The 144,179-nt window shown below is 44.2% G+C and overlaps 1 protein-coding gene across 2 annotated transcripts; it reads right to left on the bottom strand.

The window, feature by feature from the left end:
- Positions 1–5,082: 5,082 nt before the first annotated feature.
- On the bottom strand, positions 5,083–91,138 carry PTGFRN (prostaglandin F2 receptor inhibitor). Of its 2 annotated transcripts, XR_009538815.1 has the most exons (10): positions 90,805–91,138; positions 60,592–60,960; positions 57,559–57,972; positions 52,461–52,841; positions 41,917–42,342; positions 38,565–38,984; positions 14,968–15,075; positions 10,105–10,410; positions 5,346–8,562; positions 5,083–5,252 (listed from the first exon to the last, which is right to left on the bottom strand). XR_009538815.1 is itself a non-coding variant. In XM_060139243.1 (9 exons), exons 1-9 carry the CDS (start codon positions 90,851–90,853, stop codon positions 8,396–8,398), a joined length of 2,640 nt encoding a protein of 879 aa, XP_059995226.1. In that variant the 5' UTR covers positions 90,854–91,138; the 3' UTR covers positions 5,083–8,395. The 2 variants fall into 2 exon arrangements, 1 of the variants encoding a protein (XP_059995226.1); XM_060139243.1 differs by having other exon boundaries at positions 5,083–8,562.
- Between the last annotated feature and the right edge of the window lie 53,041 nt (positions 91,139–144,179).

The following is a 144,179-nucleotide window of genomic DNA, read 5'->3' on the forward strand; positions in this document are numbered from 1 at the left end:
CTGCTTCTGCCTCTCATGCCCCACCTGTATAAGGACAATCACCAATCTGTCTCCACCCGCAACTTCTCCCTTAAGCTCCAGGCCAATTATCTAGCTGTGTCGAACGTTCCCACTTGAAGGTCCTGCAGAAAACTTAAATTGCGTCCAAAGCTGAGATCACTGTTTCCTTCTTCACTGGTATTTTCCACCGTGGTGACTGCACCAGCATCCACCCAGACCCACGGCTGGCCTCCACACTCCATATCTAGTTATAAAGTCCTACCAGTTTTTCCTAAAATCCTTAATGAATGCATTCTACCTGCTGCTGTCGCAATTGAGAGCTGCGATTTTTCACCTGGATTAATGCAGTTCAGTTCATCTTCCAACCTTGTCTGCACCCCGGCCCCTTCCACCAGAGTAATCTAAAGTGCAAACAGAGCCATGCACTGTCCCGATTAAAGGTTTTCAATGGCTCCCCCAAACTTCTAGACGATCAAGTCCAAACTCCTTGACTTGACCTGTACGAGCTGACCCTTGAGAACTCTCTCCTACCACCTCACCCTTCAGACACAGAACCTCTGTATTTCTCTGAGCGTATCTTACCATCCTCTCTCTTTAACTTTGTATATGCTATCCCCTCTGCTTAGAGCCCGCTCTACCTGGTATATGCCTATTCATTAAAAAAGTTTTAAATCTAGGTTTGCACCTCCTATGCGAAACCTTTCTTGACACCTTAGAAAGTTCACCATTCCCTCTTCTATCTCTGTCAGTGAACTCCTATAATTTTACTTACTATATGTAATAAAGTGATTTACATGTCTCCCTCTCCTGCAAGACCATGAATTTCCTAAGGGCAGGGGCCAGTTCTTACTCATCTTTCTATCTCTTCAAAAAATACTGAATGGCTCAAATAGTCAGGCACTGTAGCTGGTATAGTGATTTAGAACACGTACAGACTTTGGAGTCAGAAAGACCTGCATTCAAATCTCGAGCAAATTAGTTTCTTTAAGTCTCAATTTCCTCATCTATAAGAATAGGGACAATAACAGTAGAAACTCATAATTAGAGCTGTTAGTTGATCAATTAACAGAAAAGTCAGGTGAAGACAGGAATCATAAAAAGACACTTAAATTTCTTAACAGTTTTATTTTCACCTCAATCATATACATATATATTTGTTCACCGATCTCTTAACACAGGCCCAGGTCTTTCCTTTGAGTATAGGTCTGTTGTCTGGAGTCGCCTCACTTTTTTGCATAAAGCAAACCTATGTCTTTTGCTACAACTTTCAGGTTTGTTTTATTTTTATTTATTTATTTATTTTGCGGTACGCGGGCCTCTCACTGTTGTGGCCTCTCCCGTCGCGGAGCACAGGCTCCGGACACGCAGGCTCAGCGGCCACGGCTCACGGGCCCAGCCGCTCCGCGGCATATGGGATCTTCCCGGACCGGGGCACACACCCGTGTCCCCTGCATCGGCAGGCAGACTCTCAACCACTGCGCCACCAGGGAAGCCCTGGTTTATTTTTTATTTTATTTTTTAAAGTCTTTATTGAATTTGTTACAATTTTGCTTCTGTTTACGTGTATTTATATTTGCTGAATGAAAACTGTAGTGTGTGCTTCGGTGAATGGAATTTCAGGCTCTCCCTGTGCACAGCCAGTGGGCGAAGGTCACCTTAAATGACTCTTTCTTCCCATTTGTCTGTTGATCCCCAAACCAGTTGCTTTTTTCCAGTTGCTTCCCGGGTGCCTGTACATAGTTTTTCTTTTTATCAGAGCACTCTCCTGTGTTCTGCTTTAACAGACAACGGCTGTATGAGGAAGACAGTATAAACGGAATACAAATTAAACTGGATTTCTATGGCCTAGGTTTTGTACATACAGAAACTGCATGGTATTTAAATTATTGTTCGTCTCCAATGATGTATGCAGTTTCTTTAAAAACAAACCCAAAAAATGTCTTAAAAAAAAAACATTGCTTCTGTTTTATGTTTTGGTTTTTCTGTCATGAGGTATGTGGGATCTTAGCTCCCCGACCAGGGACTGGAGCCACACCCCCTGCACTGGAAGGTAAAGTCTTAACTACTGGACCGCCAGGGAAGTCCCCCAACTTTCAGGTCTGATTTCCTTAAAATGGAGTAAGAATTTTAAAAACACTTGTGAAGCCAATGGAGTACAGATGCGCCCATGTTTTTATGATTTGTCTCCCCTCAATCTTTTATAGTTGTTTTGCCTGGACCTAAACTGATAGCATTTTTTAAAAAAAAAAGCGATTTGCCTTTATCTAGTCCAGAGAATTCATCTTATTGTATCAACACCTCTTTCTTTGGCACTCATATTTCATTGGTTTACATATTATTCAATGAAATGATGTAATCATAGTAACCAGTACTGGTGGTACAAATAGGCTGGAGAATAAACAGAACAAAGAGGACCCAGATGAGCATCACCCCGCCGCCCCCCAACCCCAGTGGAGCTGAGACACCCAGGTGTATGAGCCCCTAAGCAGTGAGTATATTAATCATGTCATTTTGTTTCTGGTTTTTGATGTTTTGACACCTAGGATCTTGCTGATCCTGGAGAGACTGCCCCTCCCAAGGCTGGCCAGTTCCTAGAGAAAGGAAATCATTCCGAGTTGTCTGTAAGCACGCCTTCCATGTGCAAACCAACCAATCTGGAGTCCACACCCCCTCCACCCCCTCCATCAGGCTCTCATGCTCAGGACCACTGTTCCCTGCTCTGATCACCCCAAGGCCAGGAACCAGATGTGTTGGCGGGGTGGGGGAGGGGGGAATAGCTGGTGTATTAAGAATATGCGGATTATGACCTGCTGAACGAGGAGGCACCAGCCACCCACATGGGGTCAGCAAGTAGCTCCCTCAGCATCTGAACTCCCACCCGGAGGAAGTGAAACCCCCGGGTCATTTTGATTGAAGTTGCAATTTCAATAAACTTACACAAAGTCACAAGATTTGTTACTTACAGATCCCAGAAACCAGGGTCGGGGTTGCCACTGAGCAGGGGGAAGGGCAGTGCTCCGACGTCCCAGGTGTCCAGCAAGCAGGAGATAAAGAGCAGGGTAACAAGCACCTATTACATATAACATGGTTGGGGCAGAGGCTGCAGGCTCAACTCAAAATGGTTATTTTAAAAGGTGCCCCAGGAAAAGCAAAGTGGGAACTTGGGGTGGGAATCCTAAGCTCAGGTCCTCATCTAAATGTCCAGGCTCTGGCTGTGAGCAGGGCTATTATACTGTAAAATCCTAGGCAGCAACTCAAAATAGCTGTTTTCTCATCACACCAGATAACTAGGGATACTCCCTATGCCCCAGAACCTGCTGAAATCATCCAAACTAGTCAATCCTAAGCCTGCTTACCCTAAGTTGCCCATTCCTTCCTGTGAAAACCCCAACAAAGACCATTGCCCATGCTTCACCCTTGCTCCCTCTGCTGCCTGAGGGACCCTGGTGCTTTCCCGTGTGGCCCCCTTTTGTGTGGCATGACCTTCCCTCTTGGGATCTGTGAGTGTAACAAACTGTCTTTTCAATGGCAGTCATCTCCCGATCTGCTGGCCCTGCCTCACCTAAATAATAATAAAACCTGTATTTTTTTTTTTTTTTTTTTTTGCGGTACGCGGGCCTCTGTTGTGGTCTCTCCGGCTGCGGAGCACAGGCTCCGGACACGCAGGCTCAGCGGTCATGGCTCACGGGCCCAGCCGCTCCACGGCATGTGGGATCTTCCCGGACCGGGGCACGAACCCGCATCCCCTGCAACGGCAGGCGGACTCTCAACCACCGCGCCACCAGGGAAGCCCTAAAACCTGTATTTTAAAGCAGTGTGCTACACACACTGGTCTGTGGGTAAGAGGACATGGAGTGGCTGTTACTTGGAAGATCTAGTTACATGAAGAGCAGGTAAGAAGTCTTCTGCTGTAGTCACCTCAGGGTGATCTGAGGCACTTGCCCAGGTGTATGGCACATCTAAGCATCTTAGTGTTAGTTAGCTATTATCACAGTGGTGAGGGGTCCCTGCCCTCGGGGCACTTTCAGACAACCAGAGCATCTGTCAGGGGTTCCTCTCCTAGCCTAGAGGGGCAGAAAAGGCTCCCTGGGACCTGAAGGAGAAGTAGGAGTTGGAACAGGTGGAAAGAGGTTTCTAGAACGAGCAAACAGCAGGTGCGAAGGCCTCTAGGAAAGGACATAAGTGGCAGGTTTTCTGTGCTTAGCACAATGCCTAGGCCACAGGAGGTGTGCAAGCAAATTTCTGTTTTACTTTTAATATAAACCGAGGCAGGAACAGGCTCAGCAATAGGTATGGGACTGCTAAAGACCAGCTCTGACTGTGTCAGCATTTTGATGTGAACAGAGTCCTCCATCTTCATGGAGAAGTGTGTAGTGTCGGGCCATTCTCCCGGTAGAACGTTAATTGTGCATTTATACACCGCCAGTCGCTTCTATCATGCCTGGATCAGGGCCAAGGTTAGTAACCGGGACACAGACCCAGCCCCTGAAGACCTCGCGAGTGAGGTGGTCCCTGCCTGGGACACACATGGGGAAGCCCAGCCGAGGTGGAGCGGCTGCTCCAGGGGCCAGCAGGGAGGTGGGGGTCCCAGCACTTCCTCCTGTGCAAGTCCCTGAAGCCAGCGGCCTGGGGAAAAAGCACTGTTTTTATATAATACGGGGACTAGCACCTTCTGGCCTAGTTTGGCTGCAGACCGGGTCACGAGTCAGAAAAGCCGTTCTGTCCCAGGCACGATATGGTCACAGAACTTGGGTGCGTTTCCTCATCTGCAGAGAGGAACAACCTCTAACTTCTCTCTTTCCTGACAGGAGTCCTATAAGGTCATGGGAATTCACAGAAAGACCAAGAGACCATCCATCAGCGACAGGATCCTAGCCCTCACCTTTCCACTTGGTGGGAATCTCAATACTGATCCTGTTAAATCCATTTCTTCTTTTCTCTTTGGAATATCTACAATGCTTTCATAGGATTCCAAGAGATCAGAAGGTGCCCGAGTTGCAACGGGAGTTCAGTCACAGTCCTTCATGCGGAGGAGATAAAAGGGTAACAGAGGAGGAGATCAAGTGCCTCACACAACTTCAATTTAAATTAAACTTCGTTTAATGAAATAAAAAACAAATGGTGCATTGCATAATATTTTGTGGTCACAGTATAAAACAATACAATTAGTTCATATAACATTGGATATGGACAAAAATACACAGGACCCTTTCTTTGTCTACGTAAAATTCAGCAGATCCGTATGTGCCACACTAAAAAAGAAAGAAAGTCAACTTTTTTCTCCTAGTTATCTGCACACAATATTTATCACTGAGAATTTGGTCAAACAGCGGAGGAGAACTTACCCAAATCCTATAGTTCCCTTCTTCCTCTGTTGTCATCGGTGAAGCTAAAAAAAGTTTCTGAAAGTAGCAAGTTGTGTAGTATTGCTTATTTTTCCTGCTAGAGAGGCTCAGTCTTTGGCTCACAGATGTCAGTGACAAAATCATGGCTGCAGGCAGTCTGCAAAGCAAGAAGCAAGAGCCACCAGGGAAAACAGACAAGGGTCTGGGCAGGAGGGGCCACCTTAACGAGGATCTTAGGGAAAGCCACGTGGATAGGAGGGGAGAAAACACACACATAAATAAACTTCTAAATTAAGATTTAAATCCAGTTGGTGAGTCAGAGTTCCACCGTCCCATGAAAAACCTGAAACGTTGTTAAAAAGTCAGAGCTTGGATTTTCTTTTTTTTAAAAAAGTGAAAAGTGTATGTAAACATTATAAAGTGAACAACTGAAAGTAATTTTGAGGCTTCTATCGGAACATAGCTTAGGCTCCTTCTGGGGATATGTTTATGATTAGAAAATTAAAAAAAGCCAAACTTTCTATCGTTTGTGTTAAGCGGTGCAATTTCATCTGTGTGAATCGTGGCTGCGTCCTTCCATTCATACCAGTGCTTCTGGCAGGAACCTTTTCCAGAAGAGCACTTAGTGGGGGCCCTATTTGGTACAACAACCGAGTACGTCTCGCACTTTGAACGGGACACACATTCCAGCCAAGTTTATGCCCCTGGAAGGAAGGAGGCCCTTGGTACAATGCCCTGGGATTTCTCCCCACTTTGTACCAGCCCAGTGGACAGAGCGTGGGGCTAGGGAGGCGGTCAATGCCTTAACAACCCCAGCCTTGAACTGCAACAGCAGTCTGAAAGGAAAAGGTACAGCGTAAGAGCACGTGTCACCTTTCCTGCCAATAAGTGTCAGTTGTGGCTCATCCGTGGTTTTACGTACACCTGGGGCCACCTGGTCACGTCCAAAGCCAAGTACCCTTTCCTCCTACCAAGGGCCTGTACTACAACAATCCTGAATCTTCTTTTGGGAAGCATGATAACTGCAAGGGCTCAAAGGGCACTGGCTGTTCCTAACACAGCACCTGTTTCTATTTCCTGTTTGCACAATCACCTGTGACCCACCTCCTCTGGAGTGGCCCAGTTAGGAAATGACATGCAGGAAACACCCAAATCTAGTGCTATCAAGGCCTCCTTCCCTTCCTCTAGTCATCCGTCCTCTGGTGGGGCGGACCTGCTGCCCGTGTTCCCGCCACAGATGCTAGGCCTGGAATTCACTTGTGCTGCTACCATTAGTGCAAAATCTAGTTTCTATCACGTGAGTGGTCCCCTCTGTGGGCAAAACCAAAAGGAAAAAATTCGGTGGAAACTGGCCTCCTGGGGGTGACTTGATGATAAGTGCAGAACGAATCGTGGGTGACAGAGGGAGGGAAGTGGAGGGGAAGATGGTGAGCCCGAGGAGTTGGCTGTCTGGCCCATTGTGACAAAGAGCTGCACATGAATGGCCATCATTTTGTATTACTTTATTGCTCAAAACAAATGGATCTTTTTCCCCTTTGGAAGACAGAGCAGTATTAGATCCTTCAGAGCCAGGATAAAAGCACAGAGGATTGCAATGTGGGGCGTGAGTCACCAGTGAGCCTCAGGAAACCGCACTGAGATGCTTCCGAAAAGCCAGCGCTGTGCAGGGGCAGACACTTCGGGGGGGGGCGGAAGATCTCTTTGGGTCCGTTGTCCTTCTGGTATGAGTGATCAGGCGAAACGGACTGTTCTCAGATCTACTTTGTAGGCTGTTCACATGGCAATATAAATTGCTGGGTTTCCTTTGTGTTCCTAATAGGAAAGCAAACATACCACAAAGTACACCCTTTCTCACTAACCCCCTGCAGGGGATTTTAAAAAGACATGAAGGACTGAAAAGGTCATAGAAAATGCACGGTTCTTCCAGGTAATTTCTGATTCCGTGAAGTCAGTCTTGCAAGCAGCAATTCACCTCCACATTAAGGAGCCCACTCAGCCCACAAAGGATGTGGGGTGTCCGTGGTTCCCCCTGCAGACGCATAAGGCCTTTGCCTCTCACAAAGGGCGGGACAGAGAATAGAGGTGGCTTCTTCCGCCTGACACACCCCTGGCACCACTGACTCTCCGGGCACGAGCTCCAGACATCTAACTCCCAGGATCCCCCTTCTGCAATCCCCAGGGCCCCCTGAGGCATGGTGGCCTCCGAACCACGGAAGTGACTGTCTGTTCCTTTCCTTGTCCCCAACCTCCTCTTCCTTGCAGGCCTTCTTACTGCCCTGGACAGAGGTGGCTGTGCATTTTTCTTCATATGCATTCTTAAGGCTAAGGTGGCAAGATAAGGTGCTTGGTGGAGAGCCAAATTCTCAATTCCAGGGCCATTTCAGCACTCGCACATAAAGCAGATACAAAAGAAATGGAAAGGGGGCAGAGAAGCAAAAAACCCAACCAGAACAAAATGCATCTGGGCTCGATAGGAAGTTACGGACTGCAGGTTTAGATTTCAAATGTGGTCTAAACCCCCTGAAAATAGGGGGTGGGGGAGGGTAGTAAAAGCCACACATTAGCCTTCGGCACTGGTCTGTGTTGTCCCTCGGCAGGGGTGGAGGGTCGCCTTTAGCAGCTCTCTCAGCACGTGCCTCCGACTCAGAAGCCGGCCCTTCCGTTCTCACCCGAGACAAAGAACTCTGAACGCCTTCACCCCTTCCTCACCACAACCCCTCGAAACAAAAGGTAGAAACACACACAAGCCAGAGATCTATAAACCAGTAGGAGAAAAAAATTAGACAGAGGTTAACCATTAAAAAGCCGCCGTCGGGAAAACACACACTCGATTGTTCTATCAGAAAGTGCTGTGGGAAGAAGAGCCGTGTGCTGGTAAACATGTCCGCGCTCAGAACTTGACATGCAGAAAAGAGAGAGCGCCGAGTCCCACCTGAGATTAGAGAGGACTGGTTTTTAGTGTAACACACATCACGTTAAAAGATCACTGTCCTCTTCTCGCCCAAACTGCTCCTCGAACGTCCCTGCATCCCGGCCTTTCCCGGCACCGGCTAGTCCATCTCCATGGACATGAGCCGGCGGCGCTCCCGCCTGGTCTCCTGGACCTCCTTCTTACAGCACCAGTGCGAGCTGCAGTACCCGATGAGGCAGGACAGGAGCCCGATGACCGTGGACAGGCCGACGCCGATCAGCAGCGGGTACTTGAACGCGTTCAACACTGGGAGGGAAAGACCAGAGGGAGCGGGTCAGTGATGCGAGGCGGGCCTCGGAGAAGACCGCCGCCTCCCCTCTCCATCGCCGCGGCGTCTCCACCGGGGATCTGACCTCGTGCATCCTGTACCCGGCACCTGGCATGGTGCTTGAGACAAGAGCAGTTCGGCCATACGTGTCCAAAAAATGAGCAAAAGTCTCCCCACCCAGTTCTGTGCGGGAAGGCAGCAGAAAGACAGAAAAAAAAAAAAAAAGATTCTCCTTCAATGTCTTTGAATGTCAACTTGCTTTTTAGGGTTTTGGCAGGAGATTGATTTTTAAAAGTCAGTATAAGGGCACCACACATTCGGTAGCAGATGCATCCTTAAAAAAACCATACATAAATCAATTCTATGCGTCAGATAACTGAAGTGTACTAGGGGAGCTATTTTAAGTAACACTATAGTAAATTATCTAGCAAAGTGAATAATCACTCCCTACTTGTTTAGTAAATCTGGGTTTTCATATGGAGTGACTGCAAGCAAGACATTTCTAAGAGGCAAATATGGTATAAATGACTCAGTTGCGGGAATGTACAAACACTGTTTAGATCCCACACCCTCAAATCCCACGTCCCCGTCCCCCAAAGTACCAGCACGCCTTGGGTGGAGGCTGGCACTGTGGTTGTTTGCCTGACATTTAATACAACAGCCCCAGGAGAGATTATTATCCCATTTAACAAGAGAGGAAACGAAGGATTAGAAAGGCTAAGTCACCTGTGGAAGAGCTGGGGTTCCAATTCCAGTCTCCGCCAAACTGACACAGCATCAGGGGAACACACTCAAAGGCTCCTACTTAATCCTTGGTGGTACCTGGACTTGAATTCTCTCCATGAGTGTTTTCAGTTAACGTTTACTCTGACACTTTTTGCAGAGAAGACATGTTTCTCATTAACCAAGGAACAGCTGCCCACACTCTGAGAGGCCAGGGAGCAGAGGCGTGGGAAGGGGGCCCGCTGACCATGGCGCTTTAGGCTGACTGTGGTGGTCGGTGTAGGCCAAGGCTGGGAGCTCCCCCTCCCATCCAGGAGGAACCCCTTTACCAAGAAGCAGAACCAGCAGGAGGACAAGAGGGGCAGGAACCCACTTGCAGCCCCTTTACCAAGAAGCAGAACCAGTAGGAGGACAAGAGGGGCAGGAACCCACTTGCAGCCCCTCCTAGAGACCTGGACCCACTCTCCTGATCTGGTCTCTGCCCCTGCCTGGTGGTATCCGTGCCAACCCGAGGACACAGCAAAGTGGGTGTGTACAGAATTTAGAGAAAGCATCGAAAATCTTTCCAGTAAGTCTTAAAAATCATTTCCCAGTGGTAGCTCCAGCACACACGATACCAAAGCTGGGAAAACAGCAAGGGCTGTGTGTGCTCTTTCTGGGTACAGGCCCGGGCCAGGCTAGAGAGAAAGCAGGCACATTCCTCAAAGGGTGGGAACCTGGATCCCGTCAGCGGCAGCAGAGCGTGGAGAGAAGACATTCCCCAAACACCAAGAGGGTTACTTGCGTGTCATTCTTACCATCCATCTTCACAGTTATAAAGATGGGCTTGGACTGGATCTCTGCCTCTTTCTGCCAGGAACCGGTGGGTGACTTCACCCACGGAGTCACGGAACAGTAGTAGTTGCCAAAGTCCTGGTCCTCGGAGCCATGCACTTGCAGCAAGAACTCTAGCACGCTCACGCGCTCCAGGCTGAGGTCGCTCTTCCAGTCCCTCTGGGCCGTGTTCACGATCCCCTTCCGATCCAGGGACGACAGGAGGACGGGAGCCTTGTCCAGGCCGAAGGAGTGCACCGCAAACCAGGTCACGTCAAAGGCCATGTCGTCTATGGATGACCAAGCCAAAACACTGGGGTCAGGGCCACAGGCACAAGTACCAAGTACGGCTAACATGCCTGTAACCTGACTGTGGGCCAGCACGGCCCTACGTGCCTTGGGTCTCCCCAGATCCTCTCAACACCACCCCATGATGAAGGTGCTGTCACACTTCCCGCTCTGTGGCGGGACCAAATAACTGAGGTCACACAGCAAGGAAGTCACAGAGCACATGGCTTAAGCCAAGAGTCTAGCTCTGGAATGCACCCTCTTCACCACGCCACTGCCACTACCCAGCTGAAGGAGCACAGCCTCAAACTGTCTCCTCCAGAGAACACGGGATGAAAGGCTTGTGGTGTGTGGTGACATCGAACGCTCTGTCTCCCAAAGAAAGCAGGGTCCTTTGGCATTTTAGGCAGAAGAACCCACGACAGGAAGGACACGAAAGCCATAAGGAATGACCTGGACATAAAGTGAATCGTACAAAATGGAGAGTTGTAAACAGTTTAGATTTTATTGTTCACTGTGATTTTTTTTTTCCCCCTGAAGTGCTTAAGTTCAAAACAAGAGGAAAAAAATGTCAAGCTGAGAAAATTGAACACAGTTTAACAGTCCCAGAGAGTAATGCTGCGGAATCGTAAAGTACTCTGCAAAATTAAGGTTCTAACAGCCTCACATAAATTAATATGGGCATAAGAGAAAGACGGCTTTGGCACAAGTGGTAGTTCTCATAGAACGTGGAAATAGAGTGCACATCCTAAACCTCTGACCTCTTCTTTTGACTGCTACCAAGTGATACCAGCTGTGTCAGGTCTGAGAGTCACCCAGCAAGCAAGAAAGGACTGGGAGGCCACAAACACTGCTTTATCTTAAAATCGCTTGACGGGGCTTTCTGTACACATGTTAAATAACATAATTTTTGTTAAACAAAAAGTAACATCCGGGCTTCCCTGGTGGCGCAGTGGTTGAGAGTCCGCCTGCCGATGCAGGGGACACGGGTTCGTGCCCCGGTCCGGGAGGGTCCTGCATGCCGTGGAGCGGCTGGGCCCGTGAGCCATGGCCGCTGAGCCTGTGCGTCCGGAGCCTGTGCTCCGCAACGGAAGAGGCCGCGACAGTGCAAGGCCCGCATACCGCAAAAAAAAAAAAAAAGTAACATCCATTTAGTAAAAATACACTAATAACCTCAAAAAGCATATTATAAGGCAAATAAATTACATTCAGATTCTTACATATTAAAAAAGGAATATAAGCAAAACTAGAAGCAGGAATTTTTTTGGGGGGCCACATCACATGGCTTGCGGGATCTTAGTTCCCCAAACCAGGGATCGAACCCTGCAGTGGAAACGTGGAGTCCTAACCACTGGACAGCCAGGGAATTCCCCAAAAGCAAGAATTTCTAAAAAATTATTCAAATGGTAATTCCTTTTCAACTCAGTCTAAAAATGTTAAGGGCCACAGGCAAATCTCAACTCTACATGTGATGTCAGCCCTCTACTCTGAGGCACCAAAATATCATTTTTTCCTCCCCATCGACCCGCCGTGGCCCTTGACACAACATTTGATTGTTCCGAGGGTGAGGGTCATCTCTTGCAAGAAGACCAACACCCTGGGGGCAGAGGGAGTGAGGTCAACGTCCTCACACCCTCACAGTGCCCAGGCAGAGTGGGCCCCCAGATCACTCCCAGGTCCTCAGTGAAAACTAGCTCAGTGTCGCTGTCACCTGCAGGCGCCGGGTGGTTACTGAAGGCAAAGAGTCACAGCTGTGTCCCCATTACTTGTGTCCGGACTCTAACCCCAGTCCCGCTGTGCCGTACAGTGCGGTGGCCAGGCTGCAGGGTCAGGCTACCCGGGCTAGAATCCCAGCACTGGCTCTTGTTAGCCTAGTGACCTGGGTGAGTCACTTAAGTTCCCTGTGACTTAGTTTCCTTATCTGGAAAAGGAAATTACAATAGCACCCATAGTTAGTTAGCTTTATAAAATGCTTAGAACGGCACCTGGAATATAGGAAGCACTCAGTAATAGTTGGCCGCCATGAACATCCTTACCGCCACAGTTCAACATACACGGTCTGTACTAAGAGATGCTGTAACAGGAAGGGTACTGCCGCCTGCAGCAGATGCTCGTGGTGCTCTGCCCCAAACAGCTGGATCGCTGGGCCCCCAGATGCTGCAGGTGCCGGCTGCTAAGCTCTCACACCGGTACCCTTCTCCAGAGGACTGGCCTTAGCTGACAGAAGCCACCTCCTGGAGAGCCACCCCTGGAGGTGAAGAAACACTACCCCGCCCCAGCCATTCACTGTGGATAATGACTGACAAATTGGGGTGGCGGGGATATAAAAGCCCAGTCCCCTAGCTCAAGGAGATCACACTCTGTGGTGCAACCCATGTTCTGGAGCTCCCCACAGGGAGTTAGACTTGTTTTGAAGATCTTTGCCTGGCTTCCTTCCCTGCTCTATCCTGACTCCCTCACTCCCTCATTGTTTCCTCCTGAGGGCACATCTTCAATTAATCACTCGCACGCCTGTCTCAGGCTTTGCTTCTAGGGAACCTGACCTAAGACACCACCTCTAAAGGGCCGTGGTCTCCGCCTGCCCCTCCCCCTGCCTTGGCACTCGGCCCACTTGGGCCACATGTCCTTTCCGGAAGAGAATTCCTTCACAGCCCACAGGATGCGAGAGGAAAAACGAAATTACGACCTGTGCTTAATTATTCAGAATCTTCCACCCATGCAGTCTAAGAGTGAAAAGTTCTGGAAAATTGTGATCTGCAAGATAACAGCTACCTATAGCTTCTGCAATTACGCTGGAGGAAAAGACTTATATTAAGGGCACAGTTGGTGACCCATCAATTTCCTGAGAAAGAGCATTTAAATGATTTATTTTTGTATATCTCTATAAATGAGCTTTTAAAAATTTTTAAAAAATTTTATAAATGAGCTTTAAGGGTAAAAATGGTATTACATTATTGCAACTTTTGAAAAGGATCTCCCCGCCCACCGCCCCCTCCCGGCAGTCTCCACAGATGTGGTGGCTCAAACAAGACCTAGAGGCTCCTCCTTCCTAAGCCCCAGGACAGAGCTGACCCCTCTGTTGTTTTGGATGCGTGTTTTTCTTTGCCTTTCCTTACATCTTCCACAAACTCTTCTCCTTTTTCCTACCTCTAAAGCTCAACCACGTTCAAGTCCCCTATGAGAGTCAATTTCGGTATCAATCAACTCGTCCAGGGGTCAGTAAACTACAGCCTGCAGGTCCAATCCAGCCTACCGCCTGTTTTTGTAAATAAAGTTTCCCTGGAACACAGCCAGGCCCATCTGTTTACATTGCTCTCTTCAGCTGCTCTCTCTCTACAACAGCAGAGTACAGTAGCTGCTGTAGAGATCATCTGGCCCACAGCGCCAAAAATACTTTCTACCTGGGCCCTTTACAGAAAAGGTTTGCTGACCCTGGACTAGCCGCACCTGAACCTTCAACTGGAGTCCCTGCAGTAGCCAGACCTCAGGGGGTGGCGGCCCGAGCCCCTCTGCTGTTGGTCACACCAGATCCAATACAGCCCACCCTCACTTTGCTGACAGCCTGCCCTTAACACAGAATGTAGACCTGCTTCCAGTTTCCACCCCAGGGCCACACATCCCGTGGTCTCTGCACAGAACTTAGTGAAACCTGCACAATTTGGCCTTTTTGAGGCACAGATCTGTGTGAGGCCACGGCTCTGCTTATGATGGGGTGGGCAGTACAAAGACACCCAAGGTCAGAGCACGGGCATCCCCCAGGCGGTGAGTCAGGGTATCCACGGGTGCTTTAGGAGAAGGCAGAGGTGGCTACAGTCCTGCTCAGCAACAGAGACACACCTACATGCATTTAATGTTCTTTCAAACCCTGAGGGTCTACGAGTGAGAAGAACAGCACCGGGTACTAAGGGGGCCAAGGAGAAAAAGTGTAAGGCTGCTGGCCCACAACTGTTAGGTATCCTGTTGGCAGTACTAGTATTCTCTGCAAAGAAAAGATTTACAAAGATTTCCTAAGAATTTAAACTACAATAGCTCCCCGTGGTTACTGGCTACTCATTTCCTCTGCTCTGTATTTCTTCAGAGTGTTAATCGCTATCTGATATTATATCATATGGTGATTTCTTTCTTGTTTGTCTCCTTAACTAGGCTGCAAGCTCTATGAGGGCAGACATGGTGCATTTTGATCACTCCTCTATTTCCGGCAACTAGAACAGCACCTGTTTATAGGAGTTCACTAAATAGCTGAATGAATGGATGAATGAATGAAAGACAAAAAGCGAGGGAGCCAGACTCTGCCAGTGGGCTGCAAACGAGATTGAATCAGCCCCCGAAGTGGCCACTAGATCACCCTGAGAACACATTCAAATGTCTGGTTGTGTTTCCAAATCGTCAAACAGATAGTTGCATCCATTAAACACCTACTGAATACTGCCGAGCTAGGCAGTTTGGGAATAAACAGCCAATCCAATCCCTGACCTCCACATCTGTGTAACATAGTGGTGATGATATGAGAAACACTTACAAAAAGAAATACGGGGAAGGGGAAGGATAGAGAAAAGTACCTGGATCCAGGGCTGCTCCTTCAACAGTGATGATACAAAACAATTTGATGAGATCTCCCCGGATGACTGATGGCGCGTCCGAGTGCACAGAGGCATTAAATATAGGACCTGGAAGAAAGCAATGCCACTTCGTGATCCTCTTTCACACTTCTGTTTAAATCCTGTTCTTGGTGTGCAAATGGGCATCTAAATGTGGGATCCCCTTCCTTGGAACTGAGCTAGAAATTCACAAAATAGGTGTCCTAAGATTGCTTTCCTTCTATTCAGAGAGACATGTGCATTAAGTATATGAGCTTCATCTTAAGATTACAACCATGGTCTCATTTGAAGGCCACCCACCTCCCATCCTGGTACAGCCTGGGCTGTTTCTAGCTGCACATGGTTCACTTCCAGGCCAGAGTGGCTCAGATGCCAGAGGGTTCAGGACTAAATCAGGGATGCTTTTGGTCCCGAAAGAGTGAGCAGCCTCATTGTGCTGGATGCTGGCGACGGGCCCTGCTATTAAGAGGCTGAAATCCAGTAATGCCAACAATGACGACATTTCTATAAAGCATGGTGGGAGCACTGAAGGCGATTCATTCCAATCTGCTGTGAGAAACTGAGGAAACGTGGAAACTCCTTTTAAAAACTACCCAGGGACTTCCCTGGTGGCGCAGTGGTTAAGAATCCACCTGCCAATGCAGGGAACACGGGTTCAAGCCCTGGCCTGGGAAGATCCCGCATGCTGCGGAGCAACTAAGCCCATGCCACAACTAATGAGCCTGCGCTCTAGAGCCTGCGAGCCACCACTACTGAGCCCGTGTGCCACAACTACTGAAGCCCGCGAGCCTAGAGCCTGTGCTCCGCAACAAGAGAAGCCACTGCAATGAGAAGCCCGTGCATCGCAACGAAGAGTAGCCCCCACTCGCCGCACCCAGAGAAAGCCCGGGCACAGCAACAAAGACCCAACGCAGCCAAAAATAAAAATAAAAAATAAATAAGTTTACAAAAATAAATAAATAAACATAAAAACTACTCAGATAGGATCTGTCTTGCATACCTTTCTGAAACTCTCCCTTGATACCCAGTTTACTTTTATAAAAGACCCCTTTCCTTCTTCCAAAGGCCAGAGGATGTTTCTACACAAACCATGCTGACTCCTCATTGTATCATTGACTCACAGCAAGGCAGAGTTGTTCCAAGTTTCTAAGTTGTAAGGCAATGAGCCTATGCATGAGCAAGAAAATGTGAAGAATTAAGTCAAAAGAATTTAGGGCTAGAAGTTAATAATATTTCCCATAGAGTCAGTTGGATGCATTTGAATGTAGGCATAATTATTATTGTGCTATTTCATAACTAGGCACAAATAAATGACTTAATAAATTAAAAAAAAATAGGTATGCCTTGTATGCAAGAAATCTGCAGCTCCGATCCCCTCCTTAGGCAGAGAGAAGGGCTAGGTACTGCATTCTGTTTTTAACCCCTTTACAGCTCACTTTTAGGTGACAGTATTACATAGCTTTAGGCCAATCTGATCCTAAGAGCTTAATATTTATCATATGCCAATTCCTAATGTCTAGGAATAGGCAAACCTGAAGAAGATTCCAGAACACCAATGCTAGGGGATTTCCCTTGGGTTTTCTGGAAAGCAAAGATAGATGGCCCTGGACAATGATTCTGAAACTCACTAGAAGCTAAGAATACAGGTGTAACTACCTTTAAAATCAGATTACCAGAAAGGAAAAGGTACGTTTTGTTTTAACATCCAAAAGAAATGACTGTGAGAAAGAGAGTAAAAGGTCATATGAACCAATGAGGCAAAAAATTGAAAAGACTATACTTTCATTTCAACATGAGTAGTAAGATGAATTCATCAGATGGCTTTCTTAACACCGAGTCCATGAGTAATCCGTGTTTTGCTGGGAGCAGGGTGAAGGTCGGTTGTAGAACATGGAAACCTTAAGGCATTAGGCAGCCCTGGGCAGGTTCTGCTGAGTACTCAGATTCAGTCTAGGGCATGGAGAACGTAACAGAATGGCAGTCCCAGGACATGGGGAAAGGGATGAAAGCAAAAAGGACAAGGAAACTTTACCTACTTCTAGACATCACATCCTTCAATTAACTCGGCTCAGCCATGGTTCCCTCAGGTCCTTACCACCCTGGATTTGCTCTGTTTATAGCAGTGAGGTGGGAAAGGATTAAGCCAGTTGCTCTGAGTTGGCTCAGTGGTAATGACTGGGGGGACTTCATGCCATATATGGTCATCCATGAGGACAGGTTAGTAGCGACCATGGTGAGCAATGGGGACTGAATTTTTTTTCTCTGACTAGAAATTTCATGGTTATAAATAGAACTATACTATGGGGCTTTCTTAAAGTATCCAGACCCCTTCTAAGAGAACACAAGATAATAAAACACAAGGAGATCCTCATAATGGATTTAGGTTCTTATTTACTTAATTTGAAACAGCAGAGAAATTTGGACATATTTCCTTCACCTTATTTGGACAAATTTCCTTACCTAATTTGGACAAATTTCACTTTCTTTATATTTCCAAAAAAAATCCAAAATGCCTTCTAGGTCACAAGTTACTGTTCTCATTTCCCCTCATGGCCGTGGGAACAACAGAGCATTTGTGCCACGCTCACCATGCAGACAAGGACCAGGGAAAAAGCCTGCATTGTGAACTATTCACAGCAGTGGATTTCCTTCGAACGAAATGAACAACTCACTGTTAATGTGGGTCATTATCCCAGGCTTAGAAATATTTTTATTATGGTCAATTTCTGTGGTAATGCTGTTTTCTTGAGGGGATGTGTCTGGTTAACTTCACAGATGACAAACTACAGCACAGATAATTTAAGTGAACAACCAGAGTCACTACATGTCCCTGGATTCCTAGTCTGCAGAGTACATGGACCACTTAGCATTTAAACACAAACATTGACACAAACCATGCTCCAACTCTCACCCCTAAAAAAAGGTTGTAAATGACAGTATTTTTGTGAAAGCCAAAACTACACACTGTCGGCATGTCCATCAATAGGATGATGGTTAACCAAATTCTAGCAAGTGTAGTCATTAAAGTTGGTATTTATCTAGAATTTTTTATAACACGGAAAATGCTTATCTTATAATGGTGGGGGAGGGCAGAAAGCAGGTCATAAAATTGCATATACAGCCTGATTTCAAAGTTATGAAGAAAACATGCAAGGGAAAAATTCTAGGAAGACGAATACCACCAATTAACAGTCTCTGGTAAGATTATGGGTGATCCTTCCTTGTATTTTACTGTATTTTCAAACTTCTCTGTTAAGGAGAAAAACTTTATTATTATTCTTTTAAAAGGCCAAAGTCCTTCACATCATCACATTTAAACCATATTATTCCTCCTCATACTTTGAATCAGTAGAAGTTACAACTCAGTAAGACCCCTTGGGGAACACAGTCTGCGTACCAAGAGGCAAGTGTCCTGAAAGCAGAGGACAGAAAGGTGGAAACCAGGAAGGATCTCTTTGTTACATGCGTTTTACCGTGTGCTGCTAATTTTTCGGAAGTAAAGGCTCTCAGTATCAAGCCAATGTTTCCTTGGAGCTATTCGGGGCTACGGCATTGTGCTGGGTGCTGGATTTGATGGCAGCTCCTCTTAATTAAACTGTGAACTGGCCATGACAACTCCGTGGATTAAACAAAGCAAAAACCTGAGGCAGTCTATTTAACCTGTAAGCTACAGTGATTTCATCTGTTATGTGGAGATTTAAAGAACTGAGAAATAGATTCAATTCCCATTCCTCACCTAGAAATACATACGAAAGATTTTATGTCTCCCCTCTTTCTAAACACAGTTTTAAAGAAACATTAAATAACAAATGTAAAACAAACTGGAATAAAATCCTATAGGCAATAAAACAGATACACAGATAAAGGGCAAAAACCACACATAATCATCTGAATCTCAATAGTCACAGAAAAAGCGTTTGACAACACCCAACACTTCATCGTGATAAAAACACTCAACAGATTAGGAATGAAAGAAAACTTCCTCAACTCAATATTTGGTGTCTATGAAAAACCCACAGTGACCATGATACTTAAGGGTAAAAGATACTTCATGGGGAAAGTTCCCCCTAAGATCAGGAACAAGAAAAGGATGTCCACTTGTGTCACTACTATTCACCACTGTACTAGATTCTAGCCAGGGCAATTAGGCAAGAAAAATAATTAGAAGGCATTTAGTAAAACTGAATAGAAGAAATAAAACCATCTCTATTTGTATCAATAGATCACATGATCCTATATTTAAAAAGCCTAAGTAGGCCGGGGGGAAGATGGCGGAAGAGTAAGACGCGGAGATCACCTTCCTCCCCACAGATACATCAGAAATACATCTACACGTGGAACAACTCCTACAGAACACCCACTGAACGCCGGCAGAAGACCTCAGACCCCCCAAAAGGCAAGAAACCCCCCACGTACCTGGGTAGGGCAAAAGAAAAAAGAATAAACAGAGACAAAAGGATAGGGACGGGACCTGCACCAGTGGGAGGGAGCTGTGAAGGAGGAAAGGTTTCCACACATTAGAAGCCCCTTTGTGGGCGGAGACTGTGGGTGGCGGAGGTGGGGGAGCTTCGGGGCAGCGGAGGAGAGCGCAGCAACAGGGGTGCGGAGGGCAAAGCGGAGAGATTCCAGCACAGAGGATTGGTGCCGACCAGCACTAACCAGCCCGAGAGGCTTGTCTGCTCACCCGTCGGGGCGGGCGGGGCTGGGAGTTGAGGCTCAGGCTTCGGTCGGAGCGCCGGGAGAGGACTGGGGTTGGCGGCGTGAACACAGCCTGCAGGGGGTTAGTGCACCACGGCTAGCTGGGAGGGAGCCCGGGGAAAAGTCTGGACCTGCCGAAGAGGCAAGAGACTTTTTCTTCCCTCTTTGTTTCCTGGTGTGCGAGGAGAGGGGATTAAGAGCACCGCTTAAAGGAGCTCCAGAGACGGGCGTGAGCCGCGGCTAACAGCGCGGACCCCAGAGACGGGCATGAGACGCTAAGGTTGAACTGCCGCCACCAAGAAGCCTGTGTGCGAGCACAGGTCACCATCCACACCTTCCCTCCCGGGAGTCTGTGCAGCCCGCCACTGCCAGGGTCCCGTGATCCAGGGACAACTTCCCCGGGAGAACAAACGGTGCACCTCAGGCTGGCGCAACGTCACGCTGGCCTCTGCCACCGCAGGCTCGTCCCACATCGTGCCCCTCCCTCCCCCCCGGCCTGAGTGAGCCAGAGCCCTCGAATCAGCGGCTCCTTTAACCCCGTCCTGTCTGAGCGAACAACAGACGCCCTCCGGTGACCTACACGCAGAGGCGGGGCCAAATCCAAAGCTGAGCCGCGGGAGCTGTAAGAACAAAGAAGAGAAAGGGAAATCTCTCCCAGCAGCCTCAGGAGCAGCGGATTAAAGCTCCACAATCAACTTGATGTACCCTGCATCTGTGGAATACATGAATAGACAACGAATCATCCCAAATTGAGGAGGTGGACTTTGAGAGCAAGATTTATGATTTTTTCCCCTTTTCCTCTTTTTGTGAGTGTGTATATGTATGCTTCTGTGTGAGATTTTGTCTGTATAGCTTTGCTTTCACCATTTGTCCTAGGGGTCTATCTGTCCGATTTATTGTTGTTTTTTTTTTTTTACTATTTAAAAAATTTTTTCTTAATAATTATTTTTTATTTTCTTTTATCTTACTTTCTTTTATTTTCTTTTATCCTCTTTCTTTCTTTCTTTCTACTTTTTCTCCCTTTTATTCTGAGCCGTGTGGATGAAAGGCTCTTGGTGCTGCAGCCAGGAGTCAGTGCTGTCTGTGCCTCTGAGGTGGGAGAGCGAACTTCAGGACACTGGTCCACAAGAGACCTCCCAGCTCCACGTAATATCAAAGGGTGAAAATCTCCCAGAGACCTCCATCTCAACACCAGCACCCAGCTTCACTCAATGATCAGCAAGCTACAGTGCTGGACACCCTATGCCAAACAACGAGCAAGACAGGAATACAACCCCACCAATTAGCAGAGAGGCTGCCTAAAATCATAATAAGTCTACAGACACCCCAAAACACACCACCAGACGTGGACCTGCCCACCAGAAAGACAAGATCCAGCCTCATCCACCAGAACACAGGCACTAGTCCCCTCCACCAGGAAGCCTACACAACCCACTGAACCAACTTTAGCCACTGGGGACAGACACCAAAAACAACGGGAACTACGAACCTGCAGCCTGCAAAAAGGAGACCCCAAACACAGTAAGATAAGCAAAATGAGAAGACAGAGAAACACACAGCAGATGAAGGAGCAAGATAAAAACCCACCAGACCTAACTAATGAATAGGAAGTAGGCAGGCTACCTGAAAAAGAATTCAGAATAATGATAGTAAAGATGATCCAAAATCTTGGAAATAGAATAGAGAAAATGCAAGAAACATTTAACAAGGACCTAGAAGAACTAAAGAGGAAACAAGCAACGATGAACAACACAATAAATGAAATTTAAAATACTCTGGAAGGGATCAATAGCAGAATAAATGAGGCAGAAGAACGGATAAGTGACCTGGAAGATAAAATACTGGAAATAACTACTGCAGAGCAGAATAAAGAAAAAAGAATGAAGAGAACCGAGGACAGTCTCAGAGACCTCTGGGACAACATTAAACGCACCAACATTCGAATTATAGGGGTTCCAGAAGAAGAAGAGAAAAAGAAAGAGACTGAGAAAATATTTGAAGAGATTATAGTTGAAAACTTCCCTAATATGGGAAAGGAAATAGTTAATCAAGTCCAGGAAGCACAGAGAGTCCCATACAGGATAAATCCAAGGAGAAACACGCCAAGACCCATATTAATCAACATGTCAAAAATTAAATACAAAGAAAACATATTAAAAGCAGCAAGGGAAAAACAACAAATAACACACAAGGCAATCCCCATAAAGTTAACAGCTGATCTTTCAGCAGAAACTCTGCAAGCCAGAAGGGACTGGCAGAACATATTTAAAGTGATGAAGGAGAAAAACCTACAACCAAGATTACTCTACCCAGCAAGGATCTCATTCAGATTTGATAGAGAAATCAAAAGCTTTACAGACAAACAAAAGCTGAGAGAGTTCAGCACCACCAAACCAGCTTTACAACAAATACTCAAGGATCTTCTCTAGGCAAGAAACACAAGAGAAGGAAAAGACCTACAATAACAAACCCAAAACAATTAAGGAAATGGTCATAGGAACATACATATTGATAATTACCTTAAATGTAAATGGAATAAATGCTCCCACCAAAAGACACAGATAGGCTGAATGGATATAAAAACAAGACACATATATATGCTGTCTACAAGAGACCGACTTCAGACCTAGAGACACATACAAACTGAAAGTGAGGGGATGGAAAAAGATATTCCATGCAAATGGAAACCAAAAGAAAGCTGGAGTAGCAATTCTCATATCAGACAAAATAGACTTTAAAATGAAGAATATTAGAAGAGACAAAGAAGGACACTACATAATGATCAAGGGACTGATCCAAGAAGAAGATATAACAATTGTAAATATTTATGCACCCAACATAGGAGCACCTCAATACATAAGGCAAATACTAACAGCCATAAAAGGGGAAATCGACAGTAACACAATCATAGAAGGGACTTTACCACCCCACTTTCACCAACGGACAGATCATCCAAAATGAAAATAAATAACGAAACACAAGCTTTAAATGATACATTAAACAAGATGGACTTAGTTGATATTTATAGGCCATTCCATCCAAAAACAACAGAATACACATTTTTTTCAAGTGCTCATGGAACATTCTCCAGGAGAGATCATATCTCAGGTCACAAATCAAGCCTTGGTAAATTTAAGAAAATTGATATTGTATCAAGTATCTTTTCCAACCACAATGCTATGAGACTAGATATCAATTACAGGAAAAGATCTGTAAAAAATACAAACACATGGAGGCTAAACAATACACTACTTAATAACGAAGTGATCACTGAAGAAATCAAAGAGGAAATAAAAAAATACCTAGAAACAAATGACAATGGAGACACGACAACCCAAAACCTATGGGATGCAGCAAAAGCAGTTCTAAGAGGGAAGTTTATAGCAATACAATCCTACCTTAAGAAACAGGAAACATCTCGAATAAACAACCTAAACTTGTACCTAAAGCAATGAGAGAAAGAAGAACAAAAAAACCCCCAAAGTTAGCAGAAGGAAAGAAATCATAAAGATCAGATCAGAAATAAGTGAAAAAGAAATGAAGGAAATGAAAGCAAAGATCAATAAAACCATAAGCTGGTTCTTTGAGAAGATAAACAAAATTGATAAACCATTAGCCAGACTCATCAAGAAAAAAAGGGAGAAGACTCAAATCAATAGAATTAGAAATGAAAAAGGAGAAGTAACAACTGACACTGCAGAAATACAAAAGATCATGAGAGATTACTACAAGCAACTCTATGCCAATACAATGGACAACCTGGAAGAAAGGGAGAAATTCTTAGAAAAACACAACCTTCCGAGACTGAACCAGGAAGAAATAGAAAATATGAACAGACCAATCACAAGCACTGAAATTGAAACTGTGATTAAAAATCTTCCAACAAACAAATGCCCAGGGCCAGATGGCTTCACAGGCGAATTCTATCAAACATTTAGAGAAGAGCTAACACCTATCCTTCTCAAATTCTTCCAAAATATAGCAGAAGGAGGAACACTCCCAAACTCATTCTACGAGGCCACCATCACCCTGATACCAAAACCAGACAAGGATGTCACAAAGAAAGAAAACTACAGGCCAATATCACTGATGAACATAGATGCAAAACTCAACAAAATACTAGCAAACAGAATCCAACAGCACATGAAGAGGATCATACATCATGATCAAGTGGGGTTTATTCCAGGAATGCAAGGATTCTTCAATATACGCAAATCAATCAATGTGATACACCATATTAACAAATTGAAGGAGAAAAACCATACGGTCATCTCAACAGATGCAGAGAAAGCTTGACAGAATTCAACACCCATTTATGATAAAAACCCTCCAGAAAGTAGGCATAGAGGGAACTTTCCTCAACATAATAAAGGGCATATATGACAAACCCACAGCCAACATCGTCCTCAATGGTGAAAAACTGAAAGCATTTCCACTAAGATCAGGAACAAGACAAGGTTGCCCACTCTCACCACTCTTATTCAACATAGTTTTGGAAGTTTTAGCCACAGCAATCAGAGAAGAAAATGAAATAAAAGGAATCCAAACTGGAAAAGAAGTAAAGCTGTCACTGTTTGCAGATGACATGGTACTATACAGAGAGAATCCTAAAGATGCTACCAGACAACTACTAGAGCTAATCAATGAATTTGGTAAAGTAGCAGGATACAAATTTAATGCACAGAAATCTCTGGCATTCCTATACACTAATGATGAAAAATCTGAAAGTGAAATCAAGAAAACACTCCCATTTACCATTGCAACAAAAAGAATAAACTATCTAGGAATAAACCTACCTAAGGAGACAAAAGACCTGTATGCAGAAAATTATAAGACACTGATGAAAGAAATTAAAGATGATACAAATAGATGGAGAGATATACCATGTTCTTGGATTGGAAGAATCAATATTGTGAAAATGACTCTACTACCCAAAGCAATCTACAGATTCAATGCAATCCCTATCAAACTACCACTAGCATTTTTCACAGAACTAGAACAAAAAATTTCACAATTTGTATGGAAACACAAAAGACCCCGAATAGCCAAAGCAATCTTGAGAACAAAAAACAGAGCTGGAGGAATCAGGCTCCCTGACTTCAGACTATACTACAAAGCTACAGTAATCAAGACAATACGGTACTGGCACAAAACCAGAAACATAGATCAATGGAACAGGATAGAAAGCCCAGAGATAAACCCACGCACATGTGGCCACCTTATCTTTGATAAAGGAGGCAGGAATGTACAGTGGAGAAAGGACAGCCTCTTCAATAAGTGGTGTTGGGAAAACTGGACAGGTACATGTAAAAGTATAAGATTAGAACACTCCGTAACACCATATACAAAAATAATCTCAAAATGGATTAAAGACCTAAATGTAAGGCCAGGAACTATCAAACTCTTAGAGGAAAACATAGGCAGAACCCTCTTTGACATAAATCACAGCAAGATCCTTTTTGACCCACCTCCTAGAGAAATGGAAATAAAAACAAAAATAAACAAATGGGACCTAATGAAACTTCAAAGCTTTTGCACAGCAAAGGAAACCATAAACAAGACCAAAAGACAACCCTCAGAATGGGAGAAAATATTTGCAAATGAAGCAACTGACAAAGGATTAATCTCTAAAATTTACAAGCAGCTCATGCAGCTCAATAACAAAAAAACAAACAACCCAATCCAAAAATGGGCAGAAGACCTAAATAGACATTTCTCCAAAGAAGATATACAGACTGGCAACAAACACATGAAAGAATGCTCAACATCATTAATCATTAGAGAAATGCAAATCAAAACTACAATGAGATATCATCTCACACCGGTCAGAATGGCCATCATCAAAAAAATCTAGAAACAGGGGCTTCCCTGGTGGCGTAGTGGTTGAGAATCGGCCTGCCAATGCAGGGGACACGGGTTCAAGCCCTCGTCTGGGAAGATCCCACATGCCACAGAGCAACTAGGCCCGTGAGCCACAATTACTGAGCCTGCGCGTCTGGAGCCTGTGCTCTGCAACAAGAGAGGCCGTGATAGAGACAGGCCTGCGCACCGCCATGAAGAGTGGCCCCCACTTGCCGCAACTAGAGAAAGCCCTCGCACAGAAATGAAGACCCAACACAGCCATAAATAAATAAATAAATAAATAAATAAATAATTAAAAAATATCTAGAAGCAATAAATGCTGGAGAGGGTGTGGAGAAAAGGGAACACTCTTGCACTGCTGGTGGGAATATGAATTGGTACAGCCACTATGGAGAACAGTAGGGAGGTTCCTTAAAAAACTACAAATAGAACTACCATATGACCCAGCAATCCCACTACTGGGCATATACCCTGAGAAAACCATAATTCAAAAAGAGTCATGTACCAAAATGTTCACTGCAGCTCTATTTACAATAGCCAGGAGATGGAAACAACCTAAGTGTCCATCATCAGATGAATGGATAAAGAAGATGTGGCACATATATGCAATGGAATAGTACTCAGCCATACAAAGAAATGAAATTGAGTTATTTGTAGTGAGGTGGATGGACCTAGAGTCTGTCATACAGAGTGAAGTAAGTCAGAAAGACAAATACTGTATGCAAACACATATATATGGAATCTAAGAAAAAAAGAAAATGTCATGAAGAACCTAGGGGTAAGACAGGAATAAAGACACAGACCTACTAGAGAATGGACTTGAGGATATGGGGAGGGGGAAGGGTAAGGTGTGACAAAGTGAGAGAGTGGCATGGACATTATACACTACCAAATGTAAAATAGATAGCTAGTGGGAAGCAGCCGCATAGCACAGGGAGATCAACTCGGTGCTTTGTGACCACCTAGAGGGGTGGGATAGGGAGGGTGCGAGGGAGGGAGATGCAAGAGGGAAGAGATATGGGAACATAGTATATGTATAACTGATTCACTTTGTTATAAAGCAGAAACTAACACACCATTGTAAAAAAAGAAAAAAGAATACAATTACTTTTAATTAAAAAAAAAATGACCACACAAACAGTGTCCTCTGGGCTGATGGGACTCGCTATGTTTAAAAACACTGATTAGGGGACTTCCCTGGTGGCACAGTGGTTAAGAAACCGCCTGCCAATGCAGGGCACACGGGTTTGAGCCCTGGTCCGGAAGATCCCATATGCCACGGAGCAACTATGCCCGTGCACCACAACTACTGAGCCTGCGGTGTAGAGCCCACGAGCCACAACTACTGAAGCCCACGAGCCTAGAGCCTGTGCTCTGCAACAAGGGAAGCCACCACAATGAGAAACCTTCACACCGCAACAAAGAGTAGCCCCTGCTCGCCGCAACTAGCGAAAGCCTGTGTGCAGAAACGAAGACCCAATGCAGCCAAAAATAAATAAATAAATTTATATTAAAAAACCCCACAAGTACTAGTACTTCTAAAGAAATGTTTCAACTCCACTATAGGAGGAAGACTCCATCTAAATCTGGAGCAGACACGTGATGACTTGAGAATTTCTGAAACACCTGTCTACCTTTGAAAGAAGCACAAAATTTTAAAGTCTCAAGATTGGAAAGAATGTAATGGTCAAATACTGTGACCAATCAGCTTGTGTTTTAAGTCCTTCTCTCTATATTCGCCAAATGTCACCACCAGCCTATGAATCACGCCTCTGATGATAAGAAACTTGCTTCTTCCTCAAGCTCTAAGTGCTACACAGTCATTCCTTATAAAGACCAACTTGAATCCAAGACCTTTTCTGTATTACAAGTGTTGTATTCATATTTGTATTCTTAGGACCTAGTAAAACATAGGAACACAAGTGCTCAGTGAAGTTGGTTTTATCAAATTGAAAAAATTTCCTTAGGTCATATATTACATTGCAGTCTAGTTAATTGTGCACAAATTTTATTTTCCCAACTGGATTGTAAACTCTGTGAGGAATGACATCTTGTTTTATACATCTTTGTATCCTCCGCATCCCCTAGTATGGTATTACGCACATAGAATGTCCCAAATAACTATTTGTTGAATTTAAAATGTGAATGAATGAATGAATAACTGAATGAATAAATCTTATTACTAAGCCATTTTCAGGGACATAGTTTTATACTGCTCTTCAAAGATAAGGACAAACACTTATATTCCATTTCTAAGACTTAAAAGAATGACTTCAGTTACAATTTTCTTATACCTAGAAGTTTCTACACAAAGCAGCCTATTAGATTATGGAAGAAGACTGGTACTTACTCCTTGTTAATTTTTTTTTTTTTGCATTTTTTAAAATTGAAGTATAGTTGATTCACAATATTGTGAGTTTCAGGTGTACAACAAAGTGATTCAGTTATATATGTTTTCTTCAGATTATTTTCCATTATAGGTTATTACAAAATATTGAATATAGTTCCCTATGCTATAAAATAAATCATTGTTGCTTATCTATTTTATGTATAGTATCAATAGTTTGTATCTATTAATTGTATACTCCTAATTTATCCCTCCCCCTCTCCCTTTCCTCTTTGGTAAACATAAGTTTGTTTTCTATGTCTGTGAGTCTGTTTCTGTTTTATATATAGATTCATTTGTATTATTTTTTAGATTCCACATATAAATGATATCATAAAAAAAAAGCCTAAGTAGTCAACGACAACAAAAAACTATTAGAACTAATAAACAAGTGCAGCAAGGTTGGAGGATACAAGACCAATTTATAAAAGTCGATTGTGTTTCTATACACTTGCAATGAACAAATTGAAAAGGAAATTAGGAAAGCAATTAATTTATGATAGCATCAAAAAGAATAAAATACCTAGGATAAATTTAATGTAAGAAGTTCAACATCTGTACATTGAAAACTACAAACACCACTGACAGCAATTTTAAAAGATCCAAATAAATGGAAAGATATCTCATGCTCATGGATTAGAAAACAATATTGTTAAATAGTAATACTCTCCAAACTGATCTACAGATTCAACACAATCCCTATCAAGGTCCCAGCTGTCTTTTCTGCAGAAATTAATGAACTGATCCTAAAATTCATCTGGAAATGCAAGGGACCCAGAATAGCCAAAACAATTTTGAAAAAGAACAAAGCTGGAAGGCTCACACTGATTTCAAAACTTGCTAGAAAGCTATAGCAATTTAACAATGTGGTTCTGGTATAGGAAAAGACGTAAGGATCAACAGAATAGAACTGAGAGTCCAGAAATAAACCCTTATATTCATGGTTAAATGATTTTTGACAAGTGTACCAAGACAAGTCAATGGGGGAAAGAACAGACTTTTCAACAAATGGTGCCAGGACAACTAGGTATTCCCGTGCAAAAGAATAAAGCTGAATCCTTTCTTCATACCACACACAAAAATTAGCTCAAAATGGATCATAGCCCTAAATGTAAGAGCTAAAACTGTAAAACTCTTAAAGGAAACCATAGGTGTAAATCTTCACGACCTTGGGTTAGGCAATGTTTTCTTAGATATGACACCAAAAACACAAGCAACAAAAAGAAAAAAATAGATAAATTGGACTTCATCAAAATTAAAAACTTGGGTGCTTCAAAGGACACAATTAAGAAAGTGAAAAGACTACAGAGTAGGAGAAGATATTTTCAAATCACATATGTTGTTAAGGGACTTTTGTATTCAAACTATGAAAAGCTCTACTAGCCAACAATAAAAAGACAAATCAATTTAAAAATGGGCGAATGGTTTGAATAGACATTTCTCCAGAGAGGATACACATATGACCAATAACTATATGAAAAGCTGCTAATCATCAACAGTCATTAAGGAAACGCAAATTAAAACCACAATGAAATACTACTTCACATCCACTAGGTTGGCTATAATAAAAATGATGGAAAATAATAACTAGTGAGAATGTGGAGAAATTGGAACCCTTACACACTGCTGGTGGGAATGTAAAATGGTGCAGCTGGTTTGGAAAACAATTTGGCAGTTCCTCAAAGAATTAAAGAGAGTTACCATATGATCCAGCATCACTCCTAGGTGAGAAATGAAAACTTATGTCCACACAAAAACTTGTACGCTAATGTTTATGTCAGCATATTATTATTCATAATCGCCAAAAGGTGGAAACAATCTAAAGATCTATCAACTGATGAACAGCTAAACAAAGTGTGGTATATCCTCACACTGGAATATTATTCAGCCATAAAAGGGAATGAAGGATTGATACATGATATAATGTGATGGACCTTGAAAAGATTTTGCTAAGCAAAAAAGCCAGTCACAAAAGCCCACGTATATGCTTCAAATCATATGAAATGCCCAAAAAGGCAAATCTATAAAGATACAAAGGAGATTAGTGGTTGCCAGGGGCTAGGAATAGAGAGTAGAGGGAGTGACTACTAACAGGTACAGAATTTGCTCTCTGGAGTGATTAAAAAGTTCTAGAATTAGATACTACTGATGGTTGTACAATATATATCTGTGAATATACTAAAAACCACTGAATTGACCCTTTAAATGGGTGAAATTTATGGTATGTTAACCATATCTCAATAAAGCTATTATTAGAAAACAAACAAGCAGATAGATACACAACAAAAGAAGCGTGTTTCCTCTGCTCTTTCCAAATCTAAGGGTTTAAATCAATATTTACTCTTAATTAATCTACACATTTAGAGATTATTAGATGCCAGAAGATTATTTCATTATACACTATGAAAACTTATAATAATACAAAATATTAATAGAAAACAAACTTTACTAAGGTATAGTTTACCTTTAATATAAACGGTAATAATTAAATTCAACAAATAACTTGCATTCATTGTATTGATCAGTTAATACCTGAATCTTTACAGGTGAGTATGAATTTACATATTCAGAAACTTCTAACTGGAACCCAAGGCACATTTAGTGAAAACATTCAGTATTAAACTCAAAAGTGATGATCCTTCACTTTGATATTCTAAATAAGATTGGGAATCAAAAACTTTTAAATCTCTACCTGCTGAAACACAGATACACACACAGATTTGCCAAAGGAGCTTAATGAATTTCACAGATAAACATTTCCATTTCAGAATATGTATGTATGCTATTAAAAAAAGTGGAACTTTCCACCTTATAGCATAAAAACATTTTACTTACCAAAGATAAAATCATTCAGAATGGACACCAAAATGCTCATTTTAATTAACCCTCCCATAGGTGAACACCACTAATAGTTATTCTTAAAAAAACAGGTTGACAGATATACTCACCCATACCACCACAGCTCTGGAGACTGGACTAATTGGAAATATTTTTCTAGTCCAAAAGCAAGGTAAAGCATAGCCCAAAAGGTTGGGATACTCATCCCCTATATGGAAATACTGCTCTGATAAGTTGGGCCAAGAACAGTACCCATCACCTTCAGTCCTAGGGACCTCAAAGAGTGAAAGCCACAGGCTGGATAAGACTTGGGTCTTAGCTTTGAATCTTCCACTCTTGGCAAGTCATTTAACTCCTCTGGAGGCTCAATTCCTTCTTATCTTTATACTCCATCCACCATGTTCCTTGAAGGATTTGATATAGGTGTGTGTCAGCTGATCTATTTTAAAAAATGAGGGTAGTATGTTCACACAAAAACTTGTACACAAATGTTCACAGCAGCAGTATTCATAATAGTCAAGAATTGGAAACACTCAAATGCCCATTAGCTGATGAATGGATAAATAAAATGTGGTATATCCACACAATAGAATATTATTCAGTCATAAAAATGATGTGCTAATGAGAATTTATTTTGTGTTAAATGCTACAGTACAAAAAGAAGGGGATATGTGGTTTTTTGGTGTTTGATTTTCTTAAAAAACAGTAAGTAGTATTTGTAGTTGTGAGTTACATAGGTTTATGTGGAGAGAGCACAGTTTGCTATAGCCACCAAAAAAAAAAAAAATTGTCTTGCCAACACGTCCCAAGCACTTTGGGATTCCTAAACTTATTTTCTGATATAGAAAATATGATATTTACTGGCATTTTTTTGCACTTCTCAAGACAAAAATGGCATTAAGTAAAAGTTACATGTAAATTTGATTCACAGGTACTTAAAAACTTAAAAGCTGCAACTGAAAGAAAAGGTCCCCAATATTCAAATAATTATATTTTCTTTTTCTGACTACATTATGGAGTTTATACCTCATTTATTTCATATATGTTTTCTTTAAAGCACTGTTCCTTTTGACATTGAAGTTTTCATTGTACTACATTTTTCATGTAACACAAAATCCAGGACTGCATTTTACAGTGCTTTTTCCCTCACACTGCTGCTTAAAAAAACAGCTAGCACTGTGAATTTATAACATGTCAAAGATGACACAGAAAACTACATTTATTTTTGTTCTTTTTAAAACGCTGTGAGCAACATTTATCAAGATATTGTGTTAAAGTACTGGCATTCTCTAGGTACTAAATAAAAGGCTGCAACTCTCTAACATTAAAGTATATATATGTATACATATGCATATATATATAGCAAAAAAAATTAAAAATAAATTTAAAAAAAGAATGAAGTACTGATACATGTTGCAACATGGATAACTCTTGAAAACATCATGCTAAAGTGAAAAACGAGGGGATGCAGCAAAAGCAGTTCTAAGAGGGAAGCTTACAGCAATACAATCCTACCTCAAGAAACAAGAAACATCTCAAATAAACAATCTAACCTTACACCTGAAGCAATTAGAGAAAGAAGAACAAAAAAACCCTGGGCTTCCCTGGTGGCGCAGTGGTTGAGAGTCCGCCTGCTGATGCAGGGGACACGGGTTCGTGCCCCGGTCCGGGAAGATCCCACATACCGCAGAGCGGCTGGGCCCATGAGCCATGGCTGCTGAGCCTGCGCGTCCGGAGCCTGTGCTCCGCAACGGGAGAGGCCACAACAGTGAGAGACCCGCGTACCGCAAAAAAAATAAATAAATAAAACCCAAAGTTAGCAGAAGGAAAGAAATCATAAAGATCAGATCAGAAATAAATGAAAAAGAAATGAAGGAAACAATAGCAAAGATCAATAAAACTAAAAGCTGGTTCTTTGAGAAGATAAACAAAATTGATAAACCATTAGTCAGACTTATCAAGAAAAAAAGGGAGAAAACTCAAATCAATAGAATTAGAAATGAAAAAGGAGAACAACTGACACTGCAGAAATACAAAGGATCATGAGAGACTACTACAAACAACTATATGCCAAAAAAATGGACAACCTGGAAGAAAGGGAGAAATTCTTAGAAAAACACAACCTTCCGAGACTGAACCAGGAAGAAATAGAAAATATAAACAGACAAATCACAAGCACTGAAGTTGAAACTGTGATTAAAAATCTTCCAACAAGGGCTTCCCTGGTGGCACAGTGGTTGAGAGTCCGCCTGCCGGTGCAGGGGACATGGGTTCGTGCCCTGGTCCAGGAAGATCCCACATGCTGCGGAGTGGCTGGGCCGGTGAGCCATGGCCACTGAGCCTGCGCGTCTGGAGCCTGTACTCCGCAACGGGAGAGGCCCGTGTACCACAAAAAAAAAAAAAAAAAAACTTCCAAAAAACAAAAGCCCAGGACCAGATGGCTTCACAGGTGAATTCTATCAAACATTCAGAGAAGAGCTAACATCTATCCTTCTCAAACTCTTCCAAAACATAGCAGAGGGAGGAACACTCCCAAACTCATTCTATGAGACTACCATCACCCTGATACCAAAACCAGACAAAGACATCACAAAGAAAGAAAACTACAGGCCAATATCACTGATGAACATAGATGCAAAAATCCTCAACAAAATACTAGCAAACAGAATCCAACAGCACATTAAAAGGATCATACACCATGATCAAGTGAGGTTTATCCCAGGAATGCAAGGATTCTTCAATATACGCAAATCAATCAATGTGATAAACCATAGTAACAAATTGAAGGAGAAAAACCATATGATCATCTCAATAGATGCAGAAAAAGCTTTTGACAAAATTGAACACCCATTTATGATAAAAAACCCTCCATTAAGTTGGCACAGAGGGAACTTACCTCAACATAATAAGGGCCATATATGAGAAACCCACTCTCAATGGTGAAAAACTGAAACCATTTCCTCTAAGATCAGGAAGACAAGGTTGTCCGGTCTCACCACTATTTGAAATTTTTCTTGTTTCTTGATGTAGGCTTGTATTGTTATAAACTTCTCTCTTAGAACCGCTTTTGCTGCATCCCATAGGTTTTGGATCGTTGTGTTTTCATTGTCATTTGTCTCTAGGTATTTTTTGATTTCCTCTTTGATTTCGTCAGTGATCTCTTGCTTATTTAGTAATGTACTGTTTAGCTTCCATGTGTTTGTATTTTTACGTTTTTTTCCCTGTAACTGATTTCTCATCTCATAGCGTTGTGGTCTGAAAAGATGCTTGATATGATTTCAATTTTCTTAAATTTACTGAGGCTTGATTTGTGACCTAAGATGTGATCTATCCTGGAGAATGTTCCATGTGCACTTGAGAACAAAATGTAATCTGCTGTTTTTGGATGGAATGTCCTATAAATATCAATTAAATCTATCTGGTCTATTGTGTCATTTAAAGCTTCTGTTTCCTTATTTATTTTCATTTTGGATGATCTGTCCATTGGTGTAAGTGAGGTATTAAAGTCCCCCACTATTATTGTGTTACTGTCGATTTCCTCTTTTATAGCTGCTAGCAGTTGCCTTGCGTATTGAGATACTCCTATGTTCGGAGCGTATATATTTATGATGTTATATCTTCTTCTTGGATTGATCCCTTGATCATTATGTAGTATCCTTCCTTATCTCTTGTAACATTCTTTATTTTAAAGTCTATTTTATCTGATATGAGTATTGCTACTCCAGCTTTCTTTTGATTTACATTTGCATGAAATATCTTTTTCCATCTCCTCATTTTCAGCCTGAATGTGTACCTAGGTCTGAAGTGGGTCTCTTGTAGACAGCATATATATGGGTCTTGTTTCTGTATCCATTCAGTGAGCCTCTGGCTTTTGGTTGGAGCATTTAACCGTTCATATTTAAGGTAATTATTGATATGTATGTTCCTATTACCATTTTCTTAATTGTTATGGGTTTGTTTTTGTAGGTCTTTTTCTTCTCTTGTGTTTCCCACTTAGAGAAGCTCCTTTAGCATTTGTTGTACAGCTGGTTTGGTGGTGCTGAATTCTCTTAGCTTTTGCTTGTCTGTAAAGCTTTTGATTTCTCCATCGAATCTGAATGAGATCCTTGCCGCCTAGAGTAACCTTGGTTGTAGGTTCTTGCCTTTCATCACTTTAAATATATCATGCCACTCCCTTATGGCTTGTAGAGTTTCTGCTGAGAAATCAGCTGTTAACCTTATGGGAGTTCCCTTGTATGTTATTTGTCATTTTTCCCTTGCTGCTTTCAATAGTTTTTCTTTGTCTTTAATTTTTATCAATTTGATTACTATGTGTCTTGGCCTGTTTCTCCTTGGGTTTATCCTGTATGGGACTCTCTGTGCTCCCTGGACTTGGGTGGCTATTTTCTTTCCCATGTTAGGGAAGCTTTTGACTATAATCTCTTCAAATATTTTCTCAGTCCTTTCTCTCTTTCTTCTCCTTCTGAGACCCCTATAATGCGAATGTTGTTGTGTTTAATGTTGTCCCAGAGTTCTCTTAGGCTGTCTCCATTTCTTTCCATTCTTTTTTCTTTATTCTGTTCCACAGCAGTGAATTCCACCATTCTGTCTTCCAGGTCACTTATCCGTTCTTCTGCCTCAGTTATTCTGCTATTGATTCCTTCTAGTGTAGTTTTCATTTCAGTTTTTGTATTGTTCATCTCTGTTTGTTTGCTCTTTAATTCTTCTAGGTCTTTGTTAAACATTTCTTGCACCTTCTCGATCTTGGCCTCCATTCTTTTTCCGAGGTCCTGCATCATCTTCACTATCATTATTCTGAATTCTTTTTCTCCACTTCATTTAGTTGTTTTTCTGGGGTTTTATCTTGTTCCTTCATCTGGTACATAGCCCTCTGCCTTTTCATCTTGTCTATCTTTCTGTGAATGTGGTTTTTGTTCCACAGGCTGCAGGATTGTAGTTCTTCTTGCTTCTGCTGTCTGCCCTCTGGTGGATGAGGCTATCTCCACTCTCACCACTATTATTCAGCATAGTTTTGGAAGTTTTAGCCACAGCAATCAGAGAAGAAAATGAAATAAAAGGAATCCAAATTGGAAAAGAAGAAATAAAGCTCTCACTCTTTGCAGATAACATGATACTATACATAAAGAATCCTAAAGATGCTACAAGAAAACTACTAGAGCTAATCAATGAATTTGGTAAAGTAGCAGGATACAAAATTAATGCACAGAAATCTCTTGCATTCCTATACATTAATGATGAAAAATCTGGAAGAGAGATTAAGGAAACACTCCCATTTACCACTGCAACAAAAAGAATAAAACACCTAGGAATAAACTTACCTAAGGAGACAAAAGACCTATATACAGAAAACTATAAGACACTGATGAAAGAAATTAAAGATGATACAAACACATGGAGAGATACACCATGTTCTTGGATTGGAAGAATCAACACTGTGAAAATGACTATACTACCCAAAGCAATCTACAGATTCAATGCAATCCCTATTAAACTACCAATGGCATTTTTCACAGAACTAGAACAAAAAATTTCACAATTTGTATGGAAACACAAAAGACCCCGAATAGCCAAAGCAATGTTGAGAAAGAAAAACGGAGCTGGAGGAATCAGGCTCCCAAACTCCAGACTATACGACAAAGCTACAGTAATCAAGACAATATGGTACTGGCACAAAACCAGAAATATAGATCAACGGAACAGGATAGAAAGCCCAGAGATAAACCCACGCACATATGGTCACCTTATTTCTTTTTATTTATTATTTTTTTTTGCGGTACGTGGGCCTCTCACTGTGTGGCCTCTCCCGTTGCGGAGCACAGGCTCCCGATGCGCAGGCTCAGCGGCCATGGCTCACGGGCCCAGCTTCTCCACGGCATGTGGGATCTTCCCGGACCGGGGCACGAACCCGTGTCTCCTGCATCGGCAGGCAGACTCTCAACCACTGCGCCACCAGGGAAGCCCTGGTCACCTTATTTTTGATAAAGCAGGCAAGAATATACAATGGAGAAAAGACAGCCTCTTCAATAAGTGATGCTGGGAAAACTGGACAGCTACATATTAAAGAATGAAATTAGAACACTCCCTAACACCATACACAAAAATAAACTCAAAATGGATTAAAGACCTAAATGTAAGGCCAGAAACTATCAAACTCTTAGAGGAAAACATAGGCAGAGCACTCTGACATAAATCACAGCAAGATCCTTTTTGACCCACCTCCTAGAGAAATGGAAATAAAAACAAAAATAAACAAATTGGACCTAATGAAACTTAAAAGCTTTTGCACAGCAAAGGAAAACATAAACAAGATGAAAAGACAATCCTCAGAATGGGAGAAAATATTTGCAAAGGAAGCAACTGACAGAGGATTAATCTCTAAAATTTACAAGCAGCTCATGCAGCTCAACATCTAAAAAATAAACAACCCAATCAAAAAATGGACAGAAGACCTAAATAGACATTTCTCCAAAGAAGATATACAGATTGCCAACAAACACATGAAAGAATGCTCAACATCACTAATCATTAGAGAAATGCAAATCAAAACTACAATGAGGTATCACCTCACACCAGTCAGTGTGGCCAATATCAAAACATCTACAAACAATAAATGCTGGAGAGGGGGTGGAGAAAAGGGAACCCTCCTGCACTGTTGGTGGGAATGTAAATTGATACAGTCACTATGGAGAACACTGGAGGTTCCTTAAAAAACTAAAAATAGAACTACCATACGACCCAGCAATCCCACTGCTGGGCATATACCCTGAGAAAACCATAATTCAGAAAGAGTCATGTACCACAATATTCATTGCAGCTCTATTTACAATAGCCAGGACATGGAAGCAACCTAAGTGTCCATCGACAGACGAATGGATAAAGACGACGTGGCACATATATACAATGGAATATTACTCAGCCATAAAAAGAAATGAAACTGAGTTATTTGTAGTGAGGTGGATGGACCTAGAGACTGTCATACAGAGTGAAGTAAGTCAGAAAGAGAAAAAGCAATACCATATGCTAACACATACATATGGAATCTAAAAAAAAGAAACTAGGGGCAGGTCAGGAATAAAGACGGAGACATAGAGAATGGACTCTAGGACACGGGGAGGGGGAAGGGTGAGTTGGGATGAAGTGAGAGAGTGGCATGGACATATATACACTACCAAATGTAAAACAGCTAGCTAGTGGGAAGCAGCCACATAGCACAGGGAGATCAGCTCGGTGCTTTGTGACCACCTAGAGGGGTGGATAGGGAGTGTGGAAGGGAGACGCAAGAGGGAGGAGATATGGGGATATATGTATATGTATAGCTGATTCACTTTGTTGTAAAGCAGAAACTAACACATCATTGTAAAGCAATTATACTCCAATAAAGATGTTAAAAAAATAAAAAATAAAGTGAGAAAAGCCAGACACAAAGGTTACATATTACATTCCATTTACGTGAAATGTCCAGAATACGCAAGTTTCTAGAGACAGAAAGGAGATTAGTGGTTGCCAGCGGGTAGGAGGTTGGGGAGCTAAAGGGTGTCAGCTAAGGGTGCAGGTTTCTACTGGTTGTAATGAAAATGTTTTACAATTAACTGTGGTGATGGTTGCACAACTCTGTGAATATACTGAAAACCACTGAACTATGTATTTAAACGGATAAATTGTATGGCATGTGAATTATATTTCAGTAAAATTGTTTAAAAACATGAAGCCATTGGATCAAAACCCTAGGGCCCCTTCCAGCTCAATCTAGGATTCAACAGGGTTCCCTGCTCACCTGAGGTTTGGAAGTCTATCTCAATAGGATTGGAGAGACTGGTTGCTGCTTCTCGCCACAGGCTGCCCCTAACAGGAGACCAGGCTGTCACCATGCAGCGGTATAGCCCTGCATCCGAGACCTGAGTCTGGTACATTCGATAGCGAAATTCATCTTCCTGCACTTTCTCTAACACAACGCCATCCACCCGCGATGCATCTGTCCAGTTCTCCAGCTTCACCACAGAATCCTGGTCCAGGGAGATGATGTACTTGGTCTCGTTAGGACTGGAGAGGTCCCCAACAGGCTTCTCAGCCATGATGAGAACCGAGTAGCGTGGCGATTTAATATTTTTGGAAGACACTTTGCAAGTCATCTCAAATGTATTTCCGGCAGCAAAGAAAGGCTTGGGCTGCCTCGCCTTCACCACAAGCACGGAATCTGCAATGAAGTACCAGAAAGACATGATTTCTAACAGGATTAGGTAAATGGATATGCATCTGAAAGCACAATGTCAGGGAAATAGGAATTTATTTGCAAATTGCCGCACAGTAGCGTTTAAGAAAATCTGGAAACTCAGAAAAGTAATCACGTGTGTCAGTAAGCAGGCTGAAATCCACCACGCTGGAAGAGGCAGAGCAGTCTGATTCGATTCAATGGGTGTGAGGGAAGAGGGGATGGATGGGTGAGAATTTGTTTTTAAGGATTTTCAAGTCCTTGAGAAGTTTCACCCAGAGAGAGGATTTGGGAAGCTGCTGGTGCTCCCAAGGGTGTGAGGGAAAACTCGCTTCTAGTGAACTGGGGAAGACAGGGCTCTGGGCAATGCCATTTGCCTCTCCCCTCTGAGGCTCCACTGGGTGCAGGGAAAGTACACTTAGCCTAACCAGCCTGCTTGGAAGAGCAGAGCAAGGGAGCAATGGGTTCTCTCCGTTTCATCATATGATGGTAACATTATAAAACAGATTATTACTAAAGTGACTGGAGCTTACACTTGTAGATCCAGTCATTTCCACAGAGATGCTATATTAACATTTTGAACCAGTGTCCAGGGCTACTAACTTAAAGTGTGTGACTCCCTGCCTCTCCGTCAAAAAAAAATAATCCCTAAGCATATACACATTAGAATTCATCTGTATTATAATAGCTCAGTGTCAGGCACTTGGAAAGTACTTAAATATTTGTTGAACGGATGGATAAATGAATTAAACACAACTCTTTTATCCTTTAATGAGATAATTCTATAACCCATCTGGTACCAAACAAAATTTTTATGTTGGGGTTATTTTGGGAATAGTTGTTCCAAACCTATCAGGAGGACACGTATGTTACGGGGTCTCTCCAGAACCACTGATTCCTGAGGTTCCACTGAGCCATTCACATTCTTTCTTGGAGTTTAAATTTGTGAGATAAGAAGAGATCACTAAAGGTTAAACAAAAAGAAAAGTCCAAGGACTATGCCCTCAGGCATCTAATGTCCGAGGACCAGGAAAATGAACAGAAATCAGCAAAGGAGGCTGAGAAGAAGACTTACGAGGTTGGAGAAAAGCCCAGAGGGTAGTATCCCACAAGCCAAGGAAAAGCCAAAGTATTTCCAAGAAGAGGGAATGATCAACTGTGTTAAGTCCTGCTCAGTCAAGTAAGATGACTAACAACTGGACTTTGCAATATGTCAATCCCTAGTCATCTTAACAGCTGGGGCAAAAGCCAGATTAGAGCAGAATAGAGAACAGGAAGAGAGAAAATAGAGACACTGAGGACAAACGAATCAAATTCTTTGCCTATCAAAGGAAAGGAACAGAAATGAGTGGGCAAGGGGTATGGGGAACAGACAGATGGAGGGGGAAGCAAGACCAAGATTAGTTTAGCTTTAATTAAAAAAAAAAAAAAAACTCACAACAAGGGATCTAAAATAGGCCAGTGGGAAACAATGGGAGTGATGTAGAAAGATAGGTGTGTTTACAGGATAGGCTGTTTGGAACTGAGAGTATGCAGAGCTCTCAGTCATCAGAAGTGAGATGTCTAGTGCAGGGTGTGAGCTTGGGAGTGAATAACCAAATAGGACTAATGACTAGAAAGGAGGACAGGGGCCTGAGAATGAAAGGTTTCTCAACCTTAGATGCAGCTGGGAACCACCTTGGGAGCATCTGACAATTCCAATGCCCAGATTACACGGAACCTCAGGCCAATTAAGACAGAACCTCTTGTGGGACTCAAGCATCAGTATGTTTTTAAAGCTCCTCAGGTGATTCCAATGTGCAGCCAATGTGCCCCAGCGCCCATACGGATAGTGAAGCTAGCAAGACAGCAGGAAAAGCAGAGAGTGGCTGCCAGACAAAACTGAGCATCTTCAAAGAATGCGCGAGGAGGACCCAGGAGTTGACAGGTGACGGCAATGAGAGGAGGTGGAATGATCTGATGACAGGAGATGTGAAGTTGGATGTTTTTAGGGAGGAGGGAAAAGAGCCTGGAGGCTGCAGTGAGGGACGAGGAGGGCACCTGACTCATCTAGGCCCGGTTACACTGTGGGAAGAAAACACCACCACTCAGGAAGGCTCCAGGGGAAATGGTGTCCTTGGGGAGAGCGAGGTGGGTCATGTTTACTGTGAGGAAGAGAAAGGACTATTCAGAGATGAGGTCAGGAAGCAGGAGATTTTGCCAAGCTCTAGAGGGCGCTGTTTGGGGTTTGGGGATCTCAGAGGCGTGGCAATGAGGCGACAGAAGCCATGTGGTGGGCTGTATGGTGCTTCACATCCGGGGCACGAAGGAGGACCCGGGAGGCCTGGCCTTCCTGCAGTGACGGACTAGACCAGGGATAAAAGACTTGACAAGTCTGACATCCCAAGGCACACAGGGCTCTGAGCATTCGGAAGGATACACATCAAAGAAAGTGTTTCCCTTAAGTTCTTGTCAGCTCTCCCCAGGAACACTCTCTCTGAATGGGTGACTGACCTCTCCGGGGCAGGTGCAGTGGCCCGGGGCTGCCCGCTCATTCTGGGGCATCTGAAATGTGCCTGCAACCAGCGGGAACTCATGGACCTGGATACACTCTCAGGGGCATGTGCAAAGTTTGGCTTCAGATCACCCAGTGGGGCCATAGGTCGATGGCGTACACCAGGCACCCTGTGAGCTCCTACAAGATGATCTCCTACCACCGACCAAGCCCCAGCCCTCTTGTTAGACTTACCCTTCTCAACGTCGTCATCGTAAAGGGGTTCGTGCTGAGGATAAGAGGCACAGTCACTGGAGTGTGAATTTCTTGGATCCCTAGTGTACATGGAAACCTGCAGAGTGACTGTGCATCTGAAAATGCACAGTGGGATGACTTAAGCCAAAACAAAACAAAAATGTTCATGAACAAGAAGGAAGTGCCTACCTTCTGATGCCCAAAATATGCTGACAGGTTTGGAGAAGACGTCCTTGCTCTTCACCCAGCTGTTGTTACGCTGTTTGGTCCAGGCAGACACAACACAGTAGTAACTGCCCCTGTCCTCCTCTGTAGTCCTTTGGATTCGGAAATTGAACGTGTCTGTACGCTCCTTAGAAAAAATGAAGTCTCCATCCTGGGCCCGTTGCTTGCTCCTCTCTCCATACTTCAGCGTCCAGTCCCCGTTCATGACTGCGAGGAGCTCGCTGGCCACCACGTCATCGCTGCGCCGGTTCACCCTGTGGTACCAGGACACCGTGAAACGGACACTCGCCTCGGTGCTCTCCACATTCACTATCCGGCATTCCAGCTCGGTGAGGTCGTCTGAGAACTCAGGGACCTTAGAAGCATTCAGGTACACCTGATAGTCTGGTTCTGAAAGAGAGAGAGGGGCCAGGATTAAAAAAAAAAAAAAATCAAATCAGACAGAGCAATTTACCAAGAATTAGCAAAAGGAACAAGATAAGCACTATTGTTGTCCTGACAATTAAATGCCCATTCTATTCGCTACAGTGATAGAAATGGAAGTCTTCATGTTGTATGGGAAGGATCCTCTGAGAGTCTGTTACTGCAAAACCTTGCACAACTGCAAAACCTTGCAAAACCCACTGTCCCCCCTCAAGAAAACCTCCCAAGGCCAGAAGCCAAATGTCCCCACTCAGAGTCTTGAACTTTCCAGAGGGTGAGGCCAGCTGTTAGTTTCCCCAGGAAGTTGGAGTCTTCTGAGAAGAATCTCTTAAGAAGTTTGGTGTCCATGCTCTACCAAGACGTTCTCTGGCATGCCAAGCAGTGCCCACAGACCTCCAGAGCCCCCACTGGCACAGCACTGGAAAACCCAACCTCAGAGTACATTCTAGCTCTTGAGGCCAGTCAACCCACCGTGTCGTGGGTTCCTGCCATCCTTGGCTTTGACCCAAAGGCAAGGCCCTCAGGTCATCATTCCTCCTGTGGACGGCCATCCTCCAACTCCCCAAACGGTATTTTTTTCACTGACACACGTAACTCTCCCATTCAATTCTGCCAACCTTGAAGGCAGCTCACTGTGATCCTGGCTCTAGTAAAGCCCGCTCACGATGACCATCCTGCTTTCTGCCAGGTGTAAATTCTGATGAGGGAGGGAGGGAAGCCAGCGAGTGCTCTCCTAGTGTCCCCACTGCCACTGTCTCAGTCCTGTTATTTTTCACTTGTATAGAACCCCTCCTCCTGTGAGGTTCACTGTTTGCATTTAATCCATTTCTGCAACTCCACATTTCAAAGCCTCCCAGGAACTGGTATGAGGACCCCCTTCACTGCTTCCTTTCTTCTACCAATACCTCCTCTGCATGTCACATCTAATTATCTGAAGTTCTCCAGTCACTGCAGTCTTGCACCACCGGGTGACCTGTTAGCGGTGGCCTCTCCTCTTGACTGCCCTGCAAACTTGCTCTCATTCTTCAGTGTCACCCCCTCTGCGCCCCCTTCCTGGACACCCTTTCTCTGTGTTCCCATAAACCGTGTAGGTACTGTTGTAAAGCAGTTACTACTCCTTGCTTGAAGGTCTTGTCCCTAAGGTTCAAACATACAGCCGTGTATAGAGTAGTCACTCAATAAATGTTTGCTGCCTTGATACTAAGACTTCTGGAAAAAAGCTACATTTTTCTCCTGTAGCGCTTTGCCTGCTAGGAGACAAATGATTCTACCTAAACAGAATTTTCCATTTGCCAACACTGTATTCACATCACCTCCATCAAACAGTTTAGTTTTATTTAACGTTGCTTTTATTTATGACTCATAAATTATAAACTGCTGAGGTCAAGGAACTGTTGTTTTGTGATTTATACTTCTAACGAAATGTATAACAACATGACTTCCCCAAGAATGACTCAGTGGCCAGGAAATGGAAAGAACTCAAACTCCTAATTCCCTCAAATGTCATCTTCACAAGCATTTAATTGCAAGTGAGCCTGGACCCTCTTCCATAAAAAGCTGAACCAGGGCTTCCCTGGTGGCGCAGTGGTTGAGAGTCCGTCTGCCGATGCAGGGGACACGGGTTCGTGCCCCGGTCCGGGAGGATCCCACATGCCGCGGAGCGGCTGGGCCCGTGAGCCATGGCCGCTGAGTCTGCGCTCCGCGACGGGAGGGGCCACAGCAGTGAGAGGCCCGCGTACCGCAAAAAAAAAAAAAAAAAAAAGTTGAAGCAGCGCAGCTCTGCCAGCTAATGGGAGAATGTCCTCAGTGATGTGGACATTACAGAGAAATAAGCTAGAATGTCATCTGCCACCTCGTTTCACAGGTGAATGTGCCAAAGATACACAGCTTGGGGGTGTCCTGGCCCTGGGCAGCGTGCCAACACACACGCTGCCTCTCCACTGACTGCTGACTGTGGAACAAACACTGAAATGTATTTACACCATCACACGCATAAGACGAGGTATTCCCAACTTAGCCCGCATCCAGGGTTTCAGACCCTTTCCTCATGTGGGACTTCAGCACAGCAGCTAGAGTGAGGACAAGGACAATCAAGTTCATGTAATGTGGAAAGGACAGACTTGAACTGGTTGTGCGCACAGCAAGACTGCCCTCCTCAGTCCTGTCAGGACCAAATGGGAACACCAGATCATCAAGAGTCCAGCAGCTCGCTCCATTCCGAGCACAACGGGAAGACCCTTCGCATGTGTCACCACATTAACCTGAACAACAAACTGTGAAGCAGTAAAGAGCAGTGGTGAGGAGCCAGGGGTCTGGAAGTCAGACTGTCTTTGAATCCTGGCTCTGCCTTCACTTGCTGTGTGACCTTGGGCAGATTACTTAATCTCTCTGGTGCCTCATCTGTAAAAATGGGGAGAATAACAGTAACCACCTCACAATGTTATCATGAGGATTAACAGTTAAAATAATACACGTGAAAGTGCTTAGACTGGTGCCTGGTCCGTGTATGTGTGGCGGGGGTGTGGGGGGTGTACTGGCAGAGGTGTGTGCGGAGTGAGGTGAATTGGGTTGTGAATGTGTTATTCTTGAGATGCAATGGAGACACCAAGTCAAGATGCTAAGGTCACAGCTCTGTGCCAGTGTTTGAACCTGGAGTCTAAGAAACAGCTGGGGCCAAAGCAGGGGAACAGACAGACAGACAGACACACACACACACAGCTGAAACCTCACTCCAAACACACACAGCTGGCTCCTCCTCCTAACTTTCCAACTGCTACTCCTGGTACCACAGCCCACCGTTCACTCTCCCAGTCCCCCCTCTTGAAAGGTGTACCATATCCCACTCTCTTCAGACGGTGCCTAAGTCTCACCATTCTCCCTCCTCAGCGTCTCTTCCACGTCTCACATTCCAGGCCTCACACACAGTAGGTGCTCTATAAATATCTGTGCATAGAAGTGAAAACCTCACGACCACCATTCCCGTCCTGGCCCTCTGCCACCAGCCAAGACTATTATAATAACCTTCCGACCTGCCTCTAGGCTCGCACCACCACCAGGTCATCTGTTCAAGAAGCCTCCCAGTAGGTGGCTTTTCTCTCACCTACTGAGCGAAGAACACTCTCCCCAGCCTGGCATTCAAGGCCCTGCAGAGTGTGAGTCTAAGCCCTCTGTCCAGCTCCACCGCCCACTGCCCTCTTGTACACGCTCTAGACTCCGTGCCGGTGGCGCCTGTTACCACTCCCTCATCACCTCCTCTGCTTCCTCCCGCCTGTTGCCTCTGCCTCAGCGCCCGGGACACCTGCTCAGTAAGGCGCTGAGTAAATGACTGAGCCGATTCCCCCCTTCTACTCCCTCCTCTCCCCCTTGACGGATCTGTTTAAATCTATGTATCCAAATGCGGAGAAAGGAGAGTACAGGGGTTGCAGTGCATGTGCATCTAGTTACAGGAATGCCAGCTCGGCAGAAGCGCAAAATCTCTTCATTGACTGGTTTGTCTCCTTGTTCTCTGTTAAAACTAAACCTTAGGCCCGCAAAAGGAGGATCCTAATGCAAAAACAAACACGTGGATTCTTGTGGACTTACAAGGCATAAGTTCCAGGGATTTAAAGGATGTGCAAAGGTCATCTGAACGATCCCCCAGCCTTGGAGGTCGCCTTCAGACTTACACTCCTAGAAAAGACATGACTCCACTACGTCAGAATGGTAGGCGTGTGAGTGGGTGCCTATTTCTTTTATGTTTTGGTGCATGTATGGAAATCTTCCTTTATTGTTGTTTCACAATTTTAAAACTTGTTGCCAGAGGCTGGGCATACTCCTCAAGGTCCGTCGTGCACAGACCTCTTCAGGTAGCCTCTCCTACTGAACAGGAAGCCTCCTGTGAACTCACCAGCCTGTCCCAACTCTCCTTCTTATTTAGCAAACATTCAGAGACCCTACCACCCGCCAGGTTCCCTGCTCTCTGAGGACTTTACTTGAACATTGCCTTGAACTTCAGTTACAGGTCTGTCTGCCTCATGGACCTTCTGTAGGGCTCTTCTCAGGGTCTGGGACCCACTGTTTGATTCATCTGTGTGTGCTATGTATGCAGTGCCTTGTACACAAAAGACATTAACACACTTGCTGAACTGGACTAAATTTAATATTTTGCATAAAAATGCTCATTTTCAGCATAAGTGTTACACTACTGATTACTGCTATATTCTGCTTGATCTCATCAAGAAATCATCTAAGAATGTAATAGTGGTTATGTTTAAAAACTGCTTATCAGTTAAAGATGCATACTAAAGTATTTAATGGCAAAATGACATGATGTCTGGGATGTGTTTTACATTCTTCCAGAAGGAAAAGAAAAGAGGGGGCAGGGGAAAGAGAGAGAGAGAGTGTACGTACGTGTGTGTGTCTAGGGGAGGGAAGAGAGATGAAATAAGATTAGCAAAATACTGGTAACTGTTGAAGCTGGTGGTTTGTTCTACTTCTGGGTAAATTTCTACTCCAAAAGTTTAACACAAACAAACAACCCGCCCACAGCATAAGCCCTTTTACAGAATACTGAGGCCAGTCTAAGGCACGACATCACTAACCTTCCAGGAAACAAGGATCTCTCCCTAATCTAGCTCCCAGGACGACCTGCTCATTTACCCACCACCTCCTGCAGCTGCGGCCTCCCATACTGTAAGCCCCACCAAGAAAGACTTTGTTTTCTGATTATGGGTCATTAAACTCCTTTGTTATAACTTCCGGAACAATGAAAATGTTCCGAATCATTGGCTAATTTGTAAAAGCAGATATTTTGTGCCTACCACATGCAGGGACCTGAACCGGGGGATTTCACAGATTACCTCATTTATTCACTCTCACAACAATTCTGTAAGGAAGGTACAAGGATACTAATAACTGGCATTTATGGAGGGCTTCCTGTATGCCAGGGACCAGGCCATACACTTTCCTTGCATGCTGGTTTAATCTTCAGAACAACCTCATATGATAGATACTATTTTCACGTACTTTTCCTAAACCAAACCAAACCAAACCAAACCAAAACCGAAATCAAAGCCCAAAGGAGGTTAAGTTCAAAGACGAAGATCTTGCACAGCGCGTGGGGGGTGGGGGAGCAGAATCATAGGAGAGGCTTTGGCTCCGTGGCCTGGCTCCCACTAGGGCCGAATTGCACAACCTCATTACACACCCAGTTATTCATGCTTCTCAAAGCCAGCTCCATCCCAGAAGACAAGAGGGATGATAACAGCTGAGGCACTGATCCTGAACTGTGTACAACAGGGCCATGTTCTAATGCCCCCTTTGAAGTTTAGTTAACTTGGGGGAGCTAATTAGATGAACAGGCTGCAAGCACGAGTCAGAAGAAACAGGAGGAAGAGGGCCCTTTTTTCTGCCGATGCCAGTTTTATTACCCTGAACTGGGCAGGTACTTTAGATGCAGCTGAGCGAGTTGACTAATTGTCAAAGAGTTGCCACTATCATCACTGGTATACAACAATTAAATATTCTCTGGGGGGCTTCCCTGGTGGCGCAGTGGTTGAGAGTCCGCCTGCCGACGCAGGGGACGCGGGTTCGTGCCCCGGTCCGGGAAGATCCCACATGCCGCGGAGCGGCTGGGCCCGTGAGCCATGGCCGCTGAGCCTGCGCGTCCGGAGCCTGTGCTCCGCAACGGGAGAGGCCACGACAGTGAGAGGCCCGCGTACCGCAAAAAAAAAGAAAAAAAAATTCTGCAGATCTAAATCTTATCTTCTGTAGACGGCAAAGAACTCTCAAGTCTCTACCAAGTACTTAGCAGATTAACAGCTCCTTTTAAAGAAAAATAATTACCTTCCTCGCTGGCACAGGGCTGGAAGAGGGGACGGTCCGCAAGTGGGGAAGAATGCAAATCAGGTGCCTAAGCCCGAGTAGCACCGCTCGGCTCTGCCGGTTCCTGCTCCTGTATCTGAAGCCCGTGGAACCCTCTCCAATTACCACCACAGCAGTCTGGGACTTCGGGCAGAGAACTCAACCATGAACTGATTAGTATCCAACTCTTGCCAAGGGCTCATTTAAGACATCTGATAGCAGAGAGAGATGGCTTCACATGCAGATTAACCAGCCATTCCCCCCGATTCTCTGTAGTTTTCGCCATATACTAAATTGGATCGACACAAAGCGACATTCGTCCTCCACAGTAACTCAGTCTCTTACAAAAACTCCTTCACACACTTAAGATTTATGCCTTCAGCTTTTATGGGGAGTGGATATAAGAAACATCCATTTGAACCATCACTTAGAGCGTTTATAAAAGAACAGTTGAAAGCACTGTCCATTATGCTATCGAATGCCCCTTAAATAAAACAAGCGCATGATAAATTCAGTGCCAAGAAAAAGTTTGTCTCTCTTTTGTTTGTTTTCCATCATCAGAGGAGGACTGTATAATCCCATCTCTTTTGCCTCAACTCTCCAAAACTTCAGAGGCAAATTCAGTGCTCAAATGCAGTCACTAATCCACCCCAACCATCTTGCAATACCTATTCTTTGATTTTTTTTTTTTACCCCTTTTGATCTTGATTTTATTTTTGTGCCTCCTGCTTTAAATTGGACTTCGTTTTGCAACCCAACTTAAATCTTTTTGCCTTCAAAAGTAGGGCATCCATCCTAAGTAAAGAGATTTTTTCTTACCCTCTAAAAAATTATAGTCCTCCCAGCTGCTACAAGTGCTCCTGGACTTGACAGACCCATTCACATCATTGCCCTGATGTCTCTGGTTAACACGATGGAATGTGAGAAGACCCCAATCAGCTTCAATCCCTCATCTACTCAGTGCACCCAAGCAAATGAGGACAAGGACGACCCAGCTTTTAGGACTCTACGCTTTAGAGTTTCAGGAGTGAAGCTGATCCCCAAAGCCAAACCATTTCCACATAGGATGACAATACTCGGGACAGACTCCCCTCAAGATGAAAATACTTGGGACAGACTTGACCTAGGGCCATAATTCTGTCCAAGCCATTCTAAATATTTCTTTGGAAATAAAAGGAACAAGCATTAACCGCTGCATAGATTCTACTTTCCAAAGATGATGCAGTAACGTTTCCCATCTCACATGCCCTTTTTGAAATGTGACCTTGCTGGTCTCCCATTAAGAGATGGGGTCTCTTTCTCTATCCCCTTGAACTTGGACAGACTCTGTGATGGCTCTGACCAATAGAAGACAGCGGAGGTGCACTGTACCAGTCCCAGGGACAGCTTTCAACTAGCCAGGCGCTTCTACTTCCTGCGTCCTGGCAGCCAGCCGCCACGTAAGAAGAATGACTGTCCTGAGAAGACGGCGCCATGAGAAACCCAAGCCACATGGACGGGGCCTGGATGAGACACCACTTGGGGACAGAGAGAGATGCCCTGGAACGTGGTGACAAGTGCATGAGAAAGCCATCTGGAAGGGGATCCCCAGCCCTAGCTGTCCCAGCTGTCACCATGTGCATCAGAGATGAACCCCATTGAGTTCTTCCCTAATTCCTGACCCTCAAAATTGTGAGCAAAATGAAAATCAGTGGTTTTCAGGTGGGGATTGGGACAGTACCTCACTGGCGCTGTTTGCGGGGATCAGATATTTAATGCGTGTAAAGCCCTTGGCCTAGTCCCTGGCACGCAGTAAGTGTTCAATACATGGTAGTTATTATGTTTAATATGTCAGGTGGCAAAATTGAGCATTTTGTGTAATACCTGCACAGGGAACTGGCTTTCTCAAGAGCTCTCCTGTGACAACATTCCACAGTCACACAACATAAGATGACCTATCTAAACAGACTACTTCCTGTCTTATTGCCACCTCTCAGTTAGCCTCAGCAGGCCCCAGTTTACATGTGGCATGGTATCCACGTGCATACGCAGACACGTTGTAGATCTAGAGAGAATCACACAGTGTCAAGCCAGGCCTGATCACCGCTGAGCGGAGAATCCAATTGGGAGGTCCTGGAGAAAAAGCCTACTGCTGTACTCAGGCCCAACTCGCCTCCTGACAACTGTCCAGGGAGCTGTAATGGTATGAGGCACAGGCACAGGGAAGGAGGAGAGATTTAAGGGGAAGACCGGAGAAGAATACCACTTACACTCCTGACAGGTTTGCCCATGTGCAGTACCTCTGAATGTTCTGAGCTGAACTTATTGCTTTCTTTGCAATTCTTCTTTTCCTGTGCACATATGTTAACATATCCATGTGTTGGTGCTGGTTTATCTACCCATCAGGCCAGTGTTTACTGAGTGCCCATTACGTGCAAAGAACTGTGAGAGATGCGGGGTCTGGGGCCTTAGATCAGCCAGGGAAAAGCACACTGACAGCTTTCGCAACAACCGTGTTGGATCCTCAGAATAATAACCAAACCTTTTCCCACAATTTAGTCTCTTTATTTCTTCCCACTCTCTGGAGAACACAGCCACCAACAAATCCCTTCCAGCTAAAAGAGCCCATTCCCTCCCCGAGTTCCCCTCCTGCTTCCTGACAGTCTCAGCATCTCTCCCCCGGGGTAGGCTGGGATTGGCGCACGCGAGGACTTCAAAGAGGCCGTCTAAGTCGGTGGGGGAGGGGTGCGGAACATCCGCGCTGGGATCTGACAGCACCGCACAAGGCACCGAGGACCAGGGCTGTGAGACACATTCAGCTCCGGGGCTGAAAACTCTTCTTCTGGTGCTGACAACATCTGTTTTATTTTGAAGGTTGCTAAGGAGAGTTCTAGCTGGGCTAACGTTGTTCCAGTTCAGTACTTCATGATGAGTTTCTCGCATGGGGTTCAGACGGCAGGAATAAAAGCTCGCCAGATGAACCCGCTCCTTTCACTTTGCAGATATTAAAGAACCACTCTGCTACCAAGGATGACTAACACCCCGCCCGGTCTCGCTCAGAATTGGACGGACCCTCTGCTTACTCTCTTATGATTCGTCTTCTCCCTGCCCCCTCTGTCCCCACTTGCCAACTCCCCATCTTTGCCAAATAACAGCTTATTAGGAAGAAACAGACAGTGAATGTGCCACTAGCCCAGGAGAAGATTTCACTGCAGAGACAAGGAAGAGCTGAGAAATGAGTTGGGGCTCACGGCGGGAGGACGTTTAGCATTAGACAAAGGAGGAAATGATTTCCGAGCCTTTGAAGATCTGTTTTACCTCCTAATAGAGCAATGCCAAACGCCTTCATGCGGGCTCGGAACAGTCAGGGGACAGTAGAGAGACCAAGCTCAAAACAGGGAAGAGGCTAGCCGGCAGGCCTGTCTCCATCTTTGCAGTAATGGCCTTGGGAAGCGAAGCACTCCACACTCCACCCGGCCCCATCCTGCCTAAGTCCACTTGCAATTAACTACAAGATAGTAACAAAATTAGGAAAAGTCGGCCCTGGAGGGCAAGCATTCAGGAAAATAAGAGATGGGGAAGGTGAGCCTGGTAAAAAAAGAAGAGGATGTGACAATGACCTTCACATATATGACAAGTAACAATGACATGGGTGGCAAGGAGGGCAACAGTTGAGGGCCACTCTGCTCCTCCCTTGGGAATCGGACGTGGGGAGAGAGCCCTCCAAAAGAGCAGGGGAAGCAGGAAGCCCCCTGGATTTAACTGGTATCTGTAAAAAAAAAAAAATTCATTTGGGCCTTCCAGGGCATTCGGTGAAAAAAACGTGTTCCATTAACTAAAGGAGTTCTTTTTCTTCCCTGGGCTTTAGAAAAGCCCCAGCTCCTGCCAGAGAGTACCTAGGAGTCTAGGCAAAGGAAAGGGAGAATGGCAGCGTTCTCCCTCCAACAAAGATCCATTTCAAAGAGCCATTCAGCAGGGCCCCTGACCCTGCAAATCTCGACAACAAAAGGAATATATATCCTCTCAGAGGAGGGTACTGAGACAACTGAGGCCACGTTATCTAAACATTTCCCTTGCCTGCCAGATTCTATTTCAGCCAGTTTGGCTTTCTCCCCCAGCTTGGGATCTATGCAGGAGAGAGTATGCTTGTCCTGATATCAAGAAGGCCCGAACAGTGCAGAACACGCAGCTCCCTTACTCCTCTCCGTATCCCAGAGGAGGGATTAAGCCAGAGAGGTGAAGAGCCAGCCCTCCGAACCACTCACCTAGCCAGGTCACAGCCACAGCACCTGGGGCCGACATGGCCTCTGCCACCTTGTGCCAGCTCCTGTTGTGCCCGGGTGTCCAGAGCGCCACGTGGCAGAAATAGTAGCCAGCGTTTTCTTTGCTGACATCTCGAACCAGTAAATGGTAGGAGCGCGCATCCACGTGACTCAAGGCCATGTGAGGAGAGCTGTGCACCAGGGAGTCATGGTCCAGCCGAGCCAACACATGGGGGCCGGGCAAGGTGCTGTCAGGCGTCCTGCTGAAGTACCACGTCACCGCGGGTCGGACGTCGTCCGCTCGGTCCGTTGTAATGTTGCAGGTCAGGTCCAGCTCCCTTCCTTCAGCCACAGACACGTTCCTGGCCACAGCGGCTCGAAGCACTGGAAAATTGAAAACCAGGACATCTAGATAATCTCCGTCGTATTTGCTGCTTCCACCCCCGTCCCCTTAGATCATCTCCTTTTACCTTCTTATTGGCAACATTCAAGTTAGAAGGCTTTGTACAGTTTTAAGTGCTTGAGAAATGTACTGAATAAACGAATGAAACATACCATATTTCTTTTTCTTTCCTTAAAACAATAACAAGCACTTATATATATATGCTTACTCTAGGCCAGGCACTCTTCTGAGTGCTTTATAAATTTCATCTTCAAAACAACCCTACGAGGTACTACAATTATCATCTCCATTTTACTGGTAAGGCAGTTGAAGCACAGAGAAGTTAACTAACGTGCCCAAGGTGCCACAGCTAATAGGTAACAGAGCTAAGATTCAAATCCCGGCTGTCTGCCTCTAGGGACGCCGCTCTTAAGCGTTACACTATTATCACGTACACTATCATTTGAAAACAAGTCTGCTGAACATTACAAGGCTAAAATTATACTTTCTCCACATGCACGACAGGCCTTGGGTGACTTTCAGAGAAAAGACAGCTCAGCTCTGGCCGGTACATATTATCAGTTGGGGGCCAGGAGCTGGAGGGTAGGAAGTGAGGGTGAAACCATCTTCTGGGTAAAAGGGCGGCAGGGAGGATCCTAAACAGAAGGACTGGGAAAGTGAAACCAGACAATATGCCTGACGAGTCAAGTCTTCCAAAGGCTATGCACTTAGAGCATCATTTATTCTGGTCCACACACCCGCCTTAAAGTCAAGAATAAAGCATGTATTCTAAAACCAAACCACAATGATTTCTGGATTACCCATGCCACTGCCCTCTCTGTGTGGATAATTAAAAGTAGACTATATTTAGACGAAGCACTGAAGGATCTGGTGTCACGGTCTCCAGGCAGATGTGGTTTCAGCATTCCCCTGTCAAAGCTTTTTACACGGAAACATTTTAGTTTATTCAAGGGATTTTGTGCAAAGAAGTTGAACATCTGTAATCAGAGTAGAAAAACATGCAACACGTGCTAACGCTCTAGGAACAACTGCTTAGATGATAACTAGCTGACACCTCCCAGGGGATTCAAGTGGACGCACAGCACGGTCCTGGTCTTCCAGCAGGAGTCACTCAGCATCAGCTGCGGTCCCGGGTCAGCTCAGCGACAAAGGCTGTCACTCAGTTCAGAAAAGACGCAACCCCAAAACCCATGCCCTTTGGAGTAAATGACTTTCATATAAATATTTCCAAAGGCTGATGATATTTCCAACAAGTGTTTCAGGCCAAGTTCAACATCTGCCTTGATGAAGACAGAAAATGAGGTGGGCATAGTATTAGAAAAAGGAATTTGAAGTCTAATTTCTCACCTCCACCCACCTTCTTCCAAATTCCTCCTCCTCCTTCAACCTTTAAACGAGCCCAAAATAATGAGATATCTTTTGAGAGGAGTCAGTATGGAAACTGCTGCTCTGAGCCTGTGCTGTGGTTTGAACCTCCCCACGTACAAACCGTGGTCAGGGATCCCAGAATACTGCCAGAGTCCCTCTGTGCTGGCCACAACTACTGGCGGTAAAAGAAGGCTCAGGAGGGAGCCAGCTGAGGAAAGAAGAAGTGGGCAATATGCAGCTGTGGACAGTATGCATGGAGAAGACAGAGTCTTACGTTTAGAAATACTGGCAGAAACATCTCTTTAGCAGTATAGTTCATTTTCTAATTTTTTTCCCTGCAAGTGGCTAAAAAATCTTGTCACATCACTAAGCATAGTTGTCACATGTTCTATGGGATTGGAGGGTTCACTGCTGGGACAGGATGAAGCACAGGGAAGGGAAAAAAAGAATCAGTTCTAAGGACTCGTCATGCAAGAGGGGACCTCAGACTAAGCCTGGAGTGATGCAGGCTTTCTCCTACTGGATGTAACTGAACCTATAAATTAGACACCAACATCTGCATCAACCAGACCACTCCTAATATAGGGGGGTTTACTGCCACCTACATGACCCACAGCCTCACCATTTAAGTAGCTTTGTGCCATTCATCATAACAATGCCATAAGAATACTTAAGAAGCTAGCTATGGACAACATTCGTAGCAGCACTATTTACAATAGCCAAGATATGGAAGCAACCTAAGGGTCCATCAACAGATGAATGATTAAAGAAGATGTGGTGTACAAATACAATGGATTATTACTCAGCTGCAAAAAAGAACGAAATAATGCCATTTGCAACAAAACCTGTAGGGTATTATCCTTAGTGAAGTAAGTCAGGCAGAAAAAGACAAATAGTGCATGTTTTCACTTATATGTGGACTCTAAAAAATGAAACAAACGAATCAATATAACAGAACAAAAACAGACTCACAGATACAGAGAACAAATCAGTGGTTACCAGTGGAGAGAGGGGGAGGGGGTGGGGCAAGATAGAGGAAGGGGATCAAGAGGTACAACTACTAAGTTTAAAATAAGTAAGATACAGGATGTAGTACACAGCATGGGAAATATAGCCAATGTTTTATAACTTTAATGGAGTACAATCTATAAAACTATTGAATCACTATGTTGTACACTTGAAACTAACATAATATTGTAAATCAACTACACTTTAATTTTTAAAAAAAAGCTAGCTGTGGAGAATGCAGGTGCTGAAAATGAGAGAAAGACCATCACTCTAGTGTGGTGGTTCTTAACCTGGGGTCCACAAAGAGAATTTAAGGAATCTGTGACATGGACAGGAAAAACAAATTGTCTTTGTTTTACTGACCTCTACGTGAAATATAGCGGCTCCTCTCATTATGAAACTAAGCAACAAACCAGTGTAGCATTATCTGTCCCTGGGACCTTGTTCCCAATAGACATCACAGATATTTTCACATCACCTGACAATTGTTGCAGATATCTTAACATATCATTTATATTCATCACTTATCAGAAATTACAGTAGTTGTTAGGCCTGCCACTATATCTTATTATTTAATGCAATAATAAAATATTATATTATTATATAACAAATTTGTCTTAAAATATTTTGATTACTCTTCAATGTAATTGTTTTCCTTTGTCATCCTCCACATGGATTTTATGAATTAAAACATATTAACTCTGAGAAAAGGTTCGTGAGCTTCAAAGGACTGTCAAAGACGCCCATGGCACAAAAAGCTACGAGCCCTCAGGCTCAGGTGAGAGCCAGATGCTACCGCCTGCCTAATAGACGCAGGGTGTTCAAGTCTTATAACTATACTCTGGGTTTTGTGGCTTGTTTGAAACAAACAAACAAAAAAAAACCTTTACAACTGAAATTCTTGTATGAAAAGATAATTCGCTGCCAAGCTGAAATTCTTAACCCTCCTGCCCCGTTGAAACAGTTGTTCGATGCAAGCTGAATATCCGTGGTTTCTTAGGTCAGATTCCTGGCAGATCACTTCTGAAAAGACAGGTGACCTGAATCCATCCGGAAAGTGATTTCTGCAGCCAGGAGAACCAAGACTGAGTGTGACCTGCAGCCCCTCTTGTCGGCAAGAGCACCTCCAACCTCACTGACGGCCACGGTCACTCAGTGGCCAGTCAGCGCTGCTTTTCCCAAATCCAGCTCCTGTGTTGTGGTGTAAACGCAGGGTAGAGTGCTCAGGACAATGCAGCTTGCAGAGGAAAAACACTCCCCGTGTGTATCGTTTCCTGCTTTCCTTCCAACCTCAGCAACAGAGCGACCACACACTCTTGTTTATAGTCAGGAAATGAGTCCAGCCAAGGTCTTCCCAGTTTACAGAACAGGGGGCAGCAGCAACAGCAGCAGAGTACTCTGAGATCTGGAGATGTCAGACTCTCAGCAAACCAAGTCTATCCAACCATCCACAGCAGTGACATCACCCTGAGATGGGCTCTTTTCACCTTCTCTCTGCCAAGCCAGAAGCTCCATGAGGCCTGGGAACGATCCTTAAGCATCTCTGACCCCAGAGCCCAGGACAGAACTGAGCACACAGTAGGTTCTCTACTGATGCCTGTTGGAAACTGGCCTGTTTTTCTTTCCTATTTGTTTTTCTTTTATTTTTATGGGTTTCCGAAAATGTATTTTGCATTTCCTTAATTACTTCTCTAGCAGGAGTAAGAAGGGTTTTGTTTGTTGTTTTTGAAAAGGCTCGTTCACAGATGACAAAAACTTCTTGCGTATAGGCTGAATGCTTCTGGGGTATGTGGCATAGAGGACATAAGAAGAGGCCCAGCCCTAGGGAATCCCTCACCTACAAGGGGATGTCACATCTGAGGGGACCTGAAAGGCAGGTCTAGAGGACCCAAGTCAGACGAGAGGTTTGGGGATGAGCCAGACACGTCCCCAACAGCTGTGGGGAAGGGCATATCCAGAGATTTAGGAAACACCAAACAAAATGAAGCCAAGGGAGCGGGCTGGGGGCAGCTCCACCCCAAAGGCCCTCTGACCACCAGGCCGGACCTCTCCTGGCACTTAAAAGGACTTAATCTTTCAGTCACAAAATACTCAAAGTATCTTATGCAACCTGCAGCTTCCCAGGGGTCTCGGCATTTGGCACAAAACAAATGCATCCTCCCCAAACCATTAACACCACCCTACTCCCTCACCCGTCAACGCGAGGCCTCCCAGGAGGAGCAGAAATCTTGTCAGAGAAGAAAAAGGCTCCCGGCCGAGTTCTTTACACCACATTGCCCTGAATAACATACAGTCTAAAACATGCAGTTTCCAGAAGCTCACCTGTTGGCTGGATCACCACGGTGGCCACATCCACGGCTTTTTCTTGAATTTCTTGCCAGTTACCCTGCTCTCCGATCCACTCGCTGACGATGCACCGGTAGGAACCCTGGTCGGAGGCCAGGGCCCGGGACACGGAGAGGCGGTACCCGTCGCTCCCCACGGTGTCCAGGCGCACGTCCCCGCTGCGGTAGCGCTGCTCGTAGCCGGGGCCGGGCCGCAACCTGCCCTCGTGGGTCAAGGAGAGGATGCTCCGGCGGGCGGGGCCGCGCCACACCTCCCAAAGCAGCGCCAGGTGCGTGTGCAGCGGCGACGCGGTGGAGGCCGAACAGCGCAGCTCGAAGGGCTCACCCTCGCGCAGGCTGGGGCCCGGGGAGGGCTGCGGGCCGGCGGCCACGCGCAGAGCATCCGGCAGCACTGCAGGGAGAAAGCGGAGCCGTCAGCACACCGCCACCCCAGCCACTGCGCAAGTGCCCAGCACCGTCCGGGGCTTGCGGCACAGTTTCCTCCTCCCCTCCCCTGTTCTAAAGCCCAGATGGGCACGGCTGCCCATTGCGCTTCATCTATGATCTCAACTTCCTGACTCGAAAAAAGAGGAGACACTAATAAGACCCCTGGCTAGAACGAGGTGGTGCAAATTCCCTTCTGGGAGCTGTGCCTTGGAGTTCTACTTCTGCCACCCTTAGGCAAGTCACTTTACCCCTCCGTGCCTCGTTTTCCTGAACTCTAAAAAGGGATGACAACGAGACCTATCTCCGGAAGTTGACTGAGAATTAAACAGTTATAAGGGAAGGTGCCCAGGACGGTGCTTGGCACTCAGCAATCACAATCAAATAACCAGCCGCTACTGTCCAGCACTCCTTTGTTAGGACACAGGCTGGAGTAGAGAACCTGGGGGATCTTCTAGGAGTTAAGGCAGTGTAATCCGCAAAGCACAAAAGCACAGGAGCGCTTCCTGTGCCTTGAGGCCTGGGGAATGTCTAAGAATGACTAGGGTGAGCAGCGGGTATCTGCAGGGTAGGAACCCATCCAGGAAAACTGACGCCTCAGCTATTTAACTATTAGGACCCACTGGGGAAAAGCTGGGCTCTTCCATAGCCTAGAAAAAGGGGGCCGGAGATCAGAGAAGTGTCGGCGACTGCTCTTGAGGCAGGGAAGCCACACGTGAAGTAACCAGCGAGGAGGTCCCTACCAAAGGGCAGGGACAACCTCTCAGGCTTGCCTACCGGCTGGCTGAGAGAATCCCCAAACACCACTGTGCATCATCTCCTTGGGTTTTCCTGCCATCCTACACTCAGAAACGAATTCAGTGTCCTTGAGAAGGGACTACTCTAAATAACAGGAAAAAAAACTGCTACATGTTTAGAAGGACACATCACAAAGACCTATCTCTATTGCAAATGAATATAATGACCTTCTACTATACACATCAGTCTGTGAGTCCAGCTAACATGACTCAGTTCCCAAGACCAGTTATCCCTGAGGCCATGGATATACAGTTTGAAGACCCATGAAGCTGAAGGCCAGAGAGACACTAGACCATGCATGGCAGCCACGAGAGGCTCCACTTGGGCAGCCAGCCAGTCTCTTTCACGGCCATCCATCTGCTTTCCTGACCCCAGGAAAGCCTCTTCTTACTCCTGTCTTTCGAAGACTGGAGAACAAACAGAAAGATACTGGGCAGTGGGGGCGGAGGGGCAGGTTCCCCCCTGCTGCCTCCAACTCCTCAAGATGAGAATTACACATGGAGACGAGGGTGCATCTGACCTAGTGGAGGTGTACCGTGTCTGTGATGACTACAAAAGCAATGCATTATTTAACTCCAATGCAAGAATGTCTTATGGGACTTTTTTCTCAAAAACATATTTGGATTTTGTAGAGGAATGAGAAGAGGTAATGGAAGAGGTAGATTGGACATTTTAATACCTGCATAATGGGCATGGCTGTTTTATTCCCTCATGAGTCTAATGGGGGAACAGTATCTGGACAATATGGTAGCAGTCCATAAATCATTACAGAAGGAATGAATGCCTGAATCAACCCCTTCTTTATATATCATCATGTACATCTTCTGCTTTCCTGATCATTAATTACACTACTACTCTGATATAATTCTTTTTGGAACAAGGCAGGATACACATAAATGCATACTTAAGTAATAACAATAACAACACTAATAATGTTTCTATTTTGCTAGCCCCAAATTAAAATTGTTTGCTCTTGCCCATTTACTAATTAGCTGTATGATTTTAGGCAAGTCATTAACCTATGCTCTTCCATTTCCTCATGTGTAAATTTGGGAAATACCCTGCCCTCTCTTCTTCATTGGGTTGAGAATCGAATGGGTGAATTAATCAAACAGAACTTGGAAAATGAAAAAACAAACAAACCCAAACATTCCAGATACATAAGGTATGATTACTCGCACAGCCAGGCCAATAAGGTTGCAGTGACCACATCACTCTTTCTCCACATATGACCCCTACAACTTCTAAATCATGAAGGGTACAAAGAAAGACATGAGCTTTTAAGTATCTGTTAGTCCCATAAACCTGAACATCAGTGTCATCATCACCGTCACCTCGTCCCTAACCTGACTGAGTGTTTACTATGGCATTGCTCTGAGGCTTTACATGTCCTAACTCACCTCGACCTTTACGGAAGGTTTTCCAGAGGAGGAAGCTGAGGCATGGGACATGCCCACGGCCACAGAGCTGACACGTGGGGGAGCGAGCCATGGGACTTACTGAGCGCAGGCAACCTGGCTCACAGCTGGAGTCGCCATCACATACCACTCTGCCTCAACTCACCAGCCACGGGAGGGCTCACAATCACAATGGAGTGAAGAGAAAGGGCCCTCAGAGGCCACCCGGCCCATCCTCTGCCTTTAATCAGGTAAGACATTATTCCTCCATCGCACAGAGGTGGGAACAGAGACCCAGAGGACTTCAGTGCCTGGCACAGTCCCGCACAGCTGAGTGGCAGAGGAAAGTCCGGTCCTCCAGTGCAGCAACCCCGCCCCCCGTGAGGATGTACCTTTAACTTGCACTGTATCCTCATAGTTGCCCTGGACGGTGGCATCCGTGCTGGGGGTGGAACACTTGTAGTGGCCTTGGTCTGAGGGCTGGACGTTCTTTATGTGCAGTTCCACGGCGTCGTTGGCCGTCCGCCGCAGCACGATGTCACCCCTCTGCAGGCGCTCACGGTACAGCTGGGCGGGGAAGCCCACCTCCCAAGTGCTGGCGAGCTCCACGAAGCTGCTGCCCGAGGCCAAGAAGCTCCAGTCAAAGTTCTGCTCGCTGGGGCCGTCGTAGTCGCTGACGTTGCAGGGGATGACCAGTTCAGTGCCCACCACCCGCACCAGACTCCCCGCGGGGACCCTCACCACACGCCCTCGACAAAGAGCTGCAACAACAAGAGGTGAAAGGCAGGGCTTGAATCCAATAAGGTCTTCCCAGTATAAATGTGGTAAAACTGTGGGCGCTCCGGCTCCCAGGCACATGGTGGAAACGTGACATCGACCAGCTGGGGAAATGTGACACTGACCGGCGTGCTGCCAGTGTCTGTGCAGAAGAAGGCTGAGCCCACCCCAAGGACCCCAAGCCAGGAATACCCCCCTGCGGTGAGTACCTCTCATGCAACAGTCTCCTAGGATATCCAGGGAGGAAGAGAAGCACTAAAAGTAGGCTAACCATGAACTTGAATAGCTTTCTCCCTCCTGTTACTATTTAACCTACTGTGATCACTCAACATGAGGCAGAAATACTTTAGGTTTTGTGTGAAAGAAAAGGACACAGCTAATCAAGTATTTACATTTCTTCCCACCCAATGTCAACATTCTTCCCTAGAGACCACCCCCTGGGGGCTCCTGAGACCTGATTTACAACGATGGCTGCCAATTTTTAAATCCTAGAGCAGCCTGCTGATAAAATGATTTAACTCTGGTTATCTGACATTGCCTATAAATTAATTTTAAAATATGACGACTCTACCAAGTATTAATTTTCTATTTTCTGGCTCATTTCCTTCTCTCTACTCTTCACCCTGATCTAAATTCAGAAAGAGGATAGGGAAGCACAAAGGGAGACAGTGCCTGCTCTGGCTGGTTGCTGGGCGTTGGTAGGAATGCAGCGGCTTACTGGGGATGAGAGGCCTGGTGGACAAAGCCTAGAGTTCACTGGCATTCCCTGCCCCAAGTGCAGACCTCACAGGCCTCTGGGACGGCCCTGAGGGACCGTCACCTGTGTGTCCTTTAAGATCGCTTCTTTGGGGGTGGGATAGGGAGGGTGGGAGAGAGGGAGATGCAAGAAGGAAGAGATATGGGAACATATGTATATGTATAACTGATTCACTTTGTTATGAAGCAGAAACTAACACACCATTGTAAAGCAATTATACTCCAATAAAGATGTAAAAAAAAAAAAAAGATTGCTTCTTTGCAATGAACTTCAGCACATTTTTTTGCAGTGCGTTTGTTACCTGTGTTAGCATTTCAATTCAGACCAAATGAACTTGCACGGCTCTTTCCTGACGTTCTATGAATAGGTATAGCATTAAGAGATACAGGAGAAAGCATGGGCTCTGAAATCAAGGAGACAAGTTTAAACTGAGAGACCTCTCTTAGCTTTGGCTTCCTCCACTATAAAATGAGGAAAGAAGGAGTCACTGAGTTGATGAAATAAAATGGCTAGCTGAGACTCTGCCATGTAGGAAGAGCTCGATAAAATGGAACCTCTATTATTTATTTTCAGTTCTGTGTTTCTGTCATTTGTTATGGGTTGAATTGTGTCTCCCTACCACCACCCCCCACATTCATATGCTGAAGTGCTAGCCCCCAGCACCTCAGAATGTGATCTTATTTGGGAATAGGGTTGTTGCAGATGTAATTAGCTAAACTGTAATGAGGTCATACTGGAGTAGGGTGGGCCCCTAATCCAACGACCAGTATCCTTAAAAGGGGGGAAATTTGGACAGACACAAGCACTCAGGGAGAGTGCCATGTGAATATCAAGGCAGAGATTGGGATGATATGTCTATGATCTAAGGAATGCCCTGCACCCCCGGTCCCGGGAATGCACACTGGGGCTGAAACAAGGTCAGAGTCCTCCTTGCTCATTTTTGCTGAAGCTGCAGGAAGACATTTTCACCTCCTTTGGAATCAGGGTACTACAGAGCTGCTTGGCTCTGAAGCTGCATGTGGGCAGCCCTCCTGACCAGGTGAGGGAGCCATCTACAGCAGAAGAGACCCAGGTCAACACTGGGACCAAAGAGGTGCAGAGAATGTGCCCTCATGACTAGATGGCATCATCTGAGCCACTAGATCTGCCATACCTTCTAAATCATTCCATATGCACACACACATACACACAAACGAACACATATGCACATGTGCACACACTCACACATACACGCACACGTCTTCCCCTGGACATTTCAATTCCTTGCACTTCTACTCACACCCACTTATATTCCTTAGGATAATTTCTGTCACTGGAAACTCAGGGCACTGAAATAATACCCAGCAAGCAGTGAGGTCATCATCACTACATTTCAAAGGAAACAGGCCATCCTTTTTACATTTAATTTCAGAGATGACTGGATAATTCTGACTGTCCCAGAGAGACCCTTCAGAAGGAAGCTTCAGGACTTCCCTGGTGGCGCAGTGGATAAGACTCCGCGCTCTCAGTGCAGGGGGCCAGGGTTCGATCCCCGGCCAGGGAACTAGATCCCACATGCATGCTGCAACTAAGAGTTCACATGACACAACTAAGGAGCCCATGTGCTGCAACTAAGACCTGGTGCAACCTAATAAATAAATAAATATTTTTAAAAAAAAGGAAGAAGAAGAAGGAAGCTTCATGGTGGAGACCCGTAAGAGGGAGCACAGCCTAACGCTTATCCTCCTTGAGCCCAGTTTCCATCTGTGAAATGGAGACACACCCTTAGGGCTGTGTAAGGATTAATTGAGCCACAGAGCACTCACAACAGGGCCCTGCACGCAGGAAGGGTCTGCGGTTACCTGCTTTGCAGGCCGCCTCTAGAATAAACCTGATCACAATCGTTCACTTTGCTTCCTTGACAGGTTTACAGAGGAATTTCCTAACATGTAAACCTTTGCAATTTCTAGCCCTTGTCAAGAAGTTCACCAGGGTTAACAACCGGCTCAACGGGGCCCTTCGGCATGAGGCTACCTTCCTTGTAAGGTGTCTGTCTTTATTCTTAGTGAGTGGAGCTCAGCAAACTGAGCCAGCTGCTTGTGTCAGCTCTCCAGTCCTGCTTCCACAGTCACCCAAATCATCTTTTTAACGCACAAATCATATGCCACTTCACTGGTCAGAAGTATCTCATGGTTCCTCATCACCTACAGGATACACTCTATCTTCCAGACCCCCCACTGCGATGCCCCTGGTTCATGCCACCTTCCCTCTCACCTGAATTATTGCAACAGCCTCCCAACTGGCTGCCTGCCTTCCCTCTGCTCTTGCCCTCCACTCTCAACACAGCCAAGCCATCTTTTAAAAATTTAAGTGCATTACATCCTTACTCTGCTCAAAGCTTTCCAATCACTCCCCATGTCACTCAGATAAAAGCCAAGTCCTCACAGAGGCCACCAAGACCTCACAGGACCTGGCCCTCTTTTCTTCTCCAAGCTCCTCCCTCCACTGCACTCCAGCCATGCTTTCCTCCTAAGACTCTCGAGCAGACAGACCTATTCCAACCTAGGGCTTCTGCACATTTTCTCGGTCTGGAGCGCTCTCAGACGTAAACCCCACTCCATCACCAGGCTTCACATTTCATTCTAGTGTCGCCTTATTAGTGAGGCCTTTCTTGACCACTTAAAATTGTACACACCCACCCTCATTCTTGCCAAATTTTCTTCTTATCACTTACCACTAATATTCTTTACGTGTATCCCTATAGTTTTACTATTATTTATTGTCTGCCTTCTCCCACCAGGATGCAAGGTCTAAATGAGCAGTGATTTTTATCTGTTTTGTTCACTGCTGAATGCCAGTGCCTGCCTAGAACTGGGCCTGGTACATAGTAGTTGTTCAATAAATACTTGCTAAATAAATGAACGAATAGAAGACACACAAGATCCTTCATAGTCTGGTCCATGGCTACCATTCCAGCTTCATCAGCTACCATTCTCCCAGCCCTTAGTCCTTAGACTTCAACAAAACAAATGGCCCTTCAGTCTCTGCAAATGCCATGCTCTCTTGGGCCTCACAGCCTCTGCTTCTGTGCTTCCTTCATCTGGAACGCCCTCCTGGCAATCTCTCAGCCTCTTGCAAGAAGCAGCTGCAGCACCAGCTCCTGTGGGAAGGCTTCCCCATCTCCCCTGGGGTCACTTAGGCACTCCTGCCTCAACTCAACCTGCAGAAGTACCTTCGACTCGGGCTATGTTACAGTGCCACTGGAAAAAGCCAAGCAGATAGGAACAGATGCTTGAAAGATCAAATTCTAATCTAAAAAAAATATAAACCCGAGCAGTGCCGTACATGCAGAACTGGGATGGCCCCTCATCTGTGCAAAGCAAGATTTTGAAGTTTAGTTAACAGAATTTCGATTTGCTACCAGCAGTCTGCTATTTAGCACATATTTCCTTTAATATTGTTAAATAACAGCTAATGATATTTAAAAAATAAACACAACTTGTAAAACATAGAGCATATGGCTCTTTCCAAATCAAAAAGAATATCTGCAAAGCCACACATTACTGATTTTAGTTGAAACCTCTTGTAACAGTTGACTAAGGGGAAAAAAACAAAATTTTCCTCTGGTTTTCCAAATTCTACCAGTATTTCAAATGAAGAGTCCCAAACACTTTGGCACCTGAACTGTGTTAGGTTAGCTTTCTATAAAAATGTCTTTACTAAGAAACAATTTAAATTTGTTTTCAGGGGTCAATATAAGAAACCAGTATATGAAAAGCATTTCTTTATTAGTTTTAAAAGGACTATTGAGGCCACTATTGGGTTGTTCAATGACGCAAGAATCCATACGATAAAAGTCTCTTAAAATTTAGTACCAGAAAAAAAATACCAGTTGATGGACCATTGTGTGTTCTTTCCCCAGCAAACAAGAACTATATAGGCGTCTCTCACAACCCAAGTACCTTTGATACTCAACACAAATTAGGGTACCTTAATAGCACATTTTGTGCAGTATATTAAGGCTCTGATGCTAAATCTCTCTCTCATAATCCCAATTACTAAGTGGCCCAGCACCACATCACCATGCCCTGGTGATGCCCAGACCCTCTTAGATAGGTCTCAGGACCCTGCACTGCTTCCTAATTCCTGTTTTTAAAATTTCTGCCTAAACCTACCAAAACAAAATAAAACAAAGAACACACAAACAACCCTGAATACAACTGTTACTGCTTCATCATCTCTTTTACCCGTATTCCAACTTCCAAGTCCTGTTTTCCCCAACATATATAAATTCATGTGTCCTTTTGTACCTTAGCTTCAAGGAAGTCTAGTACGAAATATGATGGTGAAATATGGAAACAATTCACAATCTAAATTTCTAATAATTATCTCTCTCCTCTACCTCTACACCTTCCTGTGCCTTCTCTGTCACCCTTGTACTTTTGATTTCTTTACCCTTAGTTTAAGGTTTATTGCATGTATGTGTGTATTTCACTGTAAATTGCCTCAAATATGTTTTTCAGGAGGAGGGGAGATAAGTGAGGTATAAATTTCAAAAGACTAATAATGGAGATGAGATACTTTCTGCTATGATGGACTAGCTTGTATCAGATCAACTCCCTGCCCTCTGCCCCCACCCCAGAACAACTACAAAAGATGGACAAAACACAAGAAACAGATCATTGAATGCACTGGTGATCAATCCAGGTATCCGGGACTAAGGGGCCAAGATCACAGAAACACCCCAAGGTGGGCCTGACAATATGCACTGCTTTTTCTCTTCAAATATTTGCCAATTTTAAGTTGTGCAGTAAAACGTAGTAGTTCAGAACTGCCAATGCCTCATGGGGCCAAGAAGACAGCAACTGAAGTTCAGGGCCATGAAGAAAGTCATAGTCTAAAACAAGCAAACAAACACAAAAAGAAAGTCATAGGCTGAGGTGGGGGGAGTTGGTGGAGGAAGATTGGTAAGTGTCCGAGAAGTTAAACAGAAAATAAATATTAAGAGGCTAAGCAAATTTTTCGACCATCTCACAGTACTGGGGAAACAAAAATTGGAATTCCGAGTTTACAAAAGATGGTGGACAATAGTAAACACCCCAGACTGAATTACAGCCCTGGAAAGGGCTATGCCTTTGGAGTAAGAGCAAAGCTGAACAAACAACCAGCTCTCAAGAATACTGAAATCTTGTCTCAAAACATCTCAATTCCTCACTGGATTACAGTGAGCTTCTCTTACTGTATTAGCCTGCTAGAAAGAAAAATAAAAAAATAAAACGTAAATCTTCTTGTGAAGAAGATAACATCACACAGAGCCGCTACAATTTTTCAATATTCAATCAAAACCTACCAGACATTCCGTACAACAGCACCAAACGACTGAAAACAAAAGACCACAAACCAGACAATAGAAACAGATGCACAGGGATCCAGATATTGGTGTTATCAGACGTGGACTTTAAAATAACTATGATTAATTTATTAAAGAAACAGACAACAGGATTTCACTTCTTAACTTTATTAAAATAATCAGATTAAAATCCTAGAACTAAAAAAAAAAATCTAAAATTAAGAACTCAATAAATGGGTTTGATATCAGATTAGGTGCAACATTAGTCAGTATAAGATATCCAAACTGAAGCACAGGGTGTAAAAAAGATGAAAAATGCAGAAAAGAGTCTAAGAGACACATGAGAGACGATAAAAAGGTCAAACACGTGTAACAGAGTCCCAGGATGAGAAGGAATATGATAGAATTAGAATTAATTTCTGAAGAAATAATGGTTAAGGTATTTCTTAAACCGACAAAAGACATCATGCCACAGATTCAAGAAGTACTATATATCTAAAGCAGCACAAATACAAAGAAAACCACACCTAGGTGCATCATTGTAAAACTGCTAAAGGCACGGAAGGGAGCAAGAATTCAATGATACATGACTTTCAATAGACACAATGCTCTTAAGACAATGGAATGACATCTTTTTTTTTTTAATATTTATTTTATATATTTATTTACTTGGTTGTACTGGGTCTTAGTTGCAGCATGTGGGCTCCTCAGTTGAGGCATGCAGGCTCCTTAGTTGTGGCATGCGAACTCTTAGTTGCGGCATGCACGTGGGATCTAGTTCCCTGACCAGGGATCAAACCCGGGCCCCCCCGCACTGGGAGCGGGGAGTCTTAACCACTGCACCACCAGTGAAGTCCCTGGAATGACATCTTTAAAGCGATGGAAGAAAGTAACTACCAACAGAGAATTCTACACAGAAAAGATATTGTTAACAAAGGAAGGCAAAATCAATATGCTTTCAATCAACTCTCAATCAGGGAAAGAGAATTAATAAAAAGAAAGCTAACGAAATACCAAAATGATATACTAAAGGGAGTTCTTCAAATAGGAGGAAGATGACCCCAGATGGAATCATGGAAATGTAGGGAGGCATAAAGAGCAACAGAAAGGGTAACTGTGTGGGTAAATCTACTGAATGGTGACTATGTAATACAATATTAGTAATGTCTTCTGGAATTTAAAATATATGCATAATTAAAACATATGACAACAACAGCACAAAAAGCAAGGGAAAGAGTGAAATAACTGGAGCCTAAATGTTTTCTAAGGTCTTGCATTTGATAAAAGGACCATCAGTAGACACTAATAAGTCGACAATGTATGTTCTAAGCTCTAGAATAACCATAAAAATGAAAGAGTGGATAACAAACTAATGAGAGGGGGATAATAAAAAATACTTGATTAATCAAAGAATCTGTAATTTCAGCTGAAATCATATAAGCTTTTCTCAAGTATTTACTTTGTAATGTGTTCACTTTGATTCATCATCAAATTTCTCTCCACAACGCTAGGATAGAGTAAGAGGAGAAATAATAACGTACTGCATCTCTCTTATATGCCAGACCACCCCTATCACAGAACCAAGGAAACTGAGACTCAGAGAAGTTAAATAACTTGCTGAAGGTCATAACAGCTATGAAGTGAGGGACTCAACCCAGGTTTATCTGGCCCATGCACTGCACTGTCAAGGCAAAGATGGGCTGGGCTGGTTTTGTCTTCAACTGCATTGTTGATACTACCATATTCTGTTGATTTTGTCTTTGCTCTGAGTAGGAAGAAGCAACGGCTTGAAATTCCCTATAAAATACTTCCAATTCTCCACGGGCAATGTGAACCAGATAGGTAACAAAGTAACCAAAATGAGTTACTAAGGGAAGAAATATATATTCTTGGCATGAACTAGAGGAGAGAAATCCCGTTTTTAGAGAAACGGGATTGTTAAAAATAACTTCCAGTTTCTTCAAAAATTTTTTTCTGATAGACTGCCTTCATTATTTTAAGTGATACTAACTCTATGTCTCACACTTTCATGTTCAAAAAAGGTGAAGAGAACTTCATTCTAAAAACATACGGGAAGGACTTTTGGAAGCCCACCTCTCTGACTTTTCAGCGGTGCAGAATTAACATGCAAGAGGTAATTGTTTCCAGATTCCTATTTGCCTACCTCTGAAGTCCTCCAGAAAATAATTAAATGCCTTCAACTTTCTTCCATCATGTAGAATAGATGGAGATAGGCAAGAAAAGTCGGGCAAGTTTTTCAGTGCAATTATTCCTGCAATGTTTATTTCAACAAGCACTATTGGCAACCATGAGGAATCATTAAGAGAGACAAGCTAATGAAGATGAAACTGTATTTATCCACCCTCTTCCACCCCCTTATGAGATCCATGGGAAATAGATTTTATTTCCTGGGTTATCATCAATATTATTCTAAATCAAGGCCTGTAGAGTACAGCAGATCTGCAAAGGATTTTTGCAATTGTTCCTATTATTGCTCCAATTTTATCACCTCACCGAGCTGCCTAGAAGCAAACAATCTGATTTTACAAACGGAGCCATTTGTAAGATAAGTATTGTAAGTTACTGAATCCAGTAGAACAGGCAGAACGGAAATACCAAAACCGAAGAGCTTGTGGTATTTCACTCTGCCTTGTAAAATGACAGCTAAATCCCCCTTCTCCAGTCCTTACAAGGCCTTTAAGAGAGACCAGGGGCCTATGGATTTCTATACGAAGTTCCCAGTCCACACGTGATTTAGAAGTGAATACACAAGAAGGTTAAACCTGTAAACTCTCACAGAGCCTTTATTGCAGTATCTGACTTAACGAATGCAAAACCTTTGTCTCTGCTGGACTGCCGCTGAGAGGTCTGGCAGGAAGGGATCATGCCGGCTTTCATCTAGACAGTCCCTAAGTGATGAAAATGCAGCAATGTACACATTAAACAAGTTACAGCCAGCAGAGAATGTGTAATGAAGTCACATATGGCAGTACTTCAAAATCCCATCCAAACGCCAATAAGGTTCTACTAGAGCGGGCCTTAGAATCATTTTTTAAAAAAAGGTTCAGCTAAGACCTCAGAGAGATAAACTAGACAAATGCAGTATGACTCATTTAACAAACAACTACTGAGTAAGAAGCCCTCGTGCTGGATGATATGTGAGAGAGGAAGGTAAATCAGCCTTGGACCTTCTTTTAAGGGACTTACGGTATGTTGAGTCATAAGGGGCACGTGAAAACTCTAACAGGAGGAACGATATATAGTAGCCAAAAAGAGGTACTAGCAAGTGCTGTGGGGTTCCTCAGAAAGTGAGGGTGCGTCCCTCCAAAGGGATTAGTGAAAAGCTTCATGCAGTATCAACATTTAAATCGGGCCTTTGAAAAATGGCTGGGGAGTAGGGTTTTGGCAGGGGACACTGCGGAGGAAGATGATCAGAGTTAAAGGGAGGAGCATAAGCAAAGGCCTAGGCGGGGACATGTGGGGAGTGGTGAAGAGTAGGGCGAGCAGAGCAGTGCAGTTAAGAGCAGGCTGGAGTGGACACACACACGCGTGGTCAGTCGGGAGCCCTCTATGAGATGATGGGGCCGGGGGTTGGGGGAAAGGTTGGTACAAGAATCAAAAGAAGAGCAAGGGCAGGGAGTGCCTGGTGGCGCAGTGGTTGAGAGTCCGCCTGCCGATGCAGGGGACACGGGTTCATGCCCCGGTCCGGGAAGATCCCACATGCCTCGGAGCGGCTGGGCCCGTGAGCCATGGCCGCTGAGCCTGCGCGTCCGGAGCTTGTGCTCTGCAACGGGAGAGGCCGCAACAGTAAGAGGCCCACGTACGGGAAAAAAAAGAAAAAAAAGAGCAAGGGCAGGAACGGAAAGGCAGCAGTTCTAAGAGCCATGCTGGAAGAAGAATCCATTGATAGACCCGAGATGAGAGACATGCCAAGGGAAGCTGAGCGCTGCCAAGGAAACACAGAGGAGAAAAGTAGTCAGTGAGATTCAGACAAGTTGAAAGGTCCGCCAGGCATGGAAACCCCCCAGTCCAAAGCTATCTGAGCCCCAGATAAATGTGGAGTCACATGCTTGGAGAGGAGATCTGGTGAAGATATGGGAGATGTGGAGGTCCATGGGGTCACCGGGGGACAGAGTACAGAGAAGAGGGAAAGGGACAAAATCACAGTGAGCTCCTATTATTTAAGACACAAGCAGAAGAAAAAAGGCAAAAAGGAATAGTAGCCAGTTAGGAAGAAAACCAGAAACGGCTTACGTCCTAGCAGCCAAGGGATGCAAGAATCCCAAGAAGGAAAGGCTGGAGTGATATCTACTGTTTTACTTAAGGACATACCCATCTACTTGCTCCTGGGAGGCTGCGAGCTCCTAAGGCAAGACCTGGTTCCTATACTATCTGCATCCTGCACAATATCTAGAGTAGAATCCTATTATGCTTCAGTTTGGAAAAAATGAGCAACCATGTCAAACCTGCAGAAAAGTCAAGGCAGACAGGTGCTGTGAAAAGACTTCTGCACTGATGACCACGCAACCACTGGTAACCTCCACAGAAGCGCATTTGCAGTAATGTGGTATGGGACTTGGAGGGTAACAGTCAGGAGAAAGGAATAATCAAGATGTAAGTAAGAGAGCATACAACCGTGAAAAGACCCCAAAGCAGGCAAGAGGAGATGAAGGGCACAAGTGGGCAGTTTATCCTGGAAAGTCAGCCAGTTGGTCCTCTCAGCACCTTCTAGGCACTGTGGACATTCGGCCAAGAGTCCCTGCTCAAAAGAAGCTTGTGTTCCAGTTAAAGGGAGAGTGGGGAAACAAGCCCAGAGCGCTGATAAATGCTATCAAGATAAAATAGGCCAACGTGCTGGTGACTGGGGATGGGGGAGGGCTGCTTTTAGCCAGTGTGGTCAGGAAAGGCCCCTCTGAGCAGGTCACCTATGAGTTCAGACCAGAATGAGAATGAGGCAGGGGTAGAACTCTGGGGTAAGACTGCTCCAGGCAGAGAGACCCGCAAACATAAAAGCACTAAGATGGAGCAAGCCTGGTGTTCAAGGGATAGAAGAAGAGATCAGTGTGACTGGATTATAATGAACGAGGGGGCAGAGGCCTTGGACTCTGGTTGAAATAGGAAGCACATAAAACTAGGGAATGATAGAGCCTGCTTTATTGTAGAAAGCCCACTGGTTGCTGTGTGAAAGATGGATTACTGTGGGACCAATTTGGAAGCAAGGACACCAGAATGGAAGAAGTTACGGCAGACCAAGCAAAAGATGATGGACGTTTGGCCTCAGCTTGTAGTGGTGGTGATTCTCAGGAGTAGTCAGATGCAGGATATATTTTGGATATAAAATGAAAAGACACACTGCCATTTTGAATGTGGAAAGTGAGGAACACAGGAACTGGTATGATACAGGCTCTGGCTTGAGCACCTGGGTGCATAGTGAAGCCACTAACTGAGAGGGGAACGTAACGGACAGGAAGGAATTTCTATCAGGCAAGGCTAGAGTTTTCTTCCAGCCCTTTGAAGTCTGAGACGCCTGCTGGACATGTGAGTGGGGGTACAGTGGAGTAGGCAGTAAATTTATGTGTCTGGCGCTCAGGGGGGAGGTCCAAGCAGAGACATTCACTGGGGAGTCATCAGCACATAAATGGTATTCAAAGCCACAAGTGGCATGGGATCACATAGGGACAGAGTGTATACATACAAAGGAAAAAAGAGCCAAAGGTGGAGCCCTTACCTTTTTCAGAATTTAGGAGAAAAGGATGGGTAAAACTATAGCAAGGTTTTGAGGCAAAAAGCTTGAGGAACCTTAGGTTGGTCTCCAGTGTCTCAGTGAAGTAGCAGAGAGGGGTTTAGATCCTGGAGATTGTGGACAAGGTTTAGAATGAGAATTAGAAGGAATATAGTGGAAAACCATCACAAAACTAACACAAGGTTCACTGAGGCAGTAAAGACACCCTAACTGGTAGGAAACTCAGGTGGGCAGGTTGTAGGATTTTCCCCAGCAAGATGATAAAGCTCAGACTTAGAGACTACGGTTGGTGTGGGTTACTCAACTACAATATGAGGACTGGCAAAGAAATGTGGCAGAGGGTCCTTAACAAGCTCACTGCTGGCATGCTGACCACCAGGATGAGAGCCCAGGAAGTGAAAGCGGCTTCGGAAAAAAGGTCAGGGGGATCACAGTGAGGATGAAGAATAGGTTCAACACATACGAGGGAATCTGAAAGGAGGAAGGCAAAGCACTTGTGGTCACACAGGGAAATATCAGAGTTGACAATCAAAAGGTGATAAAAATTTTTTTTTTTTTTTTTTTTTGCGGTATGCGGGCCTCTCACTGTTGTGGCCTCTCCCGTTGCGGAGCACAGGCTCCGGACGCACAGGGTCAGCGGCCACGGCTCACGGGCCCAGCCGCTCCGCGGCATGTGGGATCTTCCCAGACCGGGGCACGAACCTGTGTCCCCTGCATCGGCAGGCGGACTCTCAACCACTGCGCCACCAGGGAAGCCCGATAAAAAATTTTTTAAATTTTAAAAATATTTTTAAAAATTAAAAAAATAAAAAAGTAAAAATAAAGTAAATAAAAAAATTAAAAAAAATTTTAAAAAGTAAAAAAATTTAAAAATATAAATAAATAAATATTAAAAAATAATAATAAAAAAATTTTTTAAAAAAAGGTGAAAGAATTCAGAGTGATGACATGGTCCAGGTGTGGCAATTAAATCTCACGAAGTGTGTTATTTTCTCAGGAGCTAAGATGACCATAGAAGGCACTTCCTGAGTCCTTGCTGACCTGAGCTGGCTGCAGAAACACAAGGAAGGGACAATATGACTAACAGACCATGGGGGTGAAGAAGGGAGGTACAGAGATCTAAACCTTGCTCTCACTTAACATTTACACGACAGTTTCTGGCTCTGGTCTGCAGTCATTCATATCTGCAAATCTTCTTTTAGCCTTCATACCAGGAGAGGAGGGAGAGTAAGCATCTGTTTCCCCAGGTCAAACAGGACCTTGGTGATAGAAGGCTTCGCGCTCCATGGGAACTGACAGGCTCTTCAGTCAATGCAACTTTCCTTAGCTTTTGCTGCTGAGATAACCACGCCCTCTGGCACTACAGACAGGAAAGGCAAGGAAGACAGGAGATGCAACTGAGGAACACAGCTGCAACTCACTTCTTAAAGACTGGATCATTAACTAAGTGAACTTCTTACCACTGAAGCACTAGATCACCTAACCAGGATGTTGCTCCAGTTCCATGGCCTTTGAGAGATCCCAGGAGGCCAGTCATGCCAAATCCTTAATTCCACATTATGAAATCGTGCAGGTTTGTATTGAGTCAACATGGCTAAGTTGGAACTACACTCCCTGGAAACCTTCTCCCTGTGCAGTTCTGGGTGAGAGTTGGACAAAAGAGACGTAAGTGTGTGTGAGATTTGGGAGGTGGAAAGGAAGCAACAGCCATTATGCTCTGGTGGTCGTCAGGGTTCAAGGCAGCAAGAGACAGATGCACAGGTGTTGGTGGGCTCCAGTTTGTTCTAGCTCTTCTTTCTGCTCTGGGTTTCTTCCCAAATGCTATCTTTACTGACCAACTCGGATCCAAGACCACCAGATGCTTGATTGCAAACTCATAGGTGGTAGCTATAAATAGGCAACTACCCTTACACAGGCTCTTATGCCAGACCCCCCCTCCCAGTCCCGTGTGCCCCACTCGCAGTCCCACTCTGCCTGGCTTCTCGATTCCTCTGCCAGAAACAGCCTGTCCACCCCCACTAGTGCTTCGGAGGGACGACTAGTGGCTTTTCCTTGATCCCTTCCCAGACCTTCACTTCCCCAGCTCCTCCCAAAATTGTGTAGTCTAATTCCTCTACTAAATGGCTTATTCCATAATATTCACAGTGGCGCTGCTCCTCTGACGGAACACTGATACATAAGCCAAGTACGGAGCAGAGAGCTTCGCCCTCGAGGACTCCGTAACTGACAAAACCCACCTTACATTTACAGCATGGCTTTAGCGTTTTCAAATCCTGTTCACATGATTTAATACTCAACCTTGAGAGGATTAAATAAGGAAACTGAGGTTCCGAGAAGTCAGGTGACCAAAGAACAACACAAAGATGCAAAAGCCACTTCGTGCCAATCTGTACCGGTGGGTAACCAAAATAACTCAACAGAACACGAAATGATTCAAACAATTCTCTGTCCAAGGATCAGAGACAGAAAAAGCGGAGGCAAGATCTAGCCACAAGGATTATTTTAGAGTGTTCTATAAAATTAACAGCTGCTAGAGGCCCCAGCGCTGCCTAGCCCCCCTCACTACTCAGCCATTTTCAATCCTCCCCATGTTTGAACAGGCCAGCAGAGTCTGCCAAGTTCTGTGTGAACACCTGGTCCTCCTTTCAGTCTAGGTGAAGGAGAATGGGAGCTTCACATGAGTTTAAACTTGCATCTGGGCATGAACGCACCTGAGCTGTTAGTAAAATTCTCCCCGACTCCTTCCCTTGAGGAACTTTGTCCTCTTTCCCCCAATTTTACTGTTTTCTATGCCCATTTTCTGCTCTTCCTTTGCCTTGTCCATCCTTTCTCCCCAACAAGGCCTTAAGCCTGCCCTTGATATTTACAGACACACTGCCAGATGCCATGGGTGGTACAGAGGTCTATGCCAGCTTCCCCAGTGAGGCCCAGTGAGGAGTACAGTTTGGTAGTTTGACTTGAACAAAAAAAGACTCTGAGTTCACATGCCCTTCAAGGAACAGACCCTTGACTCCACTGATCCAGTATTTCATTCCTTCACTCAGCAGCTCTTTACAGCACACATACTGGGTGCAGAACCACATCATCAGGTGAGTCGATGAGCCGACACCTAGCCAGTGTCAAAGTTAAGGACGATGGAACAGTGTGGCAGCCTCATAGAAAAGTGGGGGGAGGGATAAATTAGGAGTCTGAGATTAGCAGATACAAACTACTACATATAAAACAGATAAACAACCGAGTCCTACTGTAGAGCACAGGGAACTATAGTCAATATCTTGTAATAACTTATAATAAAGAATGTGAAAAAGTTATATATGTATAACTGAATCACTTTTCTGTACACCAGAAACTAACGCAACACTGTAAATTAACTATACTCCAATAGAAAAAGAAAAAAGAGGGCTTCCCTGGTGGCGCAGTGGTTGAGAGTCCGCCTGCCGATGCAGGGGACACAGGTTCGTGCCCCGGTCCGGGAAGATCCCACATGCTGCGGAGCGGCTGGGCCCGTGAGCCATGGCCGCTGACCCTGTGCGTCCGGAGCCTGTGCTCTGCAACGGGAGAGGCCACAACAGTGAGAGGCCCGCGTACCGCAAAAAAAAAAAAAGAAAGAAAAGAAAAGCTGGGAGGAGATGAGTCCTCCAACAATGAGAATCTTTAAAAATATTAAGTTAATAAATGACATGAGGGACTTAGGGAAGGCAGAACCAGAAAAAATAGACATTCACTCAGGACATCAGGCTTAAACTCCTTTAGGTGACATTCCAGGCTCTTCACAATCTTACGACTCTCTCTCCAGCCTCAACCCTTTTCCTCTGAAGCCCCTACGACTTAACCCTCCATTCCAGCCACCAGAAAGTTTTCTTCACACGCAAGCTTTTGTAAACAGGTGTATTTACTCACGCTCTTCCCTCTGCCTGAAACAAATAACCCGTGCTTTCTCTACCAGACAAAGCCTACTGACGGCTCAGACTTAATGAAGGCCATCTTGTGGAAACCTTTCCTGATCCGCCCCCAGCCCCAAGCAGAGTTCAGAATGTGCCTACTGAGGGTCGACTCGGCATGGACACCGTGACCATCCCAGGCTCATTTGCTTGTCCGCCGCCCTCGCGGGACTGCGAGCTCCATGGCGGGGCAGAGGGCTCGCTGCTCATCACCACATTCCTAGCCCAGCAACGTGCTTGCAGATGCAATGGCTGGGATCACTCCTATCTCAATGAACTTCTGCAAACTGGAATTTTCGAGCCAGAACTAATCTTTGGACCATCATCTAAGTGGGTTAACGGGAGTTACTTAAATCTCATTTGTATCAGGAACTGCCCCTCACTGATGAATTTTCAAAAAAGCTCTTCGATAAGCTCATCACAGGAAGTGAAAAGCATATGGTTTGAGCAACCCTAACGCACAGCATCATCAACCAAGAGACCAGTTCTCAGCACCCCAGGAAGTGATAACATCTCAATACTCCAAACCCCACATTCTGCCACATCCGTTTTATTATCACCCTTTGGGGCTAGAGAAGCCAACAACTTGGGTTCTTTGGGTCCTTACAAAGGTTTCCCAATCCAGACATAGCACTAAAGCCTAAAAAAATGCATATACAGGTAGAGAGGATACAAGTAGTGATACAAACAGGTATGGAGAATTGTGTCAGCTGTCCCACCTTTTCTGCAAGAGCACCTCTGTCTAAACTAGCCCAGAATGCTCTCCCTTTTCATTAAAGTTTCAGCACTTTTTTTCTACCAATCCTTAGACACTTCTGGGTTTTTTTGGTTTTTTTGGCTGTGCTGCGCAGTCTGCATTATCTTAGTTCCCCGACCAGGGATCGCACCTGTGCCCCCTGCAGTGGAAGCTGGACCGCCAGGGGATTCCCCTTAGACACTTCTTCGAGGCCACCTCTTTTCCTGGGTATATGTCATGCCTCCACATAGAGACTGGCAGCTACAGGAGTCGGGTCTGTGACTATGTCCTCATATGCCCGGAGCTCGAGACTAAAGCCTGGCACAGGGTAGTTAATAAGGAGTAGTTACGACCCAGGCCAACAGTGAGACAAGGCACATGCTGCAGGCAGCAGCCCCCTGCCCCTTCCCGCAGACGTGGCCAGAGCTGGCCACTTATGAGAACAGCGATGGCAAGAACCCAGCCACCAGGCACGTGAAGCCTGCACTGGAACCGAAGAAGTACGCTTCCCCACGCTGTGAGCCACTGACACAAAGCCCAGGAAGGAGCAGATGCCAGTCGGGGATGGGAGAGGCTGTGACAACCCCACAAAGGGAGGAAGGGGTGGAGGGGGTAGAGAGAGAACAGTGAGAAGCATGAGTCGTTTGTCTTCCACACGAGCTACTAAGGAGAAAATGGAGAAAATCACATGAGGAAGAATGAGGACTTTCTCATCCCTGCCTTTTCACGTGTGGACTCCATTTCTCCTTCCCTACCCCATCCCACCAACCTGTCTTAGAAATGAAGGCACCTGCAATCACTTCGGAAATACTACGGTAGTAACAGAAAAAGATAGTACGCACACAAACGAAAGACAGTGAGGACACACAGATAACCTCTGTCCCCTTTATGACTTAAGGCCCACAGTACAGACTTTATATATGTATTTCATACAAGCGTTGTATATGTCATATACATTATGCATGTACACAAGAGATATACAAGTGTTTTCTAAACACATCATTTAATCATTCAATAACTCAAAGTCCTAAGACACTCGGGTAAACAAAAGCAGACCTGGCCCTGCTTTCATGGTGATTACAGTCTGGGGTGAGACAGACGCTCAACCTAGTAAACAGAGCATTATAAATCGATGGCCATGCTCTGAAAGAATGGGTCCAGCGAGAGCCCAGGACAAAGGAATGGACACAGCTGTGTGCTTACCTTACAGGCAGCCTCCCCCCGGGTCAGAATGCGTGCTCACCTCTCCCGGGAAGTGAGGCTTGAACTGGGCTCCAAAGAATCAAAAATAAAAGTAACTCCAAGACAATCTATAAACACAAGAGGGGCAACGTGTACGCAGATGACATAGTTGTTTCTAAGGGCATAGAGTGACGGTTGCTTGGGAAGACTTCAAGCGGAGTCATCGAAACTTAATTATGGGCTTCTTTACCCTGAGGTCCAAATGGTGTCAATGAACGCACTGGAGAGAACACAGAGCTTGCTTTACCATTGCCATTTCCGTAGGACCAAACATACCTTGCTGTGGGATAACTCCTGTTAGGCCTGTACAGGGGGGTACCACCGGGCAGTATATACCACCTTGCTGCCTCTGTGACACCCCCGAGCTGTGGTAACAGAAGCACTGTCCCCAGTTACTTACAAGCTGGGTTCAACACTAAGCTTTCTGGGACTCATATTGATGTTCGGAAAAAACTTGTTTGCAGAATAAACTGTTATTAAAGTGGGACTCTGATGAACAGACCACATGATTGCATAAACCTTGTTTCCACAGAAGAAATTCCCCATCCTTCCTCTAAAACTTATGCGTCTCTTATTTGGTGACGGTCTTTTGAAGAGATGCTCTGATAAACTACCTAAGGGGAACATCAGCAATGGTTTTGTGAGCCATTTTCCTCTTAAGAAACCACCAACAATAGGGTTATGGCCCGACTTACCACCTTAATTTAGCAGGCTAGCTTCCTGCGGGCCCCAGCAGACCTCGCCAGCCTCACGCGTGTGGGTTCTTAGCTTCTCTGTGGGTGCCGGCAATGCTGCTGACAACTTTCAGGGTGATTCTGATCCCGTTCTTCCAACCTCCCTGACCCAGAGTTTGATACCCACACTCCCTGAGGTCTCTCTTACTGTTCCAGCTTCAGTCAGCGAATCCCCAAATGGAACACCATCCCGCGCACGCTGATTCACGCCCGCCTCTGAGAAACGGTGCCGGCCATTTTCCTACCTGAAACGCTTTTCCTACTCTTGGCTCACACCGCCTTCCAGACCCACGTGCTCCACGGAGCCTTACGATAAAGCAGCTCCCGGCCTGTTTCATCCCTATGATTCTGACAGCTCCATACGCACAGCTATCCCATAATGCATCCACTCAGATGTTTAAAAAAGCACCAACAACCCATCCTGCTGTTCAGTTGTAACTGGTTCGGTTTCCCTTTTGGACTCCATTTCCTAATGCCTTTGTCCTCTTTCACAGTGTCAGAAACATGGTAAAGGGTCTCTAAATGCTGCTGAAGTACTAAAAAATAAGGCCACAAGGAAAAGCAGGAACGTCATATATCAATAGTTGGGCACAGTGTATTTATTCGCAACTGTGTTCACCTCGACCGGCGTGACCGAGTGCCTGCCACGGTACTATGGTCTTAACTTGGAACATACTGTATGGATTTCCCAATCAAAGATGATGGACTATAATGCCTTCTAATAAATAAGAAAATATATGGATGTGCCAGCCTTCAGAAAATGGAAAACATGAACAGCTGCGCCAAAAGTGGTTTGGTTTTGCTTTTTTTAAACTCCTCACTGCAGCATAAGCCGATAGCAGCACACTGGACAGACACCAGATCAGCCAACATTCTGTTCTGAGGACATCCTAGAGGGGCAGTGCATTTATAAAGCACTATCCACCCCTTTGCCCCCAGAACAGCATATGACAGCAAGCCACCTCAAATGCAGTGAAGAATTCACTCCCAGAGTGTTCTCGATGAGCCCCCAGAAGACCCACGTCCAAGACATGGGTCAAAACCAGCATCCACACGTGCACCTCAAAGTAGCCAGAGGGCTGGGCAGCAGCCGGCATGCAGTAAGGACTGAGCTCATAACACACAACCAACAGCACGGAGGTGTTCCAGAATGTTTCCTTTTCACTGTGAATGTATCCAACATCACTTGCGCCCTCCCCTTTCGGGCTAAGAGAATGAAAAGGAAGGAAGTCCCCAAATGCTAGAACACATCGCTTAGCCGATTAAGGCTACTGATGGGCAATGTCGGAATTTCAACTCTCCTACTCTACAGGAAGGTGGAAAATCCAAAGTGGTGTCAACGTTTGGACCCAGAGAAAGGTGTCCGTGTCTCTTCTCGCTGTGGTTTGGGGTGTCAGGAAAAGGAGAACCATGGTGCATAACTGTCTACTGGTTCGACGTGAGAGCTGAATGGGGAAGAAAACACAAGTCACATTGCTGAGGGCTGAAACTGGATTACTCAACCGCACCTTACTTGTGGCTGATATCCTCAACGAAACTTACTTAAAAAAAAAAAATCAGTAATAAGGAACAGTCTGCCATCTAGAAACGCTTTATTGGTTTTACTGTTTTTGTGATTTTTTTTCCCAGAGGTCCATCAAAAAATGCAGTTAGTGGTGGGGATACCTCGGTAACCTAGAGCACTGTGAGGAAGGATGCCAGTTTCACCACACGGGATGGGCTAGGAGGAGGAAGTAGTTGCTGCTGCAGTGACAGAACAGCAAACAGCTCCCAGAGCCCTCAGAGGCACCAAAGCCCCGTTGCAGAGAGGTGCCAGGCAGATGAGACAAAAGGTGCAGGCTGCACACAGGAGTGCTGGGCAAGATGGGCGAGGAGCCAGGGCTGGACCAAGCGGCCCATCTGGACCACAGCAGGGATCAGCATGAACTCAAAGAATTCTGGAGATGGAAGGGGGCCTTGGGATCAGCTAGCCCAGCCCCTTACCTTACAGAGGCTAAGAGCTATTCAGCAACTTGTTCAAGGTCACAAAACTAGTGAGTGGAAGATCAAGGGTCAGAATCCCAGCCTCCTGTTTTAAAAGACAAGGACACAAATGTTATCACATCTTAACTAACTGTATCAATCCCTTTCTATGTTTTCCAACATGTATTTGAATATCTGTACTAAGACAGAGAGCAGTCTAGTGTATTGTGGTTATGAGCCCAGACTCTGCAACCAGGCCATCTGGGCTTGAACCCAAGCAGCTGGACCACTTGTGTGACTTTGAACAAGTTACTTCACCTCTCTATGACTCAGTTTTCTCTTCTATCAAATGGAGGTCCTAACAGTACCTACCTCATGGGGTTATGAAGCCTACTAAATGAGTTAATATATAGAAAATGCAGGGCCTGGCACAAAATAAGTGTTATATAAAAGATAGGAAGGAATTTTTTTTTAATTTATTAATTTATTTATTTTTGGCTGCGTTGGGTCTTCATTGCTGTGTGCAGGCTTTCTCTAGCTGCAGCAAGTGGGGTCTACCCTTCATTGCGGTGCCCGGGCTTCTCATTGCCGTGCCCGGGCTTCTCATTGCCGTGGCTTCTCTTGTTGCGAAGCACAGGCTCTAGGTGCGAGGGCTTCAGCAGTTGTGGCACACGGGCTGAGTAGTTGTGGCTCGCGGGCTCTAGAGCTCAGGCTCAGTAGCTGTGGCGCACGGGCTTAGTTGCTCTGCAGCATGTGGGATCTTCCCAGACCAGGGATCAAATCCGTGTCCCCTGCATTGGCAGGTGGGTTCTTAACCACTGTGCCACCAGAAAGTCCCAGGAAGGAATTTCTTAAGGAGGAAATAATCCTCATGTTGGCTCCTCCCCGGCCTACCTGCTCCCAACTCCCTTTCATCCTAGTCACAGGTTAAGACCTTTTCCCTACAACACCTGGGACTAATGCTTCTAAAACGTCACTGCTTAGTCTCCTAATCCCTTCGGCCAGACCCAGTCAGATGTTAAATTGGCCAAAATGACATGAGAGGTGAAAACTTTGGCTACTACTCACCCAGCCTACTACCCCTCGGATAGGCACTTCCAAGACCCTGGACTCAGAAGTTACCTCTTTTGACCCTCACCTCCTACCTTTCTGGCCCACCCACTCCCTTGTGCCTCTGAATCTGCTTTTTTACCCTCATCCTGTCCTCCAGGCCCTCAAACCTTCTGCGACTCACCAGGCCTTCCAGCCTCTCAGCTGCCTGTCCCACCTGGACTCCTTGGCCAACTGTCTCCATGATGCTGTCAGAGCTTTCTACAGATTCCCGCACCCCTCCTCTCATGGCAAGATCACACCATGTCCCTGCCTTGTTCCCTGGATGCTGAACCTGGTGGAAGAAAGTCATGAAACCGGGCCGAGTACCTCCACTACAGACCTAAGCTAGCCCCACCCTTCATGGCTAACTGACCGCCTACCACATTCCCACAGAGCCCAGCCCGTCCCACTCTCCTCTAGTTCTGACGCTCTGAACATGGCCTTTGCCTCAAAATTCACCAAGGAAGCCCAGGCCACCACATAACCCATGTGTTTGAAGAAGCACTCTACCAGACAAGCGTTTCTCAAAATTTAGCACTCGAATCCCCTGGGGATATGGTTAAACCACAGACTCTGATTCAGAAGACTGGACTGGGCCCTGAGATTTTTCCCAGGTGCTGCCAACGATGTTAGTCCCCAGACCCCACTCTGAGTAGGAAAGTTCGAGGGATTTACATACGTGAAGTTTAATGTGCGCATTTTCCTAGACACATTATTTTTAATCTTCATGACAAACCTGCAAGAGAAGTAACAGTCCCTTTTTACGTGTGCAGAAAATAAGGTTCCAGGAGGTTAAGAAACCTGTCCAGTTTCACAGTGCTGAAGGGTAGGACTCAAATGGAGGGCTGATTCCCAAGCCTGAGCCCTATTTTTTCTCTCCATATGTGATTTTAAAGAACAGAAACAATTTAGAAACACACAGGTCATGGTTTATTTGAAATATAAACTACTGAAATCTTAGCTGATGAAGATGGGAGAAAGATGGGTGATAAAACTGCCCCGGAGTCCCCGTGCTGGAGATTCCAACTGACAGCTGAAGGCCTCAGTGCAGCTGTCAGAGAGAAGGTTAATTCCACCAATCAACGTGGACGAGGACACCCAGAGGAACATGGGGGAAACTTTCAAAAATTTATACAGAGAATGAAAGGGAACATATAGATGACCTCCAGCTGATATGTCCGGGGATTCTGTGGCCATTCGCAGGGCTAAAAAGGCTGAGAGCACTGCAGAAACCACATGTCCTACAGCACACAGCTCCTGCCCTATCCCCCTCCACCTCTCCCTTCCATCCTCTCCACAGCCTCCAAATCCAAGGCTTCTCTTTCTCTCTCTGGTTTTCGTGCAGCATTTGACTATTCCGTCTTTAACAAATCTACCTACATCCATCTCTGCTTGGCTTCTGATAGAGTGATCTCCTGGTCCTTCTGCCATCCCTGTGACTACTCCTTCTAGAACTCTCCCATTTCCTGTCCCCCAACTACAGGCATTCCCATGAACTTGCTCTTGACCCTCGCCTCCATCATCCAGGTGGTGCCGCACCTTCCGGGGATACCATCCACCACACATCTAGTGCATCCCGTCCCACCGCTGGAGGGCAGATCTGAGTTGGCTCTGTTCGCTGCAGAATTCCCAGGACTCAGAACAATGCTTGGCCTAGAGCTGCAGGCACTCTCTCAATATTTGCTGAATAAATAGATGAGCTACTCGCCACGTCACTGAGCTTCTCATCTTCCATCTTCAAACTGCCCATCCTAAGGCCAGGCTGGGGTTCAGGGGCTGTGGTTCCCCAAGTGAGAGACAGAACTGTCGATTTCCAGCCCATCACAGCACACGTAGGAAATGGGACTAGCTGTATGGCTCTCAGGGTAGACAGGGCTTCAGGTTTCAAGGCTGCTCTGACCTGTGGGCTCCAGGGTCTGAGGGTGTCAGTTGTCCCAGTCAGTGCTTTTGAGATCTTGGAATATTTTCCTCCACACCAACTGTAGTCTTTGTGAAGCAACAGAATGAGACCCAATAATTAACTCTGACACACCTACAACCCACCTGAACCCCATGTGGGTCCCTTACCATGGCTCACAAGCTGGGAGGTTCTAGCCCAGTCCAGCCCTAAGTAAGAACAAGGAAGTAACAAGATTATTAGTATGTTCTTGGCTTGATGTCACTTTTAAGGTCTGAGAAGTGACCCATCTCTCTGCATTACTGCCTCTATTTCAGTAGCATTCCAAGGTAGCACCCATCCTGAAATGTGCCTTGAACCCTTACGCTCAATTCTGTTCTCCACAGTTCTAAGCCAAATTTATCCTAGACAGTGAGACAGTGGCCAAACGCTGTTTCCCCATTCCCCTGAAATACCCTGAGGGATGCAAATGCTTTCACATTCGGCAGTTATAAAGGTGCAAAGCAGGATGCAATTAAGGTCCCCAAACATCATACTTAAACTTGAATCGGGCTGCTTAGTGACTGCATAATCCTGCACAAACACATAGGGAGTGTTGTGGAGAAATCAGCCTTTGAAGAACACAAATGTGCCCACAGCGCCAGCATCTCTAGTCTCCTGGAAATAGCATTGCTGGTCCACGACAGTGTTAACTACTGGGTCTAATTCTGTTGCTTCGCAAAGACTACAGTTGGTGTGGAGGAAAATATTCCAAGATCTCAAAAGCACTGACTGTGCCAACAGCAGTACTTTGCCTTTTCCAGAAGATAAACTACAGAGAATTTTTGCCGGTTCAAGTTATTTTCCCAAAGCGAAGGGTCAAAGGGCCTTGCTACCCTGCCTTTAAGAAACCAAGGCAATTAAACAGAATAGCTATGAACTGCCCTGACAGCTCCCCCCAACTTCATTCGATAAAGTGAGACGCAGACACGCTGACAGACAAGCACACACCTTATTTAACTGCCAGACACTGCACTAGTATGGAAATGTACGTTCAACCTATGGGGTAGAAATCAGCTCAGCGGCTCGGCACAGAAACAAAATAGACATATAAATGCCGCCTAGCACGACTACCTTGTAAGGAATGATCACTGACAACTAGAGTTCCTATTCAGCAGGCTAATAAGAATAATTACAGCCGGGGCAGGCATTAATCAGCTTGGCAGATACAGGAATTCTGTTAACAAGGCTAAAATGAGAGCGGAGCACTCTCTGAAGTCCACAGCACTTCAAAGACGGTTGCGCTGGATGGATTGACTGGGGTTCCTCCTGCCAGCCTTTCTCCTCCAGCGCTTTCTGGAGGAAGCTGCAATTTGGTCCCTTTCCTCAGAGCAGGGGTGGTGACACCTTAGGGGTTGCAGAGCTGTCACATCTATGAGGTGCATCCTGGCACTGCCCCTCCCTTCCGGAATCGTGCCTGGGCTGCACTCGCCCCAGACCTTCCTCCTTTTAACCGCACTTTTGCTTTCAAACCAGTATTATACTTTTTCGTCTAAACTCATCTTGAGTGATACACAAAATAAGACTATGGTGAACATCGGTCAATCTTTCCTTAGTTGAGACCAAATTTGGGTCCTGTGATCAAATTCTGGCTCAGCCATGGAGTAGCTGTATGATTCTGGACAAGTTATTTAACTTTTCTGGGTGTCGGTTTCCTCATCTGTAATATGGAGAAAATAGCAGTACCTTTCTCAAAATGTTGCCGTGAGAATTCAATAAGAAAATGTCCGTAAGAGCCTGACGCTTGGTATGCACACTATAAATAGCAGCTATTATTACTCTGTGCCTGTTAGGTGCAGAGCCCTGTGTAGAGGCTATGAGAAAAGACCAAACAAAATATCAGTATACGGACACATGTACCTTATATATGAGTGGCTGTGCCTGGGCAGTGGGAGGGTGGGCACATTCATCCTTTTACCTTATATCCTTTATAAGTGACACCGAGACGGCAAGCTGTCCCCCAAATCTGTTCTTCTCTTCTTCTACAGTAGCCAGCACACGGCTCCCACATTCCTCTGCATTTCCCGGCTTCCCTTGCAGTTAGTGTGGCCTGGACTAAATCCTCTGCCATGGAATGTGTGCAGAAGTGATGGGGGCCACTGCCGGGCTTAGCCCAGGAAGACTACATGCTCTTTCCCCTTTACAGGGCTGGAAGGGCGATGGTGACAACCCAAGTGATCTTAGAAACTAGGGGCTGGGGCTTCCCTGGTGGCGCAGTGGTTGAGAATCTGCCTGCCAATGCAGGGGACACGGGTTCGAGCCCTGGTCTGGGAAGATCCCACATGCCACGGAGCAACTGGGCCCGTGAGCCACAACTGGAGAAAGCCCTCGCACAGAATCGAAGACCCAACACAGCCATACATAAATAAATAAATAAATAAATAAATAAATAAATAAATAAATTTAAGGGGAAAAAAAAAGAAACTAGGGGCTGAAGACAGCAGAACTGCCCATCAGCCTGGGAGCCAGAATGCCTGTGTGCAACAGTGATCAGACCCAACCATTTCATCCGAAACATCCCCAAGAAGAGTTAGGAAAGACACTTCCATTGTTTGAACCACTGTTCTTTGATTCCATTTGTTAGAGCAATTTAGCCTACCCAATACAATAATACATTACCCTTCTATGTTATTTGGATTTTAAAACATAGATGTAATGTTTTTGTTGTTTAAAAACTACTTCGATGGATTTGCAAGTTTTTTTTTAAAAGACACACATTAAGAGAGTATCTTAGTGACTTCCCTGGTGGTCCAGTGGTTAAGACTCCACGCTCCCAATACAGGGGGCCCGGGTTCGATCCCTGGTCAGGGAACTAGATCCCACATGCCGCAACTAAAGACCCTGCATGCTGCAACAAAGATCCCACATGCCGCAACTAAGACCCGGCACAGCCAAATAAATAAATAAATTTTTATTAAAAAAAAGAGAGAGAGAGTACCTTCATCCCCCTCCACAATCTTCATACCTTCCTCTCTAATTCATGCTCCACGCTAGGACTGGCCTCCTCAAACACATCACCACGTTGTATCAATCTCACACTGCAAATTTTCAATGGCAACCCATGACCCACAGAAAAATGATATACACGTGCATTCATTCAGTCAGCCAATATTTATGAAACACCTGCTCTGTGCCAGGCACTCGATTAGTAAGAGGAATACTATAGTGAACAATACCAACCTGGTCCCTGCCCCATGGGATATAATCAGGGTGAGGATTTAGACCAGGAACAGATAATCACATACAGTGAGATAAAGAAGTGCTCTGATGGGAGAAGCACAGGCCGTGTGGCAGCACCCACAGGCCAACAAGCCCACCCACATAGTGAAGACTTCAGCATTGCAAGAATAGCCTTCAGAATCCATCCCAGACCCACTTTTCCAGTTTGCCCTCCTAGTATCCCTCCTCCCACCTTCACTTACATGGAACTTACATGCCCTTTTTGAATGAACCAGGCACTTTCACTCATCCACACTGGATGCCTTTCCCCAGAGCCTGGAAGGCTCTTCCATCCTTTCTTTCAAAATACTAATTATCCTCAAGGCTCAGCTCAAATGTCATCTCTTCAGCAAAGTCAACCCTGACCCCAAGTCAAAATTAATCCTGCTGTTCCTTGCTTCCTACCAGCGCTTGGTTCTATGTCAGGTATTTCATTCCGGCTTGTAGTTGGCTTCTCTATTAACTGTCTGCCCACCCCCACTGACCACTCAGTGAGACACTGTGTCTTGATCATTCGTCTGGGACACTCTTACAGACACACTGGGCATTCAAGAAATGCTGTATTAAATGGATGGATGAGACGAGTCAGACATGGGCAATGGAAGTGAAAACCTGCTTTATGAAGCTGAGTGGGTTCTGTTGTGACTGTGATAGGTACACTCATTTAGGGAAGCTTTATGGAGGAAGTAGTTTTAGGGGGAAAAGGAAATACACAGGTAAGAGGCACTCCCAGGTCATGGGAAATGGAAAGGCCAGAAGATTCACATACATTCTATGTAAAGGATAGCAAACAGGTTCCTTAGAATGAAGCATCTGAATCAGACAGAAGACTAGAGGGGAGAGAATACAAGGGGCAGAACATCCTCAGAAGGAAATCATAAGGGACTCATGAGCTAAGGTGGGACCTCCAGAAACGATCCTTCGGGAAAACGATGAACTTAGAAGGGAGGCTGGAGGAAAAAGTCAAACAGGTACAGACGTCAGATCTGTGTGGGGAGCTGTCAGAACCCGAGCTAGGACAGTAACTTTAGATACAGGAAGGACAGGGAAGACGCTCGAGTCTGCACTATGGGAAAAGGAACAGAGTTGGGCGACAGTGTGAACGTAGAGGTCAAAGAGAGTGACAGCAAGATTATGCCCGGGTTGCAATACAAGAGCAAAGATGATCTAGCATATCAACACATTGGGTTTCAGGAATCAGTACAGTGCTAGAGTAGTGGTACCACAGGGAGGGCCTCCCGGAGGTCACACGGAAGCCACACCAAGTGAGATTCGGTACAGCAAGCTATCAGGTGAACATGAAGTTCAGGGACTGTTAGGGGACAAGGCATTGGCTGGTGACACCACACACACTGCCTGTGTGTAGCTGACATGAGATGTCCAGCCAGGGCAGGATATACTGGAATACCTCCGAGACTTCCCCAAGCTGTACTTTCCCCACTTCTATTTTTGCTTTTGCTGGTCTCTCTTTGCCCCCTCTCCCTTTTCCTCCCTCACCATAGTTACTCACGGACATTCTTTTCAAATTTCTACCTGGCCTCACCCTCTTAACTAGTACAGGGGCTGTGAACTGCACAACTTTGGGGAGGGCCATTCACACAGAGGACGAAGCGAACAGCAGCTCCTAGAGTTGTGCGCTCAGTGCACGATCTGTGTAACCAGTAGCCGTGGCCCTGCTTGACCCAGACACATCAGCCAATTATGTAATGGGTGTGGACTACCACCAGCAGTGTGCAACCAACGGAAAACTTACAAGGGTCCCAGAGTGAAAGGAAGAGAATAAAAGCACTAGGACCACAGACCACAGAAGAGATGCTACAAAATTAGGTGAAAGATCTGGAAGCTTTCTGCACCTGGTTGCAGCTAAAGCAATGTGGCTGGGTGAGCTCTTTTAGGGACGGAGTTCCAGAAAACCCCTCAGACATGAAGGAAAAAAACACAGTAGCAGCTAGAAAGCCTGCCCCCCCCCAGCAGCAGGAGTCATGGGAGTTGGGACAGTGTGGAGCCTGGTGCCAGCTGGACGGGAGTGGCTGTGGAAGGTCTCCACTGGGACCCTCTGACCGTAAGTGCAGAGAAGTCATTTACCCTGGGTGCAGCTGAGACAGACACCACACACCATGTGCTTTATAAAAGATTCAGCTCTGCCTTCTCTAGCGGTGTGGAAGAGAACCCCTGGTCAGGTCACAGAATTCCTTCTGTTCTGGTTGACACTGACCAAAGGGCTTCAGGAATAGCAAAGCTTTTAAGAGTCAGCCTTCCTGATCCATGGTGGGCACTTAATCAGCAGATTATTTCTGTGGCTGATAACTACTTGGTTATATTAATATAACCATATTACACGATGTGAAGATGGTGTCTGTGTGTATGGGTGAATGGAAGATGGAGAGGGGAAAAAAAAAATCACACCAAAGATTCCTTGGGTTGGGGGAGGGCGCTGGGCCAAATAATCTAGAGGCACCAAGGTTGAGAGAGGGTGGAAAACAGGGGACAGTAAGGGAGAAAAAGTAACAGGTAGGAAAAGTTGAAGAAGCCAAGGTTCCCAGGTCTTTGTGTGCAAATATGCAGCGAGGCAGCTTCAGAGGAGCTGAAGGAGAAGACTGAGGCAGAAGAGCTAGCCACAACTAACATGACAGAGGGACCCGCGCACCGATTTTTACTGTAGCGCTCGGGGCCACCCGGTGACCTTCGCAGAAGGAAGTTGGCGGATCCTCTCGCTTCCCTGGAAAGGCAGCCCGGCGCGGGGGAGTGTGTGTGGAGTGCGGTTCGGCCGGTCTCGGCCATGGCGGGGCAGATCAAAGCCGCGGATTTCCGCTCCCGAGCCGGGGACGCGGGCCGGGACCGCAGGCACCTTCCGGGCCGGGAGTTCAAGGTGAGCCGGCCGCGGGCGGCTAACAGGTAGGGAGGGCCCGGGGAAGCCGGCCTGGGGCCACTCCCCCCCGCACATGTGCGGGCGAGGCTCGGCCTGGAGCACGGCGACTCGCACCCCGCGCGATTCGCGCCCGCGGATCCCGGCCCGCTCTCCCGGGAGTGGCCCCGGCACCGTCGGCGCCCCAGGCCGCGCGCGGCAGCCGCGCCCCACCGGTCCCCCCGCGCCTGGCCGAGCCCCCCGCGCCCCGCCGGGCCCCGCGCGCACTCACCCAGCGACAGGAGCGCCAGCAGCAGAGGCCTCGGCGCCAGGCGCCCCATGCTCGCCGGGCGGGAGCGACTCTCCCCCTCCTCCTCCTTTCCCGCCGCCTCTCCTCCTCCTCCTCCTCCAGCTCCGGCTGCTCCAGAGTCAGCGCTCCTCCGCCTGGGCCGCGCGCCTGCTCCGCTCTCCTCGCAAGCCGAGAAATCCCAGCGCTGGGGCCGACGTGCGCCCCTCGCTCCGCTCCCGCCCGCCCGCCTCCGCCCTCCTCCGCCCTCCTCCTCCAGCCGGCCGGGCACCGGGAGCCGGGCGCCAGGGCCGCCCCGCCGAGCCGAGCGTGTAGCCCCGACCGCTTCCCGAAAGCAGGAGGGAGGAACCGCAGCGCTCGCCCGCCCGCGCCTCCCATCCGGCGCTTTGCCAGCAACAAACACAAACTTTCCCAAGCCCCTCCCCGCTCCAGGTAACAGAGGCAGGGCCGGGGCCACCCGCTTAAAGGGGAGGAGACGTCGAAGCCCACCCAGCTCCCCCCTCGGGGCCCCCGCCCCGCGGCAAACTTTCCTCCGACCTTTAAAAGTTGGCCTTAGAAAGACTCATCTGGAAATCCCATCGCTTGAGCTCCATTCCGAGCCACCCCGCGTTCCACCACTCTGGAGTCACCCACGCGGGGCTCCAATTCCCTCAGCTAACTCCCCGCACCTTCACCCACTTGTCCTGAACTAGGCACCCCACCAACCAGCCGCTTGGACCTGGCTAAATATTATTCAGATATGACTGAAAGAGATGTAAGGACTTTCTTTGTTTTTAAATATTTCTTTATTTATTTTAGTTATTTATTTGGTTGCACCAGGTCTTAGTTGCAGCAGGCAGGCTTCTTAGTTGAGGCATGCATGTGGGATCTAGTTCCCTCACCAGGGACTGAACCTGGGTCCCCTGCATCGGAGTCTTAACCCCTGTGCCACCAGGGAAGTCCAGAGAGGAAAGGACTTTAAAGGCTGCGGATTCTCGCCTCCAAGTTGCAGAGGCCGTATTGTTTGGTGCCTTGCCCTGGGATTCACATCGAAGTGCCGAGACCGGAACCCAGATCTCACAGGCTCTGCTCACTGCCCTGAGGCTGGGTGGGCCTGCCTCGCCTCTCCTCACCCACCTCCTTCCTTCTCAGGGGTGCCTATGGCACTGATTAACACTCCCCACAAATAGACCCATGGGGGGAGGGGGGCAGACCCTGGGAACCCAAGTGTATTAATAGCTACAGTACTTCATATGGAATGTACTCTTTAGACTTTTTATTTATTGCTTTAAGTGGACACAACTGTTTGCCAATAAAGATTCTTTTTTCCCCCCATAATGGGGCTTTGTGCTTTTGATTTGAATACAAAAGGCCCAGTATTGGGGGAAAAAAATTAGTGTTCATTGTTTAAAACTTCACAAGGATAATTCAAACATACAGGGAGCAGAACTGGTGCCCCCGCCCCCCAATACCACAGCCTTTCATTAATATATGCAAAACAAATCACAGATGTTAATGGCAAACTGCCCCCATTGGGGAGAGGAACATTGCTTTTACTCTGATAATCATTACTTCCACTGACAAGTGTTTCTTATTTCCACTAACAAAAGTGCCTAAATTTAGCCAGGTATGAACCCTTCTGCAAGAGACTCTTAAAAATTCATACCTGGTGGGACAATAATGTGAATGTACCTAACGCCATTGAACTGTACACTTTAAAAACAGTCAAAATGGTAGATTCTATATATTTTAACATAATAAAAAAATTTATTTTTTATTATTTTATTTTATTTTATTTTTGTTGGGGGGCTGCATTGGGTCTTCACTGATGCGCGCAGGTGCGCTGGCTTCTTATTGCAGTGGCTTCTTTGGCGGAGCACTGGCTCTAGGCGCACGGGCTTCAGTAGTTGTGGTGTGCAGGCTCAGTAGTTGTGGCACACGGCCTTAGTTGCTGGCATGTGGGATCTTCCCGGACCAGGGATCAAACCCATGTCCCCTGCATTGGCAGGCGGGTTCTTAACCGCTGCGGATTCTTAACTGCTGCGCCACCAGGGAAATCCAAAAAAAATTTTTTTTCAATTCATTTTTGTCACCAAGCCTTTTTTCATGCCATTTACCCACCCTACAGTTCCTTTCCATTTCCCATCCCATAGAATTTTTCAGGCAAATTTTTCAATTTAATTCAATCAACCTTAAATGCAAGCCTAATATTAGGCCTTGGGGGATGCTGGAACTACAGAGAAGAGTAAGGCCTGGCTTCTCCAGAAGCTCAAATCTTTCCCTTTCTTAACTATGCACAGTGCTTAATGTCTGAAGCACACATTCTGGAACTTGGTCACGATTGGTTTAGCACATGCTATGGACCGAATGTCTGTGGACCCCCCAAATTCATCTATCGAAGCCCTAATCCCCAATGGTGTTTGGAAGTGGGGGCTTTGGAGAGTAATTAGGTCCTGAGGATGGAGCCCTCATGCATGGGATTAGTGCCCTTATAAGAAGAGACATGAGAGATTATATCTATGCTACGTGATGATATAGCAAGAGGGCATCTGTCTGCAAACTAGGAAGAGATTCCCTCACCAGGTACTAAATGGACCAGCACCTTGATCTTGGCCTTCACAGCCTCCAGAACTGTGAGACATAAATGTCTGTTGTTTTAAGCCACCCAGTTTATGATATTTGTTATATCAGCCCAAGCTAACAACATACACATTGCTCCCATCTCTGTCTAATAATGGAAGGGCCGAAGAGACTGTCACATGCTCATTTTACATCTCTCACATCACTGCAGAGTCGATGTTTGCTAAAAACTCTTCTGTTGAACAAACAAAGTGCAAGTCTGGGTGTGTGCCTGGCATATGGTAGGTCTTTAGTAAATATTTGTAGAATGAATTAATGCTAGGCACTGGGCTAGAGCCTGGGAATACAGGGGTAAATATAACAGTTCCTGCCCTTGAGGTGCTTACAGTCTGTGCATCCTGACTTAGTAGGTGTGACAGCATTTGCAGTTGTGACACAAGGGAGTGGTCAGTCCTGGGGAAGCCTGTCCAAAAAAACTCAGAGGGCATGACTGTGAACCAAGTCTTGAATGATCAACAGGTCTTTAGCTGTGAGGTGGAGGGGTGATCTTACAATAGATGTTGTATATTTAATGTGATAGTGATTCTTCTCCCCTCCCTTCCCCACACCTAGATGTTATTAAATTAATGGTGCATCTTACAATCATGGAAACAACAGTGGTTAGTTGAAATGGAAAGAAGAAATAAGACTGTCCAGGCAGGGCCAGTAGACTGAGGACTAAAAATGGGTGGCCTGTTGGTGGTGGGCAGTTAACTGTGTCATGAAAGTCAGCCCAAGACAGCTGTTGTTGTAGCAGAAAATGAGGCTAAATTAATAACTCCAGATGCTTGGTCATAACACCACACCCTTTGCATAGCCCTGACTACCAAAGGATAAAATATGTTTCGAACTAAAGGAACAGAGCACCTGAAGCAGACCAGCACAGTTTGTTAAGTCATGACTCTGGAATCTGATGATACTTTTATTATGAAAGATATTTATTTGCCAGAGCGAGTAACCCCCTATACAGGTAAGGCTTCTGCCCCAACGAACTGTTCTCAGTTTGCTTAGTCTGTAAGCTTGCCTGGGGCAGGAAGGCTCACTCTCCAGCAACTCTGACCCACACCCATCCCCAAGGAGGTGAGTCCCGCCTCCATGGGTTTCCTGCCAGATCACAGAGACCCTCAGAGGCTCTGGTCACAACAGCCATTACTGTCTCTTGATTACACGGATCTGTCTGCAGACATTACCCCTGAAAACTCCACGAGGGTCCCACAGACTCACTCCTAACAGGTTTTCCTTCTGAGATCAGTAAAATCACATTGTTTAAAGTTGAACATGGAAACGTTAAAAGGTCCCATGGAATGAATTTGCTGATTTTGCCGATTGTCCTAAGATTCACCCAGACCTCATGTGTTAGCTTTGCCACCTCCACCAGCCCATACTCCCTCTCTCTCTCTCTCTCTCTCTTTCTGTCTCTCTCTGTGTCTCTCCAGATGACCTGGATGCTACTTTAGCAGAATGGCCAGCAAAGGCTGTGTTCAATGGCAACATTTCATTACACTAATCAATTTCATTAAATTGTCCTTGAATTGTTTCCAGGTGTCTATTTCCCCTATTGAAGTTAAACAGGGGATTACTAAAAGTAATTACTAAGTAATTACTAAATTTCAAAAAGAAATTTAAGATTTAATCATGGAATTAGAGAATGGAATTAAGAGTTAAAAAGGGAGGGGTGGTGAGAGGAAGCCTTCATTTCCTGATGAGTGAGAGTCATTCCGTGCTGGTGAAGCCGTGAGGGAAGCTGTGGAATGCCCAACTGACAAGCTTCAAAAACAGTAAGGGGCCTTATCTGTTTGAAATGGGTTAAGCATGGTCCTTCCGAGGGCTGTGCTCTGTGACCTCTGGCCTCAAAGACCAAAATGGGAGATAGTGAGGAAAGTGTCCTGAGATGCCTGGAACTGCCCCTGATTCCTGGCCAGAAGTGACTTCCAAGCATTTACTCCTGCAGGGACACTGGGGTGAAAATGTGAGAAGAAAAATAAGAAAATGGAATGAGACAAGTCTTTTGCAATAAAAGCTTTCTACAAAAGTGAGGCATTATGACTATATTAAGCGTATGCATAGCCCTTGCCCTAGAGGAGTTTATAATCTAGTTTAATGTATCAAAAGACCTGGAATGCTGTAAAGGAAGGGGAGAAGATTGATGCCAGAAGAGCAAAGGAAATTGAAAGGGAGGTAAGTAGATTGGAGAGGCACCGGTTATTGTGTGTAGTATTGTGCCAAAATACTATCTTCCGGGCTGAAAATACCTCCGACAATGAATAGAGACAGCAGAGTCCATTACAAGAAGGAAGTGCAGCCACATCACAGAAGTTGGAAATAGTTAGAGGGCGCCCGGGATGTTGGGGGAGATGATTTACCGAAAGCTAGGGCTGCCGAATGTGATGGTACCCAAAGGTGCCCACCTGGCCTGAACTTGTGCCCTGGAAGGTACTTTACCCCAGTCTTCACACAGAAGCATGGGTGGGGGTGGGAGTGTCCCCCTTCCTTCCCCTGACCATTCCTCCACCAGCCTTTCTCACCCAACTTGAGCTCTGCTTGAGGGTTCAAATGGAACAATGCCTTAAGTTCTAGGCACTACATCTTAAAAACACTTGCAAACTAAAATGCATCCAGAGTAGAGCTACTAGCTAAAATACAAGATGCCCAGTTGCACCTGAGTTTCAGATAAACAAAGAACACTTTTTCAGTATAAATATGTCCCAAATATCATATGAAGCATACTTAAACTGAAAAAGTATTCCTTGTTTATCTGCAACACAAATTCAGCTGGCCATTCTACATTTTTATTTGCTAAGTCTGGCAACCCTCATCCAGAGAGGAGTTACCTTATATGGAAATAGGTTCTTCTGGAAGACTTGGAGAAGACAACAGGGAGCTCTGAATAGTTATCTTCAGATTATGGTGAAGTTTTGCGTTTCAAAGGAGGAATAGACTTGCTTCGGGTGTTATGTTGAGTCACTGGGTAAAAGTTGCTAAGAGACTGAATTGGCCTCATTTGTCATTACCAGTTAGTCATCAGTGATGAGAGGAGCTATGTTATTTGGTGTTATCCTCTCTTCTCTAAAAAGCATTCAGTGAAAGGTTACATGCCTACCTGTAAGGGGGGCCGTGGGGGAATTACTGTATTGGGTGGGGCACTAGACTAGCTGCCTTCAAAGGAAGTCCTTTCCAACCTCAAGACTGTGTGATTTATCTAAATCCAGGCAACTCTCTTTTCTAGTTCCTCTTCCAAAGTTAAGTCTTTGTCTCTGCTCTTTCCTTTTCTTAACTTCCACCTGTTTGGGCTGGGCTGGTGTGTGCCCTTGCAGCATTAGAGAACAGGGCAGGGTCAGATGTCAAAGCTGTATGGAAAACTAGGATAATACCCCTGCTACCTACCTACTGTACTGCTGGGGACTCAGATCAATGATTGCAAAACCAAGCTACCATTTTTCGTAGATATCTCCCCATTTTTATCCATTTTGTAGCTCATAATGGCCCTCAGCAAGTCACTGAGCAGAGAGATACATTTTTGCAACTTTGTCTCTCCTGGAAGGTACGTGGGGCATGGCAATTTGCAAGCCAGCGTCAGGGATACTTTACTGAGTGGCTTTCCTTTCCCTGGGGCAGAGGCCGGTTTGTAGCCCCTGCTTCAGTAATTCTTTCTGGCCTAAAATTGTTGTATCCGTGCTTTATGACGTAAAGCCTCTGTGGCTGGCATGCATCACCCATTTGCCTCTAAGTTAGAAAGAATGCAAAGTTACTTTCTGAGGAGAATCTTGGCGGCCTGCCCACGAAAACCCTGGCGGTCTGCTTCCCAGCCGCGGTGGGTGTGCTCGTGGGGCCCCAGCCTCTCACAGGAGGATGTCAGAGCTGCTCCAGGTGGGCTGATTGATGGCTAGCGCAGTATTTATGGAAGATTACCGGCGTCAATGCAGTCGGTACGTTTCTTTAGGTACCCTGAGATCTACCCCTGAATTATGAAGGAAGCAGACCGTCAGTGAGCTTGATATCTGGCTATATCCTATCGGCACCCCCATAAAGTTGCTTTCATGGAATTGCATTTTGTCACGATGTGCCATCAGTCTGTACTGAGGGATGACCTAAGGAACAGTCCTAAGGACAGGTTTACAGATCCTCTTCATCGCATTAGGCAACAGCCTCTCTACTTAGGACCCAGCGAGAAATTCTACTCTGGTCTCAGTACTACAAAGAGTTGTGCTTTTCCTTAGCGACTGGTTTCTTTTTACCTAATGGACTTTGTAAATATTATAACTGGCAGTTTTCCTTTTCATGGTAGTGGTTAGAAAGCTTATGGTCAAATCTGTGGCCTTCCTCTAGCAGAAAGGAATAGGACTTCCAGCATAAATTGTTTTTTGTTTTTTTTTTTGCAGTACGCGGGCCTCTCACTGTTGTGGCTTCTCCCGTTGCAGAGCACACAGGCTCCGGACGCGCAGGCTCAGCGACCATGGCTCACGGGCCTAGTCGCTCCGCGACATGTGGGATCCTCCTGGACCGGGGCACGAAGCCGTGTCCCCTGCATCGGCAGGCGGACTCTCAACCACTGCGCCAACAGAGAAGCCCCAGCATAAATTTTGAATTACCTCACTTCCAGCTCCTCCTTCCCTTGCCACCATAATTTTCCCTTTGCCTCATTTTATCTTTTTTCATTTGCATTTCTTTTATTCTGTTCAGGCAGTGACACAATGTAGGAAGCAGTTTCCTATCCTCCCTACTGTAAAATTCTATTCTACACCTCCTGCCCTTCAAGAGACATTTTAAATTCTAACTCCTCATTTGCAGATTAAATACAACGAGGTAATAGTCACAAGAAACGAACTCTGCTTCCAGGCAAAGGCTGGAAGGTGATTCGCCTGTGTCAGCCACCCTTGAACTCGGAGTACTGTTGGGATGAAGAGGGCACTGAAACCCATCAGAGTCTTCGGAGCTCCTGAGAAAGCACATCGTTTCCAAGAGCAGCAGGCAGCGGCCTCTCCTCCGCTAACCCTTGAAAAGTGTGCTGTTCCTTCGTCTTCACTGATTAGCAAATATGAGAAAGAGCTCGCTCTCTCCAAGCACACAAGGGTTGGAGGGTTGGAGTGGTCTGCGAGTGTCCTGGGCAGATGGATGGTAAGTGACCCCAGATTCTTTGCAGGCAACCGCTCAACCGCTCAGTGTGACGGTCCTGCCAGCCCTGAACTGCTCTGCTGCTTCTCACTTCTTAGCGTCTGCTGCTATCCTGTCCTCCCTCTGCAGTGCCTCTCACACTGCTACATGTAGCCACCCCTTAGGTTAGGTTCCCTTGAAAGCAAAACCTGAGACCCTGACTTGGGTGTGAGTGGCTGATTTGGCAAGTGATCTCAGAAAGCAGTACTGAGGGAGCGGGGGGGGGGGGGGGCAAGTCGGGGAAGGAAAGAGAGAGAATAAAGAGTGTGTTCTCCAGGGGGCCATCTGTGTCCCATGTGCCTCAGAACTGTCCCCCAGGAACAGGAGCCTCAGGCATTGGCCCTCTGATTGTCATGTCTCAACAGCTGAGGTTGGCCCCCAGTGACATTAACTCCTCCACGCCTCTGTCTGCAGCTTCTGGGCCCAGAGTCCTGATGCAGGCAGGTGGAAAAACACGGGTGTGCTTGGGCTGGGCCACTGGCAGCATGCACTGAACTGTCCCCCTTGGCTGCGTGGAAACCATGGGAGGGGCCCAGGGCTGTGTCTCGGGGCATCTACTATGGCTACCGCCCTCCCTGTTTCCCCAGGCTGCTGTCCTCACCATGCCTTGTGCATATCTCTAGCTCTGTATTTAATGCATGTGCCTTATAGTTGCACAACTGTCCTGTATTTACATCTGTCTCCCCCACCAGAATGAGAGTAGAAGCTGTGTTCCACTCACCCAGCACCCAGCACGGTGTTCGACACATAGCAGGCCTGCTTAGTAAATGCTTCCACTCCAACTGTTAGTGTAATTTTATCCCTTATCTATTGAAGTGCCTCATAAAATTTTATTTGAGGAAAAAGTAATCCCAAACCACTATCTACTCTAACCCCCTCATTTTACAGAGGAGGCATCTGAGGCCCAGAGAGCCCAAGTAACTTGTCCACGATATCACAGTATATTAAAGTGATTACGGAGTATTAAAATGATTTCATCAAGTACGCCAACTGCAGACAAGGGAGCCAACTGGAGTTACAGGGTAAATTATTAGCACTTCAAACGGAGGGTATGACCACCTCTGTTCTGGGTTTCCAGGAGGAAATTGCTTAAAATAAATTTACTTGGAACGTTCTTGAGATCTGATTAAAGAGGTGAATGGCTCGAGTGAGGCTCTCTCTTCTAGGAGAAGAAATTCATCCTCTGTAAACACATTTGCAGGTAACGTACCAAGGACTTTGAATCAGAAGGAACTCGTTTAGCATTTCCTTCCACCAGGCTGTTCATCTGACAGTGGCAGCTATAGGAAGAATGTTGTGTTTGTTTTTAATAAAAAATGAGGTGTGAATGGTACTACTATCTTAATAAACTGGAAAAGCCTTCTGCCAGCCCTTGCCTTTGCCCATGCTCCCTTCCTACCTCTAGACCATCCTTCTATTGCTGTCTTGGGCACATGTTTGATATACAGAATGCCACGGGTGGTCAAAGATTATGACGAAAACAAGAAAAATAAGATTTGACCACTTCTCACTGCATGCTAGTGTTAAAAACAAAACAAAACAGAAAAACCTGAAACCCGTTATTTTGTGGGGAGGGGGGTTGTCACGTGAGTCGTGAGAACTAGTCATTCCTGCCAAATAAGAGAGTTAGGGGGCTTCCCTGGTGGCGCAGTGGTTGAGAGTCCGCCTGCCAATGCAGGGGACACGGGTTCGTGCCCCTGTCTGGGAGGATCCCACATGCCGCAGAGTGGCTAGGCCCGTGAGCCATGGCCGCTGAGCCTGCGCATCTGGAGCCTGTGCTCCGCAGTGGGAGAGGCCACAACGGTGAGAGGCCCGCATACCGCAAAAAAAACACAAAAAAAACAAACAAAAAAACCAAACAGAGAGTTAGGATTTATGTAAACAGACCTACTCGTACTAAACTTTTATTTGCCCAGACATGGGTCAATGTTATTCTAGAAAAGAGAGGCTGGTGTAGCATTTCCATGGTCCATGACACTATGACAAAAACAAAAAAGAACTTGGTGAGTGTAAGGCAGACACCTTCTCCTCATCTGTGTGGCCCATTCTTAAAAGTTTTCCTTTGGACACTCATCTAAGCCAGAAGCACCAAAAATCAAATGATGAAGAAAGCAATGGTGCTGGTTTTCTTCAGGCGATGTACGGTAAAAGTTAAGAGACCTGAACTGGAGTCGCACAACATAGGTAAACATTCAGGCTCTGCCACTGACAAAAGCTCTCTGACCTGACCCAAGTTATTTAAACTCTCTGGGTCTTTTTCCACATCGGTAAAGTGGGGACAAAAATACTATTGTTTGCGGGATAACTGAGCAATGGTAAATTACACATTTCTGTGGTAGAAGCCGTTGGTTTGTCACTCAACGGTGAGTGCCCCCACCTCTACCTCCACCATGACAGACACCCAAATGCCACCAGAATGTGTGTCCCATTCCACCGTGTGGAGTTATCACTGAGAATCAACTCTCCTGCCGGGAACTGTATTTCCACTCCCTTTCCATCTAGATGTGAGTAAGTATGAGCAGAAATTCCATGTGTAACTTTGAGGGGAGCAGGTTAAGAAGTAGTTCTGTGGCTTCTTTATAGCCTCTTTCCCCCATCTGCTCAGTGGAAGCAGACACCTAAGGTGACAGAACCACGAGATGGGGAAGAAACATGAGTCCCCGAATCTCTACATGAAGGAAAGCTGCCCGCGACCAGGAACACCTGCCTTGTCCTGTCATGCTAGGGAGAAATTAGCTTGGAAGGTGTTCAGTCACTGAAATGTGAGGGTTTACTTGTTACAGCTGCTACAGTTACTCTCAGTAATATACCTCCCTTCCACTTTTCTAACAGAACTTCACTGTTGCTGAGAAGTCCACCCACTTCTATTGAACCATATAGCTCAAGGGAGACTGCCTCCCTCCCCTGGCCCAGCAGGTAACCCCTGATCACTCTACAACATGAGCTCTCTAAAGCTCCAAGGCTAAGCTTCATAAATTCTATTCCCTTGTCAGTGATTAGTTTAAGCATGAACACGTGAGCAAATTCTGGCCAATGAGAGGTTAAAGGAGGTCTTCTGGGAGGGGTTCTTGGAAAAGTCTTCTTTTTCTTATATAAATATAGCCACTTTAGCTTTCTTACCATTACTGGGTTTTTGTTTTGTTTTGATTTTCTTTTTATTATTACTTTTAAGCTTTATTGAGGTGTTAATTTACATATAATAAAATTCACCAATTTAAATATACAGTTTGATGAGTTTTTACTAATCTAGACAGTCATATAATCACAACCACCACAATCATAATAAAAAATATTTCTACCTCCCCAAAAGTTTCCCATGCTCCTTTGAGGTCAGTCTCCTCCCTCTATACCCTGTCCCTGGCAACCACTGATCTGGTTTCTATCACTATAGTTTTGCCTTCTCTAAAATGTCATATAAATTGAATCATACAGATATAGTCTTGTATGTCTGGATTCTTTCACATAGCATAATGCTTTTGAGATTCATCCATGTTATTATATGTATCAGCAGTTCATCCATTTTTATTGCTGAGCAGTATTCCATTATAGATATAACACAATTTGTTATCCATCAGTTGATGCATACTTGTGTTCTTTTAAGTTTTTGTCTATTATGAATATAGGTACTATGAACATTTGCCAGCAAGTATTTATGTGGACATACATTTTTTTCTCTTGGGAAAATGCCTGGGAGTGGTATTACTGGATCATATGTTAGGTTTATGTTTAAATTTATAAAGCACTGCCAAACTGTTTTCCAGATAACATTTTGGAATATATTATTTGACATTCTTACCAGAAACATATGACAGTTTCAGTTCTTCTACACCCTTGTCAACACTTGGTATTGTCAGACGTTTTTAACTTAAGCTATCCTAGTGGGTCTGTAGTATAATTTTAACGGGCTTTTAATCTGCATATCTCTAGTGACTAATCATGTGGAGTATCTTTTCACGTGTTTATTTGCCATCTGAATATCTTCTTTGGTGAAGTGTCTATTCAAATGGTTTGCCCATTTTTAATTGGGTTATTTCTCTTCTTATGAATAGCTTATAGAAGTTAAATATATGTTTTGAAAACAAGTCCTTTACCAGATACATGTTTTGCAGATATTTTTTTCAGATTCATGTTTGCATGGTATATCTTTTTCACCTCTTACCTTTACCTATCTGTGACTTTTTACTTAAAGTGCAAGTTTAGTAGATTGTACCTAGTTGGGTTGTGCTTTTTAATCTGTCCTGACAATCTCTGCCTTGTAATTGGATTGTTTGAAACATTTACATTTAATGCAACTTCAATATGGTTGAGTTTAATTCTATGATGCTGTTTGTTTTCTATTCATCTCAACTGGTCTTTTCTTTTCCTGCCTTTGTTTGGATTGAGTTTTATTTTGTTTTTAAGTATTCCATTTTATCTTTTCTTTTGCCTTTTAGGTATATCTCTTTGCTATTCTTTTTAAAAGTGGTTTCTCTGTTTACAGTCTGCATCTTTAACTTCTCACAGCCTGCCTCATATAAATAGAAGAGGTTACAACACTACTTCCATTTCCCTTTCTCCTCCCTTGTACTATTGTTTTCATTAATTTTCTTCTACATTTGTTATAAATCTCAGACTACATTATTGTTATTTTTGGGTTACACAATCAATTACCTTTTAAAGTAATTTAAAAATAAGGAAAAATGTCTCATATTAATCCACATGCTTACATTTCCAGAGCTCTTCATTTCCTTGTGTGGTTCCCAATTTCTATCTGGTATTGTTTTCCTTCCACTTGAAAAACTTCCTTAATATTTCTTGTAAGTGTACTACTGCAGGTGATAAATTCTCCAGTTTTTATTTGCCTGAAAATGTCTTTATTTTGTCTTCATTTTTTGAAGGAACAATTTCCCCTGGATGTAGAATTCTAGATTGTAAGTTTTCATTTTCTTTCAGCACTTTAAAGATGTCATTCATTTTTTTCTGGCTTCCTTGACAAAAAGTCAGCCTTGTCAGCCTTATTTTTGTTTTCCTGTATATTGTATATCTCTTTCTGTGGCTACTTTAAAGATTTCCTCGTTATCATTGGTTTTCAAAAATTTTATTAAGATGTGTTTTGCTGAGATTTTCTTTGTATTTATCCTCTCTTGGGTTTATTAAAATATTTAATCTGTGGCTTATAGTTTTCATCAAATTTTGAAAAAATTTGACCACTAGTTTTTCAAATGTATTTTTTGCCCCTGCTACCCCTTTTTGTCTTTCTGAACTCCAATTATATGTATGTTAGTCACGATATTACCCCATAGGTCACTGTGGCTCTGCCCATGGTTTGAAAAACATTATTCTGTCTGTGCTTCAATTTGGATAGCTTTTATTGCTATGTCTTCAAGTTCATTGATCATTTCTTTTGCAGTATTGATTTTGCTGGTAAGCCCATCCAGCAAATTTTTCATTTCAGATATTGTATTTTCAGCTCTAGAGGTTTCTTTTCATTATTTTTGCAGTTTCCATTTATTGCTTCATTATCTTCATGTTCTATCTTGAATTCTTCGACATATTTATAATAGCCGTTTAAATTTTTGTTTGTTTGTGTTTTCTTTTGGCCACACCACATGGCTTGCAGGATCTTAGTTCCCTGACCAGGGACTGAACCCAGACCCCAGCAGTGAAAGCATGGAGTCCTAACCACTGGACTGCCAGGGAAGTCCCTAAAATTCCTTTTTTGAAAATTCCACCTTGATGTCATTTTTAATCTGTTTCTACAGACTGTTTTTTCTTCTGGTTAAGAGGCACATTTCTCTGCTTCTTTGCATGTTCAGTAGCACTTGGATGCTAGGCATTGTGGGTATTATATTGTTGAGTATCTGGATTTTGTCATCTTCCTTTAAGGATTGATAGGCTTTATATGGACAGGCAGTTAAGTTACCTTCAGATAAGCTTGATTCTTTTTTTTTTTAACTATTAAAAACTTTTTTATTCTTAGAAGTAATGTATGCTTATTATACAAAAGTTGGAAGTCTAAAAAGTATAAAAAAAGGAAATAAAACAACACAGAATGTAATTATCCAGCAATAACCACTATTAATATTTGTATATTTCCTTTCAATGTTTTTTACCCCTTAAGGATAAATTTCATTAAAAAAATACATAAACAATATTATAATGAATAAACAGCTCTGTTTCCTGCGGGTTTTTTTTCTTTTTTTTTTTGTGGTACGCGGGCCTCTCACTGTTGTGGCCTCTCCCGTTGCGGAGCACAGGCTCCGGACGCGCAGGTTCAGCGGCCATGGCTCACTGGCCTAGCCGCTCCGCGGCATGTGGGATCTTCCCGGACCGGGGCACGAACCCGTGTCCCCTGCATCGGCAGGCGGACTCTCAACCACTGCGCCACCAGGGAAGCCCTCCTGTGTTTTTTACATTACATTTTCTCATGTTATTAAAAGTCTTTTATAAACTTTTTTAGCCTTCTATTTTGAAATAATTTCAGATTTACAGAAGAGTTGCAAAGGTAGCACAGAGTTCCTGTGTCTCCTTCTTCCAGCTTCCCTTGATATCAACACCTTCCATAACCACAATACAGGCATACCTCACTTTATTGCACTTCAATTTACTGCACTTCACAGATATTGCATTTTTTTACATACTGAAGTTTTGTGGCAACTCTGCATTGAGCAAGTGTATGGGCGCCATTTTTCCAACAGCATTTTCTCACTTTGCGTCTCTGTGTCACATTCTGGTAATTCTCACAATATTTCAAAAGTTTTCATTATTATTATATTTGTTACAGTGGTCTGTGATCAGTAGTCTTTGATGTTACTATTGCAAAAAGATTGCAAATTGCTAAAGACTCAGATAATAGCATTTTTTTAGCAATAAAGCATTTTAAATTAAGTTATGTATATATATATATTTTTAGACATGACATTATTACACACTTAACAGACTACAGAATAGTGTAAACATAACTTTTATATGGGCTGAGAAACAAAAATTTCATGTGAGTTGCTTTATTGTGATAGTCGCCTTATTTCAGTGGTCTGCAACTTAACCTGAAATATCGCTGATGTATGCATGTACATTTTATCTTGAGTTGCCTGCCAGATTTAGTAAATAAAAACACAGAACACATAGTTAATCTTGAATCTCAGACAAACAGTGAACAATTTCTTAGAACAAGTACGTCCTAAATATTGCATGAGGCATGTGTGTATATGTATATATACACACACACATATATATTTTTACAAAACAGATTGATTCTTTTGAGGATTTTTTAACCTTTGCTAAGGCAGGTAGCCTTTAGGGTTAGTTTAGCCTTACTATTAGCCTTACTGCTAAGGCATGACCCTTCTGGAATCTCTACTAAATGCTCAGGTATACAGAGAAGACTCTCCCTTCTAGCTGGCTTGAATACAAACAGCTGTCATTCCTGTGTGAACAATGGGAGTCGTGCAGCTTCATGAGTTGTTTTATTGTCCAGCCTTATACAGTTTTACTCTTGAGTTTATACAGCTTAGTATTCGACCAAAGACCAAAGTTTCCCCTTAAACAGATCACGGGGGGGTTCTTTCTCTCTGTAGCTTTAGTCTCTCTAGCACTCTGCCCCCCATTCCAAACTCCACATCCCCAAATTCTGATTGTGTCTCCCAAGCTCAGAGTGGCTGCCTGCTCTGCATGGGTCCCCTTCCTGCTCTGTAATCCAGAAATGTCTGCAGGAAGAAAGCCAAAGCAATGGTAGGGCTCATCTAATTTTTTCCCCCTTATCTTGGGGCTCACTCTGCACTGCTTGTGAACAATGATGGAAAACCGTTTTTTCCTATATTTTATCCAGCTTGATAGCTGTTTATGACAGAAGGCAATTCCAGTATCGGCTCCAGCTTGATGGCCAGAAATGGAAAAATCTCTTTTTTCTTATTAAAAAAACAAAGCAAAACACATACACACATGGTGTCTTCTTTCTTGGATGCTGCCGTCCTTGGTTGTGATGATGGTTGTGTTAGCCAGGTTATAGGTGTGAGAAAAGCTGGCTTGCAGACAAAGCCAGTATGATAAGAATGGTAGGGACAAAGTGGGAAATTACCCGGGTCCTTGGTGACGTTGTTGATCCACTGAACTAATCAACCCAGGAAACACTTCCCCGCCTCCTTGGAGACATATTGCTATGTGAAAAAACTTTTTTTCTTAATTTGTAAGCCAGTCAGTTTGCAATTTTTGTTATTTGATGTCAAAAGTATCCTAATTAATACAAATTAATGTACTAATAAAATAGCTAATGTTCAGTCATTGTTAGTAAGTAATTTAAAAAATACAGTTGTAAAGCACTGTGTGCTAACTAGCTCATGTGCCGAGAGATTTATGTATATTATCTCACTTAATATCATGGTCAACCTAGCAGGTAGTTAGTACGAACCCCATTGTACAGATGCAGAACTTGAGGCTGAGAGAAAAGCACATTTTTCAAGCTTACAGATTTAATCTGTGGCACTGTCAGGATCTAATCACGGGCCTCTCTGACTTCAAAGTTACACTGTTAGTCTTTCTAATATTGGTTTTCAAGTCCCTGAACTTAATCTAGACCATAGTTCTTTTCATTAAAAAGGAGAAAACCAATCAATGATAAAAGTACCTTTCAGGGCTTCCCTGGTGGCGCAGTGGTTGAGAGTCCGCCTGCCGATGCAGGGGACACGTGTTTGTGGCCTGGTCCGGGAAGATCCCACATGCCGCGGAGCGGCTGGGCCCGTGAGCCATGGCCGCTGAGCCTGCGCGTCCGGAGCCTGTGCTCCGCAACGGGAGAGGCCACAACAGTGAGAGGCCCGCGTACCGCAAAAAAAAAAAAAAAAGTACCTTTCAAGATGGGAATCCAGGACACCCAAATGTTAGCTCAGTTGGGGGAGAGAAAGTTCTAATCTAGTCTTGGGTCCTAACTTCCCCTGCCTGCCCGTTTCTGAGGATAAAGTTTTGGCTGCTTTCTGCTAAGTCAGCACAGCTGGCTTAATCTGAATAAAGACCACCTGAAGCAAGCGAGCACCTGGGAATTAGAGTTCGGTCCCCAGCAGCTAGAGATCCAGATGTACAGCAAGGCTGAAACAGCAGCCAGGGAGTATCATCAGGGCCACCTGAGTTGAGGGAAGTTTTCAAGTCAGAGTCAGGGCCACAGCAGGTGGGAAACAGAAGTTGCTGGGAGAAAGCCAAGTTCCATGTCATGGCCCTGCTATCAGGAACCTGAATGGTGCTAATTTAGAGATGCTGGAAAGAGCCACAATCCTTAAAGCTTACTCTGTCTGTGCTAGGAATGCCGAAGTCATAGTTTTAAAACTTTGAGGGATGTAAAAAAATGGACTGCATTCTGGTGGTATACAAATAGAGTAAATCCTTTAGGAAACTCTTTCCTAAGTCACTTAGTGTAGATGAAGTTTCTGAGAGCTGCTATCAGCAGAGAGGAAGAAAGAGATAGAGAGACAGAGAGAGAAAAACTCTGGAGCAGGGCAAGAAGATGGACAATACTGAAGCAGGGAAGCAAGACTAGAGCTGGCCTCCAGTGGGTCAACGGCACTGAATCCAGTCGATCCTTCTGCAATCATCGACTCTAGGCAGACTCAAGACAAGAACAGGGGGTGGGGGACTTCCCTGGTGGTGCAGTGGTTAAGAATCCGCCTGCCAATGCAGGGGACACGGGTTTGATCCCTGGTTCAGGAAGAGCCCACCTACCGCCGAGCAACTAAGCCCCTGCACCACAACTACTGAGCCTGTGCTCTAGAGCCCACGTGCCACAACTACTGAAGCCCGCGTGCCTAGAACCTGTGCTCCACAACAAGAGAAGCCACTGCAAGGAGAAGCCTAAGCACCGCAGTGAAAGTAGCCCCCGCTCGCCGCAACCAGAGAAAGCCTGCATGCAGCAACAAAGACCCACACAGCCAAAAATAAATGAATAAATTAAAAAAAAAAAAAAAAAGACAAGAACTTCCCTGATGGTGCGGTGGGTGGGTAAGACTCGCACTCCCAATGCCGTGGGGCCAGGTTTGAGCCCTGGTTGGGGAACAAGATCCCACATGCCGCAACTAAGAAGCCCGCCATGTGCGTGCCGCAGCTAAATGTGCTGCAGTGAAGATCCCGTGTGTTGCAACTAAGACTCGGCACAGCCAAAATACGTAAATACATACATAAATATTAAAAAAAAAAAAAAAAAAGGGCATGAGGCTGATAAAGCACATTTCTGTTCCTAACTAGTGCCTTTTTCAAAAGAGTTGGGCAATAAACTGGAGTGAGTCATGGAGTCATCAATAGAAAGGAGGGCATTTGGAGGGTTGGAGGGAGTGTGTGTGTGTGTGTGTGTGTGTGTGTGTGTGTTGAGGGGAGTGAGCCACAAGACAGAGAGAAGGACGGAGACTCACCCTTCTCCCCAATCCCAAGAAACCTGAACATGATTGTAATTTGGGTAGAACTGCCTTCAGAAGTGAGGAGGAAACAAGAGACATCTAGGCATGACAGACTGAGTAAAAAGAGCAATAAAAATCGCATTAGCTATGCAGGAGAACATGGAAAAATGAAAACAGTGAATTTGCTGGTGGGGGAGGGTAGGATTATGGATGATTTTTTTAAAGTCTGTTATTTCAATAAATAACTTTTTAAAAACGGCACCCTCTGTTTGAGAGTCAGGATTTGGTCTGGAGTCCCTGTCTTGGAATTTACTCCCTGCCGGAGGGGCTGGTAGCACTTTAAATTGATCCTGAGAACAAAGAAGGGAGCCTTTGCCACATTTTAATGGCCTCCAGCTGTCAGACCAGCCCCACCCAGGCCTTAGCCTTGGCCACACCCTCAGAACGCTCTGCTTTTGGGCAGTCTGTGCTCCCTGAGGTTTGGCTGTCTCTGATGGAGTTAGATCGGCTCCCTGGAAAACGTTACTGCTGGTGTCACCAGTTGCGGCCGATATCTTGCCTTTGGCATGAGGACCCTTGCTGGCTTCACCTTCCCGGGCTCTCCCACAGGGAGGTAGTGGGCCTCTCTTCTCTGCAGCTGCAGGGTGGGCAGGGAGACTTGCTGGAAGGCCTGGGCTGGTCGATCAAGGAGTACAAAGTCCTGACAGTCCCCATGCCAAGTGGTCCATCCAGCCCAGGTAAAACGATGTGACATGTAGCCTGTCGTCCAGCTCCACCTTCACAGCATCTCATAGGGGAGGTTCAGCAAGCTAACCCATTTTACAAATCACCAGATTTGAAGGTCCCTCCCCCTTTCTCCCAGCAATTTAGATGCTTAAATTGCTTATCTCCTGTATTAATTAAATTTTTTAACTTTTAAATTAAATGAAATGACTTTGAGTTTTCTCCAAAAATTAAAAATTACCATACCACCCAGCAATTCCACTTCTGGGTATTTACCCAAAAAAATTGAAAGCAAGTACTCTTACAGATGTTTGTGTACCTGCATTCACAGCAGCATTATTCACAATAGCCAAAATGTGGAAACAGCCCACACGTCCATTGACAGGTGGATGGATAAAAAAACATGTTATATATGAACAACGGAATATTATTTAGCCTTAAAAAGGAAAGGAATCCTGACATATGCTTCAATATGGATGGACCTTGACGATATCATGCTCAGTGAAAGAAGACAACTCAAAAGGACAAATACTGGGTGGGCTAAAATGTTCATTCAGCTTTTTCTGTAAGATGGCCCTAGTAGCACTTATTTGTCTTCAACTTCATTTGAAACAATTTTATTAGATTGTATGTGACAGCTTTCTTATCAGCGTGCATTTAAAAAAAGACATCAAAATGGGTGAATTTTTGTGTAGCCATCTTAATACTGAAGATGGAAGAAAAAAGCAACGTTTTCGGCATGTTATGCTTTATTATTTCAAGAAAGGTAAAAACGCAACTGAAACGCACAAAAAGATTTGTGCAGTGTATGGAGAAGGTGCTGTGACTGATCGAACGTGTCAAAAGTGGTTTGCAAAGTTTCGAGCTGGAGATTTCTCAGTGGACGATGTTCCACGGTTGGGTGGAACAATTGAAGTTGATAGCGATCAAATCAAAACAACAATTGAGAACAATCAACGCTATACCACGTGGGAGACAGCCGACATACTCAAAATATCCAAATCAAGCGTTGAAAATCATTTGCACCAGCTTGGTGACGTTCATCACTTTGATGTTTGAGTTCCACATAAGTTACGCGAAAGAAACCTTCTTGACCATATTTCCACATGCGATTCTCTACTGAAACGTAATGAAAACATTTCGTTTTTAAAACAAATTGTGATGGGTGATGAAAAGTGGATACTGTACAACAATGTGGAATGGAAGAGACTGTGGTGAAAGTGAAATGAACCACCACCAACCACACCAAGGGTCAGTCTTCATCCAAAGAAGGTGATGTTGCGTATATGGTGGGATTGGAAGGGAGCTCTATTATGAGCTCCTTCCAGAAAACCACATGATTAATTCCAACAAGTACTGCTCCCAGTTAGACCAACTGAAAGCAGCACTTGATGAAAAGCATCCGGAATTAGTCAACAGAAAATGCATAATCTTCCATCATGATAACCCAAGACCGCATGTTTCTTTGATGACCAGGCAAAAACTGTTACAACTTGGCTGGGAAGTTCTGATTCATCTGCCGTATTCACCAGACATTGTACCTTTAGATTCCCATTTATTTCGGTCTTTACAAAACTCTTTTAATGGAAAAAATTTCAATTCCCTGGAAGACTGTAAAAGGCACCTGGAACAGTTCTTTGCTCAAAAAGATAAAAAGTTTTGGGAAGATGGAATTATGAAGTTGCCTGAAAAATGGCAGAAGGTAGTGGAACAAAAGGGTGAATACGTTGTTCAATAAAGTTCTCGGTGAAAATGAAAACTGTGTCTTTTATTTTTACTTAAAAAAACTAAAGGAACTTTTTGGCCCACCCAATATCTTATGATCCTACTTATATGAGGTACCTAGAGTAGTCAAAGTGATAGAGACAGAGAGAAGAATGGTGGTTGCCAGGGGAAGTGGGGATGGAGAGTTAATAAATCCACAGTGTCAGCTGCGATGATGAAAATGTTCTGGAATGGATATTAGTGCTGATTGCACAACAGCACTAATGCCACTGAATTGTCCACCTAAAATGGTTGAGATGGTAAACTTATGTCTATTTTACTACAACAAAAATTAAATGAAACGTATTAAGTAATTTAGTAATTCATTTAGTCAACGAGCATCTATGAGGAACTTATATGCCAGTGTTGTACTGGACACAATACAAAAAGAGAGTAAAAAATTTTACTGCTCCCAGGGAGGTCACCATCCAAAGTGCCAAATACAGTCTTGCCAAACTAGACTCATTTCCTTCCTAGACACTGTTAAGGGAATCCATAGATAGAAATCCATCTATTTCTGCCAGAACTTTTCTTTTCTCAAGTCTTCGTCCCCTCTACTCAGTCCCTTTCTCCCCTGTACTTATACATACCTATGTACCTTTACTAACACTTATAACATCATAATGTAATCACTGGCCTGTATATCTGTCTCATCTTCTAGACTCTGATCTCCCTGAATCACCCTGTACCTAGACCCTAACATCAGAAATGCTGTATTCATGTGTCAGACGGAGAATGTGGGATACGAGCCTTGCTACTCAAAGTGTGGTCTGAGGACCAGCTGCGTCAGCATCACTTGGAAGCTTATTAGCAGTGTAGACGCTCAGACCCCACCCCAGACCTATTTAATCAGAATCTGCATTTTAATGGACCCCCAGTTGATCTGGGTGCACATTCCATTTGAGAAACCTGGGGTTAGAGGTTAATATACGTGGAAGGTGAGCATGTATTTGGGTGTGTGTGTTCACACACACTTTTTATGGGGTCTGACCACCCCCTAAGAAGACCCTAATTGGTAGCCTCTGGAAGCATCCCCTCTGATTATTCAATCTGTCTCTAGTCTCACCCACAACTTTCCTCCTAAACAGTGGCTGAACTGGATTTAAATAAGAAGTAGAAGAAAATGAGCTGTAATAGAGAGGATTCCAGCCAGCCTGGGTAAGGTTCCGCTCAGCACAATGGAACAGTTACTACTTCCTCATGTCAAATCTTATTACCACAGCAAAACTGACATGGCAAAATCCCTCGCATAGTAAAGATTTCTGCTTTCCAGCTGATTCTCTACTTCTTTCAAGGAAGAACTTCAAAGATTCATAGTATTTTTTTAACATCTTTATTGGAGTATAGTTGCTTTACAGTGTTGTGTTAGTTTCTGCTGTATAACAAAGTGAATCAGCTATATGTATACATATATCCCCTTATCCTCTCCCTCTTGCGTCTCCCTCCCACCCTCCCTATCCCACCCCTCTAGGTGGTCACAAAGCACCGAGCTGATCTCCCCGTGCTATGCGGCTGCTTCCCACTAAGCTATCTGTTTTACATTTGGTAGTGTATATATGTCAATGCTACTCTCGCACTATGATGTTAAAGGTACTCAGTTAACGAACATTTGTTAAGCTTCTGCATTAATTCCTTCATCTCACAGGAGAGCAAACCAAATGCCGAGTGAGATTGGAGAAGTTTGAGCTGATCTGGCCCCTAGGATCAAGGCTAGACAGAAACTGTGAGCACCTGGCAGATTAATGAGTTGGTAACCCTTCAAATTGTTATTTTTTAAATATTTGTTCAACACTTACATGGGATTCCAAGAATTAACTGATCTTCTGTTAATAAAAATTGCATATAGAAACAGATCCTCTTGTTAATTTATTCCTACTGGCCAAAACAGAGTCTGGGTACCAAAAAAAACCTGGAAAAATATTTTCCATCTTCTGATGTTCTTATTCTCACTTCCATTTTCTTTTACAATTTTCTAAACAAGACAACTTCATGATGGGAATATGAAAGGGTTTACAATGTAATTAAGCACTATGTTTCCCTTATTTAGGTTCAGAATTCACCTAATTGTGACTTCTAGCTTCAGGTATGGTTGCATCAAGCACCTGTGTGTGTCACTTCTGCGTACAATCCGCAGAGACAGGTCACTTTGGCAGAGTGTTCTGTTTTGTTTTTTTAATTGAAGTATAGTTGAGTTACAATGTTATATTCGTTTCTGGTGTACAGCAAAGTGATTCAGTTATATATGTTTATATACGTATATTCTTTTTCATAGTATTTTCCATTACTGTTTATTACAGGATATTGAATATAGTTCTCTGTGCTCTACAGTAGGACCTTGTTGTTTATCTATTTTGACAGTGTTTTTCAATTTACTACTCAAGGGTGCTGTGTGTTTTGTGGAGACAGACCAAAGCATACCCTATGCTCATGACTTTAGGGGAAATCTAAATTAAGTGACAATCGTTCCCATTTATAATAGTGGTGTTCTGTTACCCTGGGCAGTTGCTTGGCTGGATCTTATTCATCCAGCTCTGACTGAAATCTAGATACATCTAGGCATATCTTGAGGATTAAAGGGACAAGCTGCCAGGAGACTATTTGCATGAAGGGTCAAGGAGTGTCAGGGAAGAAGGGACTATTGGGGAAAAGAGGCATCCTAAAGCCTCAGCCCCACAAACTTGTCTCAGCACTTCCCATTCTCTCGTGGCAGCTCCATTTGCCCTAGGACAACAGCAGGGGCCTTTGGAATGTTTCCTGGCTTCTCCCCCTTCCTCTTCTCACTGTGTAAGGGTGGACCTGATCCAGAATGTGGCTCTGGCACTGAGGAGTAGCAAGCTCAGTGTTGCTCTCTGCAGGCACCAGCAGCAGAGCATCAGGGGACCAATGGGGACCAGAGAAGGAGAGAGGAGGATGGAGGATGTCACATGGCAGTTGGAAGGGCTTGTCCATGAGCACAAGTGAGCCTTCCTGGGGTCCCCAAAATAAGATCAGAGAGCCAGCAATAACACTATTAGGGTAAGTCTATTTATATCCTATGCGCATTTGTTCTGATGAAATGAACAATAAACTAGGAGTCAGGACCTTTGCTTTTTCCTACTCAGGTGACCATTGGCATTCAGTGACCTCTCTGATCCTCAGTTTCCTCATTTGTAGAACAGGACAATAATAACTGCCTAACCCCCTCCCAAGAGTATTGAGTTTCGTGTGATATAAAGTACTTGAAAATGTTTTGTTAGCTATAAACGAAGTAAGGTATTAACCAGAAGAGAGTCAACCCCCAAGGTCACAGCCTAAGAGAAAGGGCTGTAGACTAGGACGAGAGAGGCACCTAGGAACCCAAAGTGAGAGATTTTACATTTGTGCCAAGGGAACAAAGAAATGCTATGAGATCGCCAACTCCAGCTTGTTGGCGGAGAAGCTGAGTGTGAAGTGTGCTCCTTGGAATTGTGTGACAGAGAGCTCAGGTTCTTTGCCCCCCCACCATGTCTCTTCGTGTTGTACTAAAACTTGACTGTGTGTTTGAATCACCTGTACTAGACTTGATTGGACAGGACTGCCAGCGCTGGTATCTTCTGGGGGGAAAGAAACTAAGTAAGAGTTAGAAGCAACGGGCATAGTCTCTGAGCGGACATGCCTATCTCCGTATTATCCTGGGTGGTGGCAGAAAAAAAATTAATACAAGATTTCCCAGACCAGCATGTCATATCCTGTCTAAAAGAGGGCTTTCCCAGGCAGAGAGGAGGCTCACTCAGCATTCTGTAGTTATTGCCATCATGTCATGGTCTTGGGTTCGTTGATAATAGTCAACATACAGAGAAGCACAGGTTATAGCATGCAGTGCTCCAACAGGTTCTGGCCACACAAACCAAGCTGGTGACTTGAATGGTAGAAAGCCTTCCGTAAGAAATTAAAGTGGCCTCGATTATGTTAGAAATCACCATTAGCCTCACCCGGGTGGATCCTATCACAGTGGAAAATTTGGGTGTTTTTCCAGGTTAGGTGGGGTGTGCTTTCCTTGGGAAGGAATACTACAGAATGCTGTGCTAATCACATTTGGACAAAAAGCATGGCAGATATTTCTGTGTTCCACACAGAAAACCTCAGCAGTGAAACCAGAAAATGCAATGTTGGCAGGGACTGCTGGGGTTCCTGGAAAGCCATTTGGTGCAGACACCTGGGGCCAGATCCTTGGAGCAAAAGAGGTATTCCCTTCTTCTCCTGGGCAGTGATAGCTGTCTTGTGGTCCACTCCCCACGGTCTAAACGGTTCAGCTGTCAATCAAACAACCTTCAGTCAGTCATCAAGATCCCTTTCTGCTCTAAATTTCTGTGACTCTGTAATCAAATACCCATTGCTCAAGTAAGTATTCAAGGCTCTATTCCTGGCACTGTGGAAGTTACATGGTCTCTTCTTCCCATCCCCCATCCTCCCAAGAGCTTATCTATTTAAAAAACAGGTGAATAAAACTGTTCACATCTATTTAACATCTTCTACTAAAGCATTGCAAGCAAATTATTTTTCCAGATAATTGAAGCTTACTTACTCCGTAAGTGCCAAGGATTTATTTGAATCTGTTTTGATGGAAACCTTTTCAAAATGTATTATACAGCTCTCTGTTTTCTTAAAATGATAGTCTGAACATTATGTAGCCTTTCTTTAAGTTACTATTCATTTGCAACCATTTGTTCAACAAGTGTTTTGTATGTAACTAGTATTGGGTAGACACTCCTAACCCCTGGGAATATAACAGTGAGCAGTACGTAAATCCTGCTTCCAGGTGATGGGGAGACAGACAAATTAGCAGGCAGGTGTTTTACAGAGAACTACCACCATGATAGGGTAGGGGGAGAGGAGGACTTTATCTAATCTTGAGGTCAAGAAAGGCTTCCAAAGGGGCGCTCTTGTAGTTGAGAACAGAAGTACCAGCAAAAATTAGTTGAAACAGAAATGAGAAATTGAAAGCCATCTTTAAAGAAGAGAGAATTGCAAAAGCATATGTCAAGACATGCTATGGAGGCTTGAGGCAAAATGCAGAGAAGATGGGGGGCGGGTTGGGGGGGGAATAGTAGGGGAGGGGATGTGACGTGATGAAGCCCACAGGGCACCTGATGCAAAGAAGGCTTGAGTCTAGAGACATTAACAGAACCAGGACATGCACCAGGAGCTTTCCATGCCTTTGGATAGGAATTGCATCTTCATCTTTTCAGTCTGTGCACAACGCAATTTGATTAATTGGTGGACAGATGTTAATTGGCCACCTACTAAATGCCAGGTGTTGATAATAATAATGGCTAATCATGAGTGCTTACTATATACCAGGCATATCACTAAGCACTTTAGAGGTTGCCTTTTTTAATCCTCATGAAATAGGCATTAATATTACTCTCATTCTATGGACGAGGAAATTGAGGTTCGAAGAACTTAGGCAGCTTGTCCACAGCCACACATCTCATCTGGCCCATACCACGGCAGGTTCCACAGATCATGAAGAAATATCTAGGGAGATTTTTGCAGAAGTGCATGGCATTTTAAAATGACCTCCACCATCATTTCTGCCCTAGTCTATAGATCAAAGCAGTCCCAAAGATCTCCAAGTAAAGGGAGAGGAACTTGACCTCACCAGTGGATGGGAGGAGAGTATAATGTCACATTGTCAGAAGAGCATGAGGGGTGGGAGATATTGTGGCTGCCATGTTTGGAAAAGGCGATCTGCCTGGGGGTACCTTGGGAAAAGGTCCACAGATTGAAGGCTTTACCCACTGCATGGCTGGGCCCATCGTGCAGTGCATGAACTGCAGAAACACATGCAGCAACCTCGGCCCCATCAGTTTTGCTTTGGGGGGTCCCTGACTGAGTGAATTACAGAGGGAGGGAGTGTTTTCTGGATCTCCATACTGAACCACCTGGAATAATTTTTACCTTGCATTGCTAAGGTCTTATCACCAAGGCTTGTGTGCACAGCTGGGTGCACAGCTAGTAATAATTCCAGTGATGTGATGGTCTCCAGTCTACCAAGCATTGTGGGAAGCTGCAAGTGGGGGCAGCTCTGAGGGGGGCAGTAGTTATAGTGTTTGTTCGTGAGACTTGATTACATCGGAGTCACTACCTCTCCCCAGTAGGCTGTGTTTCATTGCGAACTACGAACATAGGAAATAGTTACCCTTGGAGAGCCTATTCAGGAAGGAGTATCCTGGAAAGGACTGGAATATCTCTTAGTAGAGTGGTTGGAGGCTCAGTGTATCCAGGTATACATGACATCATTTGCTGGTTTTCTACCAGCCGAGACAAAGAAGCAAGAAAGTGTTACAAAGCAAAACCAAACAAACAAAAAAATACCAAAATAATCCCAGGACTCTCTGGATGACCAAATCCATTTTATTGCAGCAGGTGGCCAGAGAAGTGAAATAGTGGGACGAGAGCTCAGATAGGTAAATTGCAGAGGACCTTGAACATCAGGCTAAGGGGTTTCATCTTCTTATTTAGACTAGTCGCTTCCGAACATTTTTGATCACGCAATACATGAGTAGGACATTTTTTTTTGAGCACTCCTTGAAATGAATACTCATCATGTCTGCACTAATATACAATGTACATTATACAGCCTTTTCAAGGATAGAATTAAGGCAGAGACCAGATAATTATTAAAGATACTTCCAGTATTTTTTTCTGTACCCTGACAGATCAGCACACACATCTCATGTTGGAGGCCACTGGCTCAGACAACGGGAAATCTTTGAAGGGTCTTCTTGCTGCCGGCAGAGGCATGGTCAAGGCAGCACAGGAGGAAATCTAAGCTGCTGGAGACTCAAGCAAGAGGTGCTTGTTATCTCTAGACCTGGGCAGGTCCTAGCCCTCTCTGTGGTTTTGTTACCAAGAGAATCTATTTATTATTCACGAGGGGACTCACCAGGTTCCCTCCTCACTTTTCCCATCTCTCTCCTTTCCCAGCTGTTCAGGGTTGGAATACTCATTGCATTGTTCCAGCCACTGAACAAATTGCACGGAGATCTGTAGACCTGCAACATTTCAAATAAAGGAAAATTATGTCTCATTCTGTCAAAGCTTTTTCTTGACCCAGCCTGAAAAGATATCCGGTCTGCCTTCCTCTGTTACCATGTGATACGATTTCTCTCATCACCAAAATCTTGATAGCTCCCTTTCTCTGGCGGCTTGTGTTGGAACTTTGTGAATCACCCAGTGGGCCAATACTGCTGCTCTGCGTAGGAGAATATCGGATAATATTGTGTAATAAACATTCAGCAGTGTGAATACGCACAGCTATCAAATGTTAATTCTCTTGGCAGGCTTTAAAACAAGTACCAGGGACTTCCCTGGTGGCGCAGTGGATAAGAATCTGCCTGCCAATGCAGGGGACATGGGTTCAATCCCTGGTTCGGGAAGATCCCGCATGCTGCAGAGCAACTGAGCCCATGTGCCACAACTACAGAGCCTGAGCTCTAGAGCCCACGAGCCGCAACTACTGAAGCCCGCATGTCTAGAGCCGGTGCTCTGCAACAGTAGAAGCCACACAATGAGAAGCCCGAGCACCGCAGCGAAGGGTAGCCCCCGCTTTCCACAACTAGAGAAAGCCCTCGCAGCAATGAAGACCAGATGCAGCCAAAAATAAATAAAATTAAATCTTTAAAAAAAAAAAAGTACCAGTGTGCACTGAGGTCATGCTTTGGGCTGTCTGGTCCTCTTGTTTGTCAGTAACCCTGGGCTGGCTGTTGGTTGGAGTCCATGGGCTTGCACTTTCCAACTGGTCATGGAAAGCCTGTCAGCCTATCCCCTTCCATTACTGCTACCTTTCAGTGGATGTGGCCTATTTATTTCTTTATTTTTACTGGCTGAGGTTGGGAACCCAGGTTTATCTAGCTTTTCAGTCTAATGGGGAAGTGGGCTTGAGATGGGTGGCAATGATCAAGACAGAGCCTTGCTGTGACTCTAGGGCCAGACTAGGGTGAGACAAGTGAGGTACCCAGGGCACACAGCTTGAGGAGGTATCGGTCTCAGTATCACTCACGTGCAGGGCCAGCACCTGAGAGGGATGCCTTCTCAAATGTTGCCTTGCTCTAGGGGCCCCCTTTCCTCTCTAGACTGACTTAGTGCCCAGGATTGAGCTTTTGAGATATGGGGAGATGGATCATTTTTACCAGGGATTAAGCTGAATCCCATCTGGTCTAAGTGTATACCAGATTCTGAGGTTTTCCCATTAGTCCAGAAGGGCTGAGCCCAGATGGAGTTGGGAATGTAGCCCATCGTGATTCAGAGTTTTGAAAGTCTCTGTCTAGGCTAGGAAAATGAAATAGCAGAGGCTGGGGGAGGAGAAATAATCCATGTCTCTTGCATTTGCACACGTCATCATGGCCCTTGGTAAGTGGACCGTGGCAGTTCCTCTGCTTGTGGGAGCATTTGAGTCATATGTTTGCATCCTGTTGGTTTAAGGAGCCTTAGTCTTTTGAGCTCTGACCAGTGGGCCATCTGTTACCGAGTTAAAAATGTTGCTTCTGCAAATTGGCTGCTCTGCCTGCCTGCTCAGCTTCTATCCCATTGGCAGCAACAGTTTGAGTGTAATTCCATTCGCTCTTTCATTCCTTCCAGGTCCTTCAGTAAAGAATAGCACCTCGTGAAATTCTTCCAGCTCACACACTTCTAACCTTTGAGTCAACCTTGAGGGTAGGTCAAAGGGTATCAAAATGGCTCCAAATGCACAGATTAAGCAGCTCTCTGTCTGAACACAGTTGAAGTACTCAATAAAAGGAAAAAGTGGAAGCAAAGATTGTTTTGTTTTGTTTCTTCCTTTTGAAATGGTGACAAGCTGGAAACAATCTAAATACCCTAAACAAGGGACTGGCCAAGTCAGTTATGGTACAGCAACCTGAAGGAATGCTATACAGCAATTAAAATAAGAAAATAACCTATGGAAGTATCTTTGTAATGTAGTGTTACACTTTTCAAAAGCAGAATACAAAATTGTATGTTCACTATGTGAAATATGTGAGTGCATGGACAGAAGAAACACGCATATGTAAAATTGGTTGCACGGGGGTGGTGAGTTTACTGGTGACTTTTTTTTCTCATTTAAACATGCTTTTTATGATGTTATTTATATAATGATATTGGCATTCAAAAAATTCCTAAACACTTTGAAGAAAATGAAGCTGATCTGATGAAGGTTGGAGATTTGTGTCATTCAGTGAATGCGTAGACCCCCCTCTGACAGGCTGGAGTGTGGGCCCTGGCTTCTAACTGTCTGCGTTGAGACCCGACTTTGCCACTTTCTAGCTACGTGACCTTGAGCATATTCTTATCTCACCTGTCAAGTGGAGTTAAGAATCGTGTCTATTTCACAGGTGATTGCAAGTCTCCGTGAGTTAGCGTATGTATAGTGCTTAGAAAAAAAATTCCTGGCCCAGAGCGAGCATTCAGTAAATATTAGCTCTCGTGATTATACTGTGGATCTAAGCCACATCAACCTGGGCAGAAAGCTTAAGTCAGAGGAATTCCTCTGGCTTGACCATGACCCATTCTCATAGGTCTCCTCTGATTTTTTCCAGGATGCTTCAAGGGTGTTTGGCAAGTGAGGGGGTCCTCGCTGCCTCAGCTGGCTGGCAAAAAGGCAACCACGCTAGCTGGAGGCCCGCAGCCTCCGTGGAGGGACTGGTTATCCCTCCCAAAGATGGAGGGGCACCCGCTGCTGACGGTGCGGGGCTGGAGGTCAAGGTAGCCACTACTGCAGATGCCGCAGCTGGTGCTCATTCCTGTGGATGCCCAGAGTCTCACGCCAGCTGCCCCACGTCCATCTCCTCTGTGCCCTGCCACCTGTCCTGGGGAGAGCATGGCTCTCCCTTTTCACATGTATACAGACCACTCACCCTCAGTCCATGGGGACAGGGAAAAGTCTGAGTGACAACAGCACTGTGCTTCTCTTCACACTGTCCCTCCTCCCACCACTGAGTCAGAGCCCGAGCTGAAGTCTGTGTGTGTCTGGCTGACTTGCCCCTCTTTCCCAGGAGGCCCCAGCTGCCTTCTTGTCACCCGCCTCCCACTTGCCAGTGGGACAACCCCAGATCTGACTGTATCCTCACATGAGGATGATTCTGCTGGGACCCCATGCAACGCAAAGCCAGAGAGACATCCAACCTGGAGAAAACATTTGGTTTCAGGAATGAGGACAGATGCCCAGACAGCCAAGGGCAGGGATGGCTGGAGTGTGGGGGGCAGGTGCCTGAGGCTACTGCTGACTGGACACCGAGGTTGGAGGGAGAAGGAAGGACAGGGAAGGCAGCTGCTGGCAAGGAAGAAGGTCCCTAGCAGATGCTAAGAAAACCCTCAAGCTCGTTTGCACAAATCAGCTTCAATCTCCCCAGAGGATCTCCCTCAACCCCTACCACTCCACACCCCCTATTCTTTTCTGGTTTCTAATCTTTACAAAAAAGAGTGTTTGAGGTTGGCGGGAGGGGGCTGTTCACACGTGTGATTGTCTCACATACCTTGTTCTGGAGACAGACCTATTATCTCAAGTAATGCTTCCTTTCCCTTTCACCAGAGTGGGATTAGAAACGGGGACAAGTTTCCTTAATAAAGGGGAGGGGGTGTGTCTGAGGAAACCTGGATGTTGTGAAAAGGGAAAAAGAAACAACGTAAAAAGCCCTGGTGGAAATAAAGTGCTCAACCAGTCCTGGATCCATTAAAGTAATAACATCATTGCATGGCAGGTTTATCACTCCCTTGCAGCTCCTCAGAATAGGAGCTGTGGCTTTTTTAAAAAATGAGAACAGAGTTGCGAGCTGCTGCTCCAGTATGGAAGGGCAGGTCTCCCTGTCCCTCCCCTCAGCGATCCTACCTCACCACCCCGCCCCCCAACCTTGGACTTCTCCCAGCCTCTAGACCCGTCACTAAAATTCATTTCACTCTTTAATTAGATTTCATGGAGTAAGGGATTGGGAGGGGTGCTGGGAAAGGCATTCATATGACCTCTTTCTGTAGAGAGGGGTAATGCTGTTGATAGGGAGGTGGGACAAAGGTTGCTATGGAGACATATTCCCAGACATACAGACACACACTCATTTAAATGCTTTTTTTTTTTTTTTTTTTCCAGCAGGGAAAGGATCCGGTGCCCTATTTTTAGTGTCAGATTTCAGGAAAACAATTCACTTTCGTTTCATCACACACACACTGCTGGGTTTTAAAGTAGGTCACATTTTCTAAACATATCAAGAGCTCAGATCTGTCTTGCTTGAGTAGTGCAAGGTTCCACAGAAGATTTTACTGATGGAGACGAAGATCTCAGACTTGCCTTGGTACAGTTTTCTTTCATCTCTGTTTGACAGGCATTAGAATAGGCAGAATGAATAGCTGTAGGTAAATTTACATTTTAAAGACTAATGCAAAATGTCTGGGCAGTGATAAAGGTATAGAAATTAAATGTCTGGGCAGGTATAGAAATTAAAAATGACAAACTGGTCTGTTATTCTGTTATCAGATTATCACTGATTATCATAAAAAATAGTCCTCTAGTGGGAATTCGACATAGCCCATTGGGGAAGAAATAAGTCCTGACTGGTAGCTGTCCAGTTTAAATCTGGGATCTTTGTTCCAGTTTGACTGGGTATGTCAGAATATGTGAGTCCAGTGTTTGGGGTTTTATTTCTGCCCCATGCCAAATAGTAATTTTTAAGTGTTTCTGTCTACATTTCTTGCTTTGTGCTCTTCCCCAAATTTCACAACCCCTCTGTGACGAGAATATCCTATTGACCGGAATGAGCAATGGACATTCCCCAGCAGAATTAGCCTGAGGGGAGATTGTGAATTGGCCCATAATTTCCAGCAGCCCTAGACTCACCCACTCCCCTGGATCATCCCAGGACCTCCTGCTCCCTAGGTTTGGTTCTTTCTGAGGTGGCAACAAATCCAGAGTAATTTAGGAAGGATTACCCTCTCCTCCCTTGAAACACATTATATATTAAGTGAGTCCTTTTTTTTCTAATGGGGGAGCTATTTTTACACTGGTGGAGACTTCTGACTTCCCTTTCATAGCATGGAGCGGGAAACTTCCTGTGTGCAGAATCAAAGGTACCCTGTGGTCCACAGCCTTAAAAATAATAGTCTGATAGAAAAAGAAATGAAATCATCAAGATAGAATACTGACAGTGGTATCCTAAGTAGTGGGAGTTCAGCTGACTAATTTTCTCCTCCCTAACTTTTTGTATTTTCTAAACTTAGTTGAGCGTACATTGCCTTATTAATCAGAAAGTAATAAAAAATAAAAACAAAAATGATAAACTCAGGCAGACACTGGCTCCAGGACCCCCAGGTTATACAGCCAGCTATGCCAAGACCCAGTCCTGCCAACCAGTGGACCAACAGCTCTTGTACCAGGCAAGGCCTGGCAGCCAACAGGGCCAGGGCCAGCCCCAGCTACCAGCATACACACAGTAGTCAGACCTTCCACAAGAGAAGGGCACATGCACCCCACATAGAGGGGACTCTTAGAGTATATAGCTCTGGTGACCAGAGGGGAGTGTTCTGCTGGGCCCCACAGAACATCAATATAAGCCCAATTCTCCAAGATCAGAAAATGTAACCAACCTACACAATACACACAAATAAACAGAGACAAAATGAGGTGATGAGGGAATATGTTCCAAATGAAGGAACAAGATAAAATTCCAGAAACAGAACTAAGTGAATTGGAAATAAGCAATCCACCTGATAAAGAGTTCAAGGCAATGATCATAAAGATGCTAAATAAGCTGGGGAGAAGAATGGATGAACACAGTGAGAAGTTTAACAAAGAGAAAATATAAAGAAGACCCAAATAAAGTTGAAGAATACAAAAACTGAAATAAAATATAGACTAGAAGGAATAAACAATAGATTAGATGAAACACAGGAAAGGATCAGCAAACTGGAAGACAGAGTAGTGGAAATCACCCAAGCTTTGGACTTTAAAACAAAAACTGTAACAAGAGACAAAGATGGGAGCACAAGAAAGAAGAACTACAATCCTACAGCCTGTGGAACAAAAACCACATTCACAGAAACATAGACAAGATGAAAAGACAGAGGGCTATGTTCCAGATGAAGGAACAAGATAAAATCCCAGAAAAACAACTAAATGAAGTGGAGATAGGCAACTTTCCAGAAAAAGAATTCAGAATAATGATAGTGAAGATGATCCAGGACCTCGGAAAAAGAATGGAGGCAAAGATCAAGAAGATGCAAGAAATGCTTAACAAAGACATAGAAGAATTAAAGAACAAACAAATAGAGATGAACAATACAAAAACTGAAATGAAAACTACACTAGAAGGAATCAATAGCAGAATAACTGAGGCAGAAGAACGGATAAGTGACCTGGAAGACAGAATGGTGGAATTCACTGCTGAGGAACAGAATAAAGAAAAAAGAATGAAAAGAAATGAAGACAGCCTAAGAGACCTCAGGGACAACATTAAACGCAACAACATTCGCATTATAGGGGTCCCAGAAGGAGAAGAGAGAGAGAAAGGACCGAGAAAATATTTGAAGAGATTATAGTCAAAAACTTCCCTAACATGGGAAAGGAAATAGCCACCCAAGTCCAGGAAGTGCAGAGAATCCCATACAGGATAAACCCAAGGAGAAACAGGCCAAGACACATAGTAATCAAATTGGCAAAAACTAAAGACAAAGAAAAACTATTGAAAGCACCAAGGGAAAAATGACAAATAACATACAAGGGAACTCCCATAAGGTTAACAGCTGATTTCTCAGCAGAAGCTCTACAAACCAGAAGGGAGTGGCATGACATATTTAAAGTGATGAAAGGGAAGAACCTACAACCAAGATTACTCTAGGTGGCAAGGATCTCATTCAGATTCGATGGAGAAATCAAAAGCTTTACAGACAAGCAAAAGCTAAGAGAATTCAGCACCACCAAACCAGCTCTACAACAAATGCTGAAGGAACTTCTCTAAGTGGGAAAAACAAGAGAAGAAAAAGACTTACAAAAACAAACCCAAAACAGTTAAGGAAATGGTAATAGGAACATACATATCGATAATTACCTTAAACGTGAATGGATTAAATGCTCCAACCAAAAGACACAGGCTTGCTGAATGGATACAGAAACAAGACCCATATATATGCTGTCTACAAGAGACCCACTTCAGACCTAGGGACACATTCAGGCTGAAATGAGGGGATAGAAAAAGATATTTCATGCAAATGGAAATCAAAAGAAAGCTGGAGTAGCAATACTCATATCAGATAAAATAGACTTTAAAATAAAGAATGCTACAAGAGACAAGGAAGGGCACTACATAATGATCAAGGGGTCAATCCAAGAAGAAGATATAACAATTATAAATATGTAAGCTCCCAACGTAGGAGCACTTCAATACATAAGGCGACTACTAACAGCTATAAAAGAGGAAATCGACAGTAACACAATAATACTGGGGGACTTTAACACCTCACTTACACCAATGGACAGATCATCCAAAATGAAAATAAATAAGGAAACAGAAGCTTTAAATGACACAATAGACCAGATAGATTTAATTGGTATTTATAGGACATTCCATCCAAAAATAGCAGATTACACTTTGTTCTCCAGTGTGCATGGAACATTCTCCAGGATAGATCACATCTTGGGTCACAAATCAATCCTCAGTAAATTTAAGAAAATTGAAATCATATCCAGCATCTTTTCTGACTGCAACGTTATGAGATTAATAATGAATTACAGGGGAAAAAAACGTAAAAAACACAAACACATGGAGGCTAAACAATACGTTACTCAATAAGCAAGAGATCACTGAAGAAATTAAAGAGGAAATCAAAAAATATCTAGAGAAAAATGACAATGAAAACACGATGATCCACAACCTATGGGATGCAGCAAAAGCTATTCTAAGAGGTTATACAGGCCTACCTCAAGAAACAAGAAATATCTCAAATAAAAAATCTAACCTTACACCTAAAGGAGCTAGAGAAAGAAGAACAAACAAAACCCAAAGTTAGCAGAAGGAAAGAAATAATAAAGATCAGAGCAGAAATAAATGAAATAGAAACAAGGAAAACAATAGCAAAGATCAATAAAACTAAAAGCTGCTTCTTTGAGAAGATAAACAAAATTGATAAACCATTAGCCAGACTCATCAAGAAAAAGAGGGAGAAGACTCAAATCAATAAAATTAGAAATGAAAAAGGAGAAGTTACAACAGACACCACAGGAATACAAAGCATCCTAAAAGACTACTACAAGCAACATTATGCCAATAAAATGGACAACCTGGAAGAAATGGACAAATTTATAGAAAGGTATAACCTTCAAAGACTGAACCAGGAAGAAATAGAAAATATGAACAAACCAATCACAAGTAATGAAATTGAAACTGTGATTAAAAATCTTCCAACAAACAAAAGTCCAGGGCTAGATGGCTTCACAGGTGCATTCTATCAAGCATTTAGAGAAGAGCTAACAACTAACCTTCTTAAACTCTTCCAAAAAATTACAGAGGAAGGAACACTCCCAAACTCATTCTATGAGGCCACCATCACTCTGATAGCAAAACCAGACAAAGATACTACAAAAAAAGAAAATTACAGACCAATATCACTGATGAATATAGATGCAAAATCCTCAACAAAATACTAGCAAACAGAATCCAACAACACTTTAAAAGGATCACACACCATGATCAAGTGAAATTTATCCCAGGGATGCAAGGATTCTTCAATATGTGCAAATCAATCAATGTGATACACCATATTAACAAACTGAAGAATAAAAACCATATGATCATCTCAATAGATGCAGAAAAAGCTTTTGACAAAATTCAACACCATTTATGATAAAAACTCTCCAGAAAGTGGGCATAGAGGGAACCTACCTCAACATAATAAAGGCCATATATGACAAAACCACAGCCAACATCATTCTCAATGGTTAAAAACTGAAAGCATTTCCTCTAAGATCAGAAACAAGACAAGGATGTCCACTCTCACCACTACTGTTCAACATAGTTTTCGAAGTCCTAGCCATGGCAATCAGAGAAGAAAAAGAAATAAAAGGAATACAAATTGGAAAAGAAGTCAAACTGTCACTGTTTGCAGATGACATGATACTATACATAGAGAATCCTAAAGATGCACCAGAAAACTACTAGAGCTAATCAATGAATTTGGTAAAGTTGCAGGATACAAAATTAATACACAGAAATCTCTTGCATTCTTATACACTAATGATGAAAAATCTGAAAGAGAAATTAAGGAAACACTCCCATTTACTATTGCAAAAAAAGAATAAAATACCTAGGAATAAACTTACCTAGGGAGACAAAAGACCTGTATGCAGAAAACTATAAGACACTGAGGAAAGATATTAAAGATGATACCAACAAATGGAGAGATATACCATGTTCTTGGATTGGAAGAATCAATATTGTGAAAATGGCTATACTACCCAAAGCAATCTACAGATTCAATGCAATCCCTATCAAATTACCAATGGCATTTTTTATGGAACTAGAACAAAAAATCTTAAAGTTTGTATGGAGACAATAGACCCCAAATAGCCAAAGCAGTCTTGAGGGAAAAAAACGGAGCTGGAGGAATTAGACTCCCTGACTCAGACTATACTATAAAGCTACAGTAATCAAGACAAAATGGTACTGGTACAAAAACAGAAACATAGGTCAAAGGGACAAGATAGAAAGCCCAGACATAAACCCATGCACCTACGGTCAACTAATCTATGACAAAGGAGGCAAGGACATACAATGGAGAAAAGACAGCCTCTTCAATAAGTGGTGCTGGGAAAACTGGACAGCTGGACAGCTGTAATAGAATGAAATTAGAACACTCCCTCTCCTTGACAGCATACACAAAAATAAACTCAAAATGGATTAGAGACCTAAATGTAAGACCAGACACTATAAAACTCTTCGAGGAAAACATAGGAAGAACACTCTTTGACATAAATCACAGCAAGATCCTTTTTCATCCACCTCCTAGAGTAATGGAAATAAAAACAAAAATAAACAAATGGGACCTAATGAAATTTCAAAGCTTTTGCACAGCAAAGGAAACCATAAACAAGACGGAAAGACAACCCTCAAAATGGGAGAAAATATTTGCAAACGAATCAACGGACAAAAGATTAATCTCCAAAATATATAAACAGCTCATGCAGCTCAATATTAAAAAAACAAACAACCCAATCCAAAAATGGGCAGAATACCTAAATAGACATTTCTCCAAAGAAGACATACAGATGGCCAAGAAGCACATGAAAAGCTGCTCATCACTAATTATTAGAGAAATGCAAATCAAAACTACAATGAGGTATCACCTCACACCAGTTAGAATGGGCATCTTCAGAAAATCTACAAACAGTAAATGCTGGAGAGGGTGTGGAGAAAAGGGGACTCTCTTGCCCTGTTGGTGGGAATGTAAATTGATACAGCCACTATGGAGAACAGTATGGAGGTTCCTTAAAAAACTAAAACAAATTACCATATGATCCAGCAATCTGACTACTGGATAGATACCCAGAGAAGACCATAATTCAAAAAGACACATGCACCCCAATGTCCATTGCAGCACTATTTACAATAGCCAGGTCATGGACGCAACCTAAATGCCCATCGACAGACAAATGGTTAAAGAAGATGTGGTACATATATACAATGGAATATCACTCAGCCATAAAAAGGAACGAAACTGGGTCTTTTGTTGAGACGTGGATGGATCTAGAGACTGTCATACAGAGTGAAGTAAGTCAGAAAGAGAAAAACAAATATTGTATATTAACGCATATATGTGGAACCTAGAAAAATGGTACAGATGAACCAGTTTGCAGGGCAGAAATTGAGACACAGATGTAGAGAACAAATGTATGGACACCAAGCGGGGAAAGTGGTGGGGTGGTGGTGGTGGTGTGATGAATTGGGTTATTGGGATTGACATGTATACACTGATGTGTATAAAATTGATGACTAATAAGAACCTGGTGTATAAAAATATAAATAAAATGAAATTCAAACCTAAAAAATAGAGAAAAAGAGACAAAGAAGGACATTACATAATTATAAGAGGATCAATCCAGCAAGAAGATATAACAATTGAGAATATATATGTACACAACATAGGAGAACCTAAAGACATAAAGCAAATATTAACAAACATTAAAGAGATAAATTGACAGTAATGCAATAATAGTAGGGGACTTTAACACTCCACTTACATCAATGAACACATCATCGAGAATATCAATAAGGAAACACTCTCCTTTGATGACACATTAGATCATATGAATATATGAATACCTATATGAATTCCACCAAACATTTAAAGAAGAGTTAACACCTATCCTCCTCAAACTATTCCAAAAATTTGAAGAGGAAGGAACACTTCCAAACTTATCCTGTGAGGTCAGCATTACCCTGATACCAAAACCAGACAAAGATACAACAAAAAAAGAAAATTACAGGCCAATATTGCTGATGAACATATACGCAAAATTCCTCAACAAAATATTGGCAAACTGAATTCAACAACACATTGAAAGGATTGTATGCCATGACCAAGTGGGATTTATCCCAGGGATGCAAGGATAGTTCAATATTTGCAAATTAATCACTGTGATGCACCACATTAACAAATTGAAGAATAAAAATCATATGATTATCTCAACAAATGCAGGAAAAGGTTTTGACAAAAGTCAATATCCACTTATGATAAAAACTCTCAACAAAGTAGGTATACAGGTAACATACCTCAACATAATAAAGACCATATATTACAAGCCTGTAGCTAACATCATATTCAACAATGAAAAGCTGAAAGCATTCCCTCAAAGATCAGGAACAAGACAAGGATGCCCACTCTCACCATTTTTATTCAACATAGTATCGAAAGCCCTAGCCACAGCACTCAGACAAGAAAATGAAATAAAAGGAATCCAAATTGGAAAGGAAGTTGTAAAGGTGTCACTGTTTGCAGATGACATGATACCATATATAAAAAACTAAAAATGCTACTAAAAAACTATTAGAACTAATAAATAAATTCAGTAAAATTTCTGGATACAAAATCAATATACAGAAATCTGTTATGTTTTATACACTAACAATGAACTATCAGAAAAGAAATTAAGAAAACAATCCCATTTACAGTTGCATCAAAAATAATAAAATACCTAGGAATATATCTAACTAAGGAGGTAAAAGCCCTGAACTCGGAAAGCTATAAGACATTGATGAAAGAAATTAAAGATGACACAAACAAATGGAAAGATATACCATGCTCATGGATTGGAAGAATTAATATTGTTAAAATGACCATACTACCCAAGGCCGTCTACAGATTCAGTGCAATCCCTATCAAAATACCGATGGCATCTTAACACAGAACTAGAACAAATAATTCTAAAATTTTTGTGGAAACACAAAAGATCCTGACTAGCCAAAACAAACTTGAGAAAGAACAAAGCAGGAGGTATCACACTCCCTGATTTCAAACAATACCACAGAGCTACAATAATCAAAAGTGTATGGTACTGGCACAAAGATACATAGTTCAGTGGAACAGAATGGAGAGCCCAGAAATGAACCCACACTTACATGTGGACTAACTAGTCTACAACAAAGAAGTGAAGAATAGACAATGGGGAAAAGACAACCTCTTCAATAAATGGTGTTGGGAAAACTGGACAGCTACATGCAAAAGAATCAGACTGAACTACTTTCTCACCCCACATAAAAAAAATAATTCACAATGGATTACAGACTTAAATATGAGACCTGAAACCACACAACTCAGAAAGAAACATAGGCAGTACACTCTTTGACATTAGTCTTAGCAATGTTTTTTTGAATCTGTCTCCTTAGGCAAGGGCAACAAAAGCAAAAATAAGCAAATGAAACTACATCAAACTAAAAAGCTTTTGAGCAGCATGGGAAATTATCAACAAAACAAAAAGGCAGCCTCCTAAAAGGAAAAGACATTTGTCAATGGTATATCTATTAAAGGTTTTATATCCAAAATGTACAAAAACTCATAGAACTCAACATCAAAAAAAAAAAAAAAAAGAAAGAGAAAAAGAAAAAGAACTTGATTAAAAATGAGCAGAGGAACAGAAAAGTTATTTTTCCAGAGAAGACATACAGATGGCCAACAGACATATAAGATACTCAACATCATTAATCATCAGGGAAATGCAAATCAAAACCACAATGAGATATCACCTCACACCTGTCATAATAGCTATCATCAAAAGGACAACAAATAGCAAGCATTGGCGAGGATGTGGAGAAAAGGAAACCCTCGTGCACATGCACTGCTGGTGGGAATGTAAATTGGTACAGCCACTATGGAGAACAATAGGGAAGTTCCTCAAAATATTAAAAACAGAACTACCATATGATCCAGCAATCCCAATTCTGGGTATTTTTCCAAAGGGAAAAAACCCACTAATTTGAAAAGCTATATGCACCCCTATGTTCATTGCAGCATTATTTACAATAGCCAATATAAAAGCAACATATGTGTCCACTGATAGATGAATGGGTAAAGAAGAGGTGGTATATATAAATACAATGAAATATTACTCAGCCATAAAAAGGAATGAAATCTTGCCATTTGTAACAATGTGGGTGGACCTAGAGGGTATTATGCTAAGTGAAATAAGTCAGAAAAAGACAAGTACCATAGGGTTTCACTTATATGTGGAATCTAAAAAAACAAAACTAATGAACAAACATACCATAACAAAACAGAAACAGACTCATAGATACAGGGAATAAACAGGTGGCTGCCAGAGGGGAGAGGGTTGGAGGGATGAGTGAAATGAGTGAGCGAGATTTAGAAGTACCAACTTCCAGTTACAAAATAAATGTTATGGGAATGAATTGTACAGCATGGGGAATATAGTCAATAATATTATAATAACTTTGTATGGGGACAGATAGTAACTAGATTTATTATGGTGATCATTTTGTAACATATAGAAACATCAAATCACTATGTTGTGCACCTGGGGAAAAACGATGTAACATTATTATTACAAAATGTGATATAATGAATATTATTTAGAGACAGGAAGGTAGTGCCAATGTAATAAACTAAACTGGTTTCTTTGCGGGGTGGGAGGGGATGATAAGAAACTGCTGGTTTTCACAACATCCTTTGTAAAACCATGAGACTCTTTAGTCTATCTGCATGTATAACTTTGATAAAAATAAATATTTTTAATAACGATAACCTCATATTAAATGACATATGCTAATTACTATGCTAGGTGCTAATTGTTCTTTTGTGTATAATTCACACACCACACTCTGAGATAGGTATTATGATCCTCATTTAACTGAAGAGGAAACTGACAAGGAGAGAGTTTGCCCCTGGTGACACAACTTGCAAGGCGCCAAGTGAGGATCCAAACCCAGATCTGTCCAAATTAAGACCTAGGGCTTCCCTGGTGGCGCAGTGGTTGAGAGTCCGCCTGCCGATGCAAGGGACATGGGTTCGAGTCCCGGTCCAGGAGGATCCCACATGCCGCGGAGTGGCTGGGCCCGTGAGCCATGGCCACTGAGCCTGTGCGTCCGGAGTCTGTGCTCCACAACGGGAGAGGCCACAACAGTGAGAGGCCCGCGTACCGCACAAAACACCAAAAAACAGAAAAGAAAACAAATTAAGCCCTAAGTTCTAACATCCTAAGCACATGCTCCTAAATAAGTACAGCTACCATTTAGTAAACACTTATTAAATGCCAAACATTTTATATGTGTGTGTGTGTGTATATATATATATATATACACACACACACACATATTATAAAATTATTATACACATTATATACATATATATGTATATACATATATGTATCTTTGTATATATAGTCATATCTGTACAACAGGTAGTTTTGTTTTTTAATTCGTATTCTACAGTTAAGAAAACTGAGGTTCAGAAAGGTGAAGTAATTTTCCCAAAGTCATAGAGGTAGTAAATAACGGGAGTAGGGGATATTTGAACCCAGGTTTGTGCAAAGCTCATAGTAGCTCCCAGGGGCTGTGGGGTCAGATTGGGGGATTGAGGGAAGCTAATCTCTCAATTAGGGAACGGACATTATCTAATAGAGATGTCCTATTGTCACACATACAAAACTCTATTCATTGAAAACTCCGAGTTCTGACTACCTAGCAAAATGTATTTTCTTGCTGCGTAGATTTCAGGTAGGCTCCATCAACACTCTTCACAGGAAAAGGTCCTAATCTATAGGAGCCCCAGCCTACTCACGGTAATGGCTGCTTTGCTTATAAAGACAGCCTCAGGTGGTCAGGGACCCTGAATCTCTGGGGTACCAGCCTGGACAGTTGCATGAAACGCAAGTTCATTTCTTTTGTTGTAGCATGACTAAATTCTTAGGTTTATTTTTGGTAGCAATTTTGCCTATCTCAGCTAAAATATAAATTGGTACCAGGATTTGGGGTTGGAGGGTAGGGTTAAAAAATCATTACAAAATCCTAAAATGCTTAGGCAGCAGGAAGAGTAGGAAACGAAAACTAAATCTATTCAATTTTTAAGATGTTAGGAAAAGTGGTAAGGGATGTGTTTTCTGCCTTTGGCCTGCCATCTAAATTGACCAGCAGTCCAGTGGTTTGGGAACTTAAAAGTGAAAAAGGCAACTCATCTGATGCCTCCCAAAGACACATTTATAGGCAGTGGCTCTAAAGCTGCAGTAAGTTCCATTCAGGTAAGTGCCAGTAAAAGTTCTCTACCAGACAGTGGCGATAGCTTAGCTGTTCATATCCAATTAAAAGTGTTGCTTTCGTTCCAAAAGTTACAGTTTCAAACAGCCTCAACTAACTGCCATTAAACTCGGGGAGGAGAGGGCAGAGGACAAAGGTCTACAATTCAAAGACCTTAGTCTTCAGGTTTGAAAACTATTTTTAGACAAGATCTTTGGCTGTTGTTACTTGTACGTGGAACTAATAAAAGGCACGTGGACGAGATGCCTACTGAGTTTTTGAGGGAATTGCATTGCCAAAGACACCATAAGCCTAACCTGCAAAAGGCTGTGACTATTCAATGTCTAAAGCAGCCCTTGTGCTTCCAAATCTTCATCAGCAGGAAATGGGCTCTGAAAGCCATGCAGCCCTCTAAGGGCACACTCACTGCTTCCTGCCCCAGCTATGGCCATGGAGGGTGATGGACACAAAAGTACCTCCCAGAGGACAGTTGGCTGACCTCTTCTGTTTCAGAAGACAGTCTCCTCTATTCTTGCTCAGCAGGATTTGAGCATTGTTTTAGACTGTGATTTCTGAGGGTTTCCCATTTTCTGAATGGCGGTTTAAATTACGGTTCTCCTACTCTCACTCCAACGCTTTATATGGAGTGTGGTAGGGGCCAGATAAGTAGTCTTTTAGTTTGTGGTTTGCAAGATCCTATAACATCACATCTGGACGCAAACAGGGTGACTACATATCACCCAAAGATCTTGATTTTGAGCTGGAGACAGTCCCAAGATAAGATTTGGGTGTTCCTTCTTTTGGGGACAAAGTGTGTCCTATGAGGGGAAAGAAGGGTGCACATATAGTTTTAGGAGGTCAAAGGAGTAAACTGTGGTACAGACTGCTTAATTGTCCCAAAGCATTAGTTTTCTTCAACTTTATAGCATTAGAACCCTTAATATTTAGCCAGGGGAGGAGATGTTCTCTTCTCTTTGTCTTCTTTCTCCTGGGTGGAATGGGGATGTGAGGGCTGGAGCTAAAGCAGCCATTTTGGATCATGAGATGATTTGAGAACTGGAGATTATGCAAGGCAGAAGATTAAGGAAAAGGAATCGGAGTCCCTCATACTGTGGAGCACTTTACAATCTGTGAACTACTTACCCAACTTTATATGAAAGAGAAATAAACTTCTGCTGAAGACCAAAAATGGTTCAGAGAGGCCATGAATTGAAGTAAATATAATGCCACCTTGTACTATGATACATAAGTTAGAGGAGGATTCCATGCTCAGGGTGTTCATATTCTGTTATACCACAATTTACAACATCATCAGTATCTCCAGGAGACACTAATACAGGTATCCCTTGGTCTCAAACATTCTCTTTACACCACTTTACTTTTAAGAAAGACCTACATTAGTACCTGTTTTCACTAACCAAAAGAAATCTGAAGAGGATTTTTGCTTTTATGAAAAGTTGTTTTGCGGTGAGCTGTTTTAGAGGCAGTGTGCACCTGTAGCAGCAAGAGTGGTACCACCAAGCTCCTTCCCTGGGAATTATGCTCAGCATCTCAGCATCAAGCCACCATGGATGTGAACTATGCTTGTGAGCATCTGTGCTGTATCTCAACTCATTTTGTGCATCCATTAGCAAGATGTGTCGTAAAGTAATTTTTGCTTCACACCATTTTGACTTAGGAAGGCTTCTAAGAACTCTCTAGTTTCAGATAGTAGGGGAGAACTGTACCTATCCCTCTGTATTGAGACACTGGAGCTTTGGAAACCAGATTCATTTACTTCTCTGGGTTTTAGCCAGAGAGCTTGTCTGCAAAGCCCCCTTTTTAGACAACTGTCTGCCAGGTTGGTTTAGGAAAAATTGCCCAAATGGAAAAGAATATCTGTGGCTATGGAAAATGACTCAACTATTCCAAACTGTTTAAAAAGTAAATCCATTCTTAACATCCCAACAACTGTTTAAATTTTGTTCCATCTAGTTTGGTATAAATCTATTTTTACTTCTTAACTCTTAATATCTCCATTGACTTCAGTTTTTGTGTGGAAATTTTAATATTTGATTTCTTCAAAATTCTATTTTATTAACTTGATGCAGTTGCAAACTCCTCTGATGTCACATCATTATTTAATCACTTCAGTATAACATTGATTCAATGATTTTGCTATTGGTTACCTAAATATTATTAGTTCCCTTCCATTTCCTCTCTTATACAATAATAGTGCTTCTTTATAAAACTGCTTTGAAATTACTAAGGGGAAAGAGCTACATCAAGATAAAGTGCTGTGTTGTTCTTTCCTTGGAAATATGCCTGGGCTCAAATTTGAACTTGGGGTATAAATTGTAAAAGATTCTGCCAAGAGTACTCCAGTTCTGATATGCAGTGTTAGATGAATTTCTGCTTCCAAGCCAGGTCACTGTGCAACTTGAGAGAAATGGGAAAGGAGAGTTAGGCAGGAGAAGGACGGGTTTTATTCTATTGTGCAGAAACGGAAGCTGAGTTCCATTTTTCCCCCTCTCTCTCCTTTCCTTCCCCCTCCTTCCCTTCCTCATTTCCTTCTTTCTAAAGCTTCTAATTTCTTCCCTCCCACCATCTCCCCTCCCTTCATGCCTTCCTTCCTCCCACAAATACTTATAGAATCCTGTGGCAGCTAATCTTCAGAGATGTTGATGAACTCGGAGAGCTCATGTGTAGGCACTCAGGACCACAGACACAGCTGAACTCCTAACCAGCAGGCAGCATCATGTGTCAGTCATGTCTTTCAGATGACACCAGCCCCAGATGCCATTTGACTGCAAACGTGAAAGATTCCCACTGAAGAACCACCCAGCTGAGCCCAGTCAGCCCATGGGATAGTGAGATTATAATTAACTGTTGTTTTAAGTCACTACATTTTAGGATGGTTTATGATGCATCAATAGATCATTGAAATGAGATTTACCATAAACCAGGTACTGTTCTAGAATATGGAGGTGAACAAAACAAATAAAAATCTGTTCCCTCATGAATCCACAGGCTACTGGTAGAGATAGGCAATGAAAAAGATCAATATACAAATAATAATCAAATCCAATAAGAGAAAATAATGTAGTAAAGGAGAGTATGAAGTATGGGGGGATAGGAAGGTTTGATTTGGGTTGCCAGGGAAGGCTCACTGAGAAAATGATTTCTGAGTCATGAACTAAGAGCAGGGGAGAGTAGCTACGTGGCTTCCTGGGGAAGAGTGTCCCGTGGAGCAAACGTCACTGCAAAGGCCCTGAAGTGGGAGCGTGTCTGGGAAAGTCAAGAACCATAGAGGCAAGAGTAGCTGGGACAGAGTGAACCAGGGCAAAGTGTCTGGTGATGAGGTTAGAGAGGGTGGGTGGTACACAACATGCAGGAGAAACATGATGGTGGCTTGGATCTGGGTGGTGGCCATGGTAAATGGTGAGGAAGAGGTTGAATTCTGGGTTATTCTGAAAGTATGTGATGATGGACTGAATTGGGGCTGGGAGACAAAGAGAGGAATCAAGCATGATACCAAGGTCTGAGCCACTGGAAAATGAAGATACTATGAATTGAGATGGAGGATACTATGGAAGGAGCTGTCTGAGGGAGAATATTTGGTGCCCTTTATTAATTTCCTAATTTTTGCCCTCCCTCCCTCCCTTCCTTTCCCCCTTCCTTCCCTCCTTCCTTTATTCCTTCCTATTGAAGTGGGATGTCTCTCTACCTAGTTTGAGATGCAAATAATGTGCCCAGTCTGTTCCCAGAGCACCTCACTCCATATACTGGCAGTAGCAGGAAGTCCAAAGGGAGAAACCAGTCTTTCCCCCTACAAATCTGTAGCTACCATTTTATGTCTAGGGATCTCAGAGGGCAAACAAGTGTCCAGTCCAGTCTGGGCCTCTCTTAGTATGATCTCTGGGCAGAGAGATGCTGGCAGCTGAGTAGAGCTTGGCCAACGTGAGTCATATTCAAAACATGGAAGATGTGCAAAGTCCTTTCCTCTGGTATCAGCCACTGGTTCTAGGATGACCTGCCTTGTCTTGCAAAAGCATCTTTCCGAGGGCTAGCCCACTCACCAGAGTAATGCTCAGTGATGGATACTTTCAACCAAACTGCCAGGACTGCTCAGAAGAGAGATCCTGGGGTCCCTCATTCTGTTGCTTCCCCAAGAGATAGTAGGCATCGCATGGACACACAACAGCAGAGATTTGGGCTAAGGAGCGATATTTCCACATGGTGACTTTGCAACTTGGTAGAAGAAAAGTTGGATCAGTGGTTGAGTCTCTCTGATGGAAGGTAAGAGTTTCAGAAATTTGAAGCAATTCCAGACTCATTCAAGCCTGGAGAATAGTGGTAGTACCTGAGCCCGCTGCTCTGGATCCTCCAGTGTGTGCTCTCTGAGTGTGCTCAGTCATGAGGACCTCATGTGCTTCAGCCAGGAAAGACAGAATGAATGAATAAGTCTCGGGCTTCCCTGGTGGCGCAGTGGTTGAGAGTCCGCCTGCCGATGCAGAGGACACGGGTTCGTGCCCCGGTCCGGGAAGATCCCACATGCCGCGGAGCGGCTGCGCCCGTGAGCCATGGCCGCTGAGCCTGCGCGTCCAGAGCCTGTTGCTCCGCAACGGGAGAGGCCACAACAGTGAGAGGCCCGAGTACCGCAAATCAAAAACAAACAAACAAAAAACAATAAGTCTCAAGGGTTACAGTCAGGGGTGTGCTGCTAAATGTTTAACAAAGCCTCCCTCAGGGGGTGGGGTGTGGAAGAAGCATTGATTAATAGAGTTTGCCAATTCGCATGGTATAAATACTCTCACCATGACTGATTTCAAGCTACCAATGTGACATCACTGAATGCAGAGCTGGGAATGCACAGTAGCTCACCGTTATGTACAAAATTCCCACCATACAGCTACAATGGATGTAAATAACCTCCAGAGCATAGATAATAGTGAAATGAGAGAAAATAATTAGTAAGTGATGAGTTTTGAGAATTTATTATCTTTGTTTTTAATATAACTATTTAATTAAAAGTTTACATAATTTAATATTTAATAATGGCTGTATTTAACAACTGGTTGGAAAATTCCTGAAAAATTAACCATCAATTCTGTCAGTTCCAGAACACCACTGGTTTCCAGCTCTTGCCAGCCAATTCTTTTGTATACACACACAAACACAAACACACACACACACACACACACAGAGCCACTTCCCTGGTGTCAAGCTGGCACCAGGTAAATTTAGGACTGACTTCATGAGGACCTGGACATCTGGTAAAGCTTTCTACCAAGCGCTAGGAATGCCAGTTGCTCTCTTGCCTTCTGGGAACTTTATTGCCTCCTGGGAACTTTATTGCCCAGCCTCCGAGTCATGCCACCATGGGATACATTCCTGACTTTGAACCTCAGGGATCAGGGACTTAAACTTTAATCCTTCCCCTCCCAGGAGGCATTGAACTCTCAGGTAAACAGGTCCTCTACTTCCAGAAGGTCCAAATCTGCATATGAAAGAATGGGGAAGGTTTTTACCAGGAAGGAGGTAAGAGAAGGGAGGGGGGAAAAAACCAACCTACTAAAACTTCTCCCAAGACAAAGTTTGTCCTACATTTATACAACTAAGGGAGATTGTGAGTGACTTGTCACTGAGCAAGGAGTATCTGCTTCAGGACAATTCTTCTAGAAGACAATGGGTCCAACGCTCCTACATTTATGGAAGCAAATGCAGGAAGCCACTTAGAGGTTCTTCACAGAACAAGGAAGACACACACTTCAGTGCAATTTTCTGTCCTTGACTATAGAGAGAAGCAACTTCTACTGCAGAAAAAGGAAAGCACAAGTTTAATCTATGGTGTATCCCTCTGGGGAAGCCTCCCCCCGCCCTCCGCCCCCCCCCCCCGCCTCTTTTTGTCTTCTCCCCTCCACCACTTCCTTCCTTCTCTAAACATTTACTTAATGCCTTTCTCAACGCATGCTACCAGATACTAGGAACGCCAAGAAGGGTAAGAGGAGAATCCATTCTTGTTCCCCTTTCAATTCTTTCTCTACAAATCTGCCCAAGTGCTCTTTTAAAAATGCAAATCAAAAGGTAACCCAGCTCTTTTCCTTCTCATTTGTATTCCATTCCCTTCCCATCCCTTCTCTTCTTTTCTCTTCCTGTCTTTGGAAAATATTTATTGGCTTCCTTCCTTTCTTTCTTTACCAAAAAGTCTGAACGAGGGAGGTAGCCAGTTTGGAGGATGCAAACTGGAGAAGGGATGAGTCAGGGGCCATGATCCAGTGGGATAAGAAATTGGCTACATAGAAGTATATTGAGGTTGTGGGAACAGGGTTACCGCTGTTGGAGAGGAAGGCACAAATAAGGCAAGGGGGAAACAAAATTAAACCTCATGCTGTTGGATTGAAACCGGAGCTATCAGCGTAAATTATGGTTTAGGTACATAGATCGATAGATAGATGAAAAGAGATGTAAATGTATGTGTGTATACATACACATATATATTTTCTAGCTCTGTCCAGTGAAAGAACCTAAGATGACTGACACCCCAAGTAGCAACAAGTAGACTTAGTGCTCAGATCTTGGTTCTCAACACCACTCCCCACACAAGGAACCCTGGTTTCCTTAGACAAACGGCTGATTCCAGGGCTGGGGCTGGGAAAGAACAAGATGGCCCTGAAACATCTTGTACCAGAATGAAAGGAATTTCTCCAAGAATGATGAGCACATGTCAAAAGGACACAGAAACAATCTTGAAGGGGCTTCTATTGGCCAAATCTGGGACAATTTGATGATCAAAATGAATAATGGTAACTCATTGAATAAAATAGAAGTCTATGAGTCCCTATAGATAGTCATGGAAATGAACATATAAATGTGAAGAATTTCTTACAGTAGAAAGTCAGCCAATAAATGCAGAAGAAATAATCGTATTAGAAAGTCACCATTTGGTAATCATCAGTGTAATAATTTAGGCAAGAAACATCAAAGCATGGTGGTGAATATTGGTAACATTGGGGTGAGGAAAGGGACCAGGGTGCACCCCGCATCTCCTGGGCGTTCCTGGATCAGTGTGGGTGGCAGTGCTCAGGCAAGGGTCCCTCAGAATTGCACCTGCATAACTGGCCCGGTTGCACACCTCTCTCTGTCTCCTGGGCTTTGTTTCTTTCCTTACCGCTTATGACCTTTCTAATTCATAAGCTTGAACTAAATTTTATGGAAAGATTTAAAAAATTGTTCCTTGGAATTAAGCACCATATTGTAATACCTTTTAATAGAATAATGATAAAATAACAGCTAACATTTGTTTCACATGTGTTCTCCCATTTAATCTTGACAACAATCCTTCCAAGGAGGACTATTTTCATCCATACTCTCCACATGAGGACACTTGGGCCCAAAGACATGAAATAATAACTTAGTGAGAAAAAAGAGCTGGCTCACAAATGCTGGTAATGTGACTCAAGGAGTGTGGGTGAGGGACGTGCCCGACAGACCCCACAAAGATCAAGTTTAAGCAACTAACATTAGCATTGACCTGCCAATAAAACTCATGACCATGCAGCTATGGGCACTAGTTTTCCAGCCACATTCACATCTTCGAATGTGAGTTTTTTCTCCTGCCCATACTTAGAGTGCCTATGATAGCCTAAACTGAGGGAGTGGTTGGAAGCAGAAGATTATGGTGAGGGAGCCAGCAGGAAAAGTTAGTCCAGGTGCAGGCAATAAGGCATGTATTAGTCGGTAGAGAGTTTAAAAGTAATAATAAGACCAAGTAAAAACCATCTGGTTTGTATTATCGCCATGCACCAAGGCAGTTCTAAATAATGTCACTGACAAAATGCTCCTCCCAGACAGGGGCTGACTCTTTTACCCTCCACCACCTTGGAATGCCACTGGCTGGATGAGATGCATCTTACTCGATAGTAATCTTTATCCAGTTTTGATTTCCCAGAATTTGTAGCGCCTCGGTAGAATAGATGCTCAATAAATATTACACTAAAAAAAAATAGTCACCTTAAACTTAGATATTTGTGTGGCCCTTTAAAACTGGGCTGGACTCCCCCAGAGACTTGCCTGGGTGTCACCTATCACAAAGGAAACTTGAGGCAACACAGGCCCACTTTGTTAAAACACTGAGGAAAAACTGAGGCAATCACCCAAGATCTGTAGGCGAAGTTGGAGCTTTGCCTGAATGATATAGACAACTGCCTTCATTTTTTACTCTGCATTGGCAGTGGTTATCAGACACGCCACCAGGTGGTTTTAGTTATATGTTTTATTTCCCTTGTTTGGAAAACCAGCGAAAATCACCTCATAACTCAGAATATTAAGGATCCATTATTTCTAGCTGGGCTCGATATCCTAAGGGAAACTAAGTGCTTAGGAAACCCTCCTGCTACTGCACAGACACCCTCCAAACTCTCAAATTACCCAAACCAGCTCATAATTGGGACCAGGTGGCAGGATGAGAGCTGAGGCCCCTGCGCCAAGCTGGGAATCATGTTACAAATTTCATCCCTGGAAAGGAGCTCGTGTAGTTCCATTAAGGGTTAAGATGTGGGAGGTCAAAAGAATAGTGCTTAGGAGCTGGGACTTAAGTTGTTTAAATAGACCCTGAAAGCAAAGGGTGCTCAGACTAGCAACTACAGCTCTTCGATTTGTCTAGGATAAAGCATGTGTGAAATAATTGAATTGACTGTGCAGGGCTATAGCATCAGCTGAATTTCACTTCATTTTTCCATAATTGGTGTAATTGATTTCTAAACAGCTCAATAGCTCTCCTTTTCCCCAACTTATTGCCACTCAGCTTGCAAGTACAGACCTTCCCTTCTGCAAACCAGGAGCAGGGAGGATTTTAAATGAGTGATGTCACAGCTGGTATCTCCTAATCTCAAGTGTTTCTTGAGATCTGCTTTCTCAATGGGCTAGCAGCACCTGGACTCTGCACCACCCCACCTCACTCTACCTTGAGCCAGAACTACAGCTCTGCTCTTGGAGAGCAGCTCATGAGGCCTGTCCTCCCAGCCTTGGCACTGGGTCTTCCAGGCTGGACTGGGAATCTGGAGGAAACGAAAACAAGCTCTTGGAGTGAGTGCACGTTTTTTCAGCAGAGTCAAGTGGCAGTAGTGACCGTTAGTGGCTGGAGGCCGTGGTGCTGATGGCACTGTCCCAGCTGAGTGGTTTTCAGTGGTGTGACCTTGGCTGTCCTCTCTGGTGCTAGTTTCCTTCGGTTCTTGCTTGTTGGCCAGCCAGATTCTCCAGGATTCCTGTCTATTCTGTTAACTACCTGATGGCTTTCCAATAATTTTTTTTTTTTCTGCTTAACAGAGTCAATTTCTGGTGTCAGAAACCAAAAGCCCTGACTGGTGCAGCATCTGTCCCCCTTCAAGACTTAGGAGACTGGTACCAGCACTGAAGGGGGAAAAGGAGAGATCAAATAAAGCAGGAGAATCAGAATAAAGAAAGGGAGTTAGGCAGCAGAAAAGGCTGAGGCCTTTGTGCGAATGTCGGGGGAATGAAGGGGAGGAAAGTCACAGAGGAGGGGAAAATAGGGGGTAGAGAAAGTAAAGGAATTGGCAGGTGAGGCGGAACAGCCTAGAAGGGGTCATTCACCTTGCTAATGCTTGTAATAGGAGCCTTGAAGGAAATTGGCAAGCGGCCTCCTGGAGGTATTTCTACATTTCTATTTCTGGCAGACAACGTGGTTTAGATGATTTTGTGTGACTGTTTCAGGAACAACAGTTCCTTGATCTGGATTTGCTTCTGGAGATAAGTGAAGGTGTTAGCTTCTACCTCAGACATTTATCAAATGAGCTGCATGCTTGGAAGCACACAGATACGTGGGCATGCATATGCATACTGTGATATGATAAATATATGCATGAGAAAAATGGGTCTTGGGCTAGTTATGTGGGTGGGGGCATTTTATGTAACAAGCCTATTGAATATCTCAAAGGGAAAACATTACTTACTATGCCCTATTAGCACATCGTTCGTCTTACTGGGAAGACAGAATGAAGAATATTGAACAATTAATAGAAATCATAGGAAAAAT

Source organism: Lagenorhynchus albirostris, chromosome 2, assembly GCF_949774975.1.
Source record: "Lagenorhynchus albirostris chromosome 2, mLagAlb1.1, whole genome shotgun sequence".
NCBI lineage: Eukaryota > Metazoa > Chordata > Mammalia > Artiodactyla > Delphinidae > Lagenorhynchus > Lagenorhynchus albirostris.

What these genes read in the sequence shown, in the direction of transcription:
- PTGFRN (XM_060139243.1), bottom strand. Translation starts at nt 90,853, where the DNA reads ATGGGGCGCCTGGCGCCGAGGCCTCTGCTGCTGGCGCTCCTGTCGCTG. An exon ending in GATAGACTTCCAAACCTCAG is followed by an intron (nt 15,076 to 38,564) that starts GTGAGCAGGGAA and finishes GCTTTCTTCCAG; the next exon opens with GTCCTATATTTAATGCCTCT. An exon ending in AGGAGCAGCCCTGGATCCAG is followed by an intron (nt 10,411 to 14,967) that starts GTACTTTTCTCT and finishes GGTCATCCATAG; the next exon opens with ACGACATGGCCTTTGACGTG.